The sequence below is a fragment of the Saccostrea cucullata genome, unplaced genomic scaffold (assembly GCF_032062105.1).
Source record: "Saccostrea cucullata isolate Sc308-1 unplaced genomic scaffold, CSIRO_AGI_Scuc_v1 ctg82, whole genome shotgun sequence".
NCBI classification, from domain to species: Eukaryota; Metazoa; Mollusca; class Bivalvia; order Ostreida; family Ostreidae; genus Saccostrea; species Saccostrea cuccullata.
Genome location: NW_026928947.1, coordinates 20,606 through 164,784, shown reverse-complemented (window position 1 = coordinate 164,784; position 144,179 = coordinate 20,606). Strand labels below are relative to the sequence as shown.

The 144,179-nt window shown below is 33.5% G+C and overlaps 5 protein-coding genes across 13 annotated transcripts; 3 read left to right on the top strand and 2 right to left on the bottom strand.

Moving 5' to 3' along the window:
* Positions 1-33,699: 33,699 nt before the first annotated feature.
* LOC134279365 (inactive tyrosine-protein kinase transmembrane receptor ROR1-like) lies at positions 33,700-104,376 on the top strand. 6 transcript variants are annotated; one of them, XM_062761753.1, is made up of 16 exons: positions 33,701-34,147; positions 34,687-34,947; positions 52,987-53,049; positions 66,442-66,544; positions 86,083-86,102; positions 92,057-92,246; positions 93,002-93,108; positions 93,356-93,428; positions 94,337-94,372; positions 97,114-97,262; positions 97,663-97,872; positions 98,049-98,147; positions 99,036-99,089; positions 99,457-99,576; positions 99,840-99,944; positions 100,366-104,376. In XM_062761753.1, exons 2-16 carry the CDS (start codon positions 34,920-34,922, stop codon positions 102,057-102,059), a joined length of 3,051 nt encoding a protein of 1,016 aa, XP_062617737.1. In that variant the 5' UTR covers positions 33,701-34,147; positions 34,687-34,919; the 3' UTR covers positions 102,060-104,376. The 6 variants fall into 6 exon arrangements, with proteins under 6 accessions (XP_062617740.1, XP_062617737.1, XP_062617742.1 ...); XM_062761755.1 differs by lacking the exon at positions 33,701-34,147 and adding an exon at positions 34,330-34,466; XM_062761756.1 differs by lacking the exon at positions 94,337-94,372 and having other exon boundaries at positions 33,700-34,147.
* A 1,763-nt stretch (positions 104,377-106,139) lies between these two features.
* Positions 106,140-111,915, bottom strand: LOC134279369 (uncharacterized). The gene is made up of 4 exons (XM_062761765.1): positions 111,716-111,915; positions 108,411-109,145; positions 107,965-108,095; positions 106,140-106,234 (listed from the first exon to the last, which is right to left on the bottom strand). Exons 1-4 carry the CDS (start codon positions 111,892-111,894, stop codon positions 106,140-106,142), a joined length of 1,140 nt encoding a protein of 379 aa, XP_062617749.1. The 5' UTR covers positions 111,895-111,915.
* A 5,585-nt stretch (positions 111,916-117,500) lies between these two features.
* LOC134279364 (putative Polycomb group protein ASXL2) lies at positions 117,501-129,062 on the bottom strand. The gene is made up of 12 exons (XM_062761752.1): positions 128,899-129,062; positions 126,933-127,015; positions 126,213-126,321; positions 125,833-125,932; positions 124,808-125,053; positions 124,326-124,501; positions 123,819-123,932; positions 123,561-123,670; positions 122,785-122,858; positions 121,543-121,619; positions 121,385-121,416; positions 117,501-121,193 (listed from the first exon to the last, which is right to left on the bottom strand). Exons 1-12 carry the CDS (start codon positions 128,956-128,958, stop codon positions 119,102-119,104), a joined length of 3,273 nt encoding a protein of 1,090 aa, XP_062617736.1. The 5' UTR covers positions 128,959-129,062; the 3' UTR covers positions 117,501-119,101.
* A 237-nt stretch (positions 129,063-129,299) lies between these two features.
* Positions 129,300-138,666, top strand: LOC134279362 (coiled-coil domain-containing protein 178-like). 4 transcript variants are annotated; one of them, XM_062761749.1, is made up of 21 exons: positions 129,300-129,401; positions 130,773-130,901; positions 131,140-131,202; positions 131,431-131,628; positions 132,094-132,261; positions 132,552-132,770; positions 132,975-133,125; positions 133,243-133,312; positions 133,461-133,603; positions 133,791-133,944; positions 134,071-134,166; positions 134,309-134,445; positions 134,592-134,775; positions 135,014-135,145; positions 135,398-135,490; positions 136,613-136,726; positions 136,907-137,052; positions 137,513-137,598; positions 137,713-137,786; positions 137,930-138,079; positions 138,201-138,666. In XM_062761749.1, exons 2-21 carry the CDS (start codon positions 130,808-130,810, stop codon positions 138,516-138,518), a joined length of 2,790 nt encoding a protein of 929 aa, XP_062617733.1. In that variant the 5' UTR covers positions 129,300-129,401; positions 130,773-130,807; the 3' UTR covers positions 138,519-138,666. The 4 variants fall into 4 exon arrangements, with proteins under 4 accessions (XP_062617733.1, XP_062617732.1, XP_062617735.1 ...); XM_062761748.1 differs by having other exon boundaries at positions 129,311-129,408; XM_062761751.1 differs by having other exon boundaries at positions 129,349-129,396.
* A 1,684-nt stretch (positions 138,667-140,350) lies between these two features.
* Positions 140,351-143,609, top strand: LOC134279355 (cylicin-2-like). The gene is made up of 3 exons (XM_062761742.1): positions 140,351-141,435; positions 142,155-142,272; positions 143,353-143,609. Exons 1-3 carry the CDS (start codon positions 140,428-140,430, stop codon positions 143,406-143,408), a joined length of 1,182 nt encoding a protein of 393 aa, XP_062617726.1. The 5' UTR covers positions 140,351-140,427; the 3' UTR covers positions 143,409-143,609.
* The last annotated feature ends 570 nt before the right edge of the window (positions 143,610-144,179 follow it).

Below are 144,179 nucleotides of genomic sequence, written 5' to 3'. Positions count from 1 at the left end.
GCCTGTAGAGACAAGTATAAATGGTTGGGAGGTGGATAAAATATACATTTTGACAAATTTTAAAAATATATATCAAAGTTAAGATTATCATCACACCTGTTAGCTATTGAAACTGGGAAATATACTTGTTAATAAAACTTACAAATCGCATAGGAAATGTTTTGCTTGTCATAATTGTGTGGAGGACGAATATCATTTTTTACTGGTATGTCCTGTTTATGCAGATTATCGTAGCAAATCTATTAAAAAATATTTCATTAAAAAAACATCCTTGTTCAAATTATTGCAATTTATTTAATACTGAGAACTATAAGGATATGTGTAACCTTGGTAAATATATATTTATTATAGCTTGAAGCGAAGAGGTGATCTTGTAATCCGATAATTGTATCTTTTCCATTATTTTTGTTTGTTTCTTTGTCTTTACTACTATCATTTATGTACGTACACATTGTTCTCCTGTAAATTATCCACTTCTGTACTGTAATGAAACTGATTATTTTGTATATATTTCCATTTCTAATTTTTCTCTCTGTAATAACTCTTTGAAATTTAGAGGAGTTAATTTCTTGATAATTCTACCGGAATGTAAATTAGGCAGGTCAATAGGTCAGGAGCTATGGAGGCCTAATATGCATGCAAATCACGTGTGCACCTGTCTTTGACTCTGACGCTAAGGAGGCCAAATATGCATGTAAATCTCGTGCGGCTGCCGTTGTGTTTGACGTCAATGGGCAAGGACTATTGAAATTGGGATGGGAGTCCTCGTGTAATTTAAATCTATGTCTGCATTTTTAAAGTTTTATTTCACAATGAAATGGAAATATAAGGAATCACTGTGTAGTTAGTACAGGATGCCAGGGCATCAACAATAGTGGGAAACATGGGATAATTTGCATATCGGGCGAAGCCTAACTAATTAACTAGACAGTGATTCCTTGAATATACTGATAAGCTGTAAAGCTTAAAGTAACAATAAAGAAGAAGAAGGCTACAGAATGTGTCTAGAATTAGGGATTGCATCAAATTAATGACGTCATATTTCCAGAATGGCACTCTTTTATGTCATATTATTTTCTGATCTATCACAGTCATCAACTCGACTAATATTTAAGCCAGATTCAAAACTTTTTGAAAACATTTAATTTTTAAGGCACGATTAAGCTAAAACCATACCCTTCTTTATCCAGGAAAAAGCTTTGAAGACAGTGAAGTAATGACAAAGAAAATTGCTTTTGATTATTCAAATGGAGAAAATACATGCAAATAAAGATTTCAATTACTCTATCTTGGTCTAACATAATGTTTAGAATACATGGATTTATTTAAAATTTTGTCATACAGTGCAGATTACAATTTATTCTTTTTTATGTCAAATGGTGGGTCAGTCTAACTACACGCAAGTACCCTGAAATTAGGGTGCAGTGTAGAGAGGGTCCTTAATCTATTTAGGGATCATGATCAATGAGTACCAGTCTACCTATCTAGTATAAAAACACGGACATATTTAGTCTGAGAATGGAAAGTAAAACGACGCAGAATCTTTCTCAGGAAGTATACCTATTACTTCAAATGGAGATTGGCACCCCAACAGAAATGGATATCAGGAGACAAATTAGGGATATTGAAGAGATCATCTATAATTCAGCTTCATCGACAGTAGAATTACTCTTTAGCAGACATCCTACATTTTTCCGTTTGTCGACTGGTAGCCAAAGGAAGGGGTTTCGATTTGAAAAATCTGACGAAGATTATCTTTACTGGTGGACTGACCACAAAGTTATTTATGACCCAAGCCACGAAAACTTGTATGACAAAGAAACATTGATTATGATGGAGTATTGTGATGAAAGTCCTGGATCCGTCCCCTTAAAAGTCAAAAAGTGGTCTAGCTGGGATATTGTTCGTGGTAGTTACGTCATATTGGAAAAAAGAACCTACATGTCGAGCATTCAGTATAAAGAATCCACTCTAAACTTGGTAGCTAAAAATTCCAAGGTACATGGACCTTGTACAAGTGGTCAGTTGGGTAATGGAGTTGAATATGACAATGCTCATTCATTAAAATGTGAAGTTTTTCCAGATGTAGCTTCTTCATGGATAAAACGGTGTCTGTCAAAGGGTTGGCCTGATTTTTCCGTTTTGCAATTTGCCAGAAAAACAGGTTGTCGTTTTGTTCCAACTGGTCGTAAAAACTCGCCAAGTCAAGAATATGAATGGCGAATTTCCTTCAATGTTGTTGAATTGAAATGTGTACACAGCATGAACCATTCTCAGTTTACTTGTTACGGACTATTCAAGATTTTTCTCGGCAAAGTAATCAAGCCATTGATGGGTGATAAAGAATTATTGTGTTCCTACTTTTTGAAAACTATTATGTTTTATATGATACAAGAAAATGAAGAATCCTTTTGGTCTCCAGAAAAGTTGATACAGTGTTTTTGGAATTGCTTTGAGTGTTTAATCTCTTCTGTCTACAACGGTGAATTACCTAACTTTTTCATTCAAGATAGGTACAAATCTAAAAAAAAATATCTCCTGGCAGATACTTGGGATCTGCCAACAAATGTCCGGTTATTATACTGGTGCATTCGAGTCCTATAAGTTATCACTAACTTACATGTATCTGGGTAGTTGTAAGTTGACCAGAGCCACCATTATCAGAATGCTGACAGTCGTATCTGATTTACAAAACAAAAACCAAGTCATTCAGTTTGAAACGGTCTTCAGATCCCAACTTAGAAGCACAGGAGGCTGCATCAAAAAGACGAAAGACAAGCTTCGATTAGACAGCATCCTCCCAAGTTAAGATGGAGCGGAGCGGATCAAAACTCTTGACTTGGGAAGATGAAGAAAAGTGTATCCCAAAGACTCTGTTTATTGTCATAAGTTTATATGCTGAAAGGAGGTACCACGATGATCAGTCAATCTATAAATTGAAAGAAAATTGAGAATTAAATAGATGAATTTGTATCGAAATTTTTGCATTGTTTATTTTATCGTTAGGAAGGATTTCATTCGTCAAGATTCATCCTATGTCGTTTTGAAAAACGAAATGTACCGGGCACTCAAAGCAACCAGGACTCGGGACTACATACAGTGTCACTTGGACACTTTACTTTTTAAAAAAAATTCTACTCTTAAATCTGTAAATTTTACACTTTCATCTGTAAATTTTACACTTTTGTTTGTAAATTCTACACTTTAAAACGTAAAATTTACACTTTAAAGAGTAAAATGTACTCTGAGACATTAATCTGTAACTTTTACACTTTCATCTGTAAAATTTACACATCAATCTGTAAAATTTACACTTGAATCCGAAAATTTTATGTCTGTTATACTACTCATTTGTATTTCTTTGTTGCAAAAATATAGTTTATCATTTTAGATTGGCAAATAAATAAATCTTTGATTATTGTTATCTGTTTAATTGTTCACTATTATCGTTTCCGGATGAAGCTGTTCCAAAGGTTGTTCTATCAATTGCAACTTACATTAAGGATAAGGCGGGAATTTTACTTAGAAAAATCAAAATTGCGGAAAATACATGGGCTAAAAAATGTAAATATAAGCACTGAATTATCATTTTTTGAAAAATTTTAATTTAACATAAAAAAAATTTCCTAAAAAAAAAAAATGCACCGCAGGGGCAATGCATATCGCTGATCTAACAATAAAAGCCAACTGTATAAAAAACAAAACAAAAAAGAGTAATACCGGTATGGGAAAGTAAGAAAAAAAAAGAATAAATGAGTCAATCTCTTCACAAGAGACAAGAGATAGATAAATATATATCATAGTTAAATAGTTGAAAGGGGGGGGGTTAACAAAACTGCCAAAAAAAACCCTAAAATTCCACCAGTTTTTCTTTAAGACCCTTTTCTTTTTGACATTTACGAGAACCTTTGAATGCAGTGTAACGCAGAGAAAAACCGTTGGTTCCCCGATGTCCCCAAACGAGAGAGAGAGAGTGGGAGGGTGGTAGAGAGAGAGATGCTATGATATTATTATACTTTCATGTTAAATACTCAAATCTGATTGGTTTAGACGCAGTTAACAATCCGTTCTATTACCCTCAGCCTTAGCAACACACGTGACAACGGGTAACACAACGATAATGTAATATGCGTGGAAATTGTGCGCGTACGGTTCACCGTAGAATTCTCAAAACGTCAGTTGCGCGTTTGAAAGAACCGCAATAAACCTGACGTCATTAAAAGCTTGCGTCCGATGTAGCTTACTTGAAAACAACAAACGACAGACGAAACATGTTTGCTAGTGCAGAAATAACGAAACTTTAGATGATAAAGGACTTTTGGAGTATCAAACAAACAATAAAGAGGTCAGTAAATCTTTTTCGAAGTAGCGAGGAGTTTGAAGGCTTTCTACACGTGAACGTAAAGACGATCGACGATTTTTTTGCTGACATCCTAAATCAATAAGTCATTCAGTATAATAAAATAAATGGTGCCTGTTTTGGAGGGTAACAGTTGAAATTTATATGTTACCCTCCAAAACAGGCACCATTTATATAATGGTAGACATCATCAGATACATTTTAAGGTAAAAAGTTCGTACCGCGTGTAAAAAAATATTTTAAATTTTTACTTTAGATTGTTTTTCATGGCTTTAATAACTTTATTTTAGGAGCAATTCTTTTCTTTCCTAATAACACTAACATAGATGTGTATAAATTGATTTACATGTAAATATACATGCAGTATGCCCCCCCCCCCCAATCATGCATTGCCTCGAATCTGTACGGTTTAAAACTTTTATTTGATACTGATTAAAAGCAATATAACCTACAGTGTACCTTTCTTTTATGCATTATTTTCGCTATCATTTATTGAACAGTAAAAACTAAATTAAAATGCATACATTCCTGAACGTTCAATGATTGGAATCTTATTATCAGTGGCTTTGTTCATTTTTCTAGTTCTAAATGAATTTGTGGTGATAAAATAAATCACATATCATCACAAAACATAGCTGCAGATCTGTAGCGTTATGATTTTATACATTTGTCGTGGTCAAAGACAAATGACAAATATATAAAACCATAACGCCTACAGATCTGCAGCTACACAAAACAAGAAAGACTTTCTGTATTCTAGTGACTGTCTCTTAATTTTTTTAAGCTAATCTTGTTTTCTTCTATGGTACATATATGATAAGTGTAATAAATTTCATTTCTGAAAAATGTCCAATAAACTCCGGGGTTGAATATATTTGAAGTGGGGGTAGGGGGGGGGGGCTGTCCACAGGTACCCGTTCTAATCGTCTGTGTGAATCTGTGATAATAAGAAATAATTTTACCAAACATATTGAAATATAATTATCTTTTTATTTTATATATTAAAATGCTATGTAAGATAATAAAAAATTGAGTGAAATATTTTGTTTTCCTTAGGAAAAATCAAAATACACTGTAAATATGTACAATATTTTCCCATTTTATATTCAAATTCAGGCAATTTTCTAGATAAATGCAAATTCCTTAGAATTCTACATTCAAAAATTTGATATTTTGTATCTTCAAGAGTTTCACAATATGGACATTTGTCAGATACTTTCTTATTCCATTTATGAACAGATTTGTTACTATTAAGTAAATTTTGCAAAAGCTTATATAATTTTAAAAATTCTGATAATATTTTATCTTTAATTTTAGTATTTTTATGAATAGATGCATTTTGTTTTCCTCAAAGTTGAAATTAAAATTTTTCGACCAAAATTTCTCAGAGCAGAGATTTTTGTGGAAAAAAAATTGATAAAAATATATATTATTTTGCTACTTATCATGTTTATAGGAAATCATTTATTTTCTAGGAAAATCGTCGCTTGATTTAGATTTTTTTTTACGTTTATAAAAGCTCCTTATAACGGGAAAATATGATTTCGCTTCTTATAAAGGAGAGGACACGTTTAAAATTTTGGCATTAATTCACAGTGAATATAATTTAAAATATTTAATTTACCAGAAAAAAAAATCATTTGATGATATACATACTAAGTAGTGTTTTATATTAGACTTAAACAGCATTAAATAAAAGTTTACACACAGATTTTGAATTTGTCAAAATTTTAAAAATGGGTGATATTTCCCCACGTATTACATGTGCGGATTTCTGTAGAGTTAACAGGAGTTATCTCTCGTTTCCCATTCATCAATCGAACAGGTGCACAGCTGCACCTTCTGCACGACTGAGCCGTGGTCAGCTGCCAGGCGGTGCACGGGTTTCTCGGACCGCACGTGGGACAAGTAAAAATTGGACCGTTAGACATATGTCATAAGAACTAAACGGTCATTGCCTACGAAATAATGAGCTGCTCTCAATATTGCATGTGCAAAGTTCATTCTAGAAAAGAAGATTTAAGGATCAAGGTAAGACATTGAATAATTTGAACTTTTTTGTGAAGATGTGCCAAAGATGGATGTCTTGGCTCTTGGCCTATAGATCCAAAAATTGAGAAAACATAACATGCATAAAATTTCAATTTTTCAATAAAAGTGGAAAATACTACGAAATCTAAGGAAGAGTGGAAGAGAGCACATGGCTCACGTGCACTGTTTCGCGCGTGACAGTCGTCAGGACTTGGCGAAAATCCTCAGAGAATCGGGTCTCCTAGTCCATTTTTTTCTTCTTTTTTATACACACATTACATTAACTCTTTATAATTTTGTTTTCCAGGATAAAAAAATATAATTTGCAACTGTGTCATTTTCATGATACTTCATACAATTGTACCCCCTGGGGAGGGAGGTGGGGGGGGGGGGGGGCTTTTGGCTAGTTACGAAAGAGAGTAATATAGTAATATAGGAAAGAAAAGTTCTGTTTGTTAGCCTAGTTATGGTGGGTTGGGATGTGATTTAATTTCCTGGAAATATAGCTAGGGAAGTTAAGGTCACAACATACCAAGGTCAGAGAGGCTTTTACAGAAGTAGCCTACATCTTATGTTATGGTAGTTTAAGATATTTATAACACTTCCTTGCCATAGCTTACTTTCTATAGCTTGAGTATCTCTTACAAACAAAGGATGTATTCACAATTTCAAAAGAACTGACTTTTAGGAGAAAACAATTTCTCAGAAAAAGTGACAATAAATTAAAAGTCAATGTTTATATATATTAGTTGTATGTGACTATGTCTAAATTTTTCAAATGTGTATTTTGCACCTGAAATTTATCATTTATAACTTCAAAATATACCTCTAACGTTGGCCTAAACAGCAAGTTATCTGTTGAAACTATTAAGTTAATGAATTTTGTTACTCTGGAAAAAATATATAAACAATCAAGAATTTCATGTACAGTTCAGTCACAGAATTACCCCCCACCACCACACCCCTTTTGAAAAAAAAAGTCAAATTGAAGTTTTCAGGGGTAGACATTAACTTTTATTTCCACTTGTCCTTCGGGCAAGTGAACTACAATTTTGACTTGTCCGAATGCAAAATTTGGTTGCCCAAAATTTTTAAGAAAAAAAAAACCAGTTATTGTACCTTAATTTGTTGTAAATATAAAAGTTGACAAATTAATCTATATTTTGAAGTTAACTGCCGGAAAAAATGTTCATATGATGGTGAAGCTACAATTGTAAATGTACATGTATGTAAAACACTTTCCTGTCATTTAACTATATATATCCTGAAAACACACAGAGTACTGCAGGAATATTATTTTCTTACGATTTTTGTTTGAAATTTTAACTTTTCCTCTAAAAAATTGAGGCGAAGCCAGAAGGAAGAGAGTCGTTATGTTTTGAATCAAGATACATCGTGCACCGTGAATAATTGGTGTTCTTCATATAATTCCTTAATTGGGTAGAGAAAGTATTCTGTAATCTCTATTTTATAATAAGACTGTACTAACGTAAGTTGTAAGACAGATAATCGTACTTTTCAAACTACGAAAGAAAACAGAATAACGAACCCGATTTCTGAATAAAGGTAAGATCCAGAAACGCTACCGAGGGATTCCAATGTCCCGTATTTGGCGGAAATCAAGTGTTAACTTTAATTTATTGTGTTGCTTATAAACTTATGTGAGACTAAAAAAATGTTTCTATCAGAAATATCCACTTGCCCGATCGGACAAGTACATTGATAGTTTCACTTGCCCGAACTGAGAATTTACTTGTCCCGGGCAATCGGACAACCGTTAATGTCAATCCCTGGTTTTACCATGGTTCCCTCTTGAAAAAGAAATGATTTATCAGGTTTGTAAAAAAAAGTTTTTATATAATTTTATATTCTTACAACTGGAAGAGAGAAAATTCTAAAGTTATAACTTATGCTTTATTTATTGATTTTAAGACCCCCCCCCCCCCCAAAAAAAAAAAAAAATCCAGATTCTATTCTCATCTTTATAAATGAAGACAGCAAGTAATGTTAAAACTGTTTACTTAGAAGTCTTAATTTTTGCCATGACACATTTGCAGCTTTTGAATTCAGAAGTTAGCCAAGTGCTTTGCCCCATTGGCCTTTACCAGGGTTTCACCCTTGTCACACTGGGGGTCTCAAGACAGCCACAGACACCATGCCTAATCAGGTGGTACCCCTTTTAACTTTGAATCCAGGATCTGCAACCTGTGCTTGCATGCATGGTTATATTAATTATGAATTAGAATTGGATAGCTTTATGTCTCATGCTAAGATTCATTTTACTGTGTTTTAATCAGAGTTTTCATCTTCTATTCAAATTGAAGAAATGTAACTTAAATACTGTTTCCAAGGTTTCATCAAGAAATATTTACAGAGATTTAGAAGAAAACTGACAGTGTTGCAAAAAATGCAATACCCCTTCTTTAATGTGGTTGTATTATATCTGATATTTTCTAATCCCTATGCAGCTGTTTATGTCATCAAATCCCTTACATTTTCTAAACCCCATAATCTGTAAATCAATGTCCATGAAGTTTTCAAAGAAAAATATTTAAGAGGAGTATCTGAAATTCCATATGAGCTAAGAAATGGAGGAAGAGAGAAGTGTCTTGTTGAGCCAACTTGTCACCCTACAATTCTACAACCTGTGTTTTCTGTCAAATGCTCTGATAAATAACACTTTTCTGCTATTATTTACCTCATTTAGCCTTATCAAAATGTCCAGAGTTTGCTTCGTTGTCACCACTTACAACCAAAATTGTCAAGTTTTTGTTTTAGAAAGTTGATAGTTCAACACATTTGGGGGTAGGTTGTTCTGTTGCTTTGAAGAGGATAATTTATTGATTTGAAGTGCGGAATCTCTTATTTTTTACGCTTTGGGTGGTAGTATGAGCAATTTGTCATTAGACAGTACATCCTTGGTATTTCTCAACTCTGTCTTAAAGTCTTGAACTTGTTTATCTTGAGGACATAAACCCATGGACATCATAAAATACTTATAAAGAGAGCATAGAAATGCTTTATTAGATGAAATGTAGGTTAATTCATAAGTATTTGACTGCTTGTATTCAAGTTAATGATTGGCAGCACTACAAATTTATAGACCCAATTAAGTCTAATTCTGGACATCTGGGGCTCGTTTCTCAAAAAGTCGTAGATTTGGGCCTAAGTTAGTCCGACTAAGAAAGTTACGCCAAAATTTAGTCGGGCCTAAATCACGTTTCAGAAAACGGCGTAAGACTTGGCCCAAGACTAAGACCTTTCCGCTAGGTACTAAGCATGCGCAGATCGTATTTTATTTGGTTTAGAGAGAACCATAACATGCGGCGGATCACACTTAAACCTGTTTTTAAAAAGTGAAGCACAAAAAGCACGAATTTTCCCTGGCTTTTCATCAGCTTTCAAACAAATATAATATGCGAATCTATCTGTATTTTCAAGATTAAAGCATTTACATACTAGCTAGTATTAGCGAATTCAGAAATCTTGACAAAAGGGGCAGATTGGGGTCGGGTTAGGGGCCCACACTCGCACAAAAATATTGATTTAGCAAATCTTTTGTTATTATTTTGGAAACAACCCCCTCCCCCTCTACAACCACAACTTTATTTGGTATGCACAGCTACATTTAAAAGTGAAATATAAACTATAGAAAAATTTAAACGTGTATACCCGGTATTATACGTACTTGCGAAAATTTGGAATAAAAAGAAGTTTTCTTGTGAGTAAAAGCCATAAATTATATGGCATGAGGTTGGAACAGGCTCGTAGCAATATATTTGAAAGTCGTGGGGGAAGGGGGGAACCAGTATCTCAGGTAAGTTTTTCTGAAGTTAAAATACTTTACGCAGAGAGAGTGAAGGACCGGAGCCCCCGACCCATAGGCGGACTGTGAAAATTTAACAATTTTAAAATCATATATATGATAATGATAATCATTAAAACATGGATAAGAGAATTTTTAAGAAAAATTATCAGTTGTCTTAATTTTATAATCATCAATCCATTTATTAATTACGAATTAGACATACTGGCATTTCAGTTGATACATGCATATACCTACTGTGTGTATTTACAATACTAGTATTTTGGACACGTAGAATTACATTGATATCGATATAATAATTTACATAGTCCATTTAAAAATACGTACCTATATATAGCAATTGCAGAATCAATGATGGCTTGCAAAAGCTTAATTAGTCTTAAATCTATAATTCTTGTGAACCATATTACAGACAAGAAATCTAGTAATTTTTATAATTTTCTCCATTTTAATTTCTCCATTTCAATATTTTCAAATCAGATTCATTTAGATCGGGAAAGGTACTAATTTCAACATCACCATCTTTTCCTTAAATCTATCCATTCCTTTTCAATTTCTATTGAGGATATGTTCATACATTATTATTTTTTTTTATAGATGAAGAATGTTTATTGAAGATGTAATCTAGACTTAAAGATATTAAAAAGTCGCGATTTACATTCACAATAAAACATTTTACAACACTTTATTATCACCATTATTATACGAGTAGTTTTATTTCAAATATAATATAAATTATTTTTCTGTTCAAAAATCTATCAAAAAAACCCTTTTTAGGCAAACTTCGTCCGAGATACGTGATAGATTGACAATGAATCAAAAGCCTCTTTACGACAAAATAATAGACTCATCTACACATCTCACCTCCCAATAGTGACTCCAGTGAAATAGGAATGGACAGTATTATGGACTGAATACTTTAATTATAATACTGGAACATTTAACAAATTTAAATTTAAATTATTTTCTATTGATATAATATTTAATTACATGCAGTTAAAAGAGAGAATCAAAGATACATTAACTTACGTTAAAGTACATAAACTCGGTTGATGGCATAGTTACCGAATTTTTTTTTCGTTATTTAAAATACTAGTACAAAAATGGATATTGTTTGAGGATTTTATTGAAACATTATCCATTTCAAACAACAAAAAATTACTGGACTGTCCTCTACAAAAATTTGAATTTTTCAATTAAAGTAATATACGCTATAACGTGCGCCATTTTAAAATACGGCTGAAATTTAAATATTTTGTTTACCAATAAAAGTTACGAAAATGCTGTAAATTACACCATTTAAATAAAATTCGTTATAAAGTTATCAAATTATAATTATTTATTATCCTGCAAGGAGAATAATGTCTATTTTTAAGTAAATCCACCACGTGACGCCGTCGCTACTTTTAGATTGATAAACAAACACGGCGTCAAGAAAACGAGGTAAGCCCTTTGAGATACAACTCACTTTTGACATGGATGGCGTGTTACTATTAATATAACTTATCTTTAAATGTAATCAGTATCAACCATCTATACTCTGTTATGACGCATATTAACCTTTTATTAATAATCGTTAATAATCGTGCCTCGTTGTCTATAATTTCCCGTGGACATACGTGTCTATATTTAGACCTACTGTTTACGCACTTCCTTTATCAATATTCATGAAAAGACTGAATTCTTGATTGCAGATATTGCTTTATTGTTCTGTTATTACAACGAGTTTTATAGTTAAATTTTGTGGAAATATTATTTTTTCATTACACTTTATGTGTTTCAAATCATTTAATCATTTTGTTTCACATACAAATCGGCATCCATACGGCGTATATTACTTTAAAATTTGTATATGACATAAAAACATGAAACATAAGCTTAATTTCAGAAACTAGAAAAATCTTTTAGATCAATAAAATTTCATCGTGATAACCTGTCCTCTACAAAAATTTGAATTTTTCAATTAAAATTTGTATATGACAGGACCTACAGCATGTAGCATCGTTTTTAAATAGTAAATGGGGAAGGAGATGAGGGTGGTGGTGAGTACAGTTAATTTGGTGATCAAAATATTCAGCCGAAAAGAGTTGAAAGTTGAAGTCAGTCCATAAATTGCACAGCTTTATTTATGCAGAAAACACATAACTGCAATAAAAACGGTAGGGTTGACCCCCCCCCCTTAACCCACTACGAAGAAATTCTGGCTCTATTTTATAAAATCTTACCCAACTTATATTCAAAATTCTTACTTAAAAATTTCTAGTCCATACCACCTTTTGCGGAAAAAGTCTGCATCTTCGATGGATTTAACTACCTTTCTATTTTCCTTCATAATACAGTATGCTATAAGAATTTTCACGAATTTTAGCATAATATATATTAATGTACGAGGGTTGATCCAAAAGTTCGTGGAATTTCTTCATATTTAATTTATTTTTAAGTGGAATTGGTTGAAAATTACAAAGGAAAATATAGACACTTGATGAATATTTTAAATTAAAAAACATTTTAAATATCTCTGATAGTAACTATATGGCAGTTGCCATAGAAACGGTTGTTTGGAAATGCAGGGGCGACATATACGCGTTTATTTTCATTTAAATTCTTAATACGTGAAATAAGAATTAAACCACGCTATGTGGTATATAAAACGAAAATTTTGTCATTATTACAATTGCTTGATCTTTTATAAACCTTTGTGTGAGAGTTTTACTGATTTTATTGGATATTTTATTTATAAGTTGATGATTTTTTGCTCATCTTTAAGTTGTTAGACAACGTCAAAGTTCGGTAAAGTCATCCTTTTTGTGAAAATCCCGGGATCACTCTATCTTAAACGCGTATATTATTAACATAGGCTTGGGAAAAATGCATTTAGTTACTGGTTTTCAGGTGGCATAAGAAATTAAAGAAAAATAGAACTTCCATGGACGATCATTAACGGTGTGGTCGCTATTTGGGGGTCTGTTTTATGTGTATATCCCCCTAGACAAATTAAAAGCGCTAATGGACGTTGTCGGCTGCCGTACTGTTCTTGGCATTGCTACTGAAATTAGAACATCATATCATAGGCGTAGTCACAGGGGGGGCAGCGGGGGCACTAGCCCCCCCACTTTCAGATCTGGGGGGGCAAGAGTATGTCTGTGCCCCCCCCACTTTTTAATGAGAAATAATATTAAACCTCATTTTATGGCATTTTATTTTATGTTCAACAACGGAGTAAGCATTTCTCTTGAAGGAATATAGTTGTATAATGCGGGTCAAAAAAAAAAAGTTGTCCACTACCCCCCCCCCCCCCCCCCCCCCCCCCCCCCCCCCCCCCCCCCCTCCCCCCCACCAAATAGGAATTTCGTGTTTGGGGAACTTTCACTTGTTTTTTTTTTTTTTTTTTTTTTTGCTTGTCAAAGAATTTCTGGACTTGAGCCCCCCCACATTTAAGTTTGTGACTACGCCTCTGCATATGGAAATATGGGTAAAAAATGAAGATAAGTTGGTGCGAGAGGATACCCAGGCTTTTCTTGAGAAAAAAAAATAGAGAGAAGGGCAGCATTTTGTAGAACTACGTATTCGAATTGGACATAAGAGCGAGATGCTTCTATAACATGACGTGACATTACCAACTTGACATTACGTCGAAGTCTCCCCCAGGTTTCACAACAACCCATTTTCAGAAAGCTGGTGTGACTAATGGTAATTGGAAAGTGGTGAAATTTTCCAATACTGTTGCATTATGACTCTATATTATGAATATGCCTATTGTTTGGTTTTATTTAATCACGCTAAAATTTTAGAAAGAAATTCCACGAACTTTTGGATCAACCCTCGTACATGTATATGAATAGGTTTTATATCGTATACGTATAAAATAATCATTCTTTTAACTCTTTATGATTAAAACGCATGCCTTTTTTCCCACTGTGTGTACAGACTAAACACTTACGCCTACTCACGAGCAGGCCTAGATTTAAACCCAAATTTAGTCTCGACTAAGTCTCCGCCTTTTTGTGAAACGCTACTTAGTCCGATTCTCGGGTTTAGTCACTGATTTAGTCCGGACTAAGCTTACGACTGGACGTAGGCCTTTTTGAGAAACTAGCCCCTGTTGAGTTTTCAACATTACCTAAGGGGGCTCAGTAGGTCTAAGTTTAGAAAGGAAAGAGGCACAATATCTTGGGTTTTCAAAAAACAAAATGTGTAAATGTCATTTTTATGTCGCCGTAAAGGAAGCTTCAGGGGTATATAGTTTTTGCCCTATCCATCTGTTCGTCTATCTGTTTGTCTGCAAAAACTTTAATCTTGCCCATAACTTTTGACTGGATGGGACTAATAATGACTTTCATATTTCACAGGTGTATTTCTTGGAACAAGAACTTTCTTGGGGTACCACCAAAATTTGACCTCTTGACTTTGACATTAGAGTATGACACACTTTTACACCAAGAATTCCAAACCTTTACTTAGATAAAACTTTTGAATGGTTGATGCTAGGACTTTCATACTTTACATATTTATTGTTTGTGACAGGACCTTCCATTGTATACCAACCACTTTGACCTTTGACCTTGACATTGGAGTTTGACCTACCTTTAAAAAATGTTAACCTTTACCCAAACTTTTGAATAGGTGGTGCTAGGGTTTTATATTTTACATTTGTATTTCTTGTGAGAAGGCCTTACTTTGGGTATCAACTTCATTGATTTGCATTTGAGAAAAATTAACCTTCGCTATGTTGCCATTCGGGGGCAGTTCGGTGTTTCACAAACACATCTTGTTTTTTCTAGCCATTGTGAACCAAGTTTGTGATGTGGCCCATGAGTCACTTGTTTTACTTGGAGGTATTTTTTGCTGTTTCAAAGAAATCTGTGTTTGTTTTATTCATTTCATTCATGAGGATTTTAGATAGACTTCTTATTTACTGCTATTCCACTTTGTTTATTTACTGCTATTCCACTTTGTTTATTTACTGCTATTCCACTTTGTTTAATTCAAATGAATTTGTTTTGTTCATCAAAGCAAATGACAAACATTTTCTCACCAATCTAAAATTTCATAATTTATAGGGATTCCTCATAATGTCTGAATGATAGAACTAGTGTAACTGTTTAGATGTTTTTAGGATTGATTTAGAAGCTTGAAGATTGACTAAGTGTGTGTCACTGAGCATCAGCATTCAATCATTAGTCTATGGTGATCGAATCTTTGTTAGATTCTGTGGTCAGAAATTGCAAGAGTGCATCACATATCTTAAGTTCATTACCTCTGAAAACCTCTGAAAACCTCAGAAAATATCTGAAATATGCAAACCATCAAAACTTCAATGCCATGAACAGAGTATTCAATAAATTATAGAAAAAATGACATAAATTTTCTTTTATCAGTTTGAACTATAATTTTAACCAGTGCCTAGATTTCCAGAATATACATCTGATGAGGATGTTTACTTGTAAATAAATCTGTTTAGAACATAAAAATTTCTATTCACTACCCATCAATCCTCAGAAAGCTGTCTTGTCGATGAAAAATGATATTATATAGGCAGGGAGTGATCTGTATTTAGCCAGACCCCTAGCAGCAGTTGTCTACCTTGTCGGATATGTTGCCTGGCTTCAACTTCAAAGAAATGGGCATATACTGTGTGATTTATTGAATACCCATATGGCTAACAATTTAGAGGTTGGAATTATATTCCACAATTGACTGATAAGAAATGAAGTTGTGGTATAGTGTTTGTTGGCCATCAATCATCTTAATGCTGACCTTCATGTGGTAAAAGATGCTGTGTTTCCATATTTAGGTGTGTTTTTGTGTTGAACAATGAAATGAGGGCATTGACCACACAAAACAATGTGGCAAATGTATAATACCAAATGTTCATAAGTTCATAAAAGTTTTTTATGTTCCCTTTGGGAGGAATAAAATTTTTGCCTGTTTGTCTGTCTAGCTGTCTGTGTTTGTCTGTTCATCTGTTTGTTTGCAAAGACCTTGTCCATATTAAAGTTTTGAAATAGTTGGTGCCAGAGATTTCATATTTCACTGTATATCCACTGTGAAAAGTCCTTTATTTGGGTACTAACAAATTTGACCTTGAAGTTTTCCCTACTGTTGCAAAAAATTATACCAGTTCTTACCTTCTTACCTTACAATAACTTTAAAAGATTTGGAATGAGGTACATACTTTATATTGTATTGTATTTCATGAGTCCAGACCTTCCTTTGCATGGGCACTAGTACTGAAGCCATTAAGATGTATCAATGTTTTCCAGTACATGTACTTTTAAATATTCAACAGAAGTTGTTGAAACTCGTTAGGCTATGTCTTATGTTAGTTCATGATGTTAAGGATGTTCGCAACGTAGAGGGCTCTTCCCTGGAGTTGAAGAGTTCCACTAAATGAAGAACCTGTGTGCAATACTTTTAATGTCTATATATGGATTTATACACTTCTTCTAAAACAAATTTTAATGAAATAAAATCTGGAATTTTCATAATTTGATAGCTTCCAAAAACCCCTGGTAATGCATGCTGATTTTTTGTCTATAAACATCTGATGGCACTATAATCTTAAATTAAGAATATCTTGAAAAAGTATCAGTAGGTAAGGTACCTTGCTTATGCCCTTAATGACACTTCCTTAGTTTACTCTCTAAGACTTGAGTATCTCTTACAAACAAATTTTGAGGAATTTATGCCCCTTCAAAAATATACCTTTGAACGTGACAAGGACTTGTCATTATTGATATCTTTGATAATTTTTTATATATGAATATCTTGTAATATATCTAAATTAAAATATCTTAAAAACTTATCAATTGGTAAGGTATTTTGTAAGCTTCTGCAAGGTATGTTGTGTATGATTTTGATTAAATTAAAAGTTCATGTAAATAAATTATCATTTTATTTTATGACTTGTAAGTTGTAAATGCATTGATTCAAGAGTTATTGGCCTTTGGATTTGCCTCAAAAAAGATTGTCAGGTAGACCCTTCCAAAAGAAAAGAAAACTTTGTGATAATTATAAAGTCTTAATGGAATAAGGCACTGATCTCTGAAATAATTCCCTGTGTAATGTGAATGAAGGTTCCTCCTTTTCCTGATGAAGTCAGAAATAACAGTATAATTGCATTATATAATCAGAACATTCTAAGAAAATATTAACACTTTAGAATGTTTTTGTTGTTGTTGTTGAGAAGATGAAGTCTGGCTTAAGATATTTGAAATATCTTAAAGTTTTTTTCTTACTACAGCGTTGATTAGAAAGTCTCCCCTATCTGTCAAAACTCAATAATAATGGGACACAAAGATGATATATATATAGAAAATGATGAAATTTGAAGCTTCCACTTCACTTGTATAGACAGGAGAAAGATTTATGATGAATTTCCATTTCTAATTCTCTGTTAATATTGTATGTCATATTAGTTTGTATTAGATGGGATCTGCCAGTGATTGTATTCCGCAGGCATTAAATCTGGGGGTATGAATCGTGTCACTTACCGATTTAGAAACTATTCACCTGCGTTAAAATCTACACACCTTTTGAAAACTTTTAACAGCTTATATCTATGTATAGGTGTCTTTAGCTGACAGACAATTCATAAATACCTTAAAAACTCATCTTGATAACCATCTGTTTGGATATGAAAACTATTTTTGTTATTACATGTGATTAGTTTTTCTCAAGTGTCTTCGTAGAAAGTTCATTAAACTGAATGCATTGTATTTGCATTCAAACTGTATGGACTAAAGAATGTTTTAAAGAGCTACCCAGGCTTAGCTAGTATCCAAAGAGAGAGAGAGACATAAAAACCAAAAAATAAATACCCCATAGTTTTTTTTTTACAATTGTCAAAAAGTAACATGAAAAAAGCACATTTACACAGATTTTTTTTAAAGTTAGAGATAGTAGACTTGAAGTGTCTAAGTCTGAGAGACAATTCTTGTAGGGTTTTAACAATTTCAGACATTTTGAAAGAGCTATAAATCTTCCACATGCTCATTTTAAATGTGGTTTTTTGGATAAAGGAATCTCAAAAAATGTTAATGGTATGAGAGTTCAAAATCTTCTGGTTTTTTTCCTTGTTTGTTAAAAGATAAGTTACCAGTAAAATTCTTGAGTTGTTTATAAATGTAAAAAGTTTTGTTTTTTGGGGGGATGTAAAGTACTTTAAAAAAAAAAAGTGTCATTGAGTACGTCATTTGTAAAAATATTATTTGTATATCAAGTAAAAGAAATTGTTAGACAAGTATGGTAACAAATTACCCATTCAGAATTGCAAGTTGAATATGATTGTGAAAGTTACAACTTTCCAAGGTGCCAAGAATATGCCATGTGTATTGCATTACCATCAAAGTTTGGGTGCAAGTAAAGAGACTCCTGTAGCAATAAATGTGAATGAATTTGATGGTATCAGCATTTGATAGGGGTGTGATGAGGGTATAAGGCCAAAGCATTACCTTGCAGATCTGCTCATAAAGGCTATCAATCAACTGTCTGGAAATCATCTGATCTCTGCCCATTGTGCTGCACTATACCGATATGTGGAATGGTGATTGTGAGATAAAGCAGAACTTTGATGCATTCTGGAGTGACGTTGTTGTCACTTTCTGATCGGTCTTGCTGTTACCCTTAGTTACAAAGTATGCTTTTTCCTCTTTTTATTGAGAGAGACTTCAAAAGAGATTTTTTTTATTGGTGGCTGTTTATTATGACCATATAACAAGGTGAATGCCACAATCTTGATGAAATCTATTAAAATCACTCAATTTTTTCATCATTTCATTTAATGTGTGGTTGAACTGTTTCCTAATGCATTGTATTAAAAATCAATTGCCTTTTAAATGAAGACTTGCTATCTAACAAATCTGTACATTTTTGTTTTATTTTCTGTGTACCTTGTTCTGGGATGATAGTTTATTAAATTTTACCTTGACAAAGATCTAGAAGTTTTGTAATATCTCACTGCCATACAGAAAACTAAGAAAAGAAATGAACTTTAGGTGAAGGTGTTTCATTTTCTCTAATAATGAGAGACTTGTCATATTGCTGTAATGTCTGCAAAAGGTAGCAAAGCTGGATGATGCATGGTATGTCATCATAAAGCTCAAGTTTGTTGGTATTTACTTTATTCAGATCATGTGCAACACAGCCATTCATTTGCAATAATTTGACAGTAATGTATTTGAAGGCCAGAATGCAAAGGGCCTCATGAGCATTAAATCCTGGAAGGTTAATGCCATAGGTGTCATGTGTACTTGACTTTCATAATTATGAGAGACAAAACTCGATGATTAAATTTAGTGCATACATTGTAGATACAGTTAGTACTAAAACAGAAGTTTGTCTTTTCATCAGAACAGGAAATTCAAACACCATGACTGAATATTCCATCCTAAAGAGCTACAGTCTGTTGGATTGATTGATTGTATGTTGTTTAACGTCCCTCTCGAGAATTTTTCATTCATATGGAGACGTCACTGTATGCTGGTGAAGGGCTTCAAATTTTGACCTTTACTCCACACTCAGGGCCATTGAGCAGTGAGGGATCTTTATCGTGCCAACGCCTGCAATGACACGGGACCTCAGTTTTTAAGGTCTCACAGTCTGTTGGACGTCAGACCCTTAATTATTCTTAAGATAATTTTATTTGATTTAGATTCTTTCTCTCTCTCTCTGAGATTCTCTCTCTCATCCAGTGAAGATGAAACTTTTTGTGAAACACTATTGGTTCAATCCCCCTCCCCCCCCCCCAGTTTCCTTTGTAATAATCAATAAGTATTTATTCTTTTTTTAGAACCATAAGTTTAAAAGTTAAAAAATGCAAGTTAATTGCAAACTGGATGCAAAACATGATTGCCAGTGTTGTACAGCAAAATTTCTTCCACAGCAAAGAGTCTCTTTGGACTTGAATTAATTGCAATAGAGTGAGAATTTTCCCCATGAAGAATGTTCTGCTAAATAGCAAAATTCCTTCATAGCAGACCTTTGTATGATACACAAATTTATGGTTCAAATTGTACAATTGAATGGTAAAATCATGAATGGGGGGAGAAATTGCATAAAGGGGAAATTTTGCTGCATAGAGATGTTTGTAAGGGGGGATATTTGTAATATAACATATCTTCTACAGGGTATTTGGCCATGAAGTTGGATCGCATTAATACCCAATCACAACTGACCAGATAGCTCAGTTTGTAGAGCAATACAGACAAGATGTAAGGGGCTTTAGGTTTGAAACCAAGTCTAGTCTGCCACATTTTCCTCCTTTCTGGTTACAGTTGGTGCTGTGACCAGGATGTGCAAGTTGGAAGACCTGCCTATGTTGGTGTCTTTGGGTTTATGCAAATTATCCCATGTTTCCAACTATGGTTGATGCTCTGGCATACCAAATAAACAAGACAGTGATTCCTTAAATAACTACATTTTTATATAAACTGAAGCATTTTTGTTTGTTGAGCTCAGATATGTTGGTTAAGTAGTTCATTTTTTAGCAGAGTTGATTCAAGTTCAGTATATAAACTGATTTTGTGATTAGTAGATTGGCATTTATGATCTAATAAAACTGCTCTGTCTAATTTCTCTGAAGAATTGCTAGATGACATTGATAGCAATTTAGAGGTTTGAATTTCTCCATTTCCAGTGATATTGGAAGGTATCATGGTGCAAAGTAATGTAAATTTATAACATTTTTTGACAGATTTGACATGTTTTCTCATAAACATTTTTGTGCAAGACATCATAAAACTTGTACAAACAACAAAGTTAGAATACAGGCCATAAAATGTAATACCGCATATGAGTTGCTTCAGTATCATGAAGTTTTAGAAGAGGCATTTTGACAACCATATATTAAGGTTTCCTCTTAAATTGATTCACATTCCCTGAAAATTCACACGAAGAGAGGAAATTGTTTAAGTACTTTTTGCATTTGTTGTTTTGTACTTTTAACATTATACACATCCTTTATCTGTTATAGAGGAAGATTAAGGCCATTTCAAGCATGAAATCTTAACCTTGAAATGACACTGCTTCCTGGGACAATTCTTAGGTCGGAACAAGGGAAGAAGTTGTCACCAAGAATCTCCCCACAGAGACGAGAGAATAGTCCCTAATCTCATGGCTGGGGGACCAGGTAGTTTTCACTGTAGGGAAGGTTCAGTTAAACTTTTAAAAAACTCATTAATTGGATTTCATGCTTGTTTCGTACCATGTAGTAATAATCTGGTGGCTGAAGATAAATTATATAGCAAAAGATACTGTTGCAATTTCATTGATTTCCAGGGGAGACTTAGAGCAAAAGGTTAAATATCTGATACCTTTCAGAAATGACAAAGGTAATAGTATGATCAAACACAAATAGTTCCTTAATGCAACTCTTAACCATATTAACATTGGCCAAGGGATTGTTTATAGCACAATTACTTGTCTATTAAGATTTTAAAGATAGAATTTTGGGTGTAATTGGTCAATTTACCGATAAAAAAATCTTTGCTGGTTGTCCAAACTTAACTGAGTCAGACAAGTATTACCTTAAGAAATACTGATGATTCTAAGTAATTTTTTTGTCTTATTAAAACAAAATGAGAGCTAGTAGACCCATACATCATAAGATGCAGACAACATATATCTGGTTATTCTTTAAAGAGGCTGGATGAAGAAGAATATATATCAAATTTTATGAGAATATTTTAAGAGGACTTGTATAAGGTTATTAATTTTGACAAATTGTAAGTTGTTTGACGTAAAATACTTATATACCATAACCAGATTATTTCAGTCATTTCATGGACTTGATTCTGTGAGGAAAATATGAAAAAGAAAATTCAGAAGTTCAAAAAACAATTTTGGTCTTTAAAATTATGTTGTTAATATCTTATTTTAAAAGTGCCTGTTTAATCAATATAATTGACATTATCTGCACATTTCATACATCAGAACTGATCCTTGCCAGTCGGAATGTGCGTATCTTGTTCACTCGTATAGAAAAAGTCAACGATGTGTTCAGAACATTCAATATGATATGGACTTTATTTCAGCAGTAAAAAGATATTATAATGGTAAATGAATTGCATGACTCTAACCAATTTGGGATGTTTTATCAGATTTCTCACAAAATGAAGATAAAATGTATTAATTTTTTTGGTTGGTGAGTCTAGTCAATAAAGAATTATGGAGCCTTTGCATTCATCTGTAAAAGTGAAATGCAGCAAAACGATGTCATCCTTTCGTTTTCATTTTAATACAAAGATGATAGAGCCATTAATTCAGAAGGAAATAGGTTATGGAAATTGTTGAATGGAGTTTTTTTTATACACCCTGAGTTCTGAGTTCTTAGGTATGGATTTGTTTTTGCAGGCTGAAGGAAGCATTGACTAATGTTAAGGATTTGTTGAAGGCAGCTATGAAACACTTGAGACACATGCATAAAATGTGTCAGGAATTGCAGGTTATATCATTTTTCCTTTATGAAAAATGAAAATGCTAATGTTAACTTGCATGCAAAACATTACAGTGTGATAATTTATGTAAGGAGCAAAACATAATTGTTAACAGTGAAAGAGAGTTATGACACCCCGTTCTCATATATATCATCTTGTCAAAATGGCAAAAGCTGAAAAGGCATTTAATCTTTACTTTCCCATATTACAAGAGCATTATATAATTTACAAAAACATAATTCTGTCTCTTAAGAAAAAGAATTCTCAAATTTTCTCAAATTTTATACACTTACAAGTAGTTGATGACATATGAACAGAAGGAGAAATGGTTCTTGCACTCAGCTTATTATTGTCCTCTTTGAAGTGTAAATGTGGCTTTAAGTTATATGTTTGAAGTTGTCATTTGGTTGGATGTATGGTTGGTTGGTTTAATTACAAACCAATATCTAAAGATTCGTTGGTTTTTAAACACAAGGCTTTGGACACAGATTGACCAAGGCCAAACAGATGTCCTCATTTATTTCAAAGGTTATGATCACATTTCCCATATTCAAACACAAAATTGGCTACCATGACATGAATGCCATATCACTAGGCTACCATGATAACAACATGAATACCCTACCATTAAGCAACCAGGATCACAAAATGAATGCCCTACCACTTGGCTACCAAGACCTCAACATGAATGCCTTACCACTAGGCCACCATGATCACAACATGAATGCCTTACCACTAGGCCACCCATGATCACAACATGAATGCCCTACCACTAGGTTACCATGATCATAACATGAATGCCCTACCACTTGGCGACCATGACCACAACATGAATACCCTTCCACTAGGCCACCATGGCCACAACATGAATGCCTTACCACTAGCTACCAATGCAACAGCATGAATGCCCTACCACTAGGCTATCATGACCACAACATGAATGCCCTACCACAAGCTATCATGATCACAACATGAATGTCCTATCACTAGGCTACCATGGCCACAACATGAATGCCCTACCAGTAGGCTATCATGACCACAACATGAATCCTCTACCACAAGCTACCATGATCACCACATAAACCCCCTACCACTAGGCTATCATGACCACAACATGAATGTCCTACCACAAGCTACCATGATCACATCATGAATCCCCTACCACAAGCTACAATGATCACAACATGAATCCCTTACCACTTGGCTACCATGATCACAACATGGATGTTTTACCATTAAGCTACCATGACCACAACCTGAATGCTCTACCACTAGGCCACCATGATCACAACATGAATGCCCTACCACTAGGCCACCATGGCCACAACATGAATGCCCTATCACTAGGCTACCATGGCCACAATATGAATTCTCTACCACTAGGCTATCATGACCACAACATGGATGTCCTACCTCTAAGCCTACCTTGACCTTAGTCAGGTTGTGGAATTAGTTTCATTGATTGCATTTAGTAAATTTAAAGGTCATTAAAGAAAGTCAAGGTAAAAGAATGCTTCATAAATGTTTTGAAATTGTGAAAAAATGTGCTTTGTTAAGTATAAATTGGTAAAACTTTATAGAAAAAAAGAGAATATATACATGTATCTGTAACTTACATTTTTTGAAGTTTAGTGCATAATGTCAAGGGTTAAGAAGTTGTGCATGATTATGCAATGAGCTTGGTGTAAAATTTCTACTTTTCCTCTGAGATATAGCATGATTTAGTCCTAGTGATTAAATTTGTTACAGCATTCTCTGTGTTAGTAGTGTCTCAACAAAGCTCTTAATTAAAGTTGTCTATGCCTTCCGTTAATGAAGATAAGCCCTAGTTCTACAAGCATGGGGGAAAATATCTGTTTATTATGAAAACATATACTTCATAATTCCACTTCCCTCCTACCTGGATTTGCTTCCCATTAAGTCACCACTGCTGAGACTAAGAGGCTGCAGCAACTCAAATTGTTTTGTAAATTGGCTTGGAAGCTCTTTTTTGTTTGCTTCTTCATGACGTCCTGCTGTGTTGTTAGTTAATCTTACAGGGCCCCTCGTCTTGTGAAATGATCGTGCTTCTTGTCTCTGCTTTATATCAGCCAGCAGCCCACTGCTGTTTATATTCTTTTTGTCTTTCTTGATTATTCCGACATCAAAAGAAAATATATGTTGCCCTGAAAATTTTTACTGATAGATTGATTGATATGAATTTTATCTTATGCAAAAAGTAGGTATATTACAGTCTCACATGGGATGCAGGTTGTAGTATAAATATTTTGATGGTGATTAGAAAATTGAATTTTTATGTTTTGGATGCAATAAATATCTATTTTCATGTTAAGATACTTAGGTATAAAATGTGTACTATATGTAAACATCCGGTAATAAAAAAAAGTGTTTAGGTCGTGTGTTCGAGTTAGGTTTTAATAAAAGGGATCAGGAATTTATGTACTCTGTTTATATTTTAAGGTTTTTTTTACTTACTCAGCTGATTATTGCTATATATTCTTTCAATGTTGGTAATGACACTGAGATACACAAACTTTATATATTTTCACTTCTCAACCATCTTGCATAAAACTATCTAGGGTGATAGGAGTGTTAAGTAAAAAGAACATATAATGTGGCTAAAAACATGTTTTCTGAAATGTGTGAGTATAAAGGCCTATTAGTCTCTCATTTACACATGATGCATGGGGAATGCTTGCTTATATTAGTGGCTTGAATCTTTAAGGATTTGATTTGTAAGCTGTAGTTCTACTCCCCTTTGAAATCTTTTTAAACTTTGCCATGTCTACAGTGGGATCGAAACTGTCAAAAACCTACATCTTTGTTGCAGTAAGCTAGCACAGACTGCCTTTGTCTGGAAGTTAGGTGATGGTCTTTTGTCAAGGTCAAGGTTACAGTGTTCAGAGTAAAAGGCAAGAGTAAATGAAGCTGAAACTTCTGACAATGGTTGCTTTAATATACAAAGCTAATGTTAAAACCTGAGTAAAGGCCATTTAGACAGGTCGATTAATTATGGAAGTAATATTAAGGTGAAGCTGTGTATTCAGGACAAAGCTAGGTAGAAATTCAGAAACTTAAAAGTTGCATTTAATTCACAGGATCAAGGTTTGATCTTCAGCTATTTGTTTGGACTTTTTATATTCCTTTAAAATTATTTAAGCTAAAGATAATCTTAAAACCACAGAATCCAGGCATCAAGTATTTTCCTCTTCAGGGACCCAAGAAGGTGGCAAAATGTCACTGATTGTTTCTATCTGGAAGATTTAAATCATGTGTACTACAAGATTAACCCAAAACAAACCCATAATTTAGGTAGCACCTTCCTTATTAGGCAGGACAAGATTTACCGTGCTACCTCGCTTTTAAAGGAAGAATTAAAAGGATTTTTTGTCCCTCATGATCGGGTTGCTATGGCTCTGATGATGTAAATGACTGATTTATGGGGGGTTTATCCCAAGATTTTTCCTTTGTGCAAATGCATCAGTGGTCATCAATTTTAATTATCTGGCACCAAGTCCAACAATTTAGCTGCATGAAATGGGAAGTTTATATTTCAAAGTTTTTACTGTTGTTAATAGTGTTCGAGATTTGTGCAATTGAGAAACCAGATGAAAGAAGTCAGAATCTAAGGTTTACGAAGTCTCTGATTATGTTCTCATGTGTTCTAAGTCTCTCAGGTGATGCTTTACTATCTTAATTATTTTATGCTATGGAGTCCTTGAAAAGTTACCTTGTAAGGTACAGGAATACTGTTCTGCAGTAATATTTCAAAGAATACTTAATATTTGCAAAAAGGTAACTAAATCATGAGAGGATATGTTTCAAACCTGACAGGTCATTTGGACAAGGTCAAGGTTATTTCCATGGGAAATTTACTGTATGGGTCATATGACTTTATCATGGAGAAATATAAGTAACTTAAACTTGACACAAAGAAAAGGCTAGAATTCTGACACATTGTTTGAATAAGGAACTTCTATTAACTTATCAACATAAAGCCAAAAAGAAAACCATTCTTTGAAAACCCTTTCTTTTCTCCAAAACCAGGTGGCTGATTTTACTTGCCAAAAGTATCATTTGAAAATGGGATCTCAATTAGGCTATTTAGATGGCAGAGGGCCACACCCTTTTACAAGGGGAAATATATGGAAACTACGCTGAAGCATTTATAGATCTTAAATTTTCTCAAGATATTTTCTGGGTTAGAAAGGACCAAAAGTATGTAAATGTATCTTTAAAATTTAGAATTTTAAATCATGGCCCCTTAGGAATGGGTAAGGCTACACTTAATTAAGGGCAAAATGTTTGGGAATACTGTGAAATAATTTTAATTTATGTCCGAGGATTAATGTTCATGAACAACTAAAATTTTGCTATTTCATTGGGACTTGATTTCTTCACCAGTTTTTATTTTTAACATACGAAAGTTCAATGCCAAGAGTGCTATGATAGCAAAGCTATCTTTTGTGGGGATGTAATGGCTAAAAATGACCCATGAAATAAATATTTTTGAGCATGTAATGATCGTAGTGCAAAAAGAGTGTTGTTTGAGCTCTTACAAGTTAAGGTACTAGTAAGTTTTATGACATTTAATATTAATATAGGCTTACAAATTCAATTGAGCAGATTTAAGACTATTTTCTAAAAATTCATTGATATTTGTCTTTGTTGAATAGTCAATTAAGTTGTAAAAGGCATATTTTCTTTCTAAAATTAATCCCTTTATAATGACTTAAATTTTGTAAAACAGAAGCCTGTTTCATAACAGGGCAATTTTTCATCATGTGTCTAGAAAAAAAAAGAAGGCAATTTTGCTGGAAAAAACGGAGAAGATTAATATTTTTCTCAAGTTTCTGTGGTATGCCCTTCCATTAAACAGGTTTTGTTACCAAGTCTCAACAAAAAGTTGTTTTGTAATATTCGACCTTTAACCCTGTTAAGAACATAAAATTAACAACAAAAAATATTTGATATTACATTGCATATAAATTAAGTGCCTTTTATATAAAATGATTAGAAATCATCAGTTTAGCATCAGTAAGGGTTTCACTTCTTTTCAGAAGGTCAAAAGCAATACAGTAAAGTGATAAAATTCAATTTGCAGGACTAGCTTTCAAGCTCAGCAGTTTATTCATAGTAGAAGTATTATGGGCATTGATTAAATGAATCCCATGAATCTTCAGGGCCATTAATCCCCATACATGTATGTCTCACTTTGTAAATTTTTCATGATCTTTGATGCAGATCATGAGTCACCCTCTAGCTGGGGAATGGTCATTTTAAACAGGAGAAATTATTATTACCTATGAAACTAATTTTTATAAGCTAATTTGATGAATTTTCTAACCATGCAGTTGGAATTAAATCTTGTCATGTTTAAATGAATTATATAAATATCTAATAAAGCAAGTCAATAAAAGTCAGCTAAGCATTTTAATGCTTTTACTAATTAAAAAAATGAAAATAAAACATTATTTGTTAATTTCTTTTAACCTATGTTTAAAATATTCAAGAAACAAATTTTAAAGAATATCAACACCGAAGGCTTATGGTATGTGGGACTGGTTTAAAGGGATGCTTACTCCTCCTAGGAACCTGATCCCATTAATCCGGTGTTTCCAGTCATCAATGATTTGGCCCTATATTTTGAGATGAATCACTATTTGTCATCTTAACCTTTCACTGTTGGAGAGGATGTGTCCACTGATTATGAAAAAAAAAGAATAGGAGAAAGTAAGACAAGGCAGGTCTGATTTAAATCCAAACTCCCTAAAATTCAGCAGATATTACAGATGTTCTTCTAACAAAGTTTAAATATTCTACTGACAGTCAATAAGCAATAAGCATTGCTTTGAATATAAACAGTATATACCTCTATGTATACTTCAGATGGAAATATCATATACAAGGGAAACCCATTAATGTTCTAATTGTGCTGTCACACAGCTGTTCTTGGTCAACAAAGTGCAACTCAGGTAGCTGGCACAGCATACCTTATCAGCTGCTCCCTGTGAATTCTTTAAATATAAGCCTGATTTGTTCTATTGTGTGAGGGAGAAGACAGCCATTGTGTGATGTGCTGTCTTCCCTGTCATCACTGTAACCTAATCAGCTTCAAATGTAGAACCCAAGGTCCTTAACTCCTGACTTCTGGAAATGTATACCAGATAGAAATGTTACATAGAGGACAGAATTGAGACTTTAATGCTGTACTCTGGCCACCTCTGACAGTCACTGTCATAGAAAGTGGACTCAATCTGGATTATCTTACTGATTATAGAAGATCACTGCGAAAAAGGAACAATTACAAGATTATTGAGCATGGCTCTAAAATTATCTCCCTTAATTCTCCCCAAGTATGTTTAGGGTTCATTGATGTAAATTGAAGAAGGGTACATAGTATTTGTACAGATTACTGTTTTTAGTGCCTGATCTCTTCATTTTACGTATGATTGATAACTTTCAACTGTAATTAGGAGCTGCCATGAAGAGATTTGAAACCTTTTTTTAATTAACCCTGTCCATCTGTCTGTCTGTCCATGATTTTGTCTGCTACACTTTAGGCTGATATCTCTTAAGTGTGAAACCAGGGGTCAAGGTCACTTTTTATTGTATGGTACAAAGTGGTACTTGGCTTCTGAGTGATTTTTCCAAAAGACCATTAGGTTTACATCAAAATTTGATATCATAGATCCCTTTTACTTAATAAGGCCCCTCCCATTGACTTTGAGTTCAGAAATTCATATATTAATTAATATGTAAAATGTTTTCTGGGTGGTGTTTTCCTTGAGGTTTTGCAATGAAACTAAGTGCTGACACTATCTATGAAAGATATATTTCAAGGTCATTCATTCAAAACTCAAGGTTAAAATTTATTTCCTAATAAGAACATTCTTTTTAACATTACAGACTTCAGTGCTTATATGCATAGCACTTAAGAATTGCTATCTATTTTTATGAGCAATCCCTTTATAGAGGTGTTTTGAAAAGGGTCAATAAGGAAAGGTTTTCATTTGCCATCCACATAGCAGAATCTTTTTGTTCTTTGTGGGAGCATGTGGTTGTCCAAGAAGAGTGACCAATGGAACCCTATAATCATCTGTGTATCATTTAACTTTGTTCAGTCCATAAATGTCCCTCAAGAGGTGCCTCTTTTTGTGTCTCAGATATTTTACTGTTTTGCATTTAAACTTTCATTTGCTTTTAATGAACCTGCAGATTTTAGTTGAAAAGATTTTATAGACCAGAAATAGCCAGAAAGGTCCATTTAAAAATGCTATTTCATACATGTTATTCTTGTTCTTTTCTCAATGGACATCTGTCGTAAAGAAAGTGTTTAATCACTTACCAGAGTTCAAAACTAAACTGAGCTATTCAAAAGATTTCCGTCTCAGTCTGTAATATTTTTTTAAGAACCGTTTGATATCAAAATGATAATGAACTTCTCTCAAATGTTGTAATGGAGTTATTTTAGATGATACTTTAAGGTGGAGCCATAGTAGTCATTTGTTGAGAAGCTGTTGCTACTATGGTGCTACTATGGTGATTGCCAAGGCCTCTTTTTGTATTTAGTTTGAAGATAACCCTGTGCACAGTAAATTTTTTTTTGCCATTTTGGTCAGATGTTAAGTTTCAAGTATGGGCCTAATTTTTTAAATTATTTTTTTATACATGTCTCCTTGGTGAGCCTCTCTGTATAATATTTATTTGTCACAATAAATTGTTTTTGCCATTTTGGTCCAGGGGTCTAATTTATTATTTTTTATACAACTAAACTGACATGATATGATATTCATACAGTGAAAACTGTATAATCTGACACCTGTACAATGGGTCACACTGTGAATTCCGACATTAAATTTTCGATGCCCTGTCTATTCCGAAACAAAATTTGTCTCCGAGTGCATGCCAGATTAGACAGGTTTCACTGTATACACATGTATGTTATCTTACTCATTTACTAATAGGAAACAGGCTGCACAAATATGGAAATGTATGATGATCCCTCTGACCAGCTGTAAAATTTTCTCAAGAAACTAGCATTTTAGTTCTTGATTGGGCTGATCGATTGGCCTGTTCTCATGTGTTACTCAGGTGACCATGAGGACCCTTAGGCCTTTATTTTATAAAGAAAAGTCTGATCAATTGAACTTCTATGAATCTGCTTTTGTAGCCTGTAAGCAGTGTTACCCCTGCTCCCATTTTGCTGGCTAGACAGTTTCAGTATAATTTTATGCTTTAAAAAAATGATCAGCTTTTGTGCAAAAGAATATTGCGTGCAATTTATATTATTGCATATTATAGTTATCATAATTCAGGCCCCATTTTAATGCCTGTCACATGCAAGAACAGAAGAATTGTATTTGATTTTTTCATCTGTTGAACAAAGAAGAGATCGTAAAATGTGGTGGTCTTGGCATGAGTCTCTAGTGTTACCTGATCAAATGGAGTCTATGATATGGTACTGAAGATAAGGGGGTATAGAATTCCCTTCATCTGCATTAAGGTTTTATTTGGATTGCTTTGAAAAATACAGTCCAAAGTTGAGAATATATTTAAGATTGGCAGATCTGATGCTTTCATAATTTGATACTTTAATGATAGTCCATAAAGATGACATAATTACACAAAAAATAAATTTAATTTGATTTATAGTTTTTATTTTTTTTTTATTTTTCAAAAATTAGCATAAGAGATGCTGAAAACTATGATTTAAAGTATTTTCCTTGATTTCCGGAGTGAATGAAATTACACTCATTTATTAAATCTGAAATTCTTTTTGTTTTCCCTTTCTTTGTTTACTAAATTCTGTAAAGAATTATACAATCTTTAATTTCAGCAAAGTCTTTGGATACTGAAATAGCACTTGAATTATAATATTTCATTTTTGAATTCCTGGAGGGGGGATATTAATAGGAATAAAATGAGAATCATACATAAAATCAAATGTTAATTCTGCAATCACACCTTATCAGAGCATATTATATAAAATTAGATATAAGTAGTGATTCCTAATTCTCTGAATGACATATGAATATAATATTTGACCTCCAAAGAATGCAGAGTATTACACACATGGTTCCATGGTAACAAACATTTGTAAAACTTTGCATGATTTTGTATTAAGTTAATCATATAATGTCAGTAGGTTTTTGATTATGCATATTTTAATGAATTGAAAATATATTCAGAACTGCACTTGGGAAAAAAAATCTGTAGTGAAAGGTTCCTAAAATATTTGATAGGGAAATGGACATCCACACATCTTGTTTCAACCTCGATCTGCATAGAAAATGAATGGAAACTTTTTCAAAGGGGAGCATAATAACGATATTGAAATCTTTAGAAATAACAATCAATCATCTTATTATGTGTTGAATCAAATTGTGCTCTTTAATTGATAAGAATTATGTATAGGTATCAAAAACTTCCGGTAGGATTTTCTTTTCTTCATAGCTTGAAATAGTTAGGAAAGACTGAAATATATTTTAAAGAGAATTTTAGAGAGCAGAGCTTTTAAAGAGGGTGGGGAAGACAGAGGGGAGATAGAAAGTAGGAGGAGGAGGAATGCAGAAAGAAAATGGATCTCTCAAATAATATCTGATTATTTAAAAAAGTGTTTACATACGTATATTAACTTTTTGATTTTTCCCCCTACATTTTGTGACTTCATACTGCAAATTATATTGACTTTTTAATTTGCAGATAATGTCAGGAATTCCTACCATCATATATTTAGTCCAGACTTGAGGTAATAATGTTTTTTCTGATGGTCTTTTCACTCAAGATGATTTTTAAAACTATTTGTGTGACATTTAGTGTGGAATGGACCCTTAACTTAGAGGGAAATGATAAGACATCAATATTGACTGATGTATGATTTATTACCGATTCCAATGTCAACTGAACACTTGTTCTTTTGGCAATCTCATGCTGATTATTTGAAAATTACCACAGCTATCTGGTTAACAATTGAAAATTGCCAACTATCAGTGTTGGTATAAGTGAAATATGAAGTACTCCATTTGATGACTGGCAATGCTCTGTCTGATAAGAAGGAAGAATACAGGTAAATATAGGTAAATACAATATAGGTAAAAATACCTGTCGTTGATCACTCTCCATCATGTACATTTCCTTGTTTGCTTGGCCCAGAAATTGGCACTCTTATGTTTTCAACCCTTTCTCTCAACCCCATATTTTCCTGATTTTCATTAATTGATCCAATCTTGAGTGAATAAATAAATTCAGTAAAGTTTCTATGGAGGTTAATTTTCTAATAAATATCCATGTCATGAAGTAATTGCATTTTTCTTATTTAAGCAAAGTATTTAGTTTTTGATATGTAACAAATAAGATTGTATTAAAGGAAAATGCATATAATCAATAGTCAATTTTGTTTTAAATGATCCCCATCAAGATAGATCAATTGGATATCTGTAATCAAATACATAGAATGAGACATGTGGCTGAATGTTGTAAAACATCAAAAGTCTAATCATCACTACCTTTTTAATCAGATCTTGTGTTTAATTGTTGTCTTGTTAAGATAAAAATCTACGATTGGTGTTTTGCCATGAGGTAAGGTTTTCTTCTGGCTGTGTAATTGACCATACCTGTGCGATACAATGATAGCTATAAGTACACTCGATACAAGACGCTTCATTCATACTGCTATTTAATACTTCTTCGGAGGAATATGTATTACTTCGTAAAGGTATGTTAATAAGTGCTCATTAAGATTTTAATGAAAAGAAATATTCAGGTAGGCATTGTTTTTAACATGGGTTCCCTATATCATTAGTTCAATTAAATGCGGCAATTGTCTGTAATCATGCGAGGATTTGAGGTAAATAGGATTCTATGTACAGATTGTAGGACTGATACAGAATCATTTAGGAGCCACTGATGTTATTTTTGTTTTCTTCATTAATGTATATTGCATCCTGAAAACCAAAACCCCTCGGGCACACGCAAGGCAGTCTGCAAATGATGTTACTGATAAAAACTCTGTGTTCAGTAGATTATGTGATGTCATATTAAAATCGGTAGCAACAACTGTTGTGGATGGGACATTAAACATGAAAATTTCAAGCATTAAAACAGCTGGGATGCCCCGCCCCCTTCGGTCTTTGTGGATGGTACAAGAAAAGAAAGCATATCAGTGAATGGACAAAAACCTGACTGTTTTACCATGTGACATTTTTAATAGTTTCTAGACATCTTGTTTATTTACAGTGGGAAAGGTTGGAAGTGAGAGGCTATATCTGATGACCGGACCCGGACTGATGGACAGAATTTTACACATGTCAGGAGGCTACGCCTGACTGGAGCTGTAGAGTCAAGTCAGCTTGAAGCCGGTTTTTGTAAACATTCTATGGTGATGCTTAGTCTGCTGGAGAGGAAAATTCTGTCACAGTGAACTTTTTATGTGGAATTGGATGATATTTCTCTGACCAAGTTATTAAAGGACCATCACATTTTTCACCAGTGAAAGTAAGTATATATGAAGCATAACATCATGAAGCTGGTGTTTGAATGTGTATATAAAAAAAAATTTGACAGCAATATTTTCAACAGTGCTTCAACCACAAACCACTCAGTGTAATGTTGCTTGGAGAGATATTATTTCATTTTGAGTTTATTTAAAAACATGTTGGCTGAGAGGTAGGGAGTGCGTGATAAGAGCCTGAGATAGGTGGAATCGGTGTTCACAGTGGTACAGACTTACTCCGTACACAACTTCACCTCCAAAAAATTCACCATTTGTAAGAAAGAAGAGCCATTAGATTGTAAACTGATTCACGTGCTCCAGGTTTGTTCTTAGGCCAGACAAAGCTGCCAAAGATTTATGAACTTTCTCTAATTTGAGTCTGTGGTCAGTCGCAGGTTGTACTCTGGTTGATACCAGGAAAATAGCTATAATTTTGCTTCTTTTCCGTCTGAGAAGGTAAGAGTGTATAATTATATCAACAGGCAAAAGGTTGTCATGTGAATGGATACTGTATCGTATTGTGTTTTTCTTACTGTTTCAGGTCTTTAAAGAAAAATGGCTGGGCATGAGCGGTGTCATTCATACCCTACTGATTTCACGCATGGATGGAGAGATGGCAGATAATTGTTTTATCAACTTATGTGCGATATTCTTTTTTGTGATTGCGATCAGCTTTTAAAATATATGTCTGAACAGTTTACAATTTATTATTTCGTGAAATTACATTAAATCTGGAATATACAGGATAAAACAGTGAATTTTCTTAAGTTCAGAATGGATATTGCCACTCGGATGTCTGAAGGTAGGTGACTTTTTTTATATGTCAGAAAAAACGGCCATGCCCATAGGGGCTACTAAATATTTCATGAATCATTAAATTTAATGCAAGATTTCCCTTAGATTAAATTTAGACCAATTTAGAAAGAAAATTTTTTGCCTATAAGGTTTCCTGTGAAGTCTGTATCATATTCCATGCATTAATTTGTCAAAGTAAAACAGGCCTAAAAAGAAATAAATGAGTCATAATAGATCTAAAAGAAATATGATTTTTTAACAATCTTGAAGATATTGGTGTTATTGTAATATTCTCCATCTGAGTTCTTGAATTTATTCCTAACTTTTGTGAGCTCACAACAGGTATCGTAAAATATAGGATATACCAAAGGAAACCATTAATTGATTGCGCATTCAATCAGATTCTTTTTCTTATTTTATTTTGGGCTACTGGATACCTTGGATAATCATTAAATGAGAGCGTTGCACAACATTATTTTCCTGTTCATTAAAGAGTCTGAGATCGTGATAATGGTGTATTGATGAGGGAGAAGGGCTGAATGGTAGTTTAATTAGTGAAGGAGCCCTAGTGATAACAGTCACCTGCCTCTCTTTTGTTCTTATCTTAGTGCTGAATTTCTAGTGTTCACTTTGTCAGTAAAATCTGCCTGGTGTTAGATAAACCTATTTTGCAATGACTTTTACCTTGAAATCCCTATTCTATCTGAATTGGATACTAAGATAGAGAAGGTGGGATCCCTGGTTGTTTAAGATAGATGGTAATACTGGAAGACTTCCTGGCTCTTCCCAGTACTTCTTGTTACCATAACATTTTTTCAAAAGTTCACAGGGAAATTGAATTGGCATGGACAGGCATTCCAAAGGTGCATGTCACCTAGAAATATGCGACTGTGGAAGCAAATAAAGGGGGGTAATAGACTGAAAAATCCAAGTTAATTAAAACCAATTTGTTAAAACATGCAAAAAGTCATCCAAGAAGCATGCTGAGTTTTTGGAAACTGCAGCCTTAAGCAAACTTTCTCATATCACCGTTATGTTGTTCTAAGACATTCCAGACAAAGCAAAGCCTTGGTATTAGTTGTTTTATTGACTTCTCAGCAAGTCATACATGTATATCATATACTAAAGCATAATGTAATAATCTTTTTTGAGCAGGCTGATGTACATTTGAGTGTCTGCTGCAGCTGCTTTATTAGTTTGTATTTGCATTGTTCATTTGTAAAATAAACAAGCTTTAGCTTTTTATGGCCGGTGTATGTGTATATGATTATTCACCCTGGCAGCCCTGGGATATTTCTTCTGTATTGATCTGGGATCCACAAGCGTTTTCCTACCGCAAAAAGAAAATGGCACATTAACCTATTCTGATCATAAAACATTCATTAGTAGATTTTCTACTGCCCATAGTTCCCCATTCATGCGTAAATCATGTTAGTAGTAATATTGATGGACACAAGCCAAACGCCAGTACATGTTAGTTGTGAAACTGACAAACGCTAGTCAATCACCGATACTATAAACCAGGGATATCAAAGGGTCATACTGTCACTCATAATAAAGCTTCTCATCTCATACACTTGTTACTGAGTTATTTACTCGTATTTTCCACTAATGCTCCCTCATTAATGATTCAAAAGAAACCTTGGAGAAACTCGGAAGCATGGTTTTAATTTGAAAATGTGAGAGAGGCAATAAAAGCTACAGAGAAAAGGGACCTAATGGGCGTAAAGGCATGAAAATTATTTCACATTTTATCTGTACTATTACAATTTCAAGCTTATTATTCCACATTCAAAAATATCTATATGAAATTATTTTAGGAATGTTTTTAAATGGTTTATGGCAGAAAAGTGGTCATAATTTCTTAATTTTTTGATTAACTTAAATAGTTGTGTCGGATAGACATCAAAGAAAGCAGTAAAAACACTGATTGTGAAATGGAATAAGGTGGTTTTTTTGGTGCCATACAATTAACCCACATAAAAAAGTACTTCTGTTTGAGTGTTGCTGTGATTTTAGCCGTAATCTTGTTGTGACAGAGCAAAGGCTTTCATCTTATCGTAAATCCCATGAAATAGTTATTCCTGATTTTTGTAGAGTTGATTTATATTCTGATACCTCTTTCACGCAATTAAAAAAAAATAATTCAGCTACTACATAAAACTCTCAGTCAAAGATCAGTTTTGGTAAACAGCCATCCTTTCCATAGACACAAAAAGATCACTAAAGTAAGATTTTCTAAATATGATCATGATGATAGTGTTGGATGCAGAGCTTATTCTCTAGTGGTTTAATTAAACAATATGCCGAGTTGCTATATCTTCCCTCAGACCAGTAACAGTCACATTACTCATCACATACAGTAGCTTCTGGTTTGCCAGGTCACATGCATTGGGACATTCTTTATTTGATGTAACAAATTTGACATATCTGACATCCGTGATACCTCAGAAGCCAGATATAATGTCAACTGCACCTTAGAAGCTCAATCCAGTCTTCATTTTTACTGGAGGCAAGTCCGCATTGAAGTATTTAGCTCTGGTTAATGTTGCCTCTCTACTCCAAAGACCATTTGAAGTAAGCCACTAATTGCATTATTATCCAAGAGAAAAGTTTTCCTATCTAGTTTATTTTCATTGCGTCAAATCAAATAAATGTAATAACGTGATGCCGATGATGGGAAGAAGCAGTGGAGATGTAAGTAAAATCCAGATAGAGGCAGTCTGATGAGAGATGGTTTACACTACATTGTTAGTGTATTCGTTTGAGTAATACTTACATCATATGCTGAAACAGATGGTATTCAGTGTTTAAGACTAGCACCTGTCGCCCAGGCTCAGTAATGTAGCTCTGATTAGCTGTGTCGTATGATATCTCAGAAGTTGTAGAGGAGTAGAGGTTTCTGGTAAAGGCAATCTGTGGATAAAATCAGATTCTTAAATGATTTAAAGATTTGATAAAATCATTTTATTTACTTGTAGCAAACCTGAAAATAGATTGACATCCAACAAGATAATTGCCCTAAGCTTTTATAGATCATTTGATCTTTTGGTGACCAATTGCTCTCTATTTTGCTTTATTCATTAAAATTTGAACATATTCAGCCTTTTCTCTGGAAATGCCAAATCAGTTTCAACCAATTTTGACACAGAACATCTAAAAGTTAAGTGACACAAAAATTGGAAATTTCATGGTGTATGCCTCTCCCCTTGGGCCTGAAGTTTGGGCATAAAACCATCAAAATTAGTACACTTTTAAAATTCATTTTTATTCCTCATGGACATCAAGCAGTTAAACATGGACTGTTGCCATGGTTGTACATGTAATAATCAGTGTCTCAGTTCTCTACCAAAATTATGAAAATTATTGTCCAAGGATTCTGGAATTAGGACATCATATTGTTAAAATGCTTAATTCATCAAAAATCTTCTCTCCCCTCTGTATATTAAGCAGATGTTATGATGGACATTGGTTCCTGATCTTCCAAAATTGTAAAATCTGTGGAACCAGGGGGTAAAAGGTCTTTGTATTATAGCAGGACTCTATATGTTGACTTTATGATGAAATCAAATGCATTGTTTCTTTGAAATTTTCCCTCGCTTCTTGACATTAAGCAAACAGTCATAATTATAGTGAGCAAGGGTACCTCTTCCAAAATACCTCTTCCATGATAATCAAGCATTGCCCTTGGTCAGGGGTTGGGGGTCTAATTCTTCTTCTCTTTCCATGGGTATTAAAGGAAAAAAACTAAGTGCATGGTTATGATAAGCAAAGGTGCTTCTTCCAAAATTGTGAATTTCATTGCCTTACTGGATTGCGGAAACTTATGTTTCAGTTCGGAGCTCTGTTGATTTTTAATTGAAGATGCAGTAATTCTTAGAAAATCTTTCATGCTCCTGGGCATTAAGTTAAACTAAGAACATTGTTATCATATGAACAAGGGTACCTCTTCCAAAATGGTGAATTTCATGGCCCCTGGGTATGGAATTCTGATTTTAGGACAGTGATCTATTGAAAATATACTGGAAATGCACTATAATTCTTGGAAATTTTAAACTAGGAACATTGTTATAATGAACAATGGAACCTCTTCCAAAATTGTGAATTTCATGGCCGCTGGGTAGGGAATTCTGATTTTAGGGCAGTGCTCTATTGAAAATATACTGGAAATACACTAATTCTTGGAAAATTTTCTCCACTCCTTTGTATTAATCAAACCAACTAGGCAAATGGTTATGATAAGCAAGGGTGTCTCTTCCAAAACAATGAATTCCATGACCCCTGGGTTCCTCTTGCTCTTGGATAACATAGCTTTTTTTCTATCAGTTTATTTCCTTTATTTCTGTGGATCTTTTACCGTGATATATTATAATCAGGTGAACATAAAGGCCCTGAGACTGACTTTTGTTTAATTATTTTATTTATTCAAATTTTGCACCTTTAAGATTTTTTTAAAGAAATGAACTTACTGAATGACAAAAAAAAATTAAGGCTTTGTTACTATTTTGGCAGGTGGAAAATAGAAGGACAACATTTGTCCTGACACTAAAAAATGCCCAAATATTTGATGCAATTTGGCCAGGATTTGTCATTTGTTTAAACTGCACTTTGTATATGTCATGAACACTTCATTTGTTTAAATATGAAAATGATAAATAAAACTTGGGGATGCACCTTGACAGATGTAGTGCCACATTCAAGAGACTTTTGCTTGCTATAGTGATTTCAATTTGAATGCTCACGAAATGTTTTCCAGAAATTTTGATGTTCAACCTTCATTTTAAGGAAGAAGGGAAAAAAAGATGTATGCATGCACAGAAATGTTTTCTGAATCTTTATAATAATGTAAATATTCATGAAAATCTGTCAGCATGACCTGAGAAAAAAGTTAAGGTCATACAAATAAATTCAGGTGTGATTTTTTTCAGGTATGCATTAATGTGCCTGGAATGTATATATATTGTTGTAATAATTAAGTGATAATGACTGGTATCATAGGTAGAGTGGCCACAGGAAAGGATATTATTGAATACCTGGGATTTTTTTATGTGAATATTAGTATAATAGTGTATGTCTTCTCTTTAATGTTGGTTAGAAGTATAGATAAGTGTTTATAGCCCAGCTATAAGTGGAGGATTTGAGTCTTCCCTTTTATATAGAGGGTTCATAGATAATATTTTACCAGATGAGAATCTCAGCAATATGAGCCAAGGTCCAAAAATATTTTACATTTTACCAAATTAGTATTTTAAAGTCAAATAGGATGAAAGAAAGTTATCAGCATTGATATGTGTTTTTTTTTTAATCAGTTGAAGTGTTATTGCACTAAATTGTACCTTGATGTGGGAATATTGAAGATCACCATTACTTTATTAGAGCAGATGAAATCTGCCATACCTGAGGCATGTTCACCTGGGATTAAGTTTATCTCTTTAACTTTAATATGGATTATTATTGTTGGAAAAAATAGATCATGATATAAAAACTAGATTGCATTTTCTTTCATCTGTTGAAATAGCTATAATCTAAGGATGCAGAGCTGATAGTCATGCATTTTGCTGTTGACTTTGGGAATTAATGTTTTTTCTCCACGATGAACTATAATATACTTTGTAACTAACGCTTTTGTTATACCTGTGTGGTGCAATGGTTAGAGGTGTTTGCTCTAGAGTCAGGGATTTTATCCTTACTATACAGGATCAAATTCAACTTTGGGACATGGCAACTTGTCCTTCAGATGAGATCATAATAAAGCTGAGGTCCTGTGTCACAGAAAGTCCCTGTATGAAAAGATCCTTCAGTCTTCAATGCTCAAAGGCCATAAATGCCAAGTACAGGTCTAAATTTGTAGTCTTCCACCCACCACTTGTCATCTCTAAATGAAAAAAAAATTCCTGAAGAGACACCATTTTTAAAACAGACAAACAAGCAAATACTTTCTGTTGGAGTTGGTGCTACAAGTATCTTTTTATTATTTTATTATCTTTGTCCAGACTCCATTTTCTGCTGTTGAATTGTTGCAACTGCTAGAAGCATGCAGGTTTTCATGAGAAAGGCTATTAAGATTGTAAAAACCATCTCATGCAAATTCATAATTTTATGTATCTTATTACATTAAATTATAGCATTCAATAAATGAGTAAACTTTTTATGCACATTAGTTTGGAATGACAAATTGTGCAATTACTAGCAACTGTCTCTTCCTATGCTTGGAGAGAAAGGCATGCAGAGTTCATCATTAATAATTCTTGATGGGTAATTTATGTTTTGGTTCTAGACTTATGAATTATTCATATTTTGGGGTAATATTTTGATTTATGTCTTAGTCATATGACACCAATTATGATGCAGCTTTTGAATAGTTGGTGAGTTATCAAGATTTGTAAGAAAATTCCTGATGTAATTTTATTGTTGGAATATCAGATTAGAGTGATTGTTATTTCATCATTATTTGGAGAAGTCCTTTGAGTCGAGGTTAGAAAATTTGTTATGACCGGCGTCTTCTTCATTTTGCATAGGAAATGAGCGAGGGTAAAGTCGTGCATGAAGAATTTTCTTTGACAGGAAATGGATGACGGAACAGGAAGATGGGTAGGTTTCACCTGTATCTGTGGTCTGATCATACAAACACGTGGAATTAGCTCGGATAACTCTCTGTATATAGTTTGTCTTGTTTCCTCTTTGCCTATATAAAAACCAAGGTTTAAAACTTCTGGTAAAAATGCTTCTGTGAACGCTATTATTCTTATGCTCCTCTTTGAATTTTTCAAGTTAATAATGTGTACACTTGTATAATGTAGATTCAATTTCTTTCTCATCATGACCTTCAAAGCCGGGTCAACTTTATGAATTCATTTATTACTCAAAAGCAAAAAATGACCCAAGCAAGGATTATGACCTATGTCATTATTCATTCATAAACCTAAGAAAAAGCTCAACTTGTTTCCCATGGCAGGGCATCTATTTAACTTTCGTTTGCTTAATTTTTCTTTGAAACTTGCCTCAGATAATTTTTTTTGTATTATTGATGTTTAATAAAGCATTTTCTTTGAGCTCATTTGTAATGTAAATAAAATTGCCATGTTAAAGATTATGTTAAGCCCTGCATCGATCTGTTTATAAGTTTTTATTCAAAATACTACATCTACTGTTATTTTTAAACAAAAGGTTGTACAGAAAATGGACTACTTTAAATTGTGTTTCATAATTCTTGCAATGTCGAACAGTCAGAACAGAAAAAAAGAATTTTATTGTGCTTCTTTCTTTCTAAAGAGTCTAGTTTGAATAAAATCAAGTACAAGTTTAGAAAACACAAAGCTATAATATTTCTATAAATTAATGTAAATTTGAAGAGAAATGTAAAAGTCTAACATTATTATTGACTGAGACTACAGTAAGTTGAAACCAGGGGAGCCACAATCTCATCAAAGGGCATATGTTTTTCATTCCTTACCAGAAATGGATTTTAAGAAATAATTTCTCATTGAAATATCGTGTCTCTTTGAAATGACTTTATAGGGGATTGTATATGACAAATTCTGTGACTTATGGAGCTGCTGCTCTTTCCTTCAATACTGGGATCAACAGCAACATGCAGGGTCTCAGGAGAGGGCAAAAGCTGGTGTTACATAACAGTTTTACTGAACACTCAGGTCATATCACACTGAAAATTCCAAGAATGATGAGGGCTATTGAGATTCAGGAACTTGCTGTATCTAATGTGTTATGTCTTGATCTAGCTGATGATAAGATATTAATGTAGCTAAGAGAGAGAAAGAAGAGAGAGAGAGAGAAAGAGTTCTTCAGAAAAACCAATGGAACACCTTTATCTGAAAGGAATCTAAAGCTGAAAGTGACATATGTTATCTTAAATTGAGAAGTAACAATATTATCAGAATTCATGGCCAGGGAAGCTTGTAAAGTGATGAAATGAATTTTTCTTTGAAGACAATAAAGTTTTCAAGCTCTGTTGCATAAGGTCGCAGTGGAAGATGATGGGAGGTGGAATTATGTTCATGGCTTCTGATTTTGAACATAGAGCTGATTTCCCATCATTCACCTCTCCCTGCGTTTCCCTGTCAACTGACACATGTTTCAGGGTTAGTGACTCCAGGAAAATGTAATATGGGAATTAAGGTTTTATGAATCCTTTTTTTAATCAGCTTTAATATGTATCGATCTACCTTTTTTTATGTCCAATTTCATGTTTGCTGTCAAAGATTTGGAAAATTGTTTTCCTGAAATTGATTACTGTGTGGTGAAGTCAATCTGGAATGCAAAAACTGCTGTTTAGATGGCTATTAAGTAGGTATCATGACATAATTTTGTGTCATAGAGATTGACCTGCAGCAATGTCTGCCACTGCTGGCTAAGTACAACCTCATTCACTGGATCTAGTGACTATAGATTTAAAAAGGTTTGCACTCAATGTAAAGAATAAACTGTAATCCACAGGCTGAAAGAACAAATATTTTAGGAAATCCTTTAATTACAACAAAACTTGTTCATAAGGGAGTCTCTACAGCAACATTAATTTTTGGTTCCTTAAAAAAGTGTTTTTCAACCACGTTTTAAATTTGATGATTAAAAAAGTACTGTAGATCATTAAGTTTTCGCGACACCTGATTTTCACAAGATAGTCATTGACGCCTGATTAGCGAGACAAAATTTTCACGAATTGTGGTTAATTGCTCTATATAATCATAAGGAATGTTATTATACACGAGAATTAAATTTTTACACTGTCTCGCGTAATTACGCGAAAATAAAGTTCTCGCGAATAAATAGTGATTTACAGTAATTCTTTGTTCCTTTATTTGTAAAAAAGACTATGAGACTTTCATAGAAAGTAACTTAAATTAGAACTCTTTAATAATAAAATCAGAACAAGAAAATAGATTAAAATGTTCTTCGGCATTCTCTCTCTGCTAAAGGTTTGTTGATTAGCCAAAAGCGTGCCCCGATGCCTTCTCCATTCTACATGGTCTTTTTATAACATCAAAGACACACATTAGTTAAATGATTATCTATAATAAAAATACATGGCAAATGTTTTTCATTTAGGAAAACATTCAGTATTGACTTCCATGCAACCCATTCAAACCAAAAGAGTTCATTTCATCACCTGTCATTTTCTCTAGGCTTTCAGCATCATGATGCATGGCTTCATTCATTTTCTAATTTGCAGAGTGAATTAAATACAGCCCAAAATTAATTTCCTGAGTGTTTATCCTGTTTTGGTTGGCTCTTGATTCTCTCTGACTCTAGGAATGATAGATCACCTGAAATTAAGAGGACACTTAGCAGATATGAAATGGATATCTAAAACAATATCACTGCATATTGACCAAGTAGAGTGTTGACATTGATTGTTTACTTATTGGTGTGCATTATTGTAAAGGTTGAACAGATGTATAATTTATAGACATTTAAGTTTCTGTGAATTTATGTTGAATCTTTTGGTGGAAAATTTTTTGATTATTGTCACAAGATATGATTTATAGTTATATAGATTATTATTATTTTCATTGCTCTTATTAAAAGAGATTAATACAAGTATTAGAATTTTCACTGGTTAAGTGTTCGCATAGATCTATGAGGATCATTACAAATTTAAGATGGAGCATCATTTATCAAAACCATTCCTTAACGAGGCTGGGGTGTGGCAGCCATTTTCAGACTATTTTTATCTCCTTTAAAAGGAGAGCTGAAGATATAGAAAATGATCAAATTTTAAAACAAATTATGATTTTTTTCTTTGTGAAATGATAGTAGACAGCTTAAGTTACCGTATCTAAAAAAATATCATTTGTGATTAATTTGTTGACCCCCCAGCCTCCTTAATAGAATAAAAAAAAAAAGAGCTCACCAAAATTAAGGTTAATGTTTGTATATCACTAGTGTAATAAATCATTAGAGCATGTTGCTTATAGGAGTGTAAATGGAAGGGCAGAGACTTGTATGGTTCCAAAATTCGGCTTCTAAAACAATGTCTGGAATTAAACAATTATAAGCATGTTCTGGGAGCTGGAGTCTGGGAGCGAGTTCCTACAGAATGTGTATTCTCATCAACGATGATGACAGACAGAGGGCAAATATTAACACCAAGGTTCCGTGAAGAAGTCAAGATTTTAAAAAAAAAAATGGCTGCGTTGTTCTATTAAGTTTCTGTTCTTTATTTTCTTAAATATTAACCCTTATCTTTTTCATTAAAACATATGATTGCTTTTGATCAGAGATATCAATTGCTAATTAAGGAATATGAGGATAACTTTCTTTTGTTTAACTTGATTGGCTACAGGATTATGTGAAGCAGACATGCTCAAAAACTGTGGGAAAAACCTCACACCAAAGTGAATACACTTTCTTATGTTTTCTCCTATGATATAATGTTAATTACCTGCTATGTTGCAGCAATCTTATGTTCTTCAGGATAAAAAAGACATGGAACTGAAGGATGTTCACTTTTTTAAAAATCTTACTTTTTAGCTCACCTGAGGATATTAGATTCTATTGTCAAGAACAGGAAAACCAATGATGAATCCTATGAATTTGAAAGCATCCTCTTGTTGTGTAGATTAATTTCTGTCCAAATCATGGCCCCATGTTTGTAGTATGGGATCCACCAAATGTAACAAAGGAAATATATTTTTATTGGGGGAAATCCTATGCAGAGCAGCAGGGCCAGCTTGACTAAGTTTAACATTTTGTTCCAAGGGCCTCTTGTCTAAAAAAAATGGTTAAGGTTAGGTAATGTTAATTAAAGGTGCAATTTCATTCATAGTTTCACAGTAATGTTCCTTGAAGTGATATAAATTGTATAGATTAAATTTATAAGGGAGTGGAATATTTTAGAGATTTGACATGCATATGCATTATAAGTCCAAACAAAATATGTTTCTGCAATACTGATGCCCCCATATGGCAGCTTATGACAAGGAATGAAACTTCTCAAAGGCAAGTCATTTAACTCCAAGGTCAAGGTAAAAAAAGTCTTGTCAAAAGGAGCACTCCTGTGAAGTATAAAAGCCCTAGAACTAATTGTTCAAAAGTTATGGCCAAGATTAAAAGTTTTTAAAAGTGGGTCAAATTCTAAGGTCATGGTCAAAATGTCAAAAATATTTATACCCATTGAAAGGTCCTGTCAGATTGAATATTCATAAGAAATATGCAAGCCCTAACTATTCAAAATATGGCTTCGGTTAAAGTTTTGACTTTTTTTTTGTAAAAGCTGGGTCAATATCAAGGTCATAAGGTCAGATTTGGTGGTAACCAAAGAAAGGTCTTGCCACTAGGTAAAACCTTGTGAAATATGAAAGCTGATAGCTCCACTCACTCAAAATTTATAGGCAAAGTTAATGTTTTTGTAGACAGACAGACAGGGCAAAAACTATAACCCCCAAATCTTTGATAACAGGGTCACCCGTGTGGTGCAGTGGTTAGAGCGTCTGCTCTAGAGTAGCAAAGTAAGGAGTTAATCCTTATGTCTGGTTCAAATTCCACTGTGGGACATAGAGACCTGAGTCCTTGGGATGAGACCATAAAAGATCCCTTATTGCTCAATAAATGCAGAGTATAGGACAAAATTTATAGCTCTCCATCAGCAAGTGGTGGCATCTCCATGTGAGTGAAAAATTCACGAGAGAGACGTTAAACAACATACAATTAATCAATCAATCCATAACAGGGGCATAAAATTTATTCATTGACATTACTTCAAAAATGAACTTACATAATTTTGAAGTGGTTTCAGAGCAAGAGTTGTGAAGGATGTTGGATGACTCTTTTTGCATTTTATTCCATCTGTAGTGATGCATCTATCAAGACAATGAGATATGACAAATTGTATGGAGATACAGTTATTCATAAGGAAATAGCAAAAATATTTATGGCAAATTATTTTTTAAAAGTTTCTTGAATGCTTATTAACAGTGAAAGGGAATGAATTCTTCATTGGTCTTTCAAAAAATATGTTTTTCATGCAATAAGAGCTAAAACATTGCAGCTGAGTCATACTGCTGGTTTCCGTGACAATATATCCCACAACTAATTCAATAAAACTGGAAGACATATACTGTTCTACTCAGATAGAATGGTATTGATATTTCACAGAGAGCTGTTAGATTCAGTTTTTATTGCAGAAGGATCATTTTAATGCAGGTTTAGCCATCCTTTTATAGTCTTTTGTGATATATCATGGAAATTTGGTAGTTTCAAGTAATGATAACATTGTTCTTTATTTGCTTTCAGCTAGCCCTTTTGCATATACATTATCATCTTCAATGATATTCATCAGGATGCGGTTCTAATGTAAATTATTTATTACACCATAGGATTGTAATAATTTTATATAGAGACTTCATGATATGTGATTGTAATTCATTATTATTAAATTCTCAAAAGGATCCTTGACCTTGGTATTTAATGCATGTTATTTGTGTCTTGCACAACTTTCTTTTAAATATAGTCTTTTGTGATATATCCAAGGTCATTTGGAAATTTGGTTTCAGAAAAATGTTCATTTCCTGTCCAATTTTTAAGGTATTTCTTGTGATAACACTGCTCTTTATTTGCTTTCAACCCTTTTATAATGTTTTCATATACATTATCATCTTCAATGATATTCAGGAAAGAAAAAATGCAGTTATTTTTGTATTGTCCGTAACTTTTTCATTGAGGGGCATACATTAGATGCAATTTTTAAAAAATAATTTTTAGTACAAGGTATAATTTTTTGAGGTCTGATTCATAGTGCCCTTTGTTGAAAGTAGACAATATGGAGAAGATATTTCAAAAAAAGTTAAAATGTTGATTTGTTTTGCAATTGCAGGTATAACTAGAGGTACTGTGAGCAATGAGCTCACTAAATGATACCCCCCGCCTCCCATATGTATAAAATGGCAATTTTATATATGAGACTAAAATAGTAGGTGCACAATGACAATATGTAATAAAGATTCTGTAAAGTTTCATCAAATTTCATTCAGTGGTATAAGGAGTTCTAAAAGGTACCCAAAAGCGTGACATGACCTTGACCCTGGTATTTGGGCAAATTTTCAAGGGGGGGTCACAAAAAAACTCCAAAGACTAAAGTATGGTGACAAAGTGTTATTTGTGTCTGATGGCTGCACAACTTTCTTAATGATAAAAGTGCGATACACGCCAAAGTCCGATGGTGCGGAGGAACAATCAACGTTTATGTCACAATAGTCCGACTTCCCTCAAAAATCCATTGATAACTACATTTTTACATATTGCTTATTGTTTTCGATATTAGTCATGACCATTTGACCATAAGGTCATTTGTGTTTCACCGAGAGATTTTATGGTTAGCCACTTTAAAGTTTCAAAAAAATGTTTTAACACATTTCCATAAGTGTTAGTCCAATTTTTAAGGTTAATCTTTGCATTTCATATTTATTTGTATTTTAACAAATCGGGCTTGGCATGGCGCGGTAACTGCTATGACATAAATTTTTTTGCCATTGCAGGTCAAATAACTAAAAATATATTAATCATAGAAATCACTCTCTATTTCTTCATCATTTAAATGTAAACAGTTTATATTCCACATTTTACGCTGAGCATTTGTTTTTAAATTACAGATTGAAATTTTAGATGGATTGTTTACTACTGAAGAGAGCTCTTCTCTAAACATTTTTATTCCATGCATCATTCTTCGTTTGGTTTGATAAGTTATCTATGTTCATGAAGGCAAAAACTTCCTCAATATTTACACTTGTCTGACAAAATATATTACTGAATGTCTCTGAAAAAAGCTAATGTGACTTGATTAGCCATGATTTTGTATTTAAGAAGCTGCATCTGTTTGCAATGAATGTCAGACCAGATGCAAGGGGCTGTCAGCAACAAAGTAACACCTTGACCCTGAAGTGCGAAGGTTAAGTTCGCATGTCGGTAACTTCCTACAGCAAGACTTGGAGTAGAATTTCCTTTGCGGCAGACGTGTGGCCATTGTTAGATTTCATTGAACTTGACTGGCATTCAAATCTGAGCATCCCGTTGTAGTCTTGCAGACTTCTTAAACACATTGTTTTAGAAATGTTTTCCAAGAATAATTTTTTTTATTAAAGGTCTTCTTCAATTTTTTATAGGGATGTCAAAATATTCATTTTCCTTATGTAACGTGACCCGATCTTGGGTGTTACAAAAATTACGTGAGTCCTCTTATTCCTGTGATTTACCTTAATTAATCAACAAGATTTGTTTATCTATAAAAATGAATTTATTCAAACAATAACAATAATGATTTATGATGAATTAAATACAAACAGAGTATACTTATGGATAATGGGACAGGACATATAATAGTCAGCTGATTGTACTCAATATCAACAATTGTGGATTCAGGTGGTTATAATAGTCAGCTTATATCAACAATGGGATTATGTTTGATTTAAGTTGGGTCAGGATATATAATAATCAGCTGATTGGGTTCCTCAATATCAACAATGGGATAGTACGTTCAGCTGATTTAAGTTGGGTCAGGATATATAATAATTGGGTAGATTGGGTTACCCAATATTGGATATTGGATAAATTTACCCAATTTTTTTAGTTGGTCAGATGTTAAAGGGGCTTCACCAAAGTGCCTTCTTTATATACCTTTTCATACATCGGTGCGAATTAGTTCACGCGCGAATAACAAGCGGTACCGCCAGTATTCGCGCGACGTTTGTATGGTAACACTAACAACTTTTGCATCGAGTAAAGGCTTTAGCATTACAAATGCGGAAAAAGGGATGATTTGTTGTTTGGAAATTGTTTTGGTAACGATGCCAAGTTGGATTTGGGTACCTTGAAAAATGCCAGATGGCCATGCTATTACGATTGATATATGGAAAATTCGGGTTTGTACAATAAAACCAAATGATATTCATGAAATAAACATAGACAATGAATTATAAAGCATACATTAATAACATACGATGATTGATAATATTCCCATGATATCTACAAATAAAATTACGATACGTAGATTAAATATTCAGGGCATAATTGGGGTGATCCAAGCTGTGGGTAATTTTAGTCATGGGGAAAATCCGTAACACTTAGTTGAACATTCGATTGCATTATTCGAACGATAGTCAACTATTTGGAACATTTTTTTTCAAAATAATCTCATCGATAGCGTATTTATAACTCAAGACCCTTTTCGTAAATTTATGTAAAAAGTAACATAAAATGCCTGTATTGCACACGGAATCTCAGAGATAAGAAATGAAACGAAATAGATGTACACCAGCGATTCTCCAAAATTCTAGTCACATTCATTGGTCTAGCTGTACAGTCAGTTTCATTCCAGTAAACATGGTTGTTTTCAAAGCTTATTAAAATTAAATATATAAAGGGAGGGGTAAACACACACTATTCACTACGTCAAGAAATATGGTCAAATACCGCTTGTTCAATTAATAATTACCCCGGCTATTAATATGTCCTGGCATACTATGTAAGATTATTGTTTTGATAATTATCGAAGTTTCAAAACTTTACGGCTATGATGTGTTCCTAGCATTTTAACATTCATAGAGGTAATAATGAATTTATAATTGGTACAAGTCCAATTAATAATTTTCAAAGTCAATACTGGAGCTGCATAATTTGCTACCCAAACAAAAAAGGTCAGTGATTGAGAAATAATTATCGCGGTTTGTAATTACTAACTGTACTTTCCATAAGTACAATGTGGAAAATTATTTATGTACTGTGTGAAGGCGATTGAGCTCTTATTCGTCTGAGGACATATACTATGATTGTTTGAGGAATGACTTTTTTTTTCTTTTGAGATGAAAAATTCTCTATAACCTTTATTTCTTTCATTTATTTAATATTCGAATGTCGTTTCATTATTCGATTGTCCGTCCTTTCGACTGATAATTGAATAGTCGACTATTCGTTGACATCCCTAATTTTTTATCATCTTTCATTTAGCCCTTTTAAAGACTCTTTCTACGATGTACTAAACAATTGTGTTAGATGGGTTTTTTTAGTTTGTTTATTTAGCTGCTTTTAACTCAAATGAAAATTCAAAAAAAAGGTTCACCAATGAATTGCATTAAATCAAGAAGGATAACTTATCATCATGTGAGTCAAATGAAAAATGTTTTGTCAGTTGTTGTGAAAAAGTGTGTTTAAGATAAAAATCATCCAAGATACATCATTTTACCACCTCTTATCAGTAGATTATCATGGTTTAAATTTGTAGTATGCCGGAAAGCAGCCATTTTATGTTAAGAAATTGAGATTTGTTTAAATGTATCATTCTCTTGCCTGACTGTAACATAAGATGGGTTTGGTGTGTTTTCTTGAAGGAATGAATTTGGTCTCTGATTAGCTGTGAAGCACAGTAGGAAGTTGTCATAGGAATGATTAAGTTTTGTTATTTTATGATTGGGTGAACTGTGAAGTAGAGGTTAAAGTTTGTTTTCTAGAAAGATCAAATTTATAAAGAAATTTTCTTGAAAAGTATCATTTTCCAAAAAAAATTATAGAGTTCACTTGCTTAGATAAGTGTGAACTGTATCAGGAAAAATAAAGTAAATGGTGTTCATTTGCAAACTTTTAAATAATGACAAAATTGACCGTTCACAAAAGTGTTTAGAATTTTGACGTATTAGAAAGAAATGTTTGGACTCATTTTACAAAAGAACCAACTAAGACCAAAAACTTAGTTGATTGTAGAAGTTTGCAAGATTTTATGATTCTGTTGAAAATTTCTAGCATATTGGAAAATTATTAGCAGAAATAAATTTTGATTCATTGATTTTCTTTAAGAATTTTACCTTCAATATTTCAAATACTGTAATATCTCGAAGTTTCTTCTCAGACTCATCGGGATGCTTTGAAAAAAAAAAAGGAAAGAATTTATTGCTTAAATCCATCTCTAATGCTAGAAATTATTATTTTTTTAAAGTGGAAATTTTATAATAAATTGAAAAGATACTTTTAAAATAATTTTGCACGCATATTTACAAATTTATCAATTTTTCCCCACATATTTTAGATGTTACTTTCTTCATATAAACAATGCTCTAATGATTGTGACAATCTTTCGACATTTAAGAAGTCTATATAAATGTGTTTTTTAGAACAGCTGTCATTCATGATAAATTCACCAAGTGATTTTTTAAGTGATTTTGATACAAAAAAAACCCTACTATTTTTACATGGCAGTTTTCTGAAATTGATTTATTTATATCCTAATTATCTGTCTGATGTCTTCAAGACAGTTGAATCACTGGAATATTTGACGTCACTGAGCTAAATTTCATTGTGTATTCTCCCGAACTTTTGTGGCAGGGGAAAAGTATATTGGAAGTCCTTGAGGATAAAAGTATTAAGAAGATGTGAAATTGTCCCTCTATGGTCTTATTGTGTTTAGGGACTATAAATTCAGCTTGTCCTTGTTATGTGATATGGTTTAAACAGGTGAATGACTGGGTCTTTAAGGAAAAGATTGATGTAGTAATAGACAGTGTTGGAACTTCAGGTGCATTGATTCTTATGGGCAAAAATTTGAATTGGGGTATAGACCTTTTCCCTTCTATTACAAAAAAATTCTGTGTGCCTGAAGCCTTGCTTTGTTATGTAACCAGTTCATGCATAGATATAATTGTCCTTAAACTTAAAGGAACAATTTTAAAATTTCAAGGATGCTTAGGTATAAATACACAATATGTCTTGAATCTCACCATTCCTTAGAAGAAATGTATTGAAAGCATAAAGGGGCAGAATAAAGGGAGAAAAACAAGGATATGTCTCCTTAATATTCAAAATTAAAATTGTTTTTCTGAGTTTGTCAATTAGATTTATATATTTATGCAGGTCCAATTAGGCAAAATAGATATCATATTCCAAGGAAAGGAGTGTTAGTACTTAAAATACTGTATAATAATTTTATTAGTTTATGTAAAACTTTGAAGTAAAATAATGAAATGGGGAAAAAAGGTGTGTGTCAAGGAAGGGTAAAATGTTCTCATAAAGTGTTTCATTTCTTACTATTCTTTTTTCTTCATTCCAACAGATTTTATGAAGACACAGAGGTTCATGGCTGCAGTTTTCGTACTTCTGATGCTTTTCTACACAGGTTAGTATTTAATGTTGCAAAAACTCTAAATTTGTTTCTTTGAGCTTTCCAATATTTCAGGAATATTTTAGCAGACCAAATTTATGGCATGTACAACAATACAAGTGCATACTTAGTACTTGAAACATTATTATGATCTTGTCAAGTGAAGAGCTCATCTGAGACAAGTACAGAGAAAAATTGCTGATGCTGTAGGGTATTTAATACTGAAACACAGTGATAACAGGGTTTGACTGTAGTTTAATTCATGTTACCATGCACACGATCTCAACAGTTCCTTTGTCTGAAGCATCCTGGGATGAGATCAGTTTATTATATTTCTGTTGTACAACAATATAGATGGAACAAATGCAAGCACTTCAAACTATCATCAAACAGGTATTTTGCACCTTCCCTACAAGTATCACTTAGGCAGTAATACTGTATTTGTAATTGTCTGCCTAACAGCGTTTTGTTGTGTTACAAGTGAAGATGGCACTAATGAGGGGATCCTCAAAATGTTTGTAACAAGCCTGTCCTTAGTCCTCTGTATTCAAACAATTAGTTCATTCTTTATCATATGTCTTCTTTTCTGAATACGATTCCCATCTGTAATAATAAATAGATTATAGTACGATGAGTCAACAGTTTTTTTAATCAATGTTAATTTCAGTAGTTAAAGATATTTTTTGCTCTATGACACAAAAAATCAATGTGAATGAAATGTGTTTGGGTATTTATGATGATCTTATCGAGTTATGAGCTCAACTGAGACCAGTGCAGAGTATTGCTTATGCTCCCAGGTATCGAATACGGAAAATTACTCCCCAGGTAAAAAAAAAAATGGTGCTAATAATGATAGTTTGATATCGGTGACAGGAAGCTTTTTTGCACATTATGTGGATGACATTAATTGAATTAGGTGTCAGAATGCCACAGTGCTGTATAGAAGTATGTTTGCCAGATTTATGAGTTCATCAATGCAGATCTGACATGTTGGTATAGCTGATCATGATGGTTACATATGTAAATCAGGCCAGAAACATCATATATCACCAGCCCAGTTTACTGTATACACAAAGTATGAATGAACTTCACATGACTAGAAGTTGTTCCCCTTTTTATTAGCTCACATGAGTTAAAGGCTCAAGTGAGCTTTTCTGATCAAAATTTGTTTAGTGCCTATTGTACCAATTGGGTAAACTGTTTACAATTTCATCTTTTTTTCTGTTGAACCACTATGCCAATTTGAACCAAACTTAGCCCTTAGTATGTTTGGGTAAAGGGAGTTCAAGACTGATCAAATGAATAATTACTCAGGTGAGCACTTTGGCCTATGGACCTATTGTAATGATAATCCTGATTAACTTGATTACTTATTATGTTAAAAAAAAACTCTTGATTTGCAAAGATTTGTTGTAGTATCAAATGAATATCAATGTAATCAAATTTAAAGCACTGCATCAGATAAAGCTGTGTTGCTGATGACATAATGATAAGACATTTCAACTATTACCCTCTTATCATGCAGAACAAATGGCTCTCCATCTAAAGACGTATGATCATGACATGAAATAGCCTCAAAATATTTATGATTTTTTACAATTTTGATGATAAATTTTATTCCTGTCAGAAGACATATGTGCTAAATTTTGTCTGACGATGATGTATATAGAAGGCTTCAGTCAGTTTGTGAGAATATGCTGAATTTTGGCACAGTGCAGGAGGTCTTATATTTTTTATAAGCATGATTAACGAGATATTGTCAAGCGCATGTGTTGATCTACAATCTGCATCCTGCTTCTCAGTAATCCATCTCTACATCAAAATCTTCAGCTTTATTACAAAACCAGCACAGACGGAGAAAAAAACATGCATAACGCGCTTTGAGGATTTTTTGGGAGGTTGTGGTAGTAAGGGTTTTAATATATACAGCGTAGGTATCAACTTTAATCAAGTTTATTTGAACTTAACAGTATTGGTTGACATGCCTCATTTCCTTTTCATTCATCCTGTTGTTGAAAAACTGAAATAAGTTCCTTTAACTTTTTTATTTTTTAGGAAATAAAGCAGATGTTGTAATGAAATCTCTAATTTAATTGTTCCCTGGTTTCTTTCCTTGTTCACACTTAGCTCACTTATTAAAAGGTAAATGTTCACAATAGAGAACAAATTCAATTGTTCAGTGCCTGGTTATATATATAATATGGCAGTGCCGTATTTCTGAAAGGAAACCTCTGGGAAATAATGAAATATAATAAAATTATCATTTGAGGGTAATTTAATATTTACAACAGCTGTGGACAGAAGGGGGAAATTAAAAATTGACCAGTGACTCACAAAAGACTATTTTTATTGCATGCATTGGCTGACCTGACAAGGTCACAATATGGCTGGACAAATGACCCTCTGTTATCCAGCTGAACAAGAGACTGTGCTTTATAGTTCCCCAACTGAATGATAAACTTTGATGTCCATAGAATGTGATTATGATGAAGTGTTTATAAACTGGTCAGCATAACTTCAGTAAATCCACTGACAGCTAATGTTGATCATGCTAGGGATAACATTATTTGTCTAGACCCTTGCTGGTCAGTTTAAAGAGAGCTTCCCTTTTCACTGCAGAGACCTTCACTGCTTAGGGAAGTAAAGATGACATTTTCTTGGGCAGGACCACCTTGGGAGATGCTTTTATGTTTGAACTTCATATTTTGTTATCTTTTGTTGAAAACAGATAATATTCCTGTTTGATTTGTTTGTGTTTTCTGGAGCCATTTACAAGATTTCTCTTGTCTCTTCTCTATGGAATCGGAAATGTCTTAGCAATATCTGGATGAAAAGTGCTTTTATTTTGAGAATCTGGGTGGTGGGGCTTCCTTTGCAATCAAACACTCTTATATCTTTTCTTTTTCTGGATGCAAAACACTACCTTACTGATTGCATAAAAATTAATATTAGATGTACAGATTATTTAAAAGATTTCATTTTTGACTTGATGAAAGCTTCATACTAAGCAGATTGTAGCAGAAAATGTTCTCCAAATTCACTTTTTATCATGGTAAAAAACACATTGGAGAGATGATGATTTCGCCAGTTGCCATTTTTATGTTAGAAAGCCATGCACCACTGAAGACAGACTAGTTACTTCAGCAATAGGTTTTTCAAGTTCCCAGCATGCCATTTGATAGAAATGTGTAATAACAGTGAGTTGTCTAGGTATCAAAGCTGAATGCCTTCTCCAGGTAGGGCTACCATCAGAGGCTTGATTGGAATCAAATTCTCCACATGATGTCTAGAATATGGTGCAATAAATTCACATTCTTCTGGAGGTTATGTCAGTTGGAAGAAAAGCAAGGCTTCTTGATTTCTACCATCCACTTGGTTGACCCTAATTAAGGGCCCTATATCCAGTATTGATGGTTTGATTTTCACATTACATTTCAAGCTGGATGGTTGCTTTCATGTCTTTTTGCAACATACATTTGTAAATTTATAGCTTCTAAGATTAATAAAGCATAAGCAGAAAATGGGAATTCTAAGAGGGCAGAAATAAAAATTGATTTGTTGCTCTCGCATCTCAGAGAAATGTTACACATAAATACAAGAATAGGCTTGTTTGTGTTTCTCCCATTAAAACTTTCATTTAAATCATATTCCAGCATTCTAATATGAGATATTACCTACAGATTATCATAAACATGAAAAGAGTCTGCTGAGGTACCCATTAGTAACAGGCATTGGAAGACTCTACATCAGAAAGAAATATAACAGTAATGTTATTATTACATTGAGACAAGAGACCCATTCATAGGTTATTGAGATTACCACCAGTTTCACCTGAAAGAGCCTACCTAACACAGAACAGAAATTTATATTGGGTTTTTTAAGAATTACGTCTATAAAGTTGGTTTTCTGTTAGAATCATATTTTGAAAAATGCTTAATCAAAAGTCTTTTAGTGTTTCCTGTGAAGATTGTGGTCTCTCACCCTTGATTTACCTGAACCAGTATTTGTAGAGGGGGTGGGGGTTTGAGGTTGTCCACTGATTTGTCAGTCTAGCCTAAAGCATTAGTCTGCCAGGAGAAATGAAAGATGAGGTACAACAACCAGTGCTTTGTTCTTCTTTATGCCTTCTAACATTTTGTCTTATGGAACCCATCACAAAACTTCTCATAATTTACATTTCTAGAATCTTGGCACAAGGAAACTAGTGTTGTTGCTGGAAGAATGATTTATTTCACACTTCTTTAAATATCAAGGGGTTCAAAATTACAGTAAAAGCTCATTTTAAAAGCTTGTAAAATAAAAGTGTGCATGTTTCTCTACATGATGCTGCATACCCAGGAGAGAGTAGGCAATAATGTTCTGTTATCAGACTTATTATTTAGAATTGTTTATTCTCAATCCAGATTTAAGTGCAGTGAATAAATTTCTATGAAGACTTCCTCTGTTGTCTTGCCAGAATTTAATTCAGGGAGATATTCTGAAGTATTAATGAAAACATTCTGTGAAAATGTTTCAATTTGCAGTAGATTCATGGTTCAAATCTATCACCAAAGGACAGACGGGATGTACCTTGCAGATTTTCAACATGCATGTATGATGTAGACCCACTGAATGCCAACAGCTTCCTACTCGGTGCATTTTATCTCATCACCTCCCAGTACGATAAATTTCTCTTCTTCACAAAATCTCAGTTTAAAGCAGGAACATACATAGGCAATGGCCCCCCTGCCCTTCCAGGGATAAAAGCTTTCTTAGATATCATCAATGCCTGAAAATATTCAGATATTGCTTTGTTATATCTAGAGAAAACCTTGTGGAAAGATTGTAGTGAGAGAATGGTTACCAAAGAAGTTTGTTTTGTTCTGCTTCTTTGGTGGTAGCAAAGACCCATTCTCATAACAAAATATGTCTTGTCAATCATACCATTTGCAATGGTTACTCAGACATTGGCATTTCAATTTGGGCAGACTATTAGCAGGCAATTGGCACATTCTTCAGTATCCCTTGGAATGGGAAAATGTTTTATGGTTTAAACAGATCTGCTACAGTAGTTCAGAAGCATGCAAAATGGACATGCCTTCCCATATAATTTATTTTGTGAACAGACATGCCTCTTTTATCTTCAATAAAAGAGGGGTTTTTTTTTGTTTTTTAAATGTTTCAAATGTTCTAAAATATTTTGTGGTTGGGTAATGTTTGTACGATTTTAAAGTGTCAGAAAATATTCTCAGAGAAAACAGCATAAGTTTTCCCTTGTAATCTTCGATGTACTCTGAATTTTTTCCCTGTTCTGGCTTCCGTCTTGGAGTACAATGACATTAGAGTCTCGGGGAGTTTGCTGTGGATTATGCAAGGAGTGCATGCCTCCTCACGAGGCCCAGAGACTGGGAAGCATTGTAAAGAGATCTGCCTGTCATATTCAATCAGATAGCAGAGCTGTTTTATTTTTTTTTTTTGAAAGAATGTTTGTCATAAGGAGTGATGAATGCACTTCAGTTGAATCTTTTCTGTCAAACCATCTACTGTTTTTGCCTTTTCCTGGCTGCCAAGATTTCGACAAAACAGAGAGAAAAATTCAGGAATTTTTTTTTTTAAAGGAGTTTTACTTCTCATCAGCAAGTTAAAAGAAAGTATGTTTTATGAAAATGTGTATTTTTTAATTCATGGTTTGTATTTAGACAATGGTGCACAGAGTTCAGAAGTAAATTATAGAAAGCCATAACCAATAATTTCCTTTAGCAGGTTCCCTTTAATCAGTCAGACATGCCCTGCTATCTAGATCTTCCTTCCTTAAACCACAGACAGATCATTGAGCATGTTGTCTGATAAAACATAAAAATTCGAATGTTTTCACAAAAAGAAAAAAAAAACTTGACAATGTTTGCTCAATTTCTTATCTGAGAAATGCTACATATGTTATGGTGATGAGTAGTGCCGATAGATCACACAATGTGGTTGAACGGCTTTCATGGTTTAAAAATTGTTTTCTTTCTATTTAAATCAAATAAACCTTTTAAACTGAACCACCCCTTCCTTGTATTTGAATTTAATTGTTATTTCAGATTCTCTTGTATGTTAATTGTTAATCAAACCCTTTAGAAATAATAGTTAATTGGATTAACTCATTAAGTTTGACCATTTTTTTGCATATCCAATAATGGCAAAATTTTCCCAAACATAATTTCCTGACATTTTCCATATATACTGGTACATGTATTTGCTTCACAAGTTTTTACTACTTGTATATGACTAATGGGTAGCATATTTTATTGGTAATACTAAGTGCTTTATTTGAAATGACATATTCTTCATTGCTTGATCAGTTTTAACGACATGTACAGTTTAACTTCAGAATCTTAAACTCCGATATCTCGAATACCACAGATATGTCAAAGTGATGTGGAAGTCCCAACCACTTATTCTTTAAGTATTTTACCCTCGATATCTCGAATCATCAGATATCTTGAAGTTTTTCCTTGGTCCCAGCGAGTTTGAGATAACGAGATTTGACTGTGTAATATTATAGATTACGTTTATCTGCTTCTGCTCATTAATCATTAGATTCAGTTAACCTTTCAGCACATTAAATAAACTGGTCATTGCTGCTATAATGTGATATTACATTAAAATGTGTCCAAAAAAATGCACGTGATTAATCTACCAACATATAAGACTTTTGGTAATTTCAATTGACTTTCATAGAATTCACAGGATCTCAGTATTTTTTCCTTGCACTTCAAATGTAAATTTTCTTATTCAACCAAATCACAGCAGTTCTTTCTTTGCATCTGGCTTTTACATGGTTTAAAAGGATTAATGGTTATTTTCTTTAATTAATTTTGTTGGATACTTGTCAGTTATTTCTTTGTCAAGCACTCAATTCCATGTGTTTGAAGTTGCAAAAAGTAGCAGTTCTCAAGCTATAAAATACAGACCAAATCAACAGATTTTCCCTGCAACTGGAAAGTTGTTTAAACTTGTAACTGATCTATCACCCAAACTTTGTTTCTAAATGTTTATTGTGGCATCATCTAATCAGTGATAATGGGGAAGGGTGACCAAAATGTTTAAAAGTTTGGTCAATAAATATTGTCAGGAGTAATGGAAAAGGAGGAATGTCTTATACTCCAGCTGCCAGAAAATTCCTTCTGGTTTGAACTCAAGTTTGCAGTTATTTTCAGAACTTCAATAAAACATAATTATTTTGTATTCTCAGTCTGATTACAAGAGATTGTTTTGGTGTATAGAGAAAAAATAGTCTGTTGCCAATTTTGAGAACAGGTGAATTTTGAATCGAAACTAAATTACATTATTCTTTAGATTAATTTCAATGTGATTTATCCTTAAATCATTACCTAATAATGAATATTTCAGATGAGCACCCCCCCCTCCCCCCACACACATAGTTATCAAGGATGCAGTTGTTAGAACATAATTAAGTGTAAAATGGACCCTGGACTAAGATTCTACTTAAGTAACTTCTTGACTAACCAGCACTAAAACATACTTGATATCAAAACCCAAAGTGAAAGAGTTTACATGCACAGTACATGTACAATTATAATAAGAAATGAGGATGATTAGATAGAAAGCAGGTAAATTTAGGGGAAATAGGTACATACAGGAGGGTGAGAGTTTGGATGACCCATTATATGAAAGAGCTACTCCTGGTACAAGAGAGCTAACTCAGTCTACTGAAAAAACGAATGTATGAGTTATCTCTCATTATCCATGGAAGCTTTATGGTTTATCAATCCTGAACTACAATGGAAAAAAAAAAACTTTGAATAAATAATAAATAAAAGTAATAATACCTGGGTTGATTTTGTCTTCAAATACAACATATACAATATATTTTGGGGGCATAATTTTTATTACCCTTTTACTTGTTAAAGTAAATCAAGATCATACATATACTGATCGATTTTTTTTTAGCCATATCTTTTTTTTTTAAAAAGTTTGCTTTCCCTCTCCCGACTCAGGATAAAGTTATTGTGTAGTAATAGAGATTTTTTTAATTGAAAAACTCTTGCAAATATATGGTTAAATTGAGGGGATGAGAAAACTTCAAAATGAAATTCAAAATTTTTTTTTAAATTTTTTGGTTAAAAAAAATAGTGTTGAATCTGAACATTTATAAAATGACTCAGAAGAATGCAAACAAACTTTTTTTTTGAAGATGATCTCAGTGAAATCTTTTTTTTTTTTTCAATATACATCAAATGTAAAAATTTGAAGCTGATTAAATACTGCAACCCTATATATTAACTTGCTCTAGGCTGAAGAAAAAAGAAAAAATAATTATTCTACAATGTGGAAGTGAGGTTTCAATTCAAAAATATCACAGTGGAGGCAGAGAACAAGCTGTCCTGCAGTCTGAATGGATGACACCTGAAAATTTACACCTCATTATTATTCACAGGAAGAAATCGGAGACAGTTTTCAATTAAGGCCTTATTTGATTTAATCCTGAAATTTCCTGTACAGCACTATGTTGCATAGTATTTTTGGACAGGAATGATGGAATTGTTTGAAAGTCGCACACAATTTGAGAAGATTTAGTAGGCTGTAGTTTGTAATTATTGAACAAATAACAGAGTTTACATCTGTTTTCGTTATGCATTTATTAGTTTTTGCCTTCATTTTGTTTACATAGATTTGCCTAACACTGTGGAAACCGTCATAGAAAATAGCCAAAAAACTAATTTCTTAACAAAGATGGAACCTATTGAACCTTCTTTATCAGAAAAAAAAACAAAGCCCAGTGTGGAATTTTATTACCTTATTAGCATACAGTATGCATTAGTGTTGAGATAAGGAGATGTTTCTGAGGACATTTGTTTTCTGAGAGAGAGGTGGTTTGACAAGAAATCGGAAATGAACTTAAGAAAAAATCAAAATTCCATATGACAAGATGTTTTTTCAGTACACCCTTTGTCTTAGAATTAAATGCTACCTCCAATTTCATCCCTTTTTTCATGAGCTTTTCATTATTATTTTGCACAAATCTAGCCTAATCTCAGGAAACCTGCTTATTTGTGTGTGGAAATGAATACTTTTCTCTGACACAATATTGTTTATGTTTCTGCAGCAGAATTTTTTTTTTACCTGATCTGTATATAAATTTTGGAGGATAAAATCTATTTTTCTTTGTTATGCTGATCATGTTCAATGCCAATTCAATGTTGACTTTGGTAATCTTTATTAGGAGTGTGTGTCATAAAGGCATTGATTCTTCTGACATTAAGATTGCACTGTGGCTGACAGAAAAAAATTGTTCTGGATTTTTGTTCTCATATTCATTGTTAAAGGCCAAATGATATGCTTCTTTAAGTCAAAATTTAATATCTTTTAATTTGTCAAAAATATTCTGACAATACTGTGCAAATCTCTGCAGCTTCATAATAAGAAGACAGTGATTTTTTTTTTATATAATAGACTTTTTATTCCACTGTAATCAAACACCAGGATATCAATAATGACAGGGTAGAAAGATCTAGCTACCTTATGTGGTTGACTATGGCTAATGGATGACCTTTTTGTCCGTACTTTTTGTTGCACATTGTTACACTTAGATTGTAATACAGAATGTTACAGATTTAGAGGTTTGAGTACAATCCCAGTTTAACCACAGCTTGAATTCTGAGGTACAGTCATAAAAGCTCAAATTACAAACTTAAATATATGAAAGAAATAGTGTAAAGCAGATGCCAACTTGAGGGATGAAAAAAATTTTCCCAATGTTGCAACATTAAATATTGTTTAAAATGTTGATTTTTTCTTTGTAAAAATGCTTCTTACAAAAAGAGCACTGCAAAGAGCAGAGCATCCCCTCACAAAGAGCATATATATAAAATCAAGGCAGCATTAAACAACAATCCTGATGTAAATAATGTTGCATCCATTTCACAATGGACATAACCCACAAACAAACACACACAATTGCTTAACTATAGCCCCTCAAACTGACATTGTGAGGGGATATTAAATGCATAGAAGCACACTTGCTGATTTTGAATTTAAAAATATGCAAGAAATTTAAAAAATTAATACCTACAGTTAATCTGGAAACTAATCCATCAATATTGTAATCATAGGTAGAATACAACCAGAAGTCAATGGTAATTTGCAGCTTAATTTTGATTGATACAGATATAAATAGAAATTTTGCTTTGAAACTTTTCCGCTTCGTATATATTTCAATTTCTTGGAATTGTTAGTCATTAGTGATTTTTTGGGGTTGGTGAAGTATGTGGTAAATTGATGAAATCTGTCATTTTGCTGATGTTTTGCACCATTTGATAATCATTATAATGATTAAGAACTGTCTGGCAGTCTTTATGACTTGGTGTGTGTTCTTGACTTTGTCTTCATGTAATGCTTATGAGTGTAGTTCCAGAATTTTTATGTTCTTTAAGAAAATAAATCAATCTTAAACCTGAGCTTCATCAGTCAGTATTTATAGAAAGTTCGTGAACAATTGGTATAAATCTTTCCAATCTTCTTAGAAAATAAATTTCTTATTTCAGGTTTGGATAGAAACTGGATAATCTTATCAAAGAACACATAAACAAAAAGCCTTCCATTGCAGATAGTTTCCATGTTTCTCGCTTCCCTCCTTTCATTGCATCTCTGGTTGTATAATATATTCTATTTTGCTTATCATCTCTTGGCAAAGCAATTTCCTTAATTGCAGTCACATTTCAACTTTATTGCTTGCCTAAAGTCTTTTAGAATAATAAAGCATGCAGAGGTTTTCCAATTCCTGAAACTAAACCACCTCCCTATCCATAAAAGAAATTAAGAGACATCCAGCAAGGTAGATATCTCGATAATCAGCCCTCTGTCATCTTGATGGGCTCCCTGGCTAGATTTAGATACACTAATTGGACAAGTCCAACAAATTTATGTGACCCTGTCTCATGATTCTCAAGTTAGATAATAATTATCTTATATGCAAAACAGAGCTCTTGGAATTTCATTGATTTTAGTGTCAATACCCCACCCCAAATACTAAGGATATATGTGCAACATTCTGTTGTCTTCTAGTTTAATTTATAACATTAGCAAGACCTGTAAAACATTCGAAAAGTTGATGCTGGAATGTTGGCAAAAGAAGGAATAAATGTGGATCATCTAAAGAAAGGGGAGAAAAATTATCAACTTGAAAGAAAAAAAGTAAAAATGAAGGAAAAGATAAATGAAATAATTAACAACAAGGCATCCTGCTGACAATATACAAATTATCAAATGCATAACTTCTGCATCACTACGCTAATTGCTATAATCTGTCATTTAAAATTACATTTTCCATTATTTTAGTGGTAAAAATGATGACTTTTTGTGATCTTTGTGTCTGCTGATTAAGTAACCTTTCAGCAACACCTAACTGGCATGCGTGGGATCACTGACCCTTTTGAGAGGATTATGTAGCTACCAGCTTAAGGGCATCAGCCCAAAACAATCAGGTTTTCCAAGCTACTTGTATCATAGTACATATTTTAAGGTCAATTTAATTTCATATTTTTATCAATTTCTCGTGATGAAATATTCACAGTAAAAAAGAAATCTTTAAAAATCAAAATGTTGTAGTGAAACACATGGAGATAACGAATAGTATTCAAAAGTCTAACAATACAAAATAGGAGTAGAGCAAACACGGAGCTCCAAAAATTCAGAGGTGGGATCAGGTGCCATGGAGGAGTAAGCATCCCCTGCTGATCGGTTACACTTGCTGTGTGCTCCTTGTCATGATTGGGAAATTGGAAGAAATTATTTATTAAAAATAGTATCCTGTGTTCTTACCATCGATCAACAGAAGACACAGAACTGCATCTTATTCCATGTCTCTTTTTTCTGCAAATAATCAGTATATTGTATTTACTATGTCTTTTCCTTAAACAGTTAGCTCTATTTTGTCTAGACATTTTTCCCCCTGAGACTTGATACATAGGTCTATAAAATGGTGCTTATGGAATTGTTGATTTGTAACTCTCTATCTCTGTCCATGTATTCATGAATTTTGATTTCTCTTCATGTCGCCTCAAGTGACAGAAATTTTTTGACAGTGATGAAAATGTCTGCACAGTATATGCAATTGATATGTTAGTGGTAATTAAGGTTGATAGCAAGGCCATTCTAAACACTTCATCATGCTTTTGTAAAGTTAGAGTGATCTGCCCTTTGATTTAGAAATGAAGAAACTGAAACCTATGGTATATGGTTTGTAAGCAACACAGACCAAACTGAAGTGATTGAATTCTTATTAGCAAGGTTTTTTTTAATTTTAAGTTATCCAAGGTGATTTCTACATTTATCAATGTTTTGTTGTTTTTTATGGTAACTTTTTTTATCTGTAATATGCTGAAGTTGAAATAGATGAACTCAAATTTTCAACTTAAATGTGTTCATTATGCAGCTCAAAAACCACTTTTCTTGTATATATAGATCTAGTGTCCTTGAGCAATGTTTTAAGGCTCCGATAATACTACACTAAATTTTCGCGACACCCCAACATATTTTCACATAGTCATGTTTGATTAGCGAAAAAAATTTTCACGAATTGTGGCTACTGCTTTATATAATCTTAAGAAATACTATTATACCTTAAATGTCTCTCGTCATAATCAGAATAAAAAGTGATTTACAGTACTACATGAGACAAATTCCATATTGTTTGGGGAAAAAACACAATCCTCCTTAAATGTGTCATAATCAGGTGAAGACCCAAACATGCTTCAGAGAACATTTCCTCCTTTAAGACAGACCCTTGAAGAGCCAGAAGCCTTACAATCCAAAGGACTCCCAAGGCATCCAGACCAAAAATTCATTTAGGAAAAATAATGGGAATCGATCCCTGTGACTCAGTAGTCTGACACAGTTTTACGGCTTTGTGTGCACCTTCTTCTGGCTAGGAGGATGGACCCCATGATGGTCTTCTCTAAAGAATTAGTTTACTTAAGGAATGGCAGACACAAAAGGGAAGAAAATTGCCCCGGATAGAGGTGGGGGCTTATTGTTTGAGAGCAATTAATTCAAAGCAGCATCAATCATATCCACATTCTCTCCTCCTAGCTTGCTGTAATTTACTCTGTGGAAAAGATGGGTGTAATTTTAGTCAAGCAGCAGAATTATTAGTCAAGACACCAAGTGTCATCTTGATTTGATACAGAGTCTGTGTTTTTTGTCATTATAATGTAACAAATATTATCAATAGGGTATAAAAAGAATATGGAAGATATGAATTATGGTTCAGGTTAAAAAGTAAATCCCATTTTCTTTGATCACAAGACCAAATAAAATTATATGTGAGTTACAGCTAGTCCATATATACTTTGAAAGACAGTGTACTTATAATTCTTTTAGCATAACTGCAAATGTCACCAAAAATTATTTGTTTATTTGTAGTATCAAGCCAAACTGACAAAGATGGTGCCAAGTCTGGTGGGGGAGGTGATGGTTATGATTCCTATTACTACAACAGTCGGCCTTTGACAGACAGCCAGCAACAGTAAGTCTGTCCATACCATTATTTCATTAGCACTATTTTTAGCCCAAGTGATCCAGTGGTTATAAGTTTATTTTCATTAGCCCCTGCCTTCTCTGAAGGTTCAAATCCTACCAGAGACAATGGTGGAGATGAGAAAGTATTTTAAGGCATTTAAAAACTTTCCTTGCCTGTATTTGTCAAATTTTGAATAAGGCTGCTGTTTCTTCTACTTAATGTGACCTTGCAAGTGGTCCCATAGCTTGATAAGTTGTTGGTAACTGATGCACCAGCTATGAAGTTTTTTATCATATGCTTATTGAGAACCTGTAAGTTCATACACACACCCAATCTCGATGATGTATATTCCCGAATGAAGTGCCACTTTATTTCTTGAAGTGCAAGTCATAAAAGTGTGTGCACCGCTCACCTTCATTAAAAGAAAAGACAAATATCTATCAAACAAGAAAAACAACACAAGTTTTCTTAATTCCATTTGTACGAATTTGTTTATCTTGTTAAATAGAGTTGAGAATTGGATAGAGCAATTACCATTGTGTAAGGGGAAAGTCTATTAATTTAGGTGTTCTGGTACTTGAGTGGGCTTGATGAAGCCTCTTAAAACATACTTACATTATTATAAGCAGGTTCTATTTAAAGGAAACACACTCTGGAAAATGCTTGATGTACTTCTCTCAAATGTATTTTCTGGAGACCTTTGGTATCTTAAGATGGAGTATGGAAAATGGCACTTGAAATATTAGAAATTCAAATGTCCTATTTAGTTTTCCAGATACAATTTAACAACATTGGCCTTGACATGAAAATATTGCTATTTTTTAATGATAATTGGAAATTATTCATAATCAAGCAACAGATAATTAAAATGTAAGATAGTTAAATCTTGATTTTCAAGGATGCATCCAAAAACTAAGCTAAAAACATTCTTTACTTCACTTTTCCAAAATCAAAGAACAAAACAGAAGAGGGAGGCTTATTCTTTAGTTTGAGGGTGGATCTAACAGCATTCACACAATTGGGGCCTTTCTGATTTAATCAGATGGTAGTATGGAAAATGGCCATTTACACACAATTTATCCATGTTTATATACGTAATTTTTGCATTGTTAATATTTATCAAATGAATTTTTTCCTATTGTGTGTGTTATGTTTTCATTAAAAATTAACCCGGTTGAAGTTGTGCTAAAATTGGATACGGGGTTTCCCCTTTGATGCATGGCACAATTTAACAACTTTCCGGGATTGGAATTAACACATTGACCTATCACTGGAAAGCTTACATTTTGAAGATCAACATTATTCATGTTGCATCTCGATGCAATGTGCAGAAGTTTAATTTTCGTTTCAAAGGAAAGAGGTCAATTTTACTACGGTAAGTAATCGAAATATTTTTATGCAACTACACTGTTAGAAAGCTTTTCCTATCAGAATATTGTGGTTCTGTAATAATTGCGAAAATAATTCACCCGGATTCAAAAGTCGTCACCCCCCCCCCCCTTTAAATTCATGCACACTTTTGTATCGTAAAACCAAAAAAAATAGAAATGTGACATTAAATATGGACTTATTGGAAAAAAATAAAAAATATTATCATTTCCTAGCAACAGATAATTAAAATGTAAGATAGTTAAATGTTGATTTTTGTGGTTATTTTTTTTTCAGTGAGTGTAAACATTCAGGATGCCACATCATGACTATACAGATGTCTGGATAACCTTAACACTCAACTTGTCCAAGACACGGATAATTTAGACTGTATATATACAATTGTTGATTGATACCGAAATTTGATATCATGTATTTTAAAGATTGATCAACAAAAATTTTAAATAAAGTTGTGAATTAACTGTAGTGAATTCTTTTTTCCAAAATTTTCAAATTAATATTGAACAAAACAGAAGATAAATCTTTTAAAAGGGAGGAAAGCTTTTATTCTTTTCACTAGTTTGAGGGTGGATTTAACAGCATATATAGTTTGCACACAAAAAATCTGCCTGACTTATCGGTGCCATCAATAGGTACTCTTTAATAGTTAAATTTTCTTTAAAATAATCACAACATTGATAATTTCATAACTTCTGTTCTACTTGGAATTTTTTCACCAGGTAAAGATTTTCTGAATGTGTATGTGTTTGAGCTAGAATATATTTATTTGAATATATCTCATCGAAAATTTATACCTGAACCCCCTACCTGTAGAATGTGCTATCAGAATTTTCTTTTGTCCTCATTCTCATCCTAGATTTTTCAAAGAGATTTTCACAAAGCCGTGGATTTATATGACACTGCAGCTCTCCTATTACACAATCCACTATATTATTTATCACAAATTGGTTGCCCTCTCCTAACAAATTTGTGGATATATTTTGTAAAAGCATGTAATTTCATTTGTACAAAAAGTGAAAGGAACATGTCAATGAAACACAATTTTGTGTCAGAAATAGGAAAAAGTCAAATTTTTACAGAATTGATTTTTTATTAGCAAGCAGAAAATCCATTAGACTCTGGGGTAATGTTTTCTCTGCTTCCATCTCCTGACTGACTGACAAATATCAAATTATAATTAGTAAGGGATTAGTCCATTATCTATTGACAGGCTCTGTTGATTAAATCTCAATGGACCTTGGCATTGTAGATGTCCACATGCAGTCAAACCTTGTTATCTCAAACTTGATTACATGGGCTGAGAAAAAAAATGAGATATCTGTGATAATGGATTGGAATACTTAAATAAAAAAGTATATATGAGATTTTCACATTAAGATATTGATGTTCAAGATTCTGAAGGTGAAATTTATCTCAGTGTTCTTGAATTTTTCAGTTTGGAATACAGATTATAATTAGACAATGATAAACTATTTCTTTACATTTGTGCCATTTTTTCACCCCATCTTACCTATTTTACTCATCAAACTCTGAATATAAAATTTTTTTTTACAACAGTAGATCCTCAGATATGCATTTAATTAACACATTAATCTCGCCTTTATTTTCTCCCCCCATTTGCAGTGAAGCCTTGCTGAAGAGAAGCTGATAAATTGTCAACAATTTAGAGATAAGATTGACAAGAGAAATGTATTATGCCATTGGTTTGGTAATCAAAAAGACTTGAAATAAGTCATGCCTTCATCTTGCTACTATAAAGGCTCTTTTATACAGACTGAAAACGGTAAATTCAGAATGTGGGTGCTCATCATATAAAACATATGGCAGCTAGGTATTGGAGGTTAGCGTTGGTGACAGTTGCCAGCTTCTGGGTGATTGACATGATCCTGACTTCCTGTTGTGGTCTCTATATATCTTTATCAAAGATGTCAGCTAAAACTGCATTCACTGTAAAAGTGAAAAGTGCAAATAAATTGCAGGCTGATTTTGGGTTCTGAGATAACCAGATATTGTGCATGCTCAGTATTGTACATTATAAGAATCATTCATGGTAATCTTTTAATTTATTTGTAATCTTTTGATGTGTTGAAGATTCAAGGGGTGTTACTGATAATTTAAACACCAATTTCTGTAAAAGCATTGGTTGTTACTTTTAAAAAAAATTAAAATTAGTGATGGGGAGACAAAATATAATTTCTGTAGAAGGTTCAAGATATCTAAAGTAATTTGCAAACATTAGAAATTTGCTACCTCAGGGAGTATTGTATTTCATGCAAAAAAACATCTCATTTGAAAAAGATTTTTGCAAAGTATTATTTTTCAAACTAATTTCTTAACATCAAACTCTCTTTCTGCATTCTAGTCTTTGCACTTGTCACAATATATCTTCTATGGATGCCTAACCAGAAATGCGATACCCAAATCTTTATTGCAGGCCTGTCATTTTCTGCACACCATTATAAATCTCAGTATCTATAAAAACACTTAAAACTTCAAAAGCTTTATCATGACAAATGTAGAATTGTAATAGTTGATGAATGGTTCGGGGGATAATGATACCGTCTTGCTTTTCAATGATGGATACGCAGTGTCTTGAAGTCATTACTTAGGCCTCATTATTGTCTTAGGGCAGCCAACAGAATGATCCAAAACACTAATTTACTGATACCCACTGAGCTTAAGCCTTTAATCAAAAAAAGTTTGGGTATCATTCAAATATTTCAATATCTAGTAACATGGTTAAAGAAAATGTTATAGAAATCTTCAATGCTTTGAAAGTCTATATCTCAAAATTTTCTGTCTTGGAGATTGGTTCACAAACTGAACAGGAAGTGTTTGGTTTAATTTTATGTAAGTTGCTTTGATTTATACAGTAAAACTTGTCTATTCAAGATGCTGTACATTCAGAAATCTTGCCTATTACGATGAAAACTTTTAATAAGTTCCAGTTGTTTGAAATGTTGTTGAATACAGAATTTCCAATCTAGAAACTTTCAATGAAACCAGTGGTGCCAAAATTGGACATACTTAATGCATTACATAGGCAGTCCATAGTAGGTTCAAATTTGTGTATGCTTTTATTAATTCCATAACAAAATGAGGGCTTAGGTCTAATGGCAAACCTCTGCAAGATAAGGCATGCTTTGCATCTGTCCAATATAGAGATTGACTTGTGTGTACAAACATTTTACATTGTCTATTGAAATCAGGATTAACAGAATCCATTACTGAAATTGTTCATCACATTTAGCAATAAATAGATGTGACTTTGCAATCACTTTACATACAAAATGTTGTTTATGTCAATTGACAGGTCCATAACCTCTTGCAATAAACAATTACATCATGGATGATAAAATGCTAAGTTAGGTCCCTAATGGAATATTGTGGCTGACATTAGGCTATTTGAAAGTTTTGGTCCAATTTGTGCTGTCTGTAAATAGTGTCATCTTTTGAATAATCTTCCATTTTATGTTTGAAAGGTGTATAGAATTAATAAAGAGTAAAGCATCATAGATGTCAACAATCGAACCATAGTTTGTGGGATAACAACCATTTACCCTTGGAACTTTTCACTATCTGCACTGCAGTTTATTGCAACATGGCACACTTCTCTTCTGTAGTATGGAAAACAAATCTTGTAAATGATACAGGGTTTCAAGAGAGAAAATTATAGGTCTGCAGCATAAGATACGCTAGAATTTCATTTACCATCACATTTTTTGAATTCTCCAGTATAGAATGTCTTTAATGATGCAAACTCAAATGATGATTTTCTCTTTCATCTTCAAGTTTTAGGGTCTTGAATTGGAGATTTTTTTTTTTTTTTGTAATTATTTGATGTGAAGGAAAAAAAATAATGTTAAACCTGATAATGGAAATGACAAAGCAATTTTCTCAAAGAATATAACCATCACAAATAAAAGAAGCAAAGTTAAAATGGAGATCATTTTGAGGGGTTGCTAGCTCTAAGTCAGGTCGTGAAATTTGTGTCTGAGTGCAGACCAATAACCTACATGTAATCTTATGTTTGTGAATAAACTGCTCATTAGAATTGATTTAATGGCAAGATTTTGCTAATTTAAAAAAATAGGAAGCTCTAAACACAGCAGTCACACTTAATGCATAATCTTTATTTCCCTTCTGTGTACTTTAGACAAGTATTAATGTCAAAACCTATGTTTCATCTTGTAACTTTGCTGCATATTGAGAAAATACCATCACTTCCCAGAAGGAGGAAAAATGCAAAAAAATTATTTTGATGGAAGGAAAATTTTAGTGTCCTGTAGTTACCTTGACACTGGTGCAAGCATGGTGATCTTTTCCAGATTTGATTAAGATCAAATAAAACCTCCACATTACATCAGCAGTTCAGCAACCGACTCTGTGTGTGTTCTTAGAAGTTGGAGCCTTTATGACTTATCAATAATAATGCAGGAAAGATCTGGAAAACAGCGGGTTCTTCCTTATACCTTTTAGAATGCCACCTTAATCTATAACACCTGAATGAACTTGCACCTTAAAACAATTGTGGATCATTGTATTTTGTTATGGACCTAATGTGTCGAAAGCTACTAACAGGATTTGGTGTCAGTCTAGCTCCAAAATATGACCAGGAAATAATTACAATTTTTTTTTCTGAACTTTATATTTGTTTGATCAGAGTTTCTTTTTGCATAAATCTTGTACACCTAGCCACCCAGTCTGTCTCCTTGCACAACACTATTACATGCAGATGACAAATGATTTTCTTCTAGAACTTTTGTTTTTAGCATCACTGATTAGTTTTGGTTCAATTTTTGTTTAAGAGATGATGGACGTCCCCTGTCAGAATGATGAAATTCCAAAGTAATGCAATTTTTGTTGTTGATTTTTTTTGGCTCTTTTGCTGAAAATTGCACCAGAGAATCAAGGAGGAAGCCATTGGCATCCAAGAAGACAGATTTTCTGTTGTGTTCACAGTTCATGGAAATCTTTTGTTTGAAAAATTAGATAACCAAGTCGAAAAATTCAAGTTTTTCTGGGAAATAAGTAAAGAACAATAAGTCATCTTTTCATTGTATGTTATGTAACTGGCGTACCACCTTAATCTTGTCATCGTAGTTGTTTTGTAAGTCTGAATGAAAAGACAATATATCATAAAAAGGCTTTGTTAACAGATTTTGAATGCAATCTTGATATGCTCCAAAGGAAAACTTTGAGAGTGGGAAGAAAAGTAACTTGCGGAATGTGATAGGCATTCACAGTCCTGTTCATTGAGTAAGAGCTTGTTTTTTAACAACAGCCGTTGTTGTCAGTCAGTCACGATGATGAAGAGCTTTTTGTTGCCTGTTCACTTGGTGTTTGTATAATTCTCAGGTAAACATTCACCCCCATTACTTTCCTCACCCTAAGTAAATCGTGATAGGCCCCATTTCTTTCAGCATAAAATTGCTTTTTTGACATTTTTCAAACCCTGGTCTATAAGCACACGTTTTCAAGTTACTGTTTGGAAGAAAGATTGCATATATGCATAAAATTAGATTATATTGAATATCTGGATATTATAAATCAACACTAATTACAATAGCCATTAAATGAATAAATTTTTAAGTAAGATTTGCAGCTATAACAGATTTTTGTAAAACAGTGGTTCAGAAAAGCTGAAATATTATTTCGAAGCATCTTGTAGTTTAGATCCTAAATTGTTAAAATCAGTGTTTCTAGTAAGATGGGGCCACAATAGAGATGATATAAAGAAAAATCTTCAAAAATCCTAATATTAAGAGCGAACCCATGATGAATCATTATTTGGAAGCATCCTTTGGTAGTATAGTTTTAATTTTGTTCAAATCAAGGCCCCTGTTTATAGGATGGGGTCATAAATGACAACCAAAAATACAGCGGACACATTTGAGGTATAAAAAAAATCTGATGTAAAACAGCTCTCAGGTAAGTGTTGTAGCCCAAGGGTCTATTGTTTTGCTATGTTAGAGGCTAATAAGTTGATTTTTGGTATGTTTCTTGATATCAGTGACTTAGAGATTAAATTCAAGATTCCTTTTGATTGATCCATTTTACAAAGGTTCCCTTAATTGATTTTGAAAATCTCATTTTCCATTTTTGTTAGGTGATTTTAAACTTTTAAACTTAAAAAATGTGTACAGTTTTTTTTTATTCCCTTATCCTCAAAAAAACATGGATGAAAAAGACATAAGGTTTCCGAAATTGGGAATGTAGCATTTTTCAGAATCCCAAATGGGAAGGATTGGTGAAATAATAAAAAAAATCCCAAGAGGATTGGGATAGTAAACATGTATGGTAGAAACTTATTTCCTTTGTATCATCAGATACATCTATTGTCCTTAACAGCTGTGTTATATAAATTTTCTCAACATGGAAATATCACTATATCATCTAGTAAAATGAAGGCTGCCATACCTTTTTATCTGAAAACATAATGAAACATATTAATTAAAACCAGAAGACTTCACATAGAATTTATTTCTCTTTTAGTTATGTAGAAGTACCTTGCCTTGGAAGAAAGCAAAAAAAGCTTTTTGTAACTGGAACAGATACATAACCCCTGGCAAAGATAAACTTCAGTTGTCAATGATGGCGCAGGTGCTTTGACAAGTAAAAATGAGATGTAATTGCCCAGGAAAGGTGTTCCACTAATAAAGAAATCACTCTCATGCGCTAATCTGGTACACTCTACCTAAAAGCTTTACCATGTATGATGTTGGTGGAATCTGTCATTCATATTTAGATGCATGGACCCTAGTGGACGGTAGTAATGAGGGTTGTTTGATCTACTGAGTGTCTCACCCCCTAATTGATAATGAGATTTCCTTTCACCATTGATGTCATGCTCTCTCTCTCTTTCTCTCTCTGCTTTAGTTTTTCCACTTGAAAAAAAAAAATCAATAACTACCGGTATAAGAGAAAAAAATTTCACAAAGAATTTTCTTACTATCTTTCTAAGTTGCTGATAATTAGTGATACTGGTAACACTAATCTACAGAATTATCTGCAAAAGGTCATGACCTTTAAAACCATTGATTTTACGTATTCTAGCATGTTTTAATGATGTGACATGTTTGGAATGGTGTGAATGTTTAGACCACTGGGGCTGCAGCAATTGTTCACGTTGTGGCAGCCCATCTGCTGCAGATGGATGTTTTCACCTAATCATCTCCAATTTGAGCAAAACTGTCCCAAACTGCCAAGTGATTTGTCACCTCATTTCTGAACTCAGTAGTGTATTCTCAGGAACAGTATGAGATAGTCAGCAAAGTGCTATTTGATGAAGTCCTAATTGGAGTTGACTGGTAAAAGGGGATTATTGTGAGGTCAGCGGACAAGAAATTCCACAGACATGCACATTGATTAGTAATGTATGGAGGGCAAGAAATTCATAAGCCACAACTTAAGCCCCTAATTGACTGTGTAATCTCATACATAAGTATGCATAGGCTTCTGGGTAGCCAATATTTTCTGAAGAAGATCTCTGTGAATGTCAGACATGAACTTTTAAAACAATCTTGAGGGATGATTTGATTGATCGTCAAATCAAATAATTGCCCTATAAGTCCCCAATTTCCTTTGTATGACCATCTTTTTTTCATGGATGTCTGGTTTGCATCCATGACGGAAAATAGCCATAGGATTCAAATGATTGGAAAAATACTTATTCAGCAAACTGCAGAGCTAGACATTTGCCAGTTTGATTATTGTTGATATAGGTAATGATTCATCTCAGAAACAGAAATACTGAACAAAAATAGAAAACTTGCATAACTTGCACAATGCAGTTTATAATTGTAACAAATGGCAAAAAAAAATTATCATAGTTTATCACTGATTGATACAGATTCAACCATGATTGCCTGAATATATGCCAAAAGTTAAACAGGACAAAATTACATGTGTGTTTCCTGATTTATTTAAAAGAAAGGGTAGTTCCTGGAAGTAAAAGTTACAAAATCTTGTGAATAAAAGTTATTTGCTTCAAGTTTCCATCAAACCGTCATTCTTAATGAGTGACTGAGGCACTTTGTAAGATTGGGTATCTACCAGTCAACTTATAAATCTTTCATGTTGTTGTGTTCCCGCACCTGTATTTATCGCCTAGGTAATCAGGAGCAGGCGGCAGTCGAGTTCCATGCTGTAAAAGATATGTCCATCAAACTCCTCCAGGTCTGCGAGTCTGCCATTTTCTTGAGGCAGACGGGAGGCTTGTTTTTTCCTGTAGACCAAATCACGGAGATTTATGGCCTAGCTCTACCTTCTGACTGCTGCTTTCTGGCTCACAACCATGAAATTTCTCCTGTTTGTGAAGTGAAAATGATCAAGTTGTCCAACAGTTGCGTTTGTGCAGTGATTTATGCTGAGAGCTTTGATAAGACAGAAGATATTTATTACACACTTAGTTGAATTTACAATCAATTTGGGTTTCCAATATCAATTATTTATTTCTTTTTTAAAAAATTCAACATGAATTTGTGTTGAATATTTGTATTTTAAATTTAACGTGAGATTTGGCATGTTTAGAGAATAGGCAGTTTTATGTAGATCGACAGATCTTAAAGCATTTATCTCATGTAGAATCCTACTTGCTCTGAACCTTTATTTCTTTCTAAGCCTCTATTATTCAAATGACAGCTATTTCATTTCTTGGTAACACATCATCATCACATAACACTCTCACATGCTTTGGACAAATTCAGCTAGAAGACATCATTGAAGAACATCAAACTCCTGATAGTATAAATTTGCATATCAGTTTGCCCTAAAAGATTGACTTCAATAGAGGAACTGTAAATCTGATTGCTCTGGTTTACTGATTATGTGGGGGTTTTGTTTAATTAACTTCTGATTATGATTAAAATCCATTGGAGCACTACTGGGCACATCATTTTTTAGTATAAAAAAAAGAGAGAGAGAGAGAGTAAAAGATTATGTGAAACTTGAACAAAAAAAAACTTTTTTCACTTGAAACAGAGAAAAAAAAATCTTTTTTTTTGGAAGTGGGAGGGATGAATTTGGTTTTCTGGTGGAAATAGTGACAATATGAAGGGAAAGTACTGGTTAAGGTTCAACTAAGGTCTACAAAAATATTATCTCTTCACATCAGATGTCTGAAACTTGTTAGAAAACTATGACTGGTATCTTTTTATCTACTAAATGTCAGAGCTGAAGAAAAGATTTCTTCTGAAGTCTTTGGCTTTCATTGAGGCTTACACCTATTTTCTACCACAGCCATAGCGAATGGATTGCCAGTGTTGTTGATTTGTGAAAGGTTTGTCACAAGTTGTAGTCTGCACATGTGGCACTAAGTCCAGTAGAATTTCTGCACATATTCCATGTCTGGCTCTGATTAACAATTACACCCCCATCACTAGTCAGCCATAACCCCAGCATGTCGGGAATGCTACATATTCTCCAGACAAACCCTAAGGTTATTGAACTGAATATAGGCAAGGGAGATTACTTTTGATGGCTTTCTTTGTACAGAGTGCATGCCCCTGATTTCTTGGATTATTGTAAATTTATTTCAATTCAAAGGAAAATTCCTTCATTGACATAAACGATTTCCTTATTAAGGGTACTTACCACAAACAAAAAATGGATGCACGGCTTGATATATATTTTTTGACTGATTTCGATTTAAAATGACATAAATAATAAATCCCTGAATTAAAAAGAAATCATAGGTTTTCCTTGGTGCTTAGATATGAGATTTTGTTTTGCCTTCTATATAATTCCATACAAAATTTTGCATATATTTTTAACATTTTGACAAAATCTTATATAATTCTCCCACTCTACATCATTCAGGTTACCAATTTAAATGAAAATCTACGAGAAATAATGCTGATTTCTGAAAAAAGTTTGTTTGTGTTATTTATCCTTAATATAATTTTATTTTATGGCAGTATCATGACAATCAGGTTTAGTAAGATAAAAAAAAGCATTGGAATATAGTGTACAAGTATTATGGTCCTTGAGACCCTTTATGTCCTATGCAGTGATGGAGACTTCATATGCTCATATAGATTCAGCAATAGTGGTAGAAATTGTATATTGAATTTTTTATTGGGCAACTTTATTCTATGACCAGATCCTAACTTGTTTTACACTCTAAGACAATATTTGTTCAGTAATGTTTGTATAGATAAAAGCTAAATATCAATTAAGAAGAAACCCCCTTATATTTGTGTTTTGTCAAGAGGATTGGCTTAATATTAATATTGCTGGAACATGTGTGTTTAAACAAATTGAATTAATACTTAACAACTTCAATACTGAGGTCTCCCTTGTATGTAAACAATTATGATAAAAGTCAAAAAAAAAATTAGAGCTACACCCACCAACTTGGGGCATTTTGTTATTGTGATCTTTATATTGTTCTGATGCTGTTATTTTTTTTTTGGTGGCTACATGATGAAGAGGGTCTATGTGCCATGCATTTGTCAACATGTCCCCTGCGGGTAGATATGGGTCTGCTGTGATTTTGAGAGACGTCCCTTCAGATATATTTGACATTTTATAAAAAGTAGCAAGAAACTGGCAACATTTTCTATTAAATGGAGACAGATTTATAACTGAAGGAAGGTTATTTTTTTGTTTTCCTCTAGCTATAGTCTCTACTTAAAACTAACAAAAAAGTTTGGGAAGGAGGCCTTTTGTTAAGTGCATTAACTCTTTATATGTATAGTTTATGAACAGAGACAATTTTTCTGTGTCTTCCTTGAAAGAAAATGAATTTGTCTTGTCATCCACAATTGTTGACCGGTCAACATTTTTGTCATCCAATGAAATTCCATGGGAGAGTATGTTGGACAATTTAATACCTAAAACAGTTCAATGAAATGTCTGAACAACACCCAAAAACAGGGAGGGAAGTTGTGTCTAAAACTGGATATCCGTATAAAAGTGTCAACGATTGCAATGTTACCCATCAGACCACAGGAGCTCACAGCGACAAACTTTCGCAACTGGAAATAAAAGTTAGGCTATTGATTTTCTGCCTGTCCTTTGTTGGTAAATAAGAGGAATAGTAGCAGTGTGCTCACAATTTCAAAACTTTCTGCAGATTAAATTTCATGATTTATTATAGTGTCAAAAATACTCAAAACAGGATTTACTTTCATGAAGCGTTTAAAGTGATGCTATTCATAAGTCAGACTGGTTCTCTGGTTAAATTTATGACCATCATTTTGAATATGTCATCTATTACGTCATTTTGTCAGGGGGTGAAAAATAAAATATAATAGTGAAAAAAAACTGTCAAAAAGAGAATTCCAAACAATTTCTGCTGCAGGTTCCAAAAAACCAAGAATTTGAAGAGAGAAAAAAATGCTTTAAAAAAGCAGGAAATATATTATCCTCCATTCATGGATAAAGTGCCAAATGATAAAAATCTGGAAGGCTCTTTCATGACAGGATTCAGAATAAGTGTTCTCCTCTGTGCAGAAGCTTTATTGTTCAGAAGACAAAAGTGTACTGCTCATACAGAGAGATAATAAGAAACTGTACTGTATGATGCTTTTATAGTAGAGCAGTGATTTAAGTCAGGCTGTACGTTTCAGAGTATGAAGTGAATACAATTGGTGGGCTGGTAGGACCCTTAATGAGACATCCACCCATTGACTTCTGGGATACCACAGGCTGTGACCATTCATTTGAGGTTAACCTCAAAGTCAAGAATTTCTTTTCTAATTTTTGTTCCCAAGTAAATTAATGCAATAGTTTAAGGGATGCTCTTCAAGGAATAAGACTACTAAAAGATTCATGGACAGGGTTGATTATTTTCACGAGTTGTCAAAAGGTGTAACTCTAGTGGTGTAAGGCTCTGCTGCCTATTGATTTTCAGGGATTATATCCACACTCAGAAGTTAATACTTATAGCACACTTTTTTATGTGGCTTGTACTCCTTGTAAACATGTAAAACAGTGAGGGATATTACACTGCGATGGTATATATGGAAGCATACTTACTTCTAACTGTTGGATGACGAAAGCTGTGTCATACATTGGGAAAACACCTTCTTATCTTGTTAAAGCAGCTACTAAGCCCTCATAACCCTGTGCTTGCTGAGTAATTATTGATGGTCTTTAAACACTCATAATATATTTGTCTTAGATGATAAACAGCTATAGAAGCAAGTGCTATTGGGAGAGATTGTTGGAGGAGATATTCTGCTCTACCCTTCTAAAAAAGAGTGAAAAATTAACCTGCAAGTCAAAGCGAATGCCAATATCAACACCGGAAAGTAGGAGGTGTCCTGACATTTCTACTGATAGGCAGGTTTCCTTTGGAATATAGGAAAACTTTACTTACAAATGCTAAAAATTGATAAGATATATAAAAGATGTGAGGCCTGGTTAGCTCAGGATGGAGAAAAGGGACCAAGATAAATCGTTATAAATTATAGTCAGAAACTGTTTTGGCTGATCCTAGCTGCCACCTGTCCTAATCAAATCCTGGCTCTCTTGAGAAATTGTCACTTCCTACTTTCGAGAAGCAGTGTGTGTTTTTTAGCAGCGGAGAGCTCTCTCGCTCTGAGGAAACTCGACTTGATGTGATATTTTGATGTAATATGGTGTAAAATGACCCAATGTTTGAGGAATTAAATGGCAAAAAAATGACTTGACTTAAAAGAGGGATGTGCCATTTAATAGAATTATTTGCAATGTTCTGCATGTAAGAAGATGCTTTTATGTGCTGGAACGTGAAATTATATTTTTTTCACAAAAGTTAGTGTGTGATTGTTTTCGTAAAGCATTATCAATGTTGGAATTACCTCAGATGATTTTTCTTCTTTGGATGTTATACGTACTTAGAAACGTGGACTATGCAGAATGCGACCCAGGGTACAGGTCAAGAAAAAATTCATCTTCCCATAAATACGCATTCGAAATTCCAGTTCACAAACTGGGGTTGACGTAAGTTACAATTTATTAAACTAACCAGATTTAATTTAGAATTAGAAAAATTTTAGCTTTCTTTTTATTGAAATTCTTTCTGGGTGGAAATTTCATTCCTGTGCTATTGTCTTAATCTCGGTTGTTAATTTCTACTCATGGCTGTAGGGTTTGCTCTAATCTTTCACACATCAGAGAATCAATGGATGTTTGAACAAGATTAATGTATTTTCTTTGGAATTAAGGCAAATTTTGGTAAATAAACATGGATTATCCCCATAATGATGTGTCATCTATGATAGTTGTTTTTCTTAATAGCTATGACACAATATTTGTGAAGCCTTTCTCTCTCTCAATTGAATTGAAAAATGCCATTTATTTACATTATAAATGACTGTATGAAAAAACACAAAATATTGATAAATAAAAGATCCATCCATGCTAAAAAATTGTATGACACAATTTTTTTAACAAGAGGAAGTTATAGATAACAGCATTGTTTATAAATGGAGAATTTTATAGTTTCAAAATATGTCCTGATCTCTTGATAATCTGATATATTTTGTAATTTATGTTTTAAAAAATGGATGTACTTGAGTTAACCACTTAGCAATGTTTATTAAAAAAGGAAGAAAAATGGTTTAGATAATTTGGGAAAAGGCAACTTTATGATTTTTCCTGGCACTGTGTTTACATGAAAATAGATGGACAGGAAAGGTGGGGTCCTTAGAAGAAAAAAACAAGAGAGATTAGATTCAAAGAAAAATGTTCATTATTTTTATCAGTGGGTGGTCCAAAGAAGTTCTTTTTAAACTGTCAAAAATATTATCTAATTATTCAAGTCTCTCTTAATGTAAAGGAACATTTAAGACAAGTTGAAAAAGTTGTGCAATTTTCAAAGTTAAAAAAACTTCAAATTTTAAAACTGTTGCTTTTTAAATTTTCTAAGCATGTACTTGGAGTAAAAAAATATTTTCCCCCCTTTTTGAATATTTGAAGAGTTTGACAGCCTAGGCTACATAATGTCAAACTTAGTACCTTACCATCAAGTACTTGAGACTGTGTTTGTTAAAAAGTCAATGCCAGAAGGGTGGAAAAGTCTTTAACCTGAACGTAAAACATTCATCTCATTGAAGAGATGAAAGCTAGACTTCCTTTTCCCTGGTTTGTCTAAGTTTATTTTCACACCAGGGTTCCATTATGATAATCTTTTTATTATCTGTCTTGTTAGCAAGACAATAAAAGCAATCTTTACTCATGGAAAGAGGCACTTGGAGCAAACTATTTTTTCCTTAGGATGTAAACAGGGTGATATGTCTAAACAGTAATACAGTATTTTGTCAACGATAATATTTTCTAAAAAATCTTCTTAAAATTTTCTCAAAATTACAATATTAGGTACAGCCTTTAAATTTCTGTATCTTGCTTTTTTAATTTTATTTTTTGGCAATTTTTTCATTAAATTTAATCATCAGTATTTTATCCAGGACTCTGAGGATTCACCCTACAATAAAATGGAAGATAGTTACAGAATAACCATTTCTTTCATTATTATTTTTTGTATGTTTGATTATGTGGTGAACAGACAAGGCAGATATTGTAATTTACACACAAAAGGAAACAGGGTTTCAATAAGACCATATGAAATATTGATGTACTTGTTCTACGATATACAGTAATGATTAGAAAATGGCGTGCTTAAGCCATTCAATGTACAATTCACGGTGATGAGTTTTTTATCCAATGGAATTCTGGACGATGAATCTGTCCTTTGCTCTACTAGGTACAAGAGTTATTCCATTCAGAGAGCTTCAATTAAATGTAGAGGGTTTTTTTTCTTTGCTTTCAATACTAGGGAGTAGGGCCTGATGGCATTATCCATAGCCTCATAGAATACAATACACAATACACACTCTGTAATAGCATCTATAATAATGGAGTGAGCACAATTAATGAATCTCTCATATTGATATTAATTGACATGGGAAATGGCCTAAGTAACAGACAAGTCATCAATACTTTTAGTGTACTTTTTTCTTCTTTTTTTCTCTCTTTCATTGTCACTTTTGAAAAATGCAGAAAATGCATGTGCATCAATTTAAGTCCTAACGTATTTTGATGCTTGATGAGATTAGAGTAAAAATTTAAATTTTAATAGAATTGGCATATAAATCTGTCTCATTTCCCACAAATTTGGCATGTTTAGCACCATTTTTCAGTCTCATATTAAAACACATATATTTTCCCATGTGAAGTTGACTTTATTACACAAGATTTTCTCATTAGCAGAGCTGGATGCACCCCCTCAGGTCTGCTATAAAAGATATGAAGCTGTTATGTCAAAAGTTGTGCAACTGCACTTTATCAATGCCACCACTTTTAAAAATGATACATATCCTTTATCTTTCCTATTTAGTTAAAACTATTCCTTGTAATTTCTGATATTCAGTAAGAATAAAGATGAATGGTGTCTGAAGATGACAGCCCTGCATTATCCCTCAGATAAGAAGAGTATCAAGATCAAAGACATTGATAATCAGAACATTCTTTTCTTCCAATCATGCCTTATTATAAGTTATCTGTTTTATTTTTTTAACATCAACATTCATTTAGTTAATTGCTACTGTGATGAGTTTTAAACAATGAGCTTAAGAGACTGAGCCATGTTTTATCAGGAAGTTAGGCTGAGAAATGTAAATTTTATGCCTGGGTTTTGGTTGGTGTGTGGCCAAAATTATATCCCTTCCCATAAAATCTTATCATTCCATTTTAACTTGTCGCATTTAATTAACTTGCTCTAATTTGAGGATATTTTTTTTTTTAAATTCCTTAGTTGAAAAATTAGAAAATATCTGCTAATGTAAAATGCCAGAATTTATAAAATGTTATATAAAGGACTTTTTTTCAGTTGATTCACAAAATAAGGTTAAAATTGCTCATTTGAATAATTTTGGTATATGTTGTGGGCCTTGTTTAATGTTTTCTGTCACATGATTACATAGCTTTGCCACTATGGAGTGCAAAACGGAAAAATTGAACTTCTCTCTAGACCATCACCCAAATTTCCGAGTAGTTCCTTATCTTTTAGTGCTTTTCAAATGGTGTGCATCAAACATATAATTGTTGACACTTCTAAATCTGTTTTTCATTCCATGCCAAGAAAGAAACTCATCTGACAAATGATGTAGATTATTGGGGTATTTTTAAAACATTTCTTACATGCAGTTGATTTTGTATGGGAAATTTTGATATTATCATTCTAGGGGTTATCCTCATGTTTTTACATAAGGTATTTTTCTGCAAAATTCAGAAATTATTAACAATCAATGAAAGCAGCATATACTATTATACCATTTTTGGGGGGCAAATGTTAGGTTAATACATATAGTTCTTTATGAGAATTTTTTACATAAGGTATGAATAGAAACGATTAACAATCAATGAAAGCAGCTACTATTATACCATTTGTTAGACAAAGTGAAATTTAATTCAGAAGCGAAATGGTTTTTCTGCTTTGCTAAGCTTTATATTGTTATCATGGCATGTAAATTTTAAGAAATTACAGTAAAATGCCCATAAAAAATTTTCAATGTCTGTAAAGTATTTGAAAAATGAGATTTGGTTAAAGTATAAAATGATTTTGCAGGGAAATAGCACTGCTTCCATTTGACAGATGCTTATTTTTAATAAGATAAGGTGTCAGGTCTTAAGATTACCCAAGATTATTTCTTTTTAATGAAAGATACCTCAGGAAAGCGGAGTATCTTATTTATCATTTCAGCTGTGTTTGACTAGTTTTTCTTGTAACACTCAAGAATTTTTAAACTGACCCAAAACTAAAGCTCAAATAGATGTCATTATGGAAGAAATTCTTGTTTTTCATAATTAGAGCTGAAAAGACAAAAAAATCTTGGAGCCCTTTATCGGCCCCTGTGATCAGAACCCTAATTTGATTGATGATGAATGTCTAAGAGTCAGATAAAAGTTGCAATAAATATCTCAAAGATAAAAAAATATCTGTAAACTCTGCTGGAAAAATGATATCCTTCTTTCGTTAATTTTACCAGTTTACAGAGTTTATTTTAATACATGGCTTTGTGAATGAATTCATTTTTCATCACGACCTTGTATCTTTACCCAAAGGATGTCTTGATTTTGAATGTACACCTCTCCCTGTTAATTGTAGTCTGTGTTAAAAGTTCATCTTGGTCATTAGTGGGATGGGCTTTAATAATACGTTTTATAGTAAATGGATCCTCTCTTCCCTAGGTGTAAGGACCTCATACATCCTTTGGAGGAAAACCTCAAGGTGAATCTCTAGCTACAGAGAAGCAATAATCTGGCCCGACTTCAGACAGTTCATTTACATGCATTTATAAATTTCTAACCCCAAACCCATAATTTGTGGGATTAAAATGCTTTGTTTTGTTTGAACCTTGCACAAGGATGAAGAAGTCTTTGAAATACATTGTATTATATTTTAACATTAGATAGATTTTAATGGAGTAGCTCCACACATATGTCTCCTGAATTCTTTATAAGTCTTAAATCTTGATTTTCTCTGAGAGAGAAAGGTGAATTAAAGCATTTTGACATTTTATGTCATATTATTTTTGGCAAAATTAATGCAACCGACAGTCTTTGGTAAAGTGGGCAGATGTCCACTGAGAAGTGCCAGGCCAAAATGAATGGAATAGTAGCTTGATTTCCTGGTATGCTTATAATCTTATTTGTTTATGCTCCTAGTTGTTGGAAGAATGTGTTGAATATCCCTTGTATCCCCACCCTCCCACAGAGGAAGTCCTGCAAAGCATTTCAATACATTTGTCAGAAAGGGAAACCCTTCCTATTATATACTTTAATCCCCCTGCCTCCCATGAATGGGAACGTAATTGTATACAAATGATACTATTTAGCACCAATTTTTCTAACACCAGAGTAAGGGTACAATAGATTGGCAATGGTTAACTAGAATGGATAGTTGATTGCTCCATCTGTTCTGTGGTATTTGGGTTTGTTAGCAATGAACATTTCAAGGTAATAATCTGTATGTTCCTCATTTCTTTTCCAAACTAAACAAACCCCTTTTTTTTCTTCCCTTTTACATGACTGTTTCTTGGTGTACTAGTTTTCTTAAAAATTGTTTAACTATAATTATGCATAATAATAAGTAACAAAGATGACACTTTTAAATAGGTGACTGATATTGTAATAATTATTTTATATTTTTTTCTTTTTTTTTGCAGGGAGCTATTTGACGATGAAGGTAAGATATTTTTCTGGCATTTTTAATTAATCAAATATTGCAAAGCAAATTAGGACATACATGAGAGTATAAAACTGCATGTTTTCATTAGAAATCATATTGGATAAAGTGATTGGGTTACATTGGCATTAATTGCCCTATTTCAGAGTTTACAACCCAGATGTGGAATCTATAGTTCATAATTTCATTAAAAACGAAGGAAGCCATGAAAAAACAAATGCTGGGCTTTATCATATTAAAATCTGCACACATTTATAGGATAATCCATGATGTTTTTTAACAGTAATGGCACATGTCATGATAAAATCTTCCCAAAATATTTCCTGGATAAATTATAGATTCCCTGCAGATTTGGACACACTGAACCGTGTGGACCACAAATCGCTCCATAAAGCATCACCAAACTGGTGTTTCCTGGACCAGAGCGAGAGTTCCAATGTGTCATGTTGCAGATGGATTTCTGCAATGATAATGATTTGTGGGCATAAATCCTGTTAAATTCTCATCTCTGAAAGTGCAATAGAGAATAAAGAATGCACAAATGTCAAGAGATTCTTTGTTTGAAAAATTGCATTTGCATAATGATGACTGGTTCAATGCTGTTGTGTTTCTGGATTGGGATGTTGTCTTCCTGGCAGAGAAGAATCTTACTTTCTTATGACATACCGGGTATTAGCTTCAAATTCATATCTAGAAGGTATAAAATAAAATGAGATTTTTTCCCCTTTTTTCCATTCAATTTATTGACTGAAATAAAGAACTGCAATTTCTAGAGGTTGAATGAAATTACCACTTTGAAAAACTATTCTTTGCAGTGTTCTTCGGTGTTATTACAGAAGCAAAAATGGTCAGAGGAGATATCAGTACTCATACTATGATTTTATGAGGAGGGGAAAGGAATCGAAGATTTTTTTCTCTCTGAATTTTCTTTTTATTCCTGTTGTGCTTTTATCTTTAGTTTTCCCTGATTGTTGATTCTAATAATTGATAGGCAGAACCTTGGGAGTCTGTTATTTTCACCTTTCTTCCCTTCAATGAGATTATAAAATCAATATGTCTAGGTCTTACCTTGATTGGAGGTGTGAAGAGGTAGTATGCCTTACGAGTCTAAGAGATTAAATGAAATTCATCTTAATTAATCCCTTGTCAGTAATCTGACAGTAAGAATTGGGCAGGTAGATATAAAATATTCATACCTTTGGTATTCATTGTGAGAGGGAGATTCTATCTGCCTTCAATGAATAATTACAGAAAATAATGGAATCAACTTTTTCTTCATGTATTTCTAAGCTTCCCTGGTATTATTCAGTGAATTTATATAGATTTGAAACAAAATTACGAGTAAAACTTATTTAGTATGAACGGATATAGCGAATGTATGGATATAACGATGTTTTCAGCAATCCCTGACAAAATTCTTAACTGCATGCTCCTTGTAAAATTTTACAAATATGACGAACTTGAATATAGTGAATGAATGGCTATAGCGAACTGAATTGTCTCCCTTAGAAGCTAAATATAATAAAATTGACAACTTTTGTAGCGAATTTTGAAAGATTAATTTTTAGAATATTGAACTGATAACAATTTTGTAAGTATAAATATTTGAAACTCAATTCATTCAAAAACTTTTGAAATCCAAGATCTAGATATATTTTATATTTTAAACTTCCCTAATAGCACAGTTGGTAGTCATGCTTGAAGGAAAAAAATTGATACAATGAATTAGTTATTTATACTTTTTACAAATTCGTTATATGGATATTATGTATTACGGGTATAGCAAAGTAAATTTGCAGGTCCCCAGAACTTCACTTTAACCGAGTTTTGCTGTAATGCTCTAAATTAGAATTTATAATTTTGAAATTCTTAGTACAGTTTTTGAGATCTCAAACATTGACACACTTTTCTTGAACTGTGTTTCAATTTAATAAAGTATTAGGCAACGAAGCATAAAAAAACATTGATTTTAAAGTTTTGAAATATTAATGAATATTAAATTATAAAAAAAAATATTCCATCTGTTGAAAGTCTGGAAAAAAATAAAAACCACCAGGAAATGACTTATTTTCAAATCAATAAAAGAAAAAGAAAAATTTAGTAGATGTATAATCATTAAGGTTTTACATTGAATAGAATAAATATTTAATGAGCTAACATTTCCTGTACATTTGATAATCTAGTGCTAACAGTAGAAGATCATGTTTCTAGCTAGTTTGGGGTATCCTAGGCTTGCAATCCTCCCCTTAAGTGTTTGTACACACTAATAATCATGCAAAGTCACCTAGAAAATCATATCATTACCTGTAAAATGTCCACACACTTAAAGATTTAACCGTGGAATTTCAGTTTTGATAGAATTGGACTGAAAATGCTGGTGCTTATGTTTCTCTTCTTTTAAAATCTTTTGTGATTGAAGTTTTCATTTCAAGATTTATCTTCTAAGATGAAATTTCAGTATTTTTACAATAAATATATGCAAGGTACATTTACTTATTTGTTTAAGGCTTGTAAATTTAACTTTTAAAGTATGAAGATGTTTTGTGCTATTTTTAAAATCTATCCTGGACATTTTCTCAGTCTTCAATATGAGTTGTCTTATTCATATTGAAAGACCACTTACCTAGTTTGGTTAAACTCAGCCTAGATCTCAGACATTTTTAAGTATGGGTATAAAGTGCAAACTGATTTCGTTCTCCTTTGTGAAGTAAGGAAAGGATAGATGGAAGAACTTTTTCTTAACATTTGACAGATCATCAATTTTCTGCAAAATCTTAGATGTTTTATTGCAACTTAAAGACAGGTTTCAAGTTTTTTTGGTTTTACAAATAAATGAAGGGAGGTCAGTGGGCTGATAGGATCAGGGTATTTGTATTGTAACAGAATGTTTCAAATTATAACTAAGCTGAGAGAAGAAATAATAAAATTGTCTCAGTTGTCAGACCGCTACTGTTAGATGTGTGATAAGCAATTGAAATTGCTGTTCTCAGGTGTTGAGACAATTACCTCTGACAAGCTGAAATTTAGCAAAAAGAATCCCATGTGGATCCAAAGTTCACAATGGTCAATGGAATTTTCAAATTTGAGTAGAAAATTGTACTTATATTAGATTTATCCATGACAAACCTAGATGTCTTGCTGGTGTCTTGGGGTTTTGCTGCTTAATTAGGTGTTTCATGTCTGCAGGGGAAATTTCAAGACAGAATGTATACTTGTCATGGCTCTAATTCTAAAATCAATAAAATGCTGGTTTATAGTTCTCTTTTTTTTTTCCAGTGGAGTTGGACTGAAATGGGGGAAAAAATGTAGAAACCTCACTTTCTTGGGAAAACTGCTGTTGGAGAATTGAACTTAATTTTTAAAAGCTATGAAAATATTCAAAATTCAATAAATGGACTTAAAATTTTATTAAATAAAGTTTTTTTATTTAATTTAATTGAATGATAAGAAACATGGTTGATTTAGATTTCTTGGATTCTAATTGCAGTAATATCCCAAAATAGCTGAAGATCATTAATGAACCAAACTGAATGTTTAAAGTTATTCCCATCAAGTACCAGTCAATCAATCAAAGTCTTGATGTGCCTCAAAGATGCACTTTACAGCATATTTCTTTCAGGAGTTACTTCCCCAGAAAGACAGTGGATCAAAGGCCTGAATTTACTGAGAAAAAAGTTAACAACAGATTAGTCCACCTGCAACTTGTCCGTGATTTCTTACCCAAATAAGTGTTTCTTGACCTGTCAAAAGTTTGTTTGTTGTAGCGTAAATAATGTGTGGAAATTTCTAACCCTGAGTCAGGAAAGCTTTTAAATTAAGTGCCAGAGCATAATAAAATCCAAATCAAGTGTTTATTAACTTTCTTTGCACTGAAAATAAACAGATCATCATTGATTGTACATTTGGCAGGCCCCAAAAAATTTATAGAACATTTTAACATGAACGATTGGGAAGAATTTTATTGTCTGTACTTGAAATGGGAGTCTTTGAAGTACATTTTCTTCAAGGAAATGAATTGGGAATTTGCATGGGTATTTCAGGAATGGAAAGATACTAAGACTTAGTCAGAAGAAAACATTTTTTTCCATTGTATGGTTTATTTATTTTATGTGAAAATATGTCATGCATTTTCTATAAATTGTTTTGCATTTCCAGAAAAATAGCATGATGCATTAAGAATTTTTTTTTAGGACTTGGACAATGATGAATTGCTCCTTAGGATTTTCTGGAAAGTCTTGGAAAGAAAAATATATATTCTTTGAGTGATTTATATAAAAAATGGAGACACATTATGAAGCAGTAACCAATGTGTGGGTTTTGTGCAATATTTTTTTTCTTTGTTTGATTTGAAATGCACCAGATGGGATTGGTAATGCCTCTTGATAAATCTTTAACTAGTAAAATACTTGATGAGTGTCAAAGCTAATTTATATTTCAATATAGAATAATCTGAGGTTGTGTAACTCATTGGGAATCCCACCCAAAGTCAAGCCGGCAAAATGGAATCTATGATAAACTTCCTCTGATTTACAGTTGTTGTATTGTTCAGCTCCCAATCTGGATGTCACCAAAGTCACATTTATTTAGTTTTGGTCATGAATTATGTCCGAGCAGTTGCTGGGTTCTGCAGTTATTTGTGCTACAAAATAGGTTGTTAGTGGTAAGATTGATCCCCTGTACCCTTTAATATTGTCCAATATGCATTGCAGAATCCAATATTTTTCCTTGCAGTATGGTTTTACTCATGCTGATTGTCTAATGTAAGATCTTACTAAGACAGGCATACCATTATTCATAACTTGCCCCCATGCTGAGTTAGGATTCTTCCTGATGGGTTTGTATGGAAAAGAAAATGAGTATCTTTCATACATCATATGCATCTCTTGTTGACATGATATGTATTGGTATCTTTTTTTTCTCCACTGTGTATTCATTACTCATTAAGTAATTGTGTATTCAGCTGCCAGAGACAATCAGGGTCATTCTGAATGCTAGAAGTGGAAGAAAAAAAATCAATTTTCTTAAGCCATCTGAAAATACACAAAGCTGTGCTTAATCTCAGCTGGTAGCAAAATGTCACTTAAAATAATTGACCTTTTTTAGATGCGTAAATTGTGTGAATTTACTACATAGTAATTGGACGAGGAGTGTTCCCATCAATGTTATAATACATGTATGTGCTATTAGAAGTGACCTTTATAGAGGATTACATGAAATCATGTGTTTTCACAATGCCCCTCTTTCCTGTTCTTTTTGAGCATTGTTGCATCTGTTCATTACTTTGTGATAAAATAAGTTGACATTAAAGGTTGAAATGATATGATAGGGCAGGCTCTTCTTTTAGCAGACTTTCTCATCAAATGGGTGAATGACAAAATGTATGTTTTCATTTTTGATTATACTAAGTGATAAATCGAGATGCTGTGAAGTTTCTCACGTAATTTGCAGATAGTGGTTTCATGTAAATATAAAGGTGGAATCATGTAAAACATAAAGTTATCTCAAACTTATGCAGAGGAATTTGTATGCACATTTTTTATCCATACATATCAGTTGTATCTTATATGTTTGCATGAGGTTGAATCATCAAACAAGATTTCAGTGAACAAAGAGTACTTAAGTGTCCAAGACCTAAAAATAAAATGCAAAGTTTCAGCTGTTTGATTTAAACCTACCTCCTCCACTATAGTTGATGGTGGTGGGTGCAATAAATTTGTCTCTTCTGCACACATCCACTTCCTTCATGAGCAAGTAAAGGTCAAAGTGGCATTATTGTTCTATGTATTACTTGTAAATCATGCTCAAAAAAGTCAATTGAAATTTGGCTATGTTAAGAAGAAACACAACTCATTGAAAAATCACTTCAGATAAATTTTTATTTTAGATTGAGCAACAAATCCTTTGCTGTTATTTCTTTCATTAAAAAAGACAATGAAAAATCTTATTCTCTCTAGGAAATGGAAAGGCACTGTTGAACCTGGACTTTGCTATGAAAAACATCACCAAATACAAGGGAGAAAATGTTCGTATTCGCTGTGAAATTTCTGGAAATCCTCTGCCACGCTACAAGTGGTACAAAGATGATGTACTTATTGGAGAAAATGAGGACCGCATCAATAGTAAACTTACTCCCTGGGGAGCGAGGTATTCATCCTCTTTCATCTAAACTCCTTTTACTTTCTGAGATGCTTAGTACAAGTAAATTCTTTGTTTTAATTATGATGCCTGAAATGTTTTTCAGGGTTCATTGAATTTCAAATAAGAGAGATAACTCTAACTTGGATCATCGACTGTTATTGATCCTTATAAAATGTTCAAGTTAAAAAGCCATTTCTGTAAAGTTTTGCTCTAATTTTGTGCATTTTAATTGTGAATTTTATTTTTTTTTGTACACCTTATTGTTTTGAAAAAAAAAATTATGTGAGTGATGGAGGGGTAAGGAATTTGAATTTATTTGAAAGAAATATATGACAACAATTACAAAAAAGAAGAGTATTAAGTTTTACACGATGTTGGAAGTTTTTCCCCTTTAAAATTGTAGGAGAGACATAAGTCAGTCAATACTAGCTCAAACAACAAGAAAATGTTCTCTTTTTATTTTATTCTTGCATTTAGAATTTTCTTACTGAGATATTTAATAGCAAAGTACATCTGTGGATTACATCAGAGAAGTTTTTCATAGTCCAATATGTCTGCCAAGCAGATGTGGGTGACATTAAAATATCTCTATTTTTTTGCTGTTAAGCTTTGTGATACCTCTCCATCTTCAGAATAAATGCATCCAACATCATTGTGTAATAGAAAAAAAAAAGAAATGAATTTTAATGGGATTTTGAAATATGTTTTTATTAAACAAAAAGTGACACTAGACATAAGAACTTTTTATTTTATGCTGTCAGGTTGAAGATAGCCAATGCTGATGTGTTTGACAGTGGATGGTATATGTGTAAAGCCTCAAACAATGCGGGAGAGGTCAATACAACAGGATATCTACTGATTAAAAATGGTATGTTAATATTGTATAGTAGGACTTTTTTGATAGTTATTTCATAATACCCTGTCACTCTTGCACATTTCTACTACTTTAAGAAATCGTTACGCCACTTACTTCACAATTTATTATAATAAAAAAAGTGATCTGAAGAATTGTAATAAAAGTACAAGTAGACTTGGTGAAAGAAAAACAGTTCATTGTAGGTAAAAAAGATAATTTTTAACAGAAAGCTCTTTATAAATTTTGATGTATCTGACAGAGTATCCTCCTAAAGCTAAGAATGATGACAAAGGTCACGGACTGCCGGACATAATCCCTGACGACACAGAAATGTATGTATATAAAACTCGCTGTGAAAAAAACTGGTTCTCTGACATGGATTCTTTGTCCATTGTCAGAATTTTGTGTTAAAAAAAATTGAACTGAATTTAAAAGTTTTGCATAATTTACTATATTTAAACTTAGAATTACTTGCTGTATTGTAAAGCGATGAGAAATTGGGCAGAGAACCAGTTTTTTAGCGTACATGATCCACCTGTCATGACTGCATGTATGTAGATATGAAATAAGGGGGCAACACTTCAAAAATATACATTTATCATGAATGGGTGGAAAAGTTCTGATACATGAATATATTCCTTGGTATTTGATAATGAAATGTTATTTTAGACATTGCTTCATATGCCCAGTAGGGGACATCAAACTGTATTGAAAAATTGATCACTATCAATCAAAATTTTTATCTTATTTCTACATTCTTCATCAAAGTACTCATTCACGTAGATTGATAAGTGAATTTGTTAGCATTTTGATAAAAAATGTACAGAAAGCAAATGTTGCTACGATATTGCTAAGAGAGAAATGATAATTGGACTGTTTTATGTTTTCTGATGTATATCTTTTTGGTGAGTGCATTTTCACACTTCTCAATAAACTGTATGTGATGTTAATGTTTTTACCTTGTGCCATGAATTGAGCTCATCAACAAGGTAGTAGTCAGAGCTAGGCTACTGATACTATCTACTGTAAGCTGAGTGACAGAGCCAAACTCAACACACACTTCAGCTTTTATTCCGTATCTAATTTTGGGGATAGAGGGGAATACTATAATATTGTCAATGGATTAAACTGATAGTCGTTAAAGTACAATTCTTACAGATTTATACGTATTTTATATTTTTTTGCTCTAAAACAAATTGGTTTTATTTGGTATAAAAATTCAATTCCTTTCTTTCAAAAGCTTTTCTGGGAAATACAATAAAGATGTATATGAGACGTGAGTATAGCTGTATCTTGCTTGGAGGTTGTATTCCTACATCCTTTTGTGCTTCATCTATAAGCTTTAGTCCAATATACCTGCATTTTGATGATACTTTCATTGAATTGCATTCTGCAAATCCTCCAACCTTAAGTGAAAGGGAGATAACTCTATTTTGCAAAATGAAATTGATAACAAAATATGTAATCGACATGCATTTGCCTTTTTATTGTGGCTTTTGTGTTATATTGTTGTCTGGAGTATTTAGCATTTTTTAATTTATTTTATTATTTTCAATACACTTATTTAAAAAAATGTTCAAAAAAAAGAACAACAAAAAAGATTGAAACAGTTTCTCCCAATTTCTCGCTATCCAGTAAATTTAATAATTACAGAAAACATAGTTTTTCTTCATCCAGTTATATAGAGGATAAGTTTAGCTTCCTTTTTAGCTCACCTGAGCTGAAAGCTCAAGTGAGCTTTTCTGATCACCCGTTGTCCGTGGTCCGTCCGTCCGTCTGTAAACTTTTCACATTTTCAACTTCTTCTCAAGAACCACTGGGCCAATTTTAACCAAACTTGGTACAAAGCATCCTTGGGTAAAGGGAAATTTAAATTGTTAAAATCAAGGGCCAAGACCCCTTCCAAGGGGAGATAATCAAGAAAATTTAAAAATAGGGTGGGGTCATTAAAAAATCTTCTTCTCAAGAACCACTGGGCCAGAAAAGCTGAAACTTGTGTGGAAGCATCCTTGGGTAGTGTAGATTCTAAATTGTGTAAGACATGACCCCCGGGGGTAGGGCGGGCCACAATAGGGAATCCAAGTTTTACATAGAAATATATAGGAAAAAACTTTAAAAATCTTCTTCTCAACAACCACTGGGCCAGAAAAGCTGAAACTTATTTTGAAGTATCCTGGGGTAGTGTAGATTCTAAATTGTTCAAATCATGACCCCCTGGGGTAGGGCGGGGCCACAATAGGGAATCCAAGTTTTACATAGAAATATATAGTTTAAAAATCTTCTTCTCAAGAACCACTGGACCAGAAATATATATGAAAGCAAAAAACTCATGACCCCTGGGGGTAACAATAGGGAATCCAATTTTTACATAGAAATATATAGGAAAAAACTTTTAAAAATCTTCTCAAGAACCACTGGGCCAGAAAAGCCAAAACTTATGTGGAAGCATCCTTGGGTAGTGTAGATTCTAAATTGTTCAAATCATGACCCCTGGGGGAAGGGTGGGGACACAATAGGGAATCCAAATTTTACATAGAAATATATAGGAAAAATCTTTGAAAATCTTCTTCTCAAGAACCATTGGGCCAGAAAAGCTGAAACTTATATGAAAGCATCTTGGGGTAGTGTAGATTATAAATTATCCAAATCATGACCCCTGGTGGGAGGAAATCTGTTAAAGAACAGCATGGCCAAAGTTTCTCAGGTGAGCGATGTGGCCCATGGGCCTCTTGTTTATGAATGTAGAGATAACATACAAAATATGCTTCTAAGTAGCTTGCTTGATGGTGGGGAAAACTTCATTTTAGGTGTGTTTGTGTGTAGTGTCTACTAAGTCTTGTGCCTTTGTGTGTTTTTTTTTCTATCATTCCTCCTCTCCATTATATCTATATAAGTGTGTGTGTGTATTTTTATTTGGACAACTGTATATTATAATTTATTACATTTTCAACATTGATATAGTTTAATTTATCAGTGAAATAAATGCATGTGATATATTTTCAATGTATGAAAAAATATCAAATGTGCCGCAAAATTGGAAGAAAAAAATTCCATTCACAAAGAGTGCAATAAAACAATACTACATTTACCTACCCTATGGTAAGATTGTAGTGAGAGTTACACTTCTGACACTACTTTACAAAAAGACAATTAAGGCAAAAAGAAAATCCATGAAAATGTAATAAATAGAAAGTTCAATGTTTGAAGTTGATTATTTAGAATTATTTTCTCTCTCAAGACATGATTTTCGAAATTATTCACTCATGCTTTGCAGTCTTAAAGATTTAAAAAAAGACTTGTTCCATTCGTGAAATAATTCCATAATCAACTACCAAACATTGAATATCCTTTATGTATCTTTCCTTCACTAACAAATGATAGTGCTTTTTTATCTCATAATCATCAAGTATCTGTATTTATTCATTTTGAGCAATACATTTTTTTTCAAAGAGTAAAAATATCAGGAAGAAAAGCAAAATTAACAAAATTTAAGCTAGAATAAAGTAATTTTGATTTGCATACTCTGAGAACTTACATTACATCCAGCAAGACTTTTTCCTCTTTTCTTCTTTCGTGTGTTCTTTGTAGCATAAAAAGGCAAATGTATTTTTAATTGGCTTTTTAACACGGTATATTGTACTCAGAAAATATATATGCCCTTCAGTATAAGGTAGTGATATAAAAAAAATTCTATAATGCAAGCACATTTTGGGTCGCTGTTTTTCAGTGAATATATACGATAGCAAAGAAGGATGAATATAAAATGTTTTTTGTTTGAAAGAATGTGTATTCAAAACAACAATCGCAAAGAAAAACTAAATAAAATAAAAAGTTTTTAAAAAATATTTAAAGAAGGTCGAGGATTGAAAGTATATCTCATTTAAAAATGAAAAAGTTTAAGAATTATATTTCACTATGGGGCCAAAGAAGTTGCAATCTGCACTTACATGTGTAATAAATTGAGAATAGTTACTGACTGAATATGTCTAAAATTTTGTTGCCATTTTTTGATCACAGGTATCAGGAGAAAGACAAGAAATCCAAGGAAAGAGGGGATGGATTTTGTCAGACCTTTAGGGGAAACACCTGTGCCAAGTTCTTTGGCAATCAGAGCATCTATGTAACATCTGAATATTCACAAGGAATCAAAGAAAATAACTTTATCAGTACGTAAATGTATCATAGATAACATATCAACTGAAGTTAAAGATCAATTTGTTGCCAAGTTAATCTTAATTTTCCTTTGAAATATTGAATTGCCTGATTTTTTTATACACAGAATAAAAGATAAATTTATGAGCATCAAAGTAGATTTTGAAGACAATGTATTTTTCATTTCTTCCTTTCTTTAAAATGAATGTTTACTCTCTTCTTTAGATGCTCTAAAAAAATTTTATCTATTTTATATTGCATTACTTATTTTAAATGTTTCTGGACATCAAAAGGATGTAAATGATATTTTTTGGTAGATTTACCATAACTTTAAATCCTTTCAATACATTAAATTACTAGTTTTAAGTTGATTTGCCATAAGAACAATTTCTAATGATAAAATACCATTTTTAGGTGGCTTTACCATAATTGCATCTTCTAGTGAGATGTCTACCACTTGTCACCAGTACGCTATACCGTTTCTGTGTTACTATACATTCCCACCGTGTGACCACACATCAGACGAGCCTCGCCCGCGACAGGTGTGTCGTGACGAGTGTGAAGAACTAGAACAGAATATCTGTATCAAGGAATATAAACTGGGAATGATCCATCCAGAAATTGGTAAAGATTTCAACAGAAAGGAAATTTTTACTAAAAAATTCCAATATTCATTATTATGTGCTCACTGCTTATTACCTTAGTACATGTATGTTTACTAGTCTAATGTGTTTACCACTGATAAGTGATGCTTTATTGTCTTAGTCTACTGATAATTTGTTGATGCCTTGTGTTTCTAGGTAAGCAGCTTCTTCCTGTTTGTAAGGACTTGCCTCCCATAGGAACTCCAGAGGGAAACAACTGTGTAAGGATAGGAGTACCATCCCGGACAAAATCAGGTCAGACATTTGTAATAGGAACAGTGAGTGAAGTGATCAAGAGGTTGTCAAGAAATGAATTTCCCTGGCTTTATTTCCCTCTGTTCTGTATTGTCTTATGCATGAGGCTATGTATGTCTCTATTAATTTATTTCATATAGTGGACATGCATACAAATCCAGTACAAAGAGTAATTTTGTCTTTCTTTCTACAAAGTTAAGTAGCTACTGTATAAAGGGAAATTATTACTGCCCTCATGATCGCAGGGCATATTCAAAACTAAACAAAAATAAAGCGACAGAGTTATCTTTCTTTCTAACAGAACTTTGGCTGAAATGATATGAAATAACTGTGTAAATAGTATTTCAAACCACCAAGAGTAGAAAAAACACATTAAAAAAAAAATTAAAATAGTAGTAAACGTTTGACTTTCCATTTCTGGTCAAAATTTGTTCGAATTATGTACCGGAAGTGATATTTGAATACTAAACTACGAAACAAATGAGGTTAACTTTTTATTTTATCAAAAATACAATAAAATCGGCAATGTACCGCGCGGGCCTGGTTGAATGCCCTTGCATAGAAGCTTTGAATTATTTCTATATGGACTACTTTTTTAGGGGGGGGGGAGAACAATGTATAAATTTTTGTGTATTTTTAGCATTAAGTATTATAGTGTTTTATCAATAGGCTCTCTCACCTCTGATCTACTTTGGGAACACAACCTAACAAATGCACACATAAAACATTTGTAGAATATTTTGTTATGTCTGTTTTTCTTTTTACTATGTGGTCATGCATCTTGATAGAAAATAATTGTGTCCATGTTTAAGCTGTTCTTTGTCATGATATGTCTTAAATTGTTGCTTTCTAACAGTCAGTGCTTACTATGATGTTGTTAATTAACAGTGTGGTATGGACAAAACGAAGGCAATCAAATCCATGGTGGATATGATATCCCAGGTAAGTGTTATCTGTTCTATAGTTTTTAGAGACAAATATGATATAATTTTCTTTGTAATGGACTTTATAGGGTAGAAGATATGTGCAAGTTTGCATGGATTTTTAGTAACATTTACTATATATAAACAAATTCTTCTTCCATGGCAGTTTTAATTATATAGACCATTTGTAGCTAGAGCACATCAATAGTGATACAGAGGTTCCAGGTTCAAGTCCAGCCATATTTTCATATACTTTCTTTATGCATTCCCCCTTTTCTACTACAGTCTAAAAGAAAATAGACAGTGCAGTGATGAATTTTGAATAAAACTAGTTTCAAAAGTTCTTAATTATAAGATATTGTAAAAAAAAAAAAATTCTATTTCAGAGCGCAGTTGTTATACGGGGAAGGGAGAATACTACAAAGGAACTCACCATAGAACTCTGACAGGGAAAACGTGTGTCAACTGGCAAAACAATCCAAAGTTCCCAGACCATAAATTACTGGGTGAGAATACACTAAGATGATTCAGGATTTATCACATCTCTTCTTATATTGAAAGAAACATCTTATATATATATAAAGAAAAAGAAATTTCTTTGTTCATTTTTAGTAAAGTGTAAGAAGTGACTGGGTTAAACAGGTTTAAACAAAATCATGGAATTCATTATACAGCATTAAAAATTTTCTAAAAATTTTATTAATTAAAATAAGAATGATAGATAAATTAAACCGTAAAAAAGAAAAAATCCATTCAAATATTCTTACAGGAAACCACAACCAATGCAGAAATCCTAATCACGACCCGAGAGGTCCCTGGTGCTATATTGACCATAACTTTAGGCACAATGAAACCTGTGAAATCCCACGCTGCAGTAAGTGTAAATCTGATGTTTAAATTAAATGAATTATACATATCTTGTGAAGACAAGACTGAAGTATGTAATACGTATGCTACTTTAAAGCTTATATCTTTAGGGGTCTGTTGTGTATCTGTCCTTATTTGAGAAAAATGTGTATTAGTATGATGGCATTGAATCTTCATATTGTTTTTCTACAACCTGATTCTGCAAAACATTTTTGGAACAAATATGTACAACATAACATACATACACACAAGGACTTTGCAAAGCAGAGCATACCCATTTAAAAGAGGACTTCAATCCCAATGTAAATTACTGCCATTACAAAAGATAATCACCGAATATATCTATATCCCCTCCAAAAATAAAATAATGGATTGCCCTTGGTTATGATATTTCCATTGATTTGATTGGTAACGGTTTTCTCTTCCAGCCAGTGGAGCTGAGCCTGTCAACAAACTAATGTACATTCTGGTGCCAGGGATAATTGTTCCATTGGCTCTCATCATCCTAATCGCTGTTGTCTGTCTGTGTCAGAAAAAGAATGAAAAGGGTGCTAATAGCAAGGGAACAAACTCTTCCCAGAATTCCACTGTGGAAACTGTGCCATTAACTGGAAAAAATCCAGGATGCAGAATAAGAGAATTCCCATTGTCCTCTATAAGATTCCTACAAGAACTGGGCGAAGGAGCATTCGGAAAAGTGTACAAAGGAGAAGTGATGGGATTATATGGGGATAGTACTGTGTCCAAAGTTGCCATTAAAACTCTGAAGGAAAATGCCTCGCCAAAAGTCAAGAATGACTTCCGAAGGGAAGTGGATCTGATGACCGAACTTCGCCATCCTAACATTGTGTGTTTGTTGGGAGTTTCGATGAAGCAAGAACCCATGTGTATGTTGTTTGAATTCATGCCCTATGGAGATTTACATGAGTATCTTCTCACTCACTCACCAAATTCTGACATGTCTAGTGTGGATGATGAAAGTGGCAAAAGAATCATTCTGGAATATCCAGAAATGTTGTTCATTGCAATTCAAATTGCAGCAGGAATGGAGTATCTTGCAAGTCACCATTTTGTTCACCGAGATCTTGCAGCCAGGAACATCCTGGTGGGAGATAATTTATCAGTGAAGATTTCAGACTTTGGTTTATCCAGAGACATATACTCATCAGACTATTACCGTGTGCAGAGTAAATCCTTGCTACCTGTTAGGTGGATGCCTTTGGAGGCTATTTTGTATGGAAAGTTCACCACAGAAAGTGATATGTGGTCTTATGGAGTGGTTCTGTGGGAAATTTTCAGTTATGGACTCCAGCCTTACTATGGCTACACTAACCAAGAAGTGATAGATGTAGTAAGATCTCGCCAAATCCTACCCAATCCTGAGGATTGCCCCCCTCGCATGTATGGCCTCATGGTTGAATGCTGGCATGAAAACCCAACAAGGAGGCCAACATTTAGAGAAATTCATGCTCGATTGCGTGCCTGGAAGACTGAAGTCCTCATGCAGAATCCTCACTGGAGCTTGAGTCAGACTCACTCAGCTCACAGTGGAAGTACTCACCAGAGCTCACAGAGTGGACCTAGTCACCACAGCAGTACTGGGCCCAGTAATACCACAGCATTGACGGGACTCACAGGAAGTAGTGGGGGGTCCGAGACCCCAGCCCAACATCCACAGGTCCAAATGATGGACCCTCGTTACACAGACTTACCAAGAGTGCATTACACCCCAGCTCAAGCTGGGCCCATCCAATCCCCAATGATGCAGTCCCCTGTCCCACCTAATTACCCACTGGCACATCCTCCCATTGGTAACCATCAGAAATTACAGCAACAACCCTTGTATCCAGTGGTAGGCCAAAATGGCCCTCAGAAAATCTCTCCTGCAGAATCTGTGGCTTCCAGTCACAAGTCGTCTGCTAGTTCTGGGTCACAGGACTCCACTGCAAACTACAAATTGGTTGGCCCTGGCACTATCCCACACACGCAGGTGTTGGGTATGAATAGTGTCCCCAATGGGTCAGCGGTGGTCAATGGACCATCAGACTGTCAGAGGTTCAATAACTTGATGGCACAAAATGTGTACATTCCTGACCAGAGGACGGCGGACTATCATGAGTGAACAGCAGTGCATTTTGTGGTGTAAACTTTTTTTGTACATTTATACTCACTGAATCAAAATTGTTGTGATGAACAGGAATAAACTGCAGTTCTAAACTGCACCAGCTTCAGCAGATGTTGATGCTATGTCTGTGTGCTTATAAACTTGTGAAAACCAAGAATCTGTAATTAAGAGTCATTCTGTTGTTCATTGCCAGACACAAATTTTGTAGAAGCATAGCATTTGCAAGATCCATGGACACCAATAGGCATTTTTTGAAAGCCAGACATTATATGTGTAATTTAATGTCTTTCTTCTGTTGTGTTGTCAGTATTGTTTGACATTATACATAATTTCAGGTGTTTTGTCAATACTGACTAAACAACTGACATTATAGATAATTTAATGTCTTTCTAGTATTTTTCAGTATTTTTTTAAAGGAAAACAATGGGTATTTGTGTTTGTCTGAATGTTTCTTTGAAGATATACCAAAGCAAATAATTTTTCTAGTCATAGCCTTAAGATATTGAGGCACTCTGCATAATTATACTACTGTGAAAATTGTTAAGGATGTAGTATTTGTTCTAAAAAAAAATTGCATTCTTTTGTACTTGTCAATTATGTGAAATTTGTTGATGGGTCCAGTAGAGAGATTGGTCAAAGTGCCATGAACTGTTGAATATTTTTCTTGCCATTATTTTTATGGAATTTAAACCAATATTTTATACAAGCAACTTAAATCTTCAAATGTAATAACTAAAGGTAGACCAGCATGTCTGATGACTCGGAGTAAATGATTTTTCAAATTAATTGCTGATATTTTTTTTCCCGGAGATTCCCACAAACAGCAAGCATTTTTAAACAATTTATTTTGTCGTTTTTACTGCAGAATCACTTAAAATCTCCACTTTCTTGTCATAATGTAACATTTAACAATATTTTAATTCGAAATTCTGAGATAAATGGGAATCAAACATGAGTGGCAACAGAAATATCTGTAAATTTATGTATTATATATAATAAAGGATCCTCTTTCCAAATTTCTATCAGTTTTAGTCAGCATATTTTAAACCTGCAAGCATCAAATTCTGTTTATCATTAGACTTTATAAATCTGGGTGCTTAGTTTACATTCAGACTGAATCTGTATAGTTGTTATGAGACCGATTTTGAGTGTGGAAGTGGAGTGAGCAAGGGAGAGGAGACAAACATGACAAAATTAAGGGTATTTTTCAATGGTGCTTATGTCAATGTTGTTGTCATGGTAACCATTATATATATTTAAACATAAATCTTCTAAGCTTGTATTGAGGAAGGATTTAATTCAATGTCTGTTGTGACTTAAAAACTGGGAGTCTAGTGTCCGTCCATATTGCAATTTTTTCATTTCTTTACAAACGATTAAATTTATTCAGAAAGTAATTCACCTATCAATGGCTATTGATTTTCGTAAAAACTTTGTAGTGTGTAGATTGATTCTGTTGAAATCCTTTAAAAACTTGCCAAATAAAATCCAAATATATTACAATGCTAAAAATGATGTCTTCAGTTTAGTCATTATAAAAATTTTACATAGTCTTGGTTTTTCTAACGAACTGCAAAATTATTAAAAGTAACAATTTAGGTAATGTTTTAATTGCTAGTGTTAGATCTATGTTTAAGTTCACACAAAGAATTTATATGTCAGGTCACAAGAAAAATATAATGGATTGCCAAAGAAAATTTAATGCTTCAAGTACCATGCTACTAAAGTTATCTCCCATGATACTGATTTCTTGTCAATATGCATTCTAAAACTGTACAATATTCTGCGTCTCTTCTGATGTCACGTAAATTCATTTTTTTGTTTGTGTGTTGTAAAATGGTTTTTAGCATACATTTCATATAAAATGGAAACTGAACACATGATGATATCATAATAAATCACCAGACAATCAAAGGTATTTACCAAATGCTAGACTCAGCCATTATCACCACTGTGAGGAATTATAAATTCTGTTGAATGTATCTTTAGTCTATGTTTGAAGAAGTGCAACATAAAAACGTGTATAATTCTGTATTCTGATTATTTTTTCAAATGGTGCATTATTTTATTGCTTTTGTAAGCTTCTCATAGACAAGTATACCAGATAGATGCTACATCCATCATTATATCTGTATATAGGTCATCCAGACATCAGCTATACTAGGTGCTAAATGTTAGCTTCTGTGGTTAGACTAGCTGAAGATTTTGTAACATTTTTCAATCAGCCCAAGCTGCCTATCTGCTGGCATGTTGAATGATAATGTATGCGAGATTTATCATTTTCACAGCCAAATAAAAATGTTTGATAATCTCATTACTGTTTTGTGTTTATACTGTGCAAGAAGGACATGATAAGGAGGTAATAGTGAGTATCATTCAAGTAGCAGCATGCAACTCAATATAAAATAAGTCAACTTTGAATGAAATTTTATCTCTTTATTTCAATCATAAGTAAAATAACAATTACGTTGCTAATTGATCCATAAAGAAATATCAGTGTAGAAAATTCATCAGTCAGTCAAAATATGAAGTGCATATGTGCAAGAACAATTGGTAGACATTTGATCAAGATTCGGAATGCATTTGTTCTTGTAAAGTTTTATTTAGTCTGGTCCCCATGCATAAATACTGACAGTAGTCACAGTACATTGAAATAAATAATGATGTATTTCCCTCAAAATGAACAAAAAATTATCCAGTTTGTTATACATGTAACATGGCTTCTTATTAATTGTTACATGAAAACAGTCGTAATTATGATTTAACTCTTTATAAATAATTAAGCTTTTATAAAAAGCATTTATATGCAATATTCAACAAAAAAAGTCTTGTACTTAAAGAAAGGAACTAATATACATAGTATAAGGAAAACAAATATCATATTATCTGATATGAGGTTTAACAGAAAAAACAAAACAAAAAATCAACTCAAAAAAATCCTTTCGATAATGAACTCAAAACATACACATGGAATGCAATGTAATGCTAGTATGTTGGCCGGAGCCTAAATCAAAAATAAATCTTTCATTGCAATGAAAAAGAATTTAAGGATTTTATAGAAATAATATTTGACATGCATGCATACAGCTGATGTTTCTTGCTATGTTATATCTTTTAAAGAGCAAAAATAAAATTTCACACATACACACTTATCTCCCTTACAAAATTTCCCCTTTTGTGGTAAAATGTTTGGGAAAATGAAACAAAAACACTTTAAAAAATTAATATACAAACTAAGATGAAGTTATGACTGATTAAGAGACTAATTACAGGTAAACTCAGAATTACTTACAAAAAAGGCAAAACATTCTCTAAAAATGACATAAAATGTTCCTAAAATTATCTTTCTCCTTCATTCATTTTCATTGCTTAATTTACAATGGTGGATGTTACCAAGGATGTCGCTTGGCAAAAGAAACTCGAAGTGAGGCTCCGCAGTGGGGACATTTAGGGTATGTCTTGATGTCCTTTGATGTCCAACAGGCACTTCTTATGGAATGAAAATATTATTTAAGCCCCAAAGGGCTTTAGGCACTGATACCTTATTACTTATATTTACATTTGTGACTTATTCATACTTTAAATTTGCCTGATTGTGACTTTTAACGTGTGAAATGCATTATTTTTCAAACCCACTTCGACCGTTTACCTGAAAATATTATTTATAAAAACGCTTGCTTTCAGTTTATGTAAAGGAAAACATTTGCAAAAATTATTCAGTTTCAAAAAGTAAAATTAATTTGTTGCAACTTGAAATATATTTTTGTGAATATGATATTTAGGATAGATATACTTTAAATGATCAAGCCAGCCCTGGCAATGTTTTGGGGATATTTAATGATACAACTGTAATAGGAGATGGTGAAAAAAGCTATAAAGAAGAGTTGAATCTCATTTCCAGTAATCTCCATACCAATAATCCAGTACCTTCACTTACAGTGCAATGGATAAAATTTGCTTAGGAACAAGCATTTAAATTAGAGATGTTCAAATGTCCATGTGCTTCATGAACTATGATGGCAGAGATTTAAATTATACAATTTCAAAAGTCTTGTAGTAAAGAAGAGGGAAATAGTCTCACCTGATTCCACAAGCATTACAGAGGGGTGTTCCATCATCAGCGTCTCTCCAGAGGGGGGTTCTATGGGTCCCACAGGAGGCACAGATCTTACCTGTAATATTGTTCAACAATGGTCATAATACTTTTAACAAGATGCAACATAATGGAGATGATGAACCAGAAAAGAATTTAAGTGTATTTATTAATAAACCAGAAGTCTCTGTCGAGACTGTAGCTCTACTGGTTTGTACTTATCAAAAACCATTGCACTATTTTATGTATCTTTGTGTAGTCTACTTGTGTGCCAACCTATTTTGAAATCAAACTAGAACTGTAGAAGGAGTAGCGTTTTTAAGGAATTTCACAGAAAATTACCGTTAATCGAAATCAGAAACAGATGCACTATTCTATGTATCTTAGTGTAGTCTACTTGTGTGCCAAGTTATATTGAAATCAGACCAGAACTGTAGAAGGAGTAAAAGAATTTCACAGAAAATTCTATTTTTAGTAACCATGGCAAAACCGTTGTTAAAAACTGATGCACTATTCTATGTATCTTTGTGTAGTCTACTTGTGTGCCAAGTTATATTGAATTCAGACCAAAACTGTAGAAGTGTTTTTAAGGAATTTCACAGAAAATTCTATTTTTAGTAACCATGGCAACACCGTTCAACAAAATCAAAAACCGATGCACTATTCTACGTATCTTAGTGTAGTCTACTTGTGTGCCAAGTTATATTGAAATCAGACCAAAACTGTAGAAGGAGTCTTTTAAAGGAATTTCACATAAAATTCTATTTTTAGTAACCATGGCAACAAAGTTCATCGAAATCAAAAACCGATGCACTATACTATGTATCTTAGTGTAGTCTACTTGTGTGCCAAGTTATATTGAAATCAGACCAAAACTGTAGAAGGAGTAGTGTTTTTAAAGAATTTCACAGAAAATTCTATTTTTAGTAACCATGAACACCGTTCATCAAAATTAGGTGTTTCTTTGTGTAGTCTAAAGTTATATTGAAATCAGACCAAAACTGTAGAAGGAGTAGCGTTTTTAAGGAATTTCACAGAAAATTCTATTTTTAGTAACCATGGCAACACCATTCATCGAAATCAAAAACTGATGCACTATTCTATGTATAGTGTATCCTTGTGTGCCAAGTTATATTGAAATCAGACCAAAACTGTAGAAGGAGTCGTTTTTAAGGAATTTCACAGAAAATTCTATTTTTAGTAACCATGGCAACACCGTTCATCGAAATCAAAAACTGATGCACTATTCTATGTCAGTGTAGTCTACTTGTGTGCCAAGTTATATTGAAAACAGACCAAAACTGTGGAATTTCACAGAAAATTCTATTTTTAGTAACCATGGCAACACCGTTCATCGAAATCAAAAACCGATGCACTATTCTATGTATCTTAATGTAGTCTACTTGTGTGCCAAGTAATATTGAAATCAGACTAAAAATGTAGGAGGATATATACGGTCAAACATAAGCTCTTCTGGTCTCTGACCAGTAGAGCTAAAAATGATGACAACAGCTTAAACTTAGAATAATCCTAAGTTTTAAAGCAATGCATGGTTCTAATCACAAATGTTGTAAGATAAACACAGTTTTGTAAGGGAAAACAGGTGTAAGATTTTTTGTGTATGGTGATACCCAGGCTCCCTGAACACCTCTGAACATCTGGCACTGACAAATGAACCTGCTTCACTAACTCTCTTTTAAATATGAATTTCATATACTTTCTATGCTTTTTTAGACCAATTTATTTAGATCATTACTTTGTCTTTACACAATTCAGAAGATTGCAGGTGAAAAATATTCAGAAAATCACCCGAGTAATGGGTATCCTTTGGGAATGGAATTGTATTTTCCTCATCAGAGCCACTCACAGAGTCCGCGTTGGAGTAGGAACCACTGTGCTTCCGTTTTCTGCAGGGCTGCTGCTTGTAGATCTTTACATTACTGAAAATATATACAGTCAAATCTCATTATATTTTCTTGATGGGATGAACAATAAACTTAAAGAAATCTGAAGATTCAACATACCAAGTTTGAATTAAGGTTGAACTGGATTTCCTTCTGATTTTGACGTATTCATGGTATTCTAGATATTTATGTTTGAGATACCAAAGTTATGATATATGTAACCTATAACTTATACCATGTAGTAACATATGATATAATATATATACGGTATATGTAAAAATATTTTGTATACCTGTTGTTTTATGATATGGAAAACAGACTCATTTTTACCAATGTTTTCTATCTACTCACCTGAAATGAGCTGATAGAGTGAGACTACAGTTTTTATTCTTTATTTCTGTGTGCAGTATTACAGTGGCCCCTCTGAAGTTTGGATCCAATCTTTGGGCACTTTTGACCGGTATTTGAAGTTTCCTTGATCTTTTTACCCTCCTTTCCTGACCTTCTGAGGTCTTTGGAAATTCTCTATCTGTCATAGGTTTCTCCTCTTCCTCTTCTAAATCACTTTGAGTGTTTTGGGAATCAAAAACAGATTTCCATAAAACAGGTAAATATTTGGAGAGAGGTACCCTGCTCAGATTTTCTCTTTCATTTTGGCTGTTCTCCTTTGACCTTCCAGTATCAAATGACTCTAAGACATTGGTCATATCAACAAGAGGTTGTCGCAAAGGTAATGAAAGCTGGGGGTTATTCTGAAGGTATCTTGAAGGAACATCAGAACTATTTGATTTCTCAGCCATGGGGAGTTGTAATATACTGCTTCCCAAATCTCTAATATTAACTGTAGGAAACTCATTGGGTTCCAACTTAATTGGTGGAAATTTGGCCACTGGGGGATTGACTTGCACATATTCACTTGCCACTTCTGTACTTGTTGCATATTCATATGGTTCTGTCTTTATGTTGCATGGATCCTGATTAACTGTTGAAAGATTTGTTGGTGGGAATTGAAGATGATCTAGCTGAAGTTTGGGGAAAACATTAGGCTTTGTTTCAGCAAAATCTGGAGGACTCTGACTGCTGAGTCTGAAAGAAAATACAATTTTATCTTAAGATTTTCTACATTGGATTTGTCTGCTTATCCTGTTGTGTAACCTGTCTATCCTATTGCCTAGTTATCTGTCCCACCGCCTACTTATCTGTCCCATTGCCTAGATATCTGTCCTGTCCCATTGCCTAGTTATCTGTCCCATTGCCTAGTCATCTGTCCCATTGCCTAGTTTTCTGTCCTACTGCCTAGTTATCTACCCCATTGCCTAGTTATCTGTCCTATTGCCTAGTTATCTGTCCCATTGCCTAGTTATCTGTCCCATTGCTTAGTTATTGGTCATATTGCCTAGATATCTGTCCTGTCCCATTGCCTAGTTATTTGTCCCACTGCCTAGTTATCTGTCCTCTTGCCTAGTTATCTGTCCTTTTGCCTAGTTATCTCTCCTATTGCCTAGTTAACTGTCCTCTTCCGTAGTTATCTGTCCTAGTTATCTGTCATATTGCCTTGTTATCTGTACTATTGCCTAGTTATCTGTCCCACTGCCTAGTTATCTGTCCCATTGCCTAGTTATCTGTCCCATTGCCTAGTTATCTGTCCCATTGCCTAGTTATCTGTCCCATTGCCTAGTTATCTGTCCTATTGCCTAGTTATCTGTCCCACTGTCATCTGTCTATTGCTTATTATCTGTCCCATTGCCTAGTTATCTGTCATATTGCCTAGTTATCTGTCCTATTGTCTAGTTATCTTTCCTATTGCCTAGTTATCTGTCTAGTTATTTGTCCTATTGCCTTGTTATCTTTCCCACTGCCTAGTTATCTGTCCCATTGCCTAATTATCTGTCATATTGCCTTGTTATCTGTCCTCTTGCCTAGTTATCTGTCCTATTGCCTAGTAATCTGTCCTATTGCCTAGTTATATGTCCTATTGCCTAGTTATCTGTCCTCACTATTGCCTTATCTGTCCTCTTGCCTTATTGTCCCATTATTATCTGTGTATTTAGTTATCTGTCCCACTGCCTATTTGCCTAGTTATCTGTCCATTGCCCAGTTATCTGTTTATATGCCTTATTGCATAGTTATCTGTCATATTGCTTAGTTATCTGTCCTATTGCCTAGTTATCTGCCTGTCCTATTGCCTAATTATTTGCCTGTCCCATTGCCTAGTTATCTGTCTTTTTGCCTAGTTATCTGTCATATTGCCTAGTTATCTGTCTTTTTGCCTTGTTATCTGTCTTATTGCCTAGTTATCTGGCTTATTGCCTAGTTATCTTTCCTATGGCCCAGTTATTTGTCTATCCTATTTTCTGTTCATCTGTCTGTCTTATAGTCTAGTTATTTGTCAGTCTACCTATCTTATTTGGTTTTTTGTCTGTCAGCCTGACTAATTATTTGTCTGTCTTATTGTGTAGTTATTACATGTACCTGCGTATTTAGTCTGTCTTATTGCACATTCATCTGTTTATACGTCTGTCTTATTCACTAGTCATCTGTTTATTGGTCTGTCTTATTCCCTAATTATCTGTCTGTATTCCTGTCTTAATTATTGACTAATTAAGCGGCTTAGTCCCCCTTCCTGATTTTTTTTTCAAATATATACATAATACACAATGAAATTTGGGGCTTATCTTTTTTGATTTAGCCCCTCCCTCTTTCAATTTGCTACCGACGCCCATGCATAGGAAAAATTTTTAAAATGGGGCTTAGATAAGGCTAGGGTAAATCAATTCATATTAATTAATAACAAATTAATGCTCTCTATTTCTCAAATCTAAGTCTATAATTTTTGTTTTATACATATTTTTTCAAAGTGTGTTAAGTGTCTTCATGGTAAATAAAAAATGTTGATATACACTCTAAACGCAATTGGATTTTTTTTTTTAGAAATGCGTTGTATTTGTCCTAAATCCGGCGCACTTTGAAAAAAAAAACATTCAAAGTGTGTTGCCACATCGCAAGTTCGAATCCCATAGAATACCCATCCCTCGGATTAGATCCCATGTTGCAGTAGGTACTGGCCCTGAGTGCCAAATGCTAAGATCTAAAGCAACCTTCGATCTAAAAGTGAACTCAATTTGAGTGAAAAATCCTCGAAAAGAACATATAACAAACAGACAGACAAACAAACAAATCCTGTATTTCTTTTAGTTAACTGTCTGTCTACGTGTTTTCGTCGTTTTGTCTAATTACCTAATTACCTGTTTATCTGTCTCTCTCATATATAGTCTACTAATCTGTCTACCCTTTTTTTAAGTATCTGTCTGTTTGCCTGATCTTATTAACAATGTTTAACTTTAAAAAACTCGAAATTTCAGTAATTTTGATTAAACATTGAGCATTCACGTAGGTTTAGATATTTCTATTAGAAACAATTCCTCACCGATATAGAAAAAAGTGTTTATTTAAGGGACTGTCGTAACTCATACCCGCCAAAAAAAGGCACGTTTTTTTTTTACTTTTTTTATTTTTTTAAATAAATTATTTTGATTTGCTGAATTAAGTGATTTTCCTTTAGTAATATGTGGTGACCAACGAACGCAATTCCCGTGTTAATGAAATGAGGTACCCAGTATTCGTAACTCCGGGTGTGTCCAAACGATTACAATTACCTGGAATGAGCGTGCTGATCCCCGAACCACGTGTGACGAAGTGAGTAGTTGTAAGTGTAATCTTGTAGATACGCCCTGATTGGAGTCACCTCCGGGAAATCGCTCAAGATGTCTTGTAACTTCTCACTCCCTGCCATTTCGAATCCGAAATCACACCATCTTCGTGGCGATGAAAGCATTGAATGAATACAATCAAACGCGATGAATGGGCTTTGGATCACAGTTTATTCATATGCTAATTCTAGTGTTCGTGGTATGGAGGAAGTGTTCCAAAAATAGGTTATTCATGCTTCAGCGATTCTTTCGAACCTACATGTTGTTTCTATAAATGCCAATTTCGTCAACTAAAAAGTAGGGGGAATGGGTTTTATTTCGAAATCTTTTTACATATTGTGAAATGAAAACCAGAATAGTACGGGTAGATATTGAATGAGATTCCAGCGTTAGGTCTTGTTGGATAAATCGAACACCCTTACTGTACATGTAGTCCTAAGTTCTCACAAATAATCACCAGTGCAGCCAACTTAATTACCATCAATGCTAATCGCAGAATTGAAATTGAAATTCTGGTAGATGATAATGTTTATCAAAACAAGGTGTTGCCATTCACTTTTCAAGTACCAGCATTACCTATTCGCGTTATGGTTTATATGATTAAAGGCAAAGTGCATGGACCACTGTTAATTTATAATTAATTCTACTGTTTTAAGAGACTGGTAGAAAGCCTCCCCGTAGTATACTAATGTTCCCATGTTTTTATACCCTGCTTGAAAAGTGAGAGGTAATATAGTGCTCGGGATGCCGTCCGTTTGTATGTGCGTCCTTCTGTTACGCTTTGGGATACCCATCTCTTATCCTCACCTCCTCTACCTCTTATACTTCTGAATGAGACTTTCAGAAAATCTTTGTTACATTGTGCCTTCGTGCACCTCCTATTTTACTTTTTGATCTGACACTTATTTCGGGTCCCCCAGAGCAAAACATGGAATTTACCACTTTAATCAAATGGGAGGCGGGGGGTATCATTCAGTGAGCTCGGTGCATGCTCACAGCACCTCTAGTTTCTTTCTTTCTAACTTGTTTCATTTCATATAGAGAGTGGCTTCATTTAGAATGTGTTCAATATTGCTAAAAGTAGAACTTTGAGATATATACCCCGGAATACGTATACGAGGGGTTATCAAAAAGTTCGTGGACTAGCGTCATAAACTTAAAACCGCTTTAGGCACATCAATGAAATTTTAAATATCAAGTTAACACCATCTTTTCTATCTAAAGAATAAACCATCAATCATAAAATTTATTTTTAAATAAATAAGTAATGTTTTTATAAGCAATGGTATGTCCAGGCGGCGCAACCTCGAACACGACGTTTTTTCGACCTAAGTGTATCTGAGAAAAACTCTTCTGATATGATCATTTGACATCCAAAAATCCTGTTCATTCTGGTATGTGTCGGGACACAATTGTTCCATAAAATATAAAATTTTCACTTATTCTGGATATTCTATGAAATTTTATCGTAAATTTTACACGGAATGTCCAAACAAAGGAGGCCTTGAAAGTGACGTCAAAAGTGGGGAGGGGTTTCCGTTTCCAACATTCTCTGAAGTTTTGCCACAGAAAATACTGATATAGACCAAAAATATGTTGAAACTGGCTAGGAAGAAATAATATGCATCCAGAATACTTGTCTTTTAATGTCAAAATAGATTCAGAGAGAAAAAGGATACACAGTTAAGGCCGATTTGCAGTCAAGGTGTGAAAAATCAATCACGTCAAAAAATGACGTTGATCATGTGTTGTAGATATTGAACAATATGCCAGCACAATCAAGCGCAGATCTCTCCCAATATATTAATCCATTTGGAATATTATATTCATTGAAGGCCACTGTTCATGACATTGTAAATTCATATAAACAAGGCGGGTTTAAATCCTTACTCAGCTCCAGGGAATCTCATCAAAAAAAGTGTATGAGGTAGAAGAAGCGGACATTGAAAAAACAATGACGTTATCGGACGTCATGAAAATAAACGACGACAGCGCCGGGTGATCATATAATGTCGTTTTCATTTTATAATAATTTGGCAAATAATGAACGTACCAGGCTAAATTTTTCAACATTTCTTTTTTTTTGTTTTGTTTTATGTCCTATATAAATTTTAAATGCACAGACTACATAGTTCTTATTTTATAGCCTCAGTCCACGAACTTTTTGATAACCCCTCGTACATGTATGTGTTTGTAAATGATATTTATATTCGTGGTATTTTTTATGACAGAGTGCTTTTCTTTCATGATGTTTTGTTCAGATTATTTGTAAATACCGGGTATGTGCTAAAAGAACACATAGAATCGATGAAACAGAGCAAAAAAAAATTCTTGCACTGGGGGTGCGGTTGTTAGTTAGAAAATATTCGACAAGAGAGGGGGGTGTCCACAATCATTTTTAATGGATGTAAAATTTCTCTTAATATTACAACATGAATTTCGTGTTATTTTGTGACATATTTTTTCCTACTGTTTATATCTAATTTATATAAGATCTTATACAAAGAACATCATATCAGATTCTTACTTCTCCCTCCCACCAAGTGACTCGAAAACCAATTTAATGGAACCATAGTATTGAAAGACAGTTTGCTTTTTAAGAACTACACTTTAAAAAAAAATCTATCTAGGATAATCATAGTATACATTCCACTGTTCTGTTTATGATAAAAAAAAAAACATCTTTGAACCACAGTATTCAGGGGCGGATCCAGGAATTTAAATCCTAACGGGGGGGGGGGGGGGATCTGGGTATTGCATTGAAGTCCTTACTTATGCAGCACTATACCTTCAACACCTGCATACGGAGTTTATATACTAGTATCTCAGTTGATTCGATACGCAAGAGCATGGTCTATGTATGAACAACTTCTCAAACGATGTAAATTACTGACAAATGAATTGATGAAACAAGAATATCATCAGTCTCGTTTAAAGTTATTTCGTTAGTTCTATGGTCGACCTTGTCATCAAATACAATTTATCATTGCGTCAACTGCTGACTGACGTTTTTCATACTAATTCTTAGTCCATTATCTATACACTGAATTGACGAGGGATTTTTCCGTTATTTCCCGATCATGACAAGGAGCACACGGCGAGTGTAACCGGTCGGCAATTTATCAGATGTTTTGGAGGTATTTGTATTTGCTCTGCTCCTATTTTGTATTGTTTTATGGACTTTTGATCTTGACACTGTTCGTTATCTCCATATGTTTCATTTCTATCCTAAATGTTTCGAATCAATAGCAGAGTTTTTAAATACGTGATGTTTATGTATGGATAGAGATGTATGTCTCTTTACAGGAAAGAAACCTTTATATCAGTGGAGGGTGAAACTGAATTTTATTTTAAAATATTTAGCCCACCCACCAAAAAACAATACTCATCTGCCAATCAACAAGTATATGCATGTAGAAAGCATGATGATTCTTAAAAAAAATCTCGCAACTTATTAAACCTTCACACTGTCTTTTTAGCTCATGACAAGGCTCAGGAGCACAACTACTGGGCCAATTTTGACCAAACTTGGTACAAAGCATCCTTACATAAAGGGGACTTTAAATTATGAAAATGAAGGGCCAAGTCCCCTCACAAGGGGAGATAATCAAGAAAAGACAAAAATAGGGTGAGGTCATTAAAAAATCTTCTTCTCAAGAACCACTGGGCCAGAAAAGCTGAAACTTATGTGGAAGCATTCTGGCAGTGTAGATTCTAAATTGTTAAAATCATGACCCCCGGGGATAGGGCGGGGCCACAATGGGGAATCAAACTTTTACATAGAAATATATAGGAAAAATCTTTTAAAATCTTATAATAAAGAACCACAGGGACAGGAAATAAGAAACTTATGTGAAAGCACCCTTAGGTAGTGCAGATTCTAAATTGTTAAAATCATGACCCCCGGGGATAGGGCGGGGCCACAATTTTGTGGGCCAGAAAAGCTGTTTTAGTGCAGATTCTAAATTGTTAAAATCATAACCCCCGGGGATAGGGCGGGGCCACAACGGGGAATCAAACTTTTACATAGAAATATATAGGAAAAATCTTTAAAAATCTTCTTCTCAAGATCCACTGGGCCAGAAAAGCTGAAACTTAGGTGAAAGCATTCTTAGGTAGTGCAGATTCTAAATTATAAAAATCATGACCCCCGGGGATATGGCGGGGCCACAATGGGGAATCAAACTTTTACATAGAAATATATAGGAAAAATCTTTTAAAATCTTCTTCTCAAGAACCACTGGGCCAGAAAAACTGAAACTTATGTGGAAGCATCCTGGGGAAGTGTAGATTTTAAATTGTTATAATCATGACAACCCGGGGATAGGGCGGGGCCACAATTGGGAATCAAACTTTTACATAGCAATATATTGGAAAAATCTTTAGAAATCTTCTTCTCAAGAACCACTGGGCCAGAAAAGCTGAAACTTATGTGGAAGCTTTATATCGTATCTAAATTGTAAAAGTCATGACCCCCGGGGGTTGGGCAGGGCCGCATTGGGGAATCAAAGTTTTACATAGAAATATATTGGAAAAATCTTTAAAAATCTTCTTCTCAAGAACCACTGGGCCAGAAAAGCTGAAACTTATGTGGAAGCATCCCAGGGTAGTGTAGATTCCAAATTGTCAAAGTCATGACCCCCAGGGGTTGGGCAGGGCCATAATGGGGGATCAAAGTTTTACATAGCAATATATAGGAAAAATCTTTGAAAATCTTTTTCTCAAGAACCACTGAGCCAAAAAAGCTGAAACTTAAGTGGAAGCATCCTGGGGTAGTGTAGATTCTAAATTGTAAAAATCATGATCCCCGGGGGTTGGGCGGGGCCACAATGGGGAATCAAAGTTTTACATAGAAATATATAGGAAAAATCTTTTTTGCAAGAACCACTGGGCCAGAAAAGCAGAAACTTATGTGGAAGAATCCTGGGATAGTGTAGATTCTAAATTGTTCTAATCATGTCACCCCCGGGGGTAGGGTGGGGCCACAATGGGGAATCAAAGTTTTACTATGTTAAATCAAAGCATCCTATGGTAGTGTAGATTTCAAATTGTTTAAATTATCATCAGTTGGGTAGGGTGGGGTCACAACATGTATAACAAGGGGGAATTCTGGTAAAGAACGGAAGTTCAAAGCTTCTCAGGTGAGCGATGTGGCCCATGGGCCTCTTGTTTGACATGGACTGTGTTTTTTTCTTCTCCAGAGGCTCTGGCCACTGTATGTGACTAAACACTAAACAACGGGATATTGTGTCCATAACATCAGTCTTTGACCGTGACTTTTGGACTCTAAAATTACATTGGTCAATTTCCTTTCACATCAAATAACTATCTCTGCTGGGGAATATGGACTGAAAAATAATTTTTTACACTATGTACCCTAAGCACAACACAGTTATAAACTCATCATTTTTCCCCCATGACCTTTTGACCCTCAAATAAATAGGATTCATCCTGGTCAAATCCATTGCTTTTGATAATTTGTGACAGAAATGTCAAACCAGATCCATCTGTACAGAAAGTTAAATATAAATGGACATACTGTGTTAAAAACAACACTGTTGATATGCTATCCTTGACCTCTGGATCCTCAAGCAAGCAGGGTTGTAGCCCTAGCTATCTGCCATCTCTAGCAAGTTAGAGATTAAAAAAGATAAAATAATGTTCCATATATTGTATGCCTAACATTGTCAGGGATATAAAGGTGGGGCAAGAAAGTAAACAAAGAAACAAGTAGCTTAAAACTTTTTAATATATTCAGTAGTACACATTTCTCACAATTAAAACATCATTCATCACTTTGACCACCACACAAGCAGAAACTGTTATCAATACAGTCCTCGATCAAACAATTCAGTCTCACAACATCTCGTTGCAAAATAATTTTAACATCTTATTTTGTTTAATGACTTTCGTAAAAATATTCATTGCATTGTGGAACAGAATAATTTGTACCATTGATACTCATTTGCATGATGTTTTTTTTTTAAAGAGTTTATTTAAAATATTTTATTCTCTACAAAAGAACTGTGGAATGAATGTTAAATAAATAGTGCATATTAGTACATGTACTTGCACATGAAGTATATTTACATAGACTATTATCTTCATGAAACATGATCAGTGTTTTTTCATCTTACAGGGTCAATATGAACAGAATGCCAGAAAAAGACAAAGACTCATTTCGCAAAAATGATGCTCATCATTCCATAAAACTACTACAGTGTAGTATATATAAAATGTCTTACACACTTTACCACAATTCTGAATTTCCCTTTCAATAAAACCTTGTCATTCAATAAATTATATTGTATGAGATTCAAAATATACCATGTTCCTTTTTCTAATGACTTAACTTCATTTAAAATGATTTCACTCCATTCTGCAATACCAAATTACTTGCATTAAAACCTTCTTTCACAAGACCACCCCCCTCCCTTAAAATTAAAATAATAAGTCTAATGTGAATAAAATTTGTTTAAAAATATATGCATATCTACTTTGTGGACATACACAATATAGCTTTGAATTTAATTGACTTATTCTGTGTACAATTTACAACCTCCAATGACTAAACCTTTTTGCAATGCAGAACATCTCCTTAAAAAAATGAGAAAATGCCTGCTTAAACTATGTTTTTGTCAAATTTTTCTAGGAATCAAAAAGATTTTCATCATTTGATATCTGCTTGAAACTCCTAGTAATGTATACATTTTTTGTTGAAAAAAATCTGATGATATGTAGGCTGCATACTTCTTTACACACTTTTTTTCGATTCAGTTAAAAAACTTTTATGTGAAAACTTTATGTGAATGTTGAAGTAGTTGTGCATTTCAATATGACAGTGTCTTTTGTCATGGTTATACATATAAATTTTGGATTAAGGGTAATTTGAAATAGATCACTTTGATCATTTCAAAGCAAGGACCTTGAGAGCCATACTTATCTATTAGAAAAGTTACTAAGGATCACCAATATTTGTGCAATCTTATTTTTGTGAGATTATCATTTGATATTTATGAATTAGACTTTTCACAAATTTTGGTTATTGCTGAATATAATCTTTCATAATGGGAATATAGACCGCAATAGAATTTTCACGAGCAAACAATCACTGGTAATTATGTAAAAAAAATTCTCACGAATGAAAAGTGATTCACAGTATATCAGTAAAAAGACACCCTGTTTAGATACCTTTTTCTGAAAAATGATTGATAGAACTATATGTTTATCCACAGATAAATCCCTTGTGAAAAAAAAAAAAAATAAACAAACAAAATCATCTCTCCCATAAGTTTGGCATCATATTCACCATTTCTGCTTCATTCAGTCACACTATGAGGTTGTTATCAGACAAGTCACACAGAGTTTAGAAGGTCCAATGCAGTCATGGTGACAAAATGCCCCACATTTCTTACACATGATCATTGCTTTCAAACTACAAGCACAGCTAGCATTTTCACCCCCTGCCAAAGCACTGGTCAAGATTGCAGTAGGCAGAACAATTTTCGTTGTGCCGTTTCCTGTTGATGAAGGAACTGTGACAACTGAGGCCTGGTTGGTCAAAGTTTTCCCCAGTTGTGCCTCCTTTTTCATCTGACTGACCAGTTGACTCGCGCTACTGACAATGACCCTTGACACTGTTGCTGCAGGTGCTTGTGGGGGTTTAGCAGATGATGATTCAGGAGCAGCAGTTACTGGTGTTTGTTGAACCATGACTGAGTTACCCTCTGTACTGCTGGCCTCAGGGGTTGTTGAGGAGTCTGCAACTTTTGACTGAGAAGTGCTGGGCTCACCAGACATTGGTTGTTGGACTCGGACAATCTTCTGCCTTTGCTGATTCTGGTGTTGTTGTTGCAGCAAGTAATGGAGATGCTGCTGAGAAGAGCCGGCTTCTACTCTGTTACTACTTAATCCCACACTAGCTGATCTGGATACAGCTTGTACTTGAACACTTGCTGGGTTAATTTCATTCTGGGGAGGAGCACTGGAGGCTCTTGAGGGCTGAAGTGATTGCATAGTCACTAAATTGCTTCCAGGAGCAGAGTTCAAAATCTGTACAATACTAGAATTACCAACTGCTGTGGTTGGAATTCCAGAGGGAATAAGAAATTTGGCATTTGATCCTGGAACCGTTACCACCCTAGCTGTTGTTAGCTGGGGCTGTAATGTAGTCGGGGGTTTCGTCACACGCACAACAAACTGTTCTGATGCTTCTGAATTACTAGAAGCCAAAGTCTGTAAACTGGAGGAAACTGGGAGAATACCAGAGATTGAAGGAAGAGTTGTCATATTTTCAGAAGCAGGAGGGTTGGCAAATACAACTTTTGAGGCACTTTTTGCACTCTGAGTCAACAATGCAGGGGCTGGTGGCTTTGGATCTTGTTTTAAAATAGCAACAGGTTCTGTAGTGGACACAGGAGTATTGATTTTAACTTTGCCATCTGCATTGACTTGATATGAGAGTCCTCCTGTTTTCTTTATCACATCTTTACAAATCTGTAAAGATCTTTTCAATTTGATCCCGTCTTTTGTTTCCTCGGGAGGTTCAGGAACATTGGGATTGGGAGGAGAAGACGGTGCCTTGCTGGGGATACTTCGCTGTCGGCCATGAAGGATGTTAGGGACCTGTCTTGCCACTGTTGCACTTGGGAATGTCAATTTTTTCACAGTTGTGGGAGCATTTACTTCTTGTGGTTTTCCTTGATTTCTCATCTGAATTTTAGCTCTGGTCTCAGCTTTTATTTGGGCAAGAGTTCTAGTCTGTCTCTCGATTTGTACAGGTGCACCTCTCACTGCATTTGTCTGGACTTTGATTTGTGCGAGAGTTCTAGTTTGGGATGACATATCTTGGGATGTTTTGGGGGGAGAAATGTGTGTTTGGGATCTCGGAGCGGAGTAAATAGTTTGTTGCATCTGTGAAAGAACAGGTGAGGTAGCCGTGCTTAAGAGGGAGACTTGTTTTGGCTGGTTCACACCTGGACTGGTATCTATTGTCACAGGCCTGGTGATTTTTGCCATCTGATTTGCTGTACACACTTGAATAACAGTCTTCAGAGGAGAGTGTACTGGGGTTACACGGTTTTTCTTTGAGGGACTCTCACCTCCATCCTCATTCTTAATATCACCCGATAGAGATCTTTTCAATGTTTGATGACGCATCACACTTTTGTCACTGCGACTCATCACAAATTCGGATTTATCATGAGAAATTTTCAACAAGAGTCCACTTTGAGATGAAGTTTCACTAACATATGTACTGTTAACCACAGGTTGTGACACAGTCTGTGATATCTTCTCCTGTTTGATTAATGTAGACACCTTTGTTGTGGATTTTTTCAGTGCTGGCTTGATTTTCATTTTGGGGATAGGAGGTTGGGGAGGGGGAGATGGAATATCAGCCTTTGGGACAGCCTGACCACTGAACCTGTTTTCAAAGAAAATATTGTAAGAAAGCTGCTTAGGAAATTTGAAAGAGAAATTATACAATTTCAGGTATCCAGTTTTATCAATTCATTTTACAATTTAAATAAACCAAATTTTAATAGTGCATGAGTTTGTTCCATAACTAAAACTCAAATGACTCTCACAGAAATAAAAATGATTTTTTTTATTTACCTCTTTCCCCACACTGGTTCAAAGTGCTTGGCCTGAAAAATCATAATGGTCATTTATTAAATGAATAACATTGTCAGAATTGATCTTCATTTATTCAGTCTTGTGCCATTTTTTCAGAATGAAACAAATCATAAATTGATTACTAAATTATGACTCACCTTCCAAGGATCTAGTTTTGTTTGTTCCTTTTCTTCATCTTGTTTCAATCGTAATTGATTTTCTGGAGTAAATTCACCTAAGAAAAGAAAATAATTCTTATTTGATTACCTTAAAATTGAAAGTGTTTGGAAAACTTGGTTCAACTGGACAATTTGGCATATTTTGTGGTCTTGCAGGGGTTCTTTAATAGCATATGAAATCTAGGGCATTGCTCTTAGTTTATTACTGGGGTGTCAATGTGTTTTTACAGATCTTACAATAAAAAGTTAGATAAGTGACAAGTACACATATACTGACACGCAAAAGAAACGCAACACCCGACTTTATGGAGAAAAAATATGTAAAGTGAAAAATTTTGTATCTTAAAATTATGAATATCTTCAATTTGGTAAACATCGGTAATTTAACGGTTGAACAATTTCCATACCATAACCGGAAGTAAATTTTGAGTCTGCTTAACAGAAATCAAAAATTGCATGTTTAACAAAACATTTGGCAATATTATGGAGTTTTAAGGTTTTTTTACTGTTCATCATAAGTAATGCAGCAATATTTCAAAAAATAAACTCTCCTTTCATTTCCCGTAACGATGCTAAGGCTACTTGAAAATGGCTTGTGTACGCAATTCCATTGCTCTAGCTGGAAAATTTCAATGTACAAGTGATGGAGAGTTGCTGATGCGAAATTTCACTACATTATGCCTCAACAGGGTCTTACGTATCATATACATTAAGGACATTTTTGTACCCGAAGTCCAAGGGTCGCCACGCTGCTCTAAATTAGAGAAAATTCGACCTAATCATCTGAAACACGGGCATTTAAAAATGCCAAAGGATAATTCCCTCGCTCAGATCTCGATATTAATTAAACTATTGTATCGTAGAAATTAAACTGCAATTGTTGTTTAGGGCAGTCTAGTGCGTTTAACTTGAATGGCTGGGAGGGGGGTGTTTTAACAGTCATCATATTTTACTTAGTAAAGTAAACAGATAAACATTTATGATTTTTATCAAATCTATGATGTTCTGAAAAGTGAGTTAAGACTTACTTTATTCGCATTTGAAAATCATTGAGATAAAAAATCAAACATTTGTAGATTACTGCTAGTTGCGTTTCTTTTGCGTGTCAGTATATATACAGGTAAAGATCCCCAATAAATAACATTTCAGTTTCCCCAAAAAACACTTTGATGAAAACTGTTCCAGTAAAACATAACTGATTCCTAGTATAAGTGTACAAACCTTCTGATAACCTCTCCCTCCATTCTTCACAAGCCTTATTGAAGAATTCATTGTTAAAAGCAGTTGTGCTCATCCTAAAACAAACACAATAACAATGAATAAGCTAACTTTAAGAACACTGGGAAGAGTTTGATAACAAGACATTCAAGGCTAAACATTAGGGCATGTCTGACCAATCCAGACTAATGTTTGGTCTCGTTTAGTTAATTTTTAAAATATTTCATTTCAAACGCAATGCTAATAAGACTAATACAAACTTCAACACATAGTGACTTTGTTTGCACTTTGTAAAAGAGAAACTAATCAAATTGATGTCACATTATTTAACCTCAAGCTCGTGTACAGAAATTTACACCTGACTTGCTACAAGGTTCAGGTCTTGAGAATTTTTTTTCTAATTTAGTCTGATGTAAAAATTTGATCCCTTGTTATGGCAACATCTAGCCCCCAGGAGCACGGTTTGAACAAGTGAAGTAAAGTAGTTGTCAGTAACTGTATCAACTGATTTAATTCATTTCAAATTTAAAAGTTGAGGCCTGACTTCTTAGCCATAAAACTTTGGTGAGCTCACTTTTGAACTCTCAATTTTCCACAATAAAATCCTTTTGTAAAGGTGAAAATGAAATCAAAAGTATCATCTAAGTATTTATGGCCCTGGAGCCATACTGGACATACTTCATGAATTACCCAACTCTGAATTTCTGAAACTTGGAAGAAATTTATATGGCCTTTGATTTATTTTCCATTCCACAATATTCTTAATGCTTGAAACCCACCTGAATTTGCTTTCCGTTTCCAGAATTCTGTCACATTCTGGAAGGAGTTGAAGAAGTTTGTACTGGTAATGTACAGGTAACAGATTAAAAGTAGATCTACCAAACAGAGCCTGCAAACAGATAGACACATCTGATGGTAATGTACTGATAACACATTAAACGTGGAGGTATCAAATAGAGCCTATATACAAAGAACAAGTGCTTGTATATCTCACTTTTTAAAAACTCAAATACACCAAGAATCAAAAATCCTCGTACCCGAAGGTTGGTGTTGACCAGAATGGAGTCAGGAGTCTCCAGATCTATACACCCCTCCTTGGTTTGGGCAATCTGTGCTGCATGACTAAGCTTTCTGTTTCTACTTTTTCTTGGCTAGTGAAGAAAAAATGAAATGCATCTATAAATTAATTCATTCATTAAAACTTACTGCATAAAGTATGCATGAGACTCACAGGCCTCGACAATCATCCCTAGTAAGATGTCTGAATACTGTCCAACAGACTTAAATTTTACAATTTTCAAAAGTGCTCTGGCATTTTTTAAAAATAATCATGCAAACATTTCTTAAATGTTGTCTACATAACCATTAGTTGGGTTGCAGTTTTCGTTTTTTTTCAAGAGAAAAGGGACATAAAAATAACAGTCATTGGTTAAAATCACACTTGAACAGATACATAATTCAAAACAATGATAACATAGACCTTTTAAGGCAGATACATGTATTTTAGCAAAATCACAACACAATTCCGAGTGTCACTTGTGTACCTTCATACTTATGCCGGGGATACCAGCTAACATTTCCCTCATGGTTTGAGTTTTCTGGAAGCCTGACAATCCTGGAGATCTCTCAGACGAGTCACTCTGGTTGTCATCAGAACTGTGGTTCACACCATTTTCTACCCTTGTAAAAGTCACCTTTGTTGTTTCCTTTGCCTTTTCATCTGCCAAAAATTAAGTTTGGTATTGCTTTATTTTAACATTAAAAAGACATGGATTAAACATTTCTGCAAAGTAAAAAATGAAAGAATGTTGCAAATAAGCTTCTAAAAGCTCATTTGTACATTTTATAAAAAGTTAACATTTTGTTTAACCACCAGTGATTTTTATAACTATTTCACTGCTATATTTTACATCTTGGGATTGTCCGTTATTTCATGTACCCCTGTGGTTAGTGTCCACTTAGCTTATGTTATGTTATGTTATTGTAACATTAGTCATGAAATAATTTATAAATTAGTTTGTTTTACCTTCTTTAGGAGGTGGTATAGGTTTAATGATAATCCTGGGGAAGTCAGGTCTCTTCTTTTTCTGTTGCCTCATGCTCCTCCTGAGAGATGTGCTCTCCGTCGAGGAGTTTGTTCCGTTGTCCAGGGTCTCAGAAGACATGGCTGAACTGCTCTGGTCTTTTTCGTCCACTACTGATAGTATCTCCTCTTCATCCGATTCAGTCTGGGGTATTGTCTTGGAGCCTTTTGGTAGCTTTACATACATCACTGAGAGAAAAAGAATGAACATTAGATACATGTAATGGTTTATTCGTAACTGGATAGCCACAGTGATGTCATAAAGAAGAAGAAATGATGGCAGCCATTAGCTAGTCATGCATATTAATTTTATGTGTATTTGGTATTCAACATTTTATTTAGGCTATCTAAATTTAATTAACTGGTTCTCAGGCCAATTTTCTCCAAAACAGATGCGGGAGGGCGGCATTTTATTTATCATTTTATTGGCAATAAAGTAGATGAAGGAGGTATTTTTTTTAATTTTAATTTTCGAATTTTCTTTAACATAAAGATAATTTTTTTAATCACAGATATACTTTTCATTTCTGGTCAAAATTTCTGCTTTATCCATTGCTTAACAGCGTTTAAACATCGTAGGTAATGTCCTCGAATGTATTTTCAAACGAAGTAGCCAAAATCTCATTGCAAATAGCTACCGGAAGTGTTATTTGAATACTAAACTACGAAACAAATGAGGTCGAAATTTTTTTTCCCGGATTGGTCTCCACAATACCAACTTTTTATTTTATCAAAAATACAATAAAATCGGCAATGCGGCTACCTCAAAACGGATGCGCGCGGGCCTGAGAACCAGGATTTCAATTTTATATGGCCTTAATTGTGGTGCATATTTCTAAATGAAAATAGCTGTTTTTTAAGAAAGAGTTGATCAATCTTATTTTTTCTAAAAACTAATAATGTCTCTTAATCCTGATGAATATTTGTCTTTATTTTAAAATGAGTAATTTAACCTCCTGGGCATTTACCATTTTCCTTTCTTCTTTCCTTAAAAGGTTTTTCCTTGTCACTTTCTTCTCCTATATCCTCTGTAACCTCTTGTACACTTGAGCCAGCTGGCCTATCGCTCTGTTAAGAGTAACAATACATTTTTTTATAACATTACATGTACCAATAAGTGTATATTTCAATTTAAAAGCAATCAATGTACAGTGTATAAAGTTTTATAAATCAAAATTTCATATGCATGTTAATAGAAATATAGAACATAATTTTACAGACTGTCCTTTTTATGCTAGTTTAAAACTGACTTTTCTCAATACTATATATATTTTGTAGAAAATAAAGCATTTTTCTGGCAATCAATAGAAATTAATTTTAAAAGTAATCTTCATGGTCATGTACATACCATTAATCCATACACACCAGATCTTCCTTCAACTTTGTAAAATACAGCCTCCTTACCGCGGGAATAGGCATGTAAACAGGAATTAAGGCAAGCTAAAGGAACGGAACCACTGTAATGTAAGAATCTATGTATTAACACCAGTAATTCACTTTTTCACATATTTTAATTTGTTGTCCCTCCCAAAGAGCATAACGAGAAATTAAAAGTTGTAATAAACTAGAGGTTTCTGATAAGACAGTCAGTCAAACAACTTGAAGTAGTAAAAGAAATCTAAGAAAACAGTTGTATTTTAACTAATTCCACCCAGAAGAAGTACATGTAGTATGACTGATGTGCGACTGCTATGTTTTCATTAAGCTAAAATTATTTACGCTGAAATAGCCTTTATGTATATACATGCCTGTTATCAGCTTACAGAAATTAAATTAAAACCGCAGGAGTAGTATCCAAGTAGCAATCTGAATACAGACTCTTATCAAACAGCAGGATAGATGGACACAGTCACAATATCAATAGCTCCTTCGAAATCTGATGATGTATACTTTATCATATACTTTTACTTATTATACCTAGATACTTTGTTGCAGCTTGGAATTTGGATAATCTAGGCAAAAATAGCATTTTCATGTTAAATACACAAGTTTCATGTAATTTTAGTAAAATATCCAAATTCTTGTACTCTGAGAATACAAACCTCATAAGAACTCTTTGAAAATTTACCTTATATCTTTTAAATTGTCTTCTTGAATTGATTTTAGTATTGCCTTATGGCTCATAGGTGTCTGTTTATATTTCTCCAAGACCTGAAATTATACATATACAGCATACTTTAAATGTCTGTGTCCATGTTGATTGAGGCAAATTTTGTACTTCAAACAATTGAAAACTTTTCCCTCAAGATCATAAATGGACTATCAGGTTTAAGTGAAGTATATGTAAAATGAGAGAGATTGCTAACTGAACTATAACAAAGTTTTCATCTGCCTGAGAAAGACATACTTTGGATTAACCAATAAATTTTCAATACAATGGACAGCGGAAGGGGGGGGGGGGGCGGTTACAGATCTAAAGATCACACTTTCTGTCCACATTGCTGCCTGCCTAAAAATGAAATAAAGGAATGCTATGCCGTGTGGCACAACCTGCAAACCTTCACCAAATTTTCATACCATAAGGCCATCCTTAAAAAATTGTTTTTTTGCGACCGACTCACCAAAATCCACCCTACTGGATTTTTTTTATAGGTTCAAATTTTTTTTTTTTTTTTTACATATCCATTTTTAATTTTATCCTATTACATTTTTACGGTGTGCACTTGTAGACGCCGTTTTTAAAAAAGAACTGATGTGTTCTGATATTTGAACAATAAAAGATTGGATTCAAGACAAATGCCTTAATTCTCTTGTTTGATAAGTAAGTTAAAGTGAAATCTAAGACATAGTTAATACCTCTATATAATCAAAATTTAATTCTGACTTTTTGTCTCCAAAAAAAAAAAATAAGCCTACCTACCTACCCACGCCTAAAATGATGAGGCGCGTTACCGCAAAATAAAATATTTTTAAGGATGGCCTAACAACAACTAAGATAAACACTTACTTAAAAAAAATCTGATTCAAATGATTACAGTAATGTTTAATGAGTAGTTATTTATAGGGTATGGATTATCAATTTATTAATATGTTTTACGGTGTGACCATTGGGGCGAGCGCAGTCCTATACACAGCTTACAGTTGAATGTCAATCCGCACGAGACAAAGTGTAGACTGTGACGTCACATAACGTCAGAATTTACAGAGACAGCTAAGCACCTGGTTAAACAAGACTACAAGTCTGGTGCAATATTTTAATAATAAAATAAGGTGTAGAGTAGATGAAAATATTTTTTGTTAAGTTTAAGCTTTGTGGAAATAAAGAAAAGTAAACATATCTTGGTATAGAACAATTATTCTTGGTCTTTTGTATGTTTGAAAATAAATTCACATTGAACCTTGGGAGCGAAGGGATTCTTGGAATGTTGCACAGGAAAATTTGCCTGACGTATGTACAGATTTCATTCCAAATTTCCCCTGTTCTTACACGCCAGTCTATTAAGCTCGCTTAATCTTGAGCTTTAAGTCATTTGACCACAAGAAATTGAACAAAAATTTTGACATTTTTTTTTTGTTTGAGGAAAAACAAAATAAAACACTGTCAAATTTAAATGTACAAAATAAATCAGAGTCACCCTTGCTATAATGGTTGCATTATCCAACATATTTATTAGAAGATACAATTTGGCAAATTACAAAAGAAGTGACACAAATTAAATCTTCATTAGTAGTACCATTGATATGATGATTTGATTACGACATATTTTCATCATTGTCCTTTGAATTTATATATTACTTCATGCAAAATGTGTATGCAATACAAAATATTTCATTTTTGTCCAGGAACAATAATTTCTTCCTACCAATGATAAACAAGTATCATTGCAAACCAAATTACTGAAGCGATGCACAAAATCAATATCATGCATATATCTAAATTTTTCGATAACATGAGAATTATGCATAATTATGATTTGACTAACTGGCACATCCACCACGCACCTACATTGACCAATTATAGCATTCATCCACCTGACATTAAAAAAATTGGCATACGCCTAATGTAATCAATATATGGGGGATTTTCATCTTACAAGTTTAGCTGCTTCAGCCCATGTTCTTGACTTCTTCTTTACTTGCTTATCTGTCTGCATTATTTAAGAGATTTCATATTTATCAAATTTATAAACATTCAGTACAAAAGATTTTTTTTATCAACATCAAGCGCCATTTTGGAAATTAATCGTTCAGAACGAGACAGTCATAACCGGATAAAAACGGAATGTTCGAAATATGAAAAATACTTTGATGATTAAATCACAGAAATACAGAAATATTTTATCATCGTTTTGTTTTTATTTTTAAAAAAGAAAAATTTTAAAATCATTTTAACTGACATCCAATCCATGTAGCTTTTTTCAATCATTTATCTACATTCTGGAATAATCACCTATTTTCTCTCTCGCAACTGTACTCCATTTTTAGCAGCAGTCCAATGAAATTCAACGATACTAAAACTGCTTGGAAACTAAAATATGGAGGACAAGATGGCATAAACAATGAAATTAATGAATTTTTAGTTTGGAAATAATGTAAAGTACGTGGTAAAAGAAATGTATTTTAATTCAAAATGACAGTCCATATATATCTTTTGTATTTACCCAAGTACAGTTGTGCATGGATAAAATATTTTAAAAATAAAAACCCTTTTAATAGCATATTTTATGATATGATGGCGTCATACTCATGATGCTGTAGCTTTTTGTTGTCAGACCTGGAGTGTCATTTCTTATTGGCAAAGAAATAAGCTACATATCATAAAACATCATTTATTTATGTTATGTTACACTTGTTACTTTTAAGATTAGATTACATGATGTCCACACCAAAAACAAATAGTGGCTGCAAGAATCTTATTTTGTGGACAATAGTTACATGTAATTACTGTATGTGTACTTATTATAGTGGGCTTCATATTTTAGCAGCTTTGGTGTGGATAGCGATGAGCTAATTCATGAAAACCGCTCGGGATTCTTTAATATGTTTTACGGCGTGACCGTTGGGGTGAGCATAGTTGTACCATCAAAAACACTTGAAAAATTGATCAACCACTTCAAACATCAAACCGCACGAGACATCTCGACTAGCTGTGACGTCAAACGACGTCACGGAGCTCGTCGGAGCTTACGGAGACAGCCGAGCATCTGATTGAAATTTGAAACTAAAGACCTTGTGCAATTTTGGTTGAAAAACATTGCAGATTTATTTTTTGTTTCTTCGAGAGATTTCTACAAAATGAAAGCCTTTTATGCTTTACGTTATTATTTATTTGTTCGCGCAAAGGACATTGGGTAGTAAAGGAATTCTGGGAATGTTTCGGAGAAAAATTTGCCTGACGTATGTACAGATTTCAATCCAAATTTCCTCTGTTCTTACACGTTAGTCTATTGAGCTCGCTGCGCTCGCTATAAATACACCACACAGAACATCCTTGCAAGCCAGGGGTCCTAAGTCAACATGTTGCCGTTAATTACCCCTGGCATATTTCATTCAATATTTGTGGGCTGATTTTAGAAACATCTTTCGGAAAATTTGCAAAACTTGATTGTTTTTCTTATCTCTCAAGCAATTACATTAAGCCATTCTATGATAAACAACTTGTAACATGTGCATTTTAGGTGCCAGCTGAATCCTTATCTGACTATTTTTGAAAGCTTTAATTTGATTAATGCTTCTCAGTAAGAGAAGCAAGCCCATGGATATTGAATGAAATACAGCAACGTTGACTCAGGACCCCTGGCATGTGAGGATGAACACAGAAAGGAGTAGCGCTAATTCATGATTATGCAAACGTCCCTACACCAAGTATTTGTGTTAAATTTGTGCTAGATTTTAAATACATCAATTTATGTACACATACAGTATGTGGTGATTGCACTAATAACTTTTTTCTCTGAAATTATTACAGGTGGTAAGCAATAACTTGGATTATTCCTGTCAAATATGTCAACTGTAAAAGTTGTACGTGTTGAGGATATTGAGAGGTCCAATACTGAAGATTTCCCTAAAGGAGGTTCAGAAGAGCATCTCTCTCAAAGTAAGAAAATATTACAGATACACTGATCATAAGCCAACAAGTTAGCTTATAATGAATTAATTCTTATAGCAAACTGGGATTTTACATTCCAGATACAGTTATTTTGAAGCAACATTCATCTTCATTGACTTCCGTATTAATTAGTATGTTTAACTAAAAAACTTTAAAATGCGGAAAATTACCGGTATTTTTTTTTCCAGAAAAAAAATTAACATTTAAAACACCTTTAACCTTGTAGATGCAGAATACCTAAATACAACTGAGCTGGATGAACCAGATAATGAAGCAGAAGAAATCCAAGGTATGTGTTTTACAGAAATCAAAAAGTCTTTAGAATTTATAAAATGCATGTAATACACTTATCATTTAGCTTTACTGAATAAGTTATGCATTCATGAATTTTTATTTGTGATGTAAATTATCTGGCACCCCAATTCTAGTCATTAAATGTGTCAGTGAGTTCCTAGGACAGTAGACATCAGATAATTTTTAAATGCTCAGTTTGAAGAACTGACAATTTTGTATTCAGATAAAGTCTACCCATTGCCACAAGACTGGCCCAAGATACCACAGATTTTCAGGAGGAAAAGTTGTGAATTAACAAACAACACAACACCATGCGTGAACAAGGCAGTCTCTCACTTGGAATTGATTCAGGGAATCATTGAGGAATGGTTCAAAGAGCGAGAGGAAGAATGTAAAGAGCAAGTTCTACCAATGAGACCAGGTATATTTTGTAGCATATTCAATATATTTTGGTTTTGTCTTAATTTTGAAAATTTATTTGCTTGTTTAAAACTATTTTTATCTTTTTAGACATTAAAATGAAGAAGAAAACAGGAATGCATTATTTATTGCAGAAAATGTTTCACTGAATATGTTTATTTCAAAGTTTAACAAAATACATTTGTTTACAATATTGTAGCTCTTACATTGCAGACTAAATCCAGAATTGCATAGTCTATACAAAATGATTTTACATAAAAATTAAAGTAAAACTTTTCAAAGCTGGCATCTGTGCAATCTGTTTCATTGTAAATTTTAACCTATATTTTCATCCCCACTTTAAATTCTTCTGTACAATCAAAAATCCTGTTTTTTCTAAAACAACTTTTCACCCAAGTGTATATTGGATTAGACAGCTTTCACTGTTTAAAGAAAATTCCAAATTAAAGGTATTTTTGTATTTCAGTGGGCAGCAAAAAACAGCTAAGGTTTTCCAAGTCGTCAGAGGATGATGTGAGGAAGGGAAGTGGAGACAAGCGTGGTACGAGTGCATTATCTCGTAAGTCTGGATCCACCGATCGATCGAGTCTTCCCTCTACTCCTCTGTCCATTCATGGAGTGGGAGCTGTCAAGGGTAAGGAAAGTACAGTCAGTAAAAAACTTTAAGGCTGTGTTGTCTTATTTATGAGGCATTGCTTTCAAATATAGAGAAAGCATGTATCTTCGTCTGCATTATCTAATTGTTACATTACAGGTAGAAATATTTGTATAATAGAGAATATTTTTAAAATGGTTCAACTCTGAATAGTACACATTTAACAGCACATAGTGATACACCCTTTATTAGTTTAAGTACATTCAAGTGCTAAAAGTCAGGATTTTTTCAGAGTGTACTGTTTTAGTTTATTGCCATACTTTTATTAGACACAGAAGAAAAACCAGAAGGAGGATTGGAGATTCCCTATCTTGGTGCTGAAGATGTGATTGAGGAAGTGATAACGCTGCTAGCTCGACTAGAAAATGACAAAATAGAAACGGAAAAATTCCTTAGGAACGAGGAGGAGAGAGTAGAGCGGCTCAGTAATAAAATCGACAATCTCTGTCTGCGTAGGATGACAGAACTTCCCGCTATTGTTCAAAGAGGTAATTAGAATTAACTTCCACAGGATTCATTTTCTTTAAAGTACTGCGCTTATAAGTAACATTAATCAAAAACTGACAGTTATATACATATATATGTTATATGATAACAAGTCTTTTTGTTGTACATGTTTTCATCCAACATAAAACAGTTTGAGATTCTGATGAGAATAAATTCCAATTACATGCATTATTACTTTTTTTCAGAGCATGAAGCTTGTATTATGGATTTGAATGAACTCACCTGGCATTGTAATTATGGAGGCAGAAATGAACAGAGAGTTAAAAACAAAACAAGTGCTGCAGAACTGCTTAATAAAAGACTAAAAGATGACATTGCTTTTGTGAAAAAGCATATGTAAGTAAATGCTATGATTATAACAGTGAAATGGCTAGTTTTGAATATTCTAGTACAATATACCATACATTTAAGATATAAAAACTGAGTAAAATCTTAATGCATCTTTCCTTCTAGACCTTTAGTAGAAGAAAAGTTAGAATTGGAAAAGCTTGCCATGGAGAAAATAAAAAATGCACAATCCTCAGTAAGTACAGTACTGCAGTACATTCTTGGAGGTGTGGTATACATATATATGAATTCACAGATTTATTAGTTCAGACTTCTTTAATACTAAAAAATATTTTCTTTTCTGAGTAAAACTTAAGTTAAGTCAGTATCATTTTATAATTTAGACAACAACAGAGTTAGATAATACCAAGGAGAGACAGGAGAAGACCAAGTCCAAATCACAAGAAGCAGAGAAGAAAGCCCAGTCTGAGAGGGGTCATATCAAGAAGGAACTGGACACTGTTAGGGATGCACTGTCTGCCATCAGGTATGGTAAAAGCCAAGACTATAGGTCTGGTGGGATGAAAAAATTATAAACCACTTGTAATACTGAATGAAATTGTGATTAATTTGTCTTCAGAAATTTTTTAAAATTTATTTTAGTGCTATTCTCAATTATGAAAAAGTATATAATATTGTACCTGTAACTGAAAATGTCATTTTTTTAATTTCAGTGAGGAGTACTCCCAGGCTAAAATGACCTTTAATGCCTACATCCACCAGGTGAACGACATGCAGCAGCAGCTAAAGGATAATGACGAGGAACTTAAAGTTCTGGACGTCAAGAACGAGAACGCCAAAGTAGCCGAGGAAATGCAAGCCGCAAAAGTAAACATGATTCTTGATTAACTTATCCCATGTATTGGTTGTTAGGAGAGAACCGTTGTTCTCACTCGTGTCTTAAGTGTAAGAAAAGGTTTGCTCACTCTTTTTTATGGTGTCATTTTGCTGTAGGTGAGAGAAATCCAGACCAAAATTGCTGAAGCTGAATTTGAACATAACAGGCTGGAAAATGAAAACATTCAGCTACAACAGGAGCTTGTGGCAAAGGTATGAAATGCCTTTAACTTTTGTTGAAGCATTGTGCTTTTGGGGTCTTAGAAAAGGAAACTATTATAGGCATCATTTCTGATTAGCAATGGGTTTAAATATTGGTGCATTTGTTTAATTCAAACCATATGATTATAAACAGAAACAGAAGAATGATAGCAGAATCCGAGATCTGGAAAACAAAGTGAAAGCCAAGGATGGCAAGCTGAGGACAATATTGTTGAAAAATCAAGAAGCTGAAATGGAAGTTCAAGATTTTTACGACAAAATTTCTGATTGGTAAGGAATATTTATACAGAATAAAATGGTTTCTATTCACTAACATTTTTTTGTTGTTGAAAAATTGAATTAAAAAAAATATAGTGAGAAGCATTAAAAAAAAATTGCATATGGTTTAAGTATAAAACTTCCCTTGCTGATTTCAGTCAAAGACAGAAGGTGGCTGATGAGAAGAACATCACTCGTATTAAGAAGGAGATGATGAAGCTAGGTCAGCAGATGGCTGTCACAATGGAGGAATATAACAAAGTCCTGGCCATCAACCAGTCCATCCGAGAGCAGCTACAGACCGAGGAGGAAAAGGCATTCAAGATGGAAGAGAGTTTGAAGGTAGGGGGAGAGAGTGCTACCACAAGACTGATCAATACATGTACATGTATCTGCTTCTGTTTAAATTGAGGAGAAAATTTCTCATTAAATTTCTACATTCTTACATAGCTTCATTTAAATTATTGCCACACTTTTATATTGAAGATCGTTAGTTGTAAAGAAACAAGGGGGAAAAGTACAGATAAGGATCCAAGATTTACTGGAAATTTTTTTTAAAAAGTTTGGTTTGTTTTAACAGGGTACAGCAGACACACTGAGAAGGCAGGTCAAGGATGAGGTTCACACCAGAACTGTCCTGGTGGCCAGGATCTCTAACGACACAACTGATTTATCCAAATACAAAACTGACACACAGGTCAAAAATCAGAAGGTACAGTATGATTAAAGATTAAATGTTTCTTTATACAATGAAACTTTTACAGCATCATTAGGTTACACGAATGTCATCTTTATTTCATCTTGTAAATACAATAAATAGTGTAGGTTCAATATTATAAACTTTTAGTCATCAGAGGTAGTAAAGCTTTCAATTTTTTTTTTTTTTTTAAATGACTGACTTGGAGTAAATAAGTATACTGTGATGGTCATTATTTTATGCATATAAATGTTGTATATTTTTCAGGCCAAGAAAGTTGCTGATGATGTTGTCAATGTGGTGAATGAGGTCAAGACAAAAGTAGAAAAATTGAGATCTGCTAAACGAGATAGACTAAAGGTAAATTGTTTGTTAGATTCCTCACCATAAATGTAGGATCTTCCTTGATTTATTGTGTTGGGAATGATTTGTATCCAACAGTTGTGTTTTCTATCCCCTAGCCTTATTGATGTCATATGACCTTTTTCAATTGTATTATGAAAGGCATAAAATTTTGATATTTTATCTATGTCGCAGCTAGAATAAGGCTGTCCGTAAAATATCAAACAATGCAGACTGTAGTAACTTCTCTGAACTACCTTGATATGACGTCATAATAGAACATGACGTCAAGTCACTGCATACTTGAGCTAACATGACGGGGAAAGTGTCATAATTTGTACATCGCATGTAGATTTATTTTGGGGCCTTTTTGATTATTTCAATTGTTAGGATTGTTTTTAAGCTCCAATGTTCAGTTATGAAGTTGAATATTTGAAATTTAAATATTCCTATTCCTTTTGCTTGTCCGATATGCACATATTCAAACAAAAGAGAAAAATTATGCGTGAAACGCTCCCCTTACACGTCCGTAGACAGAGTTAGAATTTAACAAACTTGTTTATATTGGACTGGCACAAGTGATAAACATGCATAGATTGAAGATATTCTGTGTGAATCTACAAGAGAAGTATGTCCTCTAACTGAATTTTGCTGGGGGATTGTGTGTAGTTCATCCATTTTTGTATAAATCGCGATAAAGAGTGGAAAATACCCCCTCTTATAGTGGTAATTTGAATTTCTCATAAAATATTTTCTTAATGAGTAATAATTAAACCTGCCCCCAGCACTTTCTATGTACCAGAGATCGCGCTGAATTTATCTATGTAACAAACTTTGCACAATATTCTTGTTTTGCACTTGTGCCGAAGTGATTTTTGTGCAACATTTAGAAATATCATAAATATCCGTCACGTGATCAACACAGCCATGTGACATCACGAAAATGCTTTATTTTGATACCTGATTAAACTATGATGTCAAATTGATTGTAATTCAAACAAGGATTACATATTGAAATTAAAATCTACCACAAGATAGAATGTATATTTTAAGGCATTTTAAGCCTTCAGACAGCCTTATCATAACTGTGGTTATCACCAAATTCAGATATTTATAACATTTTGTTCCCTTTGTAAACAGAAAAAGTCCACCCTACAAGATCAACTAAAGGAGACAGAGAAACAGGAAGAAGAATCTAAACAGAGATTTAAAGAGAAGCTGGGAAACATTGAACCTCATCACAAGCAACTCAAGGTTTGTCAACCATTTTTAAACATCTTATATTTCTTTGATGAGGATTTTATTTCAGCGAATCGTTTTATTTCTTTTAACTGTCAGATTATCAAATTTTTCACTTTTGACCTTAATCCTTTCTTTCTATTCAAGTTCTTTGAGAGTATTTGTAAATTGTAAATGTTTTATCTTTGTCAACAGGAAAATGTGCTAGCCCTAGACAAGCGTCTGGATCACATGGAGTGGAAGACGGAACAGATGGAGAGACAGATGGATGACTGGGACCGCGAGGCAGGAACCATGGAGAGGCTGACCAGTAATACCCAGAAGGCCATCGATGAATTAACGTCAGTATAAATCATCTTTTTTTTGCCTATTTCTAGATATCTGCATTGTAAACATTTTGCACTTTTGATATCTCTTGGATGTCTTTAACTATTGGTCAAACTTTGCACAGAGCATTGCTCAAAGCAATTATATACTTTTTGTCCAAAAGTCTTCAAAGGTAGATAGGGATAAGATCATTTTTTTTTAATCTTTATTTTCAAGCACATTGGCCAATAAATCAACATATAAAGAAAGTTTCCTCACATTTTGTCACAATAGACTCAAAATCTTTCAAATTAAAATGTTGAAAGGGTTCAGATGTTCTTTAAAAAAAAAAAGAGGGATGGATTTTCCAATTCTTCTTTTACACAGGAAAAAAGACAGATTCATAGTTGACACATTCATATGCAGCCATCTAATTACTTTTTATCACACTTAAAGAATACTGAGGAATTGAGTAACTCTTTTTGTTGATTACAGAGAAGTATTGGAGGAGTTGACTCTTCAGTTGGAGTCTGCTAAGAAGATAGAGGAGGGACTGAGGAACACTTATAATCAGTCTCTAGGTACATACTTCTGTCATAATCACTTATACATTGAATCAATTATGATTTGAACAGTTCAGCCAAAATATACCGAATACCCTTTATCTATATGTGGTCTTGCATGTATCATTACAGATAGATACAAAATCAATGAACAGAATCACAGAAAATTCAAGGATGAGAGGGCAAAATTCCTAAAGAAAACAGAGGTAGTTTTGATTTAAATCACCATTCAGTCAAAAAATGTCAGACATTGATGTTACAGATTATGCTTTGAGTATGCTTTAAATGAATTTATTTTTTTATTTAGCTGGTCTGTTATTTAATTCAAATATATTTTATTTATTGACAGCTTGAAATGGCACATAAGTTGGCTGTCAATAAAGAATTAGCCTCCAAGTACAGACAAGCTCAGAACGAGTACCTCACTCTGAAGGATAAACTCCTCAATAACTTTGATGACAGAGTCAAACTAGAGGCTGCCATCAAGGACTGCAGACAGGTATATGATCTAAACACTTCTAAAATGTTGCTGAATACTGAATGGGTTTAAAATCACATTTTAAAGGTAACAATGTTTAAAAAATATTACCTTATCACCATGTGTTACTTTTTTCTTGCAGTTACAATCCTTACAGAAGAGAATGCATGCTGCCATGATGGAGTACTTCAAATACCGAGGCCTGTACAACCAATCAGAGCTTGGGAAATTGGAGAGTGAGTCAATGCAGAACACGGACAAGGTCATAGAACTACAGGAGGAGATGAATACGGCATTACAGAAAATCTCAGAATTTCTAGAGACCCAAATGGATGGAAAGACTGCTCGTAAAATTGCCTGGGATGCCATAAAGAAACAGCAGCAACAACAACAACAAAGACAGATGGGGTCACTTCCTGTTATCCCACCAATTAGACAGGAATCCATGGCCCTGGCCTGATCTGTAGGGTGCAAAACTTATAGAATTTCTGCTGTATGATGCCTGTGATACTTGTTTTGACTATGAAAGTTGACTTATTTTCAAGATTTTGTTTATGTATGTCCAGTACTATATGGTTTATGTTTGTCAATAAAACTGTTTGTTTTTATTGTAATAGTCTATTATTTAATAAATATACATGTAATACAACATTCTTTCTTGTGTGTAAAAGAAAGCAGAGATGATGAAATAAACTGTTTAAAGAGACTATTATCAGGATGTATACATGTAAATGTCCCTGGTTGTTTGATGGCAACTGTGTGATTCAGACAATTAAATGCATTTTTTGGCATTTCCATTCAAGAAAATTTAATAAACATGTAGTTTTACCACAGTTATGCTAATTTTTATGTAAGCCTTTAACATGTTTTCAAAACCTAAAAAATGATGAGGAAGGTGATTTGATGTTTATACCAACATTTTTGCAGTTTTTTAGTTTACCATTTGCAAAAATATTTTTCTTAAAAATAAATTACCAATAAGAAAATGTAAACAAAACAGTTCATGCCCTTTTTTAATGGTAAAAATTTCCTAAAATGACTAAAAAGCACCAAGAGACGAGGGAGGGCCTAAACCTTTTTTTTTTTGCCTTATGCTAATTTATATGTGAGCCTTTAACAGTTTTCTAAACCAACATGCAGTTTGTTTATCCCTGGTATTTGCCTTTTTTTTAATGGTAAACCTAAAATGACTGCACCATAAACCGAACTGGTATTATTATTACTAGGTGAGGTATTTTTTGTTTCTTTTTTTCATTTGTATACTGTAAACATATAACATTTGGCTGTGTATTCTTTTTAGCGTTTTTGGCGGAAAGCAATATCCACTAATTCAAGTACGTACAACGCTAAATGTCTGGCACATATACCTATAAAGAAGAACATTTAAAATATTGCGCTAAATCAAATCCATGCTAACTTGTTCAAAATCCAATTTCCGCCAAATATCGTACACGCTAAATATAATACATTTACAGTATTCATTTAATTAAACTTGTATTTTTCAAAATTTCCTTATAATTTATTTTTTATAATTCAGATATTTTGTTAATTAATCAATCTATTACAAGGTTTAAAAGATTTAAATTAAAATTTTAATTTTACTTTTTCCTGCACAATAGATTTATTATTCATTTTAAAAACCGAAACAGTCTATGGCCATTAGCTAGAACTTTTCAGTATATGCATCGGGATCGATATACACTTAACAAAAATAAGTGTTTACATCAATTTGATCAAAGCACGTGTACGTTGTTGGGCTGACTGGTTATTTAGTGCTGAGGTAAAAAATTCACATGGTAAGCAACTGGCAAGATTAAGACTATAAAACTAATTTAATGAAAATTCTGCATCTCGATTTTTAAAGCATGATCACGTCGCAATTCAGCCTTAATCACAGGGGCTTGTCACGAAATATTTATTAGCTGTTTATCTTCCTAGTAGTAGGGGTAACTATATTAAAAGAAGATAAATATTTTTATAGTAGGGGTAAATATATTAAAAACAGATAAGTATTTCCTGACAAGACCCTGTGCCTTAATGTTCTCTTTGACGAGTACTGTACTCCGAGTCAGGTTGTCAATACTCTTATTTTCTGTATTGTTTATGATGCTCTTTTCTGCATTATTTCGAGTTTCTTTAAATAATAACTTTTATTGGTTATTGCCTCAGTCTAATTTTTTTTACTTTTTACATCATAGGTTATAAACAGCTAGGTTATAAATAATGAGTGGGAACAAAATGCACAATACTTGATCACTGTGACATGAATCTATATGCTGACAACCATTAAACATTTAAGGAATTGGACTCTTTTATCTTCTTAAAGAGTATATTCCTGAAAGGAATTTTCAAGTTGTGATTTCAATTCAATGAAGTCAAAAAAGAAAGGAAAAGAGAAAAGCAGAAGCACCAAACCAGTGCTTGAGGCAGCCAGTATAGAAACAAAAGACACTGAAACATTACCTGAAAATGACAGTAAAACTCATAAACCAAGAAAGAGAAAGACAGGAGATCCTGGACCAATTGCAAATGAAGCCTTGCAATTTAATGATGAGAATGAAAGTAAAAATGTGTTGGATGTAGTGTCATCTGGCAAACAAAAATCGGACCAGTTATCAAAAAAGAAACAAAAGAAGACAAGAAAAGATGAAACAGAATCAGAGACTAAAGAAATTGCAGAGAGTATGTCATCTGAAATAGCAAAAGAAGATAAAAAGGGTCAAACAACGAAGGACAAAAAATCAAAGAAATCAAAATTCACACAAAAAGAAACTAGTCTCGAAAGTACGATTGAAATGAAGGAAAACATGGGATCAGAGGAAGATGACAGTGGTAAAGAAATCAAACAAAAGAAAAACAATGCAATAAAATCCAAGAGGGGATCAGAAATTGTCACAGGAGAAAGGATGGAAGGAGATGAATTAGACAAAAACCTGACAAGGACAAAAAGCAAAAAGAAAAGGAAAAGAAAGTCAGTGAATGAAGCAGAAAATGAACTTGTTGAGAGTGATAGTGGGGGAAATATAGAACCTAATCAAAGTGAAGAACCTAAATCAAAGAAGAAAAAGAAGAGAAAGCTTCAAAATATGGAGGAAGAGGCAGTGGATGAGGAAAACCAGACAGTGTCAAGTGAAGGAGGAGAGAGCAGTGAAAAGGAAAAGAAACAACCCACAGAGAGTAAAAAGAGCAAGAAGAAAAAGAAGAAACAGAAGAATAAAGAAACTGACCAGACAGATGAGGCCACATCAGACACGGAGCAAAAGGCTGAAAAACTGGCATCTGAATACCTGCATCAGTGGGCAAACAACAGGGAAAGCTGGAAATTCCAAAAAGTCAGACAAGTGTGGCTGTTGAAACATATGTACAGTGAAAATAAGGTATATTACAGTTCTTCTGATGAATTGACAAGTTTATAAATTACCAATACTTGATATCGCGATTACTTAACTTAGTGGAACTCTTTCGCGATGGAGGTAGGAAACGTCTGTTAGGTGTTATGTGCTATTTAATACAATGGAAGATCGATCATTGTAGCATTTATAATGACAGATAAGTAAAAAATCCTGGTGGAATACCTTGCTGAACAATCGCTGAACCAGCGTGATAAATTTTTGAGAGGAGCCAATCCTAAATTGTTACATTTGTAACGAATATTTTTAATTAAGCTTACTCTTCTCTTTAATTTTTCATTGAAAATTGTCACATTTTAAAGCAGATAAAATATTCAAAACTTTCCTTGTTTGACAATCTACTATTTGGAATTCAATATCTTGCAAAACATTTTGATTTTGGCATTAAATTGTTTGAATCAGTGGATTGTCACTACTGTAAACAATGTAATGTGCCCCAGAAATTTATACCTTTCTCGACTCCCCCGCAAAAGAGCAGTAGTAAGTTAGATAACTGCGAGGTACTTATTGGTGGTCGCGATATTACGTATTATAAAAATATTACACATGTATATATTCCTTGTGACTCCATCTTTTCCAAATACAATGTATTTTCAATTTGATTTAATAAAATAAAAATAAAATATGCTTGTAAAATCCCTTGGAACAACTCGAATTTTACAAAATCTTTAGTGGTCTATTTATAGGTAATCAATGAGGACTTTGCAGTGCTGTTGTCATACCTGGATGGAATGAAAGGAAGGTCAAGGGAGGTCACTGTGGAACAAGCAGAAAAAATCATAGAGGAGGATGGAGACAAAGATGGTCAAGTTCTTTTTAATTCTTGCATACTATTAAATGTATATATTCTCCAAAAAGACTAGAGCCCATTATTTTAGCTCAGTTGGTAGAGCAGTCACTCCAGGACATGTAGGTGGTAGGTTCAAACCCTAGTAGCAACCGACCTAAGTCGATAAGAAATTGAAAACAGCTGTTCCTAGGCCAAGCTCTCAGCACTTTGAATGGAAAGTTGCAGGTCTTTTGGATGAGATTTTAAAACCTGAGGCCTGTGTCATGGCAGGCATTCAGACACAATAAAGATCCTCACTGCTTAATGGCCCTTAGTGCCGAGTATAGGTCTAGATTTGAAGCCTTTCACCAGTGCAGTGGCTTCTCTATGAGTGAGAAGTCCTCGAACAGGAAGTAAAGTGACATATAATTAATCAACCAATCAATAAGACTAGGAATATCAAAATACATTTACCAGTATCGTCAAAATTTAATATTATAGGAAATCTGTCAAACTAACCATCTGTATTGAGCCATTCCTGTCATATGCTACAGTCAATTTTCCTTCCGAAAATTTTTCAATATATTTTATCTGCATTCAACAACCCTCTGTCAAATGCATCATGCCATCATCATTTTCTGTTCTAAAGTTTTTTCCTTGTCCTTAACATTTTGCAGTAAGACATTTTAAAAGATGCACTCAAAATGCAATACTTGTATTCCAAAGTTTTTGATAAAGTATCAATAGAAAGAAGCAAATTAGAAGTAAATATTAATAGTCTTCAGCTTCAAAGGTTACCTGCCAAATGTGATCATTTCAGAATTATCCTTGATAGATCTTTTAGTGCAGGTTTGACTGTATTTTTCTCTTACACTGAATACAAGATTGACTGTATTTTATTCTTGCACTAAATTGTTCTTTTTTTTCTTTTCTTCTTTTTTTTTTTTTTGATAACTCATTTAAAATACAATACTTACATGGTGCTGGAAGGAAGATTGATAAGTAAATGAGGCATAGTTATCTTTTATCAAATATTATGGGAGTAAAATAAACTTAACTTGTGTGATTAAGTTTAACAATTCATTTACCAGTAATTTTCTTTTTCTTTTTTACAGAGTTAGACCAAGTGAAGAATGAAAGAGCAAGACAGATTGTCCAGTTATTGACTTGAAATTTTCATTTAGTGCTAGAAAGACAGAAAAAGATATTTGCTTCTTATGAATTAAATATATAATTGAAGAGGATTCAATTCTGTATTCAGGATATAGAGAGTGCTAGGTTACATGAACCACACCTATTTAAAACATTTCTGGAATACAGTAATCCAAAATTGTTTTTCAACTTTGTAGGTAAAAAAAAATATGCTCTTTTTGAAAAAAAAAAATAGAATTGCTATTTTGGATTTAAGGGTTTATGACATTTAATCATTTCACTCTTTTAGATAAATGATTTAACTGAATACAAAATGCATGTAAAAGAAAAATCTGAACAGTATACACAATGCAATTGTCTCAAAACTATACCCTTGATATATCAATCCTTGAATAACGTTAAGTTTTTAGATTTGTCTGGCTTTGATCTGTCTTAAAAATTTTCACATTTTTAACTTCTTAAATTTTCAGGAACTGGCCAGTAAGCCAGTTTTACCAAACTTGTTACAAAGTATCGTTGGGAAAGAGAGATTCAAGTTTATTCAAATGAAAGACCATGCCCTTCCCCAAGGGTCATGATTTGAATAAACTTTAAATCAACACTACCTGAGGATGCTTCCAGATGAAAATGACCAATCATGGCTATGCCATTTTTAAAGGATTTTCCCAAGATAAACTTTGATTGCCCATTGTGGTCCCATCCTACCCCCAAGGGTCATGATTTGAACAAATTTTAATCTACACTAACTATCATGATTCCACATAATTTCATATTTTTATAGTCCAGTGGT

Bases quoted from the DNA above. Each gene is read 5' to 3' on its own strand.
- LOC134279365 (XM_062761753.1), top strand. From the start codon at position 34,920: ATGGATATTGCCACTCGGATGTCTGAAG. The intron at 99,090-99,456 runs GTAAGTGTTATC...ATTCTATTTCAG, and splicing joins TGGTGGATATGATATCCCAG to AGCGCAGTTGTTATACGGGG. The intron at 99,945-100,365 runs GTAAGTGTAAAT...TTTCTCTTCCAG, and splicing joins CTGTGAAATCCCACGCTGCA to CCAGTGGAGCTGAGCCTGTC.
- LOC134279369 (XM_062761765.1), bottom strand. From the start codon at position 111,894: ATGCTTTCATCGCCACGAAGATGGTGTGATTTCGGATTCGAAATGGCA. The intron at 109,146-111,715 runs GTAATTGTAATC...ATTTTCTTTCAG, and splicing joins GATCAGCACGCTCATTCCAG to ACTCAGCAGTCAGAGTCCTC. The intron at 108,096-108,410 runs GTGAGTAGATAG...ATATATTTTCAG, and splicing joins ACTCTATCAGCTCATTTCAG to TAATGTAAAGATCTACAAGC.
- LOC134279364 (XM_062761752.1), bottom strand. From the start codon at position 128,958: ATGCAGACAGATAAGCAAGTAAAGAAGAAGTCAAGAACATGGGCTGAA. The intron at 123,933-124,325 runs GTACACAAGTGA...TTTCTTCACTAG, and splicing joins TCCCCGGCATAAGTATGAAG to CCAAGAAAAAGTAGAAACAG. The intron at 123,671-123,818 runs GTACGAGGATTT...ATCTGTTTGCAG, and splicing joins TGGTCAACACCAACCTTCGG to GCTCTGTTTGGTAGATCTAC.
- LOC134279362 (XM_062761749.1), top strand. From the start codon at position 130,808: ATGTCAACTGTAAAAGTTGTACGTGTTGAGGATATTGAGAGGTCCAAT. The intron at 133,126-133,242 runs GTAAGTAAATGC...CTTTCCTTCTAG, and splicing joins GCTTTTGTGAAAAAGCATAT to ACCTTTAGTAGAAGAAAAGT. The intron at 133,945-134,070 runs GTAAACATGATT...ATTTTGCTGTAG, and splicing joins AGGAAATGCAAGCCGCAAAA to GTGAGAGAAATCCAGACCAA.
- LOC134279355 (XM_062761742.1), top strand. From the start codon at position 140,428: ATGAAGTCAAAAAAGAAAGGAAAAGAGAAAAGCAGAAGCACCAAACCA. The intron at 141,436-142,154 runs GTATATTACAGT...GTCTATTTATAG, and splicing joins ATATGTACAGTGAAAATAAG to GTAATCAATGAGGACTTTGC. The intron at 142,273-143,352 runs GTCAAGTTCTTT...TCTTTTTTACAG, and splicing joins GGAGGATGGAGACAAAGATG to AGTTAGACCAAGTGAAGAAT.